This window comes from Rhinolophus sinicus, linkage group LG15 (assembly GCF_036562045.2).
Source record: "Rhinolophus sinicus isolate RSC01 linkage group LG15, ASM3656204v1, whole genome shotgun sequence".
Classification (NCBI taxonomy): domain Eukaryota; kingdom Metazoa; phylum Chordata; class Mammalia; order Chiroptera; family Rhinolophidae; genus Rhinolophus; species Rhinolophus sinicus.
The window spans coordinates 37167125-37274451 of NC_133764.1; the positions used below are offsets into that span (position 1 = coordinate 37167125).

At 47.0% G+C, this 107327-nt stretch overlaps 5 protein-coding genes across 22 annotated transcripts; 2 read left to right on the forward strand and 3 right to left on the reverse strand.

The window, feature by feature from the left end:
- Nucleotides 1-14192: 14192 nt before the first annotated feature.
- On the reverse strand, nt 14193-42471 carry MXRA7 (matrix remodeling associated 7). Its single transcript, XM_019745453.2, has 4 exons — nt 42111-42471; nt 26903-26966; nt 22679-22772; nt 14193-15083 (listed from the first exon to the last, which is right to left on the reverse strand). Exons 1-4 carry the CDS (start codon nt 42411-42413, stop codon nt 14969-14971), a joined length of 576 nt encoding a protein of 191 aa, XP_019601012.2. The 5' UTR covers nt 42414-42471; the 3' UTR covers nt 14193-14968.
- Nucleotides 34704-58323, forward strand: METTL23 (methyltransferase 23, arginine). Of its 4 annotated transcripts, XM_019745468.2 has the most exons (6): nt 34704-34922; nt 38332-38460; nt 56116-56220; nt 57392-57629; nt 57717-57801; nt 57947-58323. In XM_019745468.2, the coding sequence occupies exons 3-6, from the start codon at nt 56137-56139 to the stop codon at nt 58110-58112; spliced, it is 573 nt and encodes a 190-aa protein (XP_019601027.1). In that variant the 5' UTR covers nt 34704-34922; nt 38332-38460; nt 56116-56136; the 3' UTR covers nt 58113-58323. The 4 variants fall into 4 exon arrangements, with proteins under 4 accessions (XP_019601027.1, XP_074176552.1, XP_019601025.1 ...); XM_074320451.1 differs by lacking the exons at nt 34704-34922; nt 38332-38460 and adding an exon at nt 40273-41617; XM_019745466.2 differs by lacking the exons at nt 34704-34922; nt 38332-38460 and adding an exon at nt 53998-54417.
- Nucleotides 48141-53834, reverse strand: JMJD6 (jumonji domain containing 6, arginine demethylase and lysine hydroxylase). Of its 3 annotated transcripts, XR_012492306.1 has the most exons (7): nt 53526-53833; nt 52624-53012; nt 51883-52169; nt 50827-50962; nt 50266-50359; nt 49371-49509; nt 48141-48557 (listed from the first exon to the last, which is right to left on the reverse strand). XR_012492306.1 is itself a non-coding variant. In XM_019745460.2 (6 exons), exons 1-6 carry the CDS (start codon nt 53652-53654, stop codon nt 48426-48428), a joined length of 1212 nt encoding a protein of 403 aa, XP_019601019.1. In that variant the 5' UTR covers nt 53655-53822; the 3' UTR covers nt 48141-48425. The 3 variants fall into 3 exon arrangements, 2 of the variants coding, with proteins under 2 accessions (XP_019601019.1, XP_074176550.1); XM_019745460.2 differs by lacking the exon at nt 50266-50359 and having other exon boundaries at nt 53526-53822; XM_074320449.1 differs by lacking the exon at nt 48141-48557 and having other exon boundaries at nt 50266-50354; nt 53526-53834.
- On the reverse strand, nt 57920-61899 carry SRSF2 (serine and arginine rich splicing factor 2). 9 transcript variants are annotated; one of them, XR_012492309.1, is made up of 5 exons: nt 61258-61899; nt 60652-60962; nt 60258-60361; nt 59497-59594; nt 57920-58997 (listed from the first exon to the last, which is right to left on the reverse strand). XR_012492309.1 is itself a non-coding variant. In XM_019745473.2 (3 exons), exons 1-2 carry the CDS (start codon nt 61617-61619, stop codon nt 60659-60661), a joined length of 666 nt encoding a protein of 221 aa, XP_019601032.1. In that variant the 5' UTR covers nt 61620-61899; the 3' UTR covers nt 57920-59594; nt 60652-60658. The 9 variants fall into 9 exon arrangements, 3 of the variants coding, with proteins under 3 accessions (XP_019601032.1, XP_019601031.1, XP_074176551.1); XR_012492308.1 differs by lacking the exon at nt 60258-60361; XR_002138497.2 differs by having other exon boundaries at nt 57920-59594.
- On the forward strand, nt 61026-81967 carry MFSD11 (major facilitator superfamily domain containing 11). Of its 5 annotated transcripts, none has more exons than XM_019745458.2 (14): nt 61026-61226; nt 62777-62947; nt 63416-63471; nt 65048-65155; nt 65756-65835; nt 65958-66054; nt 67114-67172; nt 67695-67839; nt 69101-69141; nt 75027-75092; nt 77030-77155; nt 79836-80010; nt 80707-80842; nt 81347-81967. In XM_019745458.2, exons 2-14 carry the CDS (start codon nt 62852-62854, stop codon nt 81509-81511), a joined length of 1350 nt encoding a protein of 449 aa, XP_019601017.1. In that variant the 5' UTR covers nt 61026-61226; nt 62777-62851; the 3' UTR covers nt 81512-81967. The 5 variants fall into 5 exon arrangements, with proteins under 5 accessions (XP_019601017.1, XP_019601015.1, XP_074176539.1 ...); XM_019745456.2 differs by lacking the exon at nt 61026-61226 and adding an exon at nt 62140-62288; XM_074320438.1 differs by lacking the exon at nt 61026-61226 and adding an exon at nt 62317-62448.
- The last annotated feature ends 25360 nt before the right edge of the window (nt 81968-107327 follow it).

The following is a 107327-nucleotide window of genomic DNA, read 5'->3' on the forward strand; positions in this document are numbered from 1 at the left end:
AGATAATACATTATAGCAACCCTGCATACTGAATCCCCTCCTGCCCTGGACCTTGTTATTGTTGTTTGTTTGGGTATTTGTTTATTTGTGTCATTTTTACCTGATTCTGTGAAGTCTGGCCTGATTTGTGTGCACAGTGTGCAGCTTCTGATGTCTCTGCTCAGATTTTTTTCTCTTAATAATTGTTATCTTTTAACCTGACTTCCTACAGACCACCCCAGGTCAGCATAAGCCACTTATTGGTCAAAGGTTGTACTTATGCCCCCTTAGCCAGCTAGATTGTTCTTTCTTTCCTACTGGATGTGTGTGTGGCTTGGAGACTGCTTTCAGAGTTTAGAGTTTACAGTTTTGTCCCGTACTCACTAGTAGCTTAAAGACTCTCCCTTTTGAGGGCTTGCAGCCTTGGGCATTTGTAGTCTTCCAGGCCACCAAAGATGAATGTGATATTTTTAAGTCTGCCTTTCCTAGCAGTCACCCCTAGGTCAGTGTAGCTTCTTGTTCAGCCAGTGTTTAGTCAGAGTTTGGCTTTAGTCCCTTGAACCAGTAAGGGTCCTGCCCTTTGCTAATGGATCTGTGTGACCTGGGGAATGCTCCGAGGCTGCTTTTGTTCCCACATGGGTACAGCCTAGCACATGCACACGCCTTCTGGACCCCCAGGAGTGCGTGGGATCCCATGAGTACTCTTGGTTGTCTCTTTCCCTTGCCTCTTTGTTAAACATCTGGCTGGTCTGCTATTTTGCTTGTTTCTCCTAGTAGCTTGCCCAAAATGTGGGTGCCTTTAAAGAACCCACAAACCTTCACATCATCCAGACACTGTTGCTTTTGATTGTGAAAACATAGGGCAAAGGATGAAGAAGCCTTTCTCTGGGGCTTGAACAGTGTTATTCATAAAAGTGGATGTTGACAGTTATGGGTTGGACTATGCCTGCAATCATCACCCGGATCCAAGGGGCATAGGTGCACACTGATTTTCTATAAGTTCATGGGTGTGTGTTTGTGATATGGGGCCTTCTAAAGTCCAAGGTCCAAGGAAGGGGCTCTTCCTGGGTCAAAAAATGATGCTGTTTTATACTCCCCTTTGGCCAAACTTTTCTTTTGCCAGCTAGAATGTCCCTCATTCCTTAAGACACAGTATTTATCTTTGTAACAGGCTCAACTGGCATATCCATTTCTTAGAACTTTCTCACAGAAATAGAAAAGTAAAAATGATGCTGTTTGGTAAAAAAAACACAATGGAACTTTAATTCACATCTCTGTGTTGTTTAATGAGGGAGTCAATGATTGAGGGTGCCCGAGGCAAGGATTTAATATTAAAATGACTTCCCAGCCTTTCTATACAGAATGTTCTGTCTCCTGAATGGTCATGGTTAGCAGGTGTGCTTGTCTTGGAATACTGAACCTGGATCCCATGGCCTGAGAGCCCTCTGGGCTGCTGTGGACCTCTTTTTTGAGGCAGCTGGAAAGGCCAGGCAGAGCCTAACAGACTTATTTTATGTTACTTCAGCCTCTGCATACAAATACAGTATTTCTTATTCTCTGAAGACTCCATTATCAACAAAAAAAACCCCAGTTCGCTTTCTAAGATCATACCTACCCTTCCCCAGGACGTGGTCAGTCATCTAACCTCCCATGTCCTCTGTATTTGGAGGAATTAGTCTGATGGAAAGGAAGAGGGATACCACGGCCCAAGTGCTATCCCAAAGAGACATGACATCAAGTCCAAGTTTTGGCTGGTGAATTCATTTATTTTACATTTGTTGAGAAATTACTATATGCTGGACTCCTGGCGTAGGAACTGTAAACTGGTGTGTGACTGTGTGACAGAGACATCCGGCGCCGTGGAAACACATACAGGAGGGGGACCTAAGCAGAAAGGACCCTCACACCGTGTTCCCAACAGGGCCAGTGAGGCCCACAGGATCATGTAGGGACATGGACATGCAAGGGCAGCACGAGGAAGGCTGAAGAGGAGATTCAAGCAGGAAAACCCTACCGTGGCCATATCTAGCCCAAATTTCCACCAATGCCCAGAGAGGGAGGGCTGAGAAGTAATGGCCAAATTGCACTATAGTCTGCCTGCAATGTTGGTAATTGTTTTGGCGGAGGCACCTTTGTGGAGAGGTTTTCTGGGTCAAGAGGAGACTTATTTTTAATTATGTTCCCCCAACACCAGGCACTGTCGGTGCTGCAGACACAGTGATGAGCAACACAGAACAAGTCTTGACCTCATGGAGATTACCTGCTGGAGCAGAGACAGACAAGAGCCAATTAGACAGTGATTGGCGCTGTGAGGTAAATGAGAGGTGGGGTGAGCTATGGCCAGGACGGCTTCTCTGAGGAGTGACCAAGTCAAAGAAGGAAGCAAGCCACAGGAAATGTGTGGCTAAGCCAAAGGAACAAGAAATGCAAGAGCCTGACTCAGGAACACGCTTGGTGCTTTTTAAGATGAGTAGAAAGGCCAGTATGGCTGGCACTGAGCAAACAAAGGGAAGGAGGGTGGAGGAGCTAGTTTGGGGAAACAGAATTAAAAACAAAATCTTCTTTTGACCCGGAAAACTTCTCCACAAAGGTCGAAGAGAAAGAAAATTGTTGAATAAGCATTAAACCAGAATTAGACGTACATCATAGGCAATCCACTGAGAAATTGCGAAGGCAGAAAGAAATTTCTCCCTTTTGTACAGCCAACCGGCTACAGCTCATCACAACCAAGTTCACAAGCGAAACAACGAATAGCACCCAAGGGAGAGGCCGTGACAACGCCATCTGTCACACAGAATTCGTCCTAACTTCACGGGGTGGTTAGGGTGGCCATCTAGGTTAGCTAATTGGCCTTATCCAAAGGGAGATGGGGTGGGGGTGCTATCATCTTTGATTACATTTCAAAGGTCCACGAGAAAGATATCCCAGGGTGTGGTAAGATGATTCCTTAGCTTTAAAAAGATTTCCAGGGCCGGCCAGGTGGCTCAGGTGGTCGGTTCAGGAGGTTGGAGCCCGGGGGGGTGGGGTGGGGGTGGGAGGGGGGGTGGGGGGGTGCTCCTAACACCAAGGTCGCTGGTTCAATTCCCACATGGCCAGTGAGCTGCGCCCTCTACAGCTAAGATTATGAACAACGGCTCTCCCTGGAGCTGGGCTGCCGTGAGCAGCCGGAGGTTGGCGTGAGCTGCCGTGGGCTACCGTGTGCTGCCAGGAGTAGCCAGTGGCTAGTGGCCAGCAGCCAGCATGAGTGGCCGTGGCTACTATGTGCTGCCGCCGGCTACCATGTGTCACCATGACCGGCTGATCGGCAACCAACTGACACCTCAGCCTGGTGGGGGTGGGGAGGGGAAGATTTCCTTGCATGGTTTGTGCCAAATAGCCAGGCGGGTCTACTAAACACAGCACTTATGCTGATAAACATGTGTATTTCTTTTTGTTGTTTTGCTGAAGCCCCCAAATTGCTGTATGATTGTCATGTGGTCATCGCAGAGCACAGCCATCATTCTTCCACTTTTCTGGTCTTTTCTCTAGGACAACCTCTCTCAGACACTTCAAACTTCTCTGTGAAAGGTGGAAGTCAAATAGACCTTTGAAAATCAAATTCTGAGGAGCTATTGTTTTCAATGTCAAGAAACCTGATAAGGGCAAAGCAGGAAGAGTAAAGAAATGCTAATGGAGACAGTGACGTAGCAAAGTCATTTAGGGTAGACAGTAACGTGCACTGCCAGCAACTGTAGGGCAAGGCCTGGCATGTGCCCAGCTCCCTGACACAGCAGGCAAAGAGAGGGTACTACCCAAATCAGACCCCAAAAAGCTTTTCTTCAGGTTTGCCACCTGGGTCCTTTGTGCCACATCGTCCTTTGTATGCCAGTAGAATACTCCCTTTAAACCAACAGGTTTCTGAAAAGAAGCAAACTAATGACATACAGTTTATTTTATGCTCGTGGCATAGCATTAAATGCTGGCAGCACTCGGAAAACTTCCTGTCTGCCGTCCAGTCCAGGAGCTAATTCTTACCTGCGGAGATCAACCTACTCACCTGCATTCAAGCACCACTTGGGTTTGTCATTGCTGCTTTTGTTTGTTCGTTAGCCATTTTGTTTGTTTGTTCTAGAACACTGACCCTGTATCTGAGCGGCCTGCTGTTCAGCAACAAGGAGTTAATGGGATCTTTTCTCTACATCTTAAGGAAGATCTGTGTTTAAGTGTCAGCATGGCCTTGGCTCTCAGATGTGCACATTTAGCTGCACGTCGTGCATGGGCACTTTACAGTGAAGATGTTGTTCACGCAGTTATACAACTGCCACCAATAAAAGCAACTGTTTGCCAAACCATATAATAAGAAGGACCTTCAGGTGTGTTTGGAACAAAAGTCCTTTACTCCTTGGGCAGTCCTCTCCCTTCTCGGATTGGGAAAGCTGTGTTTCTGCAGCTCATGGCTCCATCTGGGCATCAGGGGGGTTCTACAGCAAGCAGACTTCTTCTGCCAGCAATGCAGAATACATCTCATCCGCCTCTCCGTCTCTGTCATTACACCCGGCCACCATTTAGCTGTAGAACCTTGAGCAAATCACTCAAATTAATGGTTATAATAATAGTTCACAAGGACACAGACTCTGTCCTAAGTACTTACATATGTATTTCTTTATTCCTGATAACAATCCAATGAAGTTGGTCATTTAAATCTTCGTTTTACAGGTACATATAGTGAGACACACGGTAACTTAACCAAGCTCACTCAGCTATGAAGTAACACAGCCAGGATTTGAACCCAGGGAGCCTGGGCACCTGCACCACTAAGCTATATGACCCAGGGCGAAGTTGAATCTTAGTGTCATCATCTGTAACATGAGCTGTTGACCAGATGCCCTTGAAGGTCCCAACTAGCCCTGCGAATATCTGTGGTGCTTGGCGGCTCACTATTTTTAAGAGTAGAAGAGTAATGTCCCATATCTGCTCTGTTCATCCCTTAGAATTTGTGCCAGCCTATAAGTTCTGAAATCACTAAAAGCAGGAGAAACCAGTGGGACTCATCTTCGTGGACAAGTCATTCATGGATCTCTACTGTGCCTGACAGTCAGCATCTTGCCCTGTATCATCATTTATATGCTAGACGAAGTTCTTGTATCAGATAGGGTCCCTGAAGCTTCTGGAATCAACTGGTTCTTGTGTCATTTAAGGAAACTAAAGTAAGTTAAACCTATTTACACCCCACTGAGAATTGACCTCTCTGTCCTTTGCACTAACATATACCTTACCTGGATTTGACCAATAATATTTATTACACGTCTTACTTGTTTCTCCCTCCACTGTCCAGTGAGTTCTTTGAGCCTAGGCCCCATAACTCATTTGTACAAACACCCCCAAGCACAATTGTTATTACATAGCAGGCGTTTAGTAAATGTGTGATAAATCATTTGAAATAAAAGAAAACAAAATAAATACATAGTAATATCAGATAATCGTTTTTTACCCCAGATGTCAAGATTAGGTGTGAGCAATAGTCTACTCCAGGAAAAGAGCTTGGGGAAAGAATGAACTAAATCTCTCTGGGGCTGATATTTATGTTAGACACCCAAAACTTCCTACAAGATGGAAATTCCACATTAGTTACCTACAGTAACGTGGCTATTCCATGCATCTGATATACCCTAGGAGTATATTCATGTCATACTAAACTAATATCTAGATTCTTAACAGGGACTGATGAGAAGATAAAGGGCAAGGTAGGGTCTTCTATCTGACATACTTGGACATCCGACAAGGCCTTTAAACTAGGAGGAGAAGGGACCTCTTCGTGCATCTCATTTGAGCCATGCCTGATAAGAAGAAAGTCTATTTCCCTAGACTCCTAAAATATCAGTATATTTTTGCTAATATTAGAATTTTCACTAACCTTCCTCCCAAGGTTCTATGTCAAAACTGAGATCCTCAAACAGACTTGTATCCTGCAAATGGGAAAACTGGACTTCCTTCACAGGGTCTAAGTAGGAGATACCTTGCTATCCAAACCAATGAGTAGTGGTGGTTGAAAGAATGAGAAAGGGCACTAGCTTCGTGGTGTGGTCAAAATCCAGCTTCTTTGCCACATATGCCAAGACATTGAGTGGGATTTGCCATGTTGCTCCAGAACTATGTCTAAGAATCAAAACTGAGAACAAGAGACGCCAAGTGGCTGTGGGGTGGGAGTGAGAATGCCAACAGGACTACCCATAACATGGGGAGCCTGGTGCCATGTGTTCACTGAGCTGCAGCATCTGAAAACTTAGAAGCCTAATGTGGGGGTTCCTTAGCACCACAAGGGAGGCACATCTCTTCTTGTCCTTTTATCTCAGACTTCCTGTTTCCCTGGGAGTTGTGGCCCCAGGAACAGTCAATGGCAGGAATCCAGGGCCCAGGATTGCATATCACTTAAGAGGTTTGTTCTTATAGAGAATTCACCAGAAAGAATAAGAGGGAGGATTGCTGCTAGAAAGAGTGGCCATTCCCCAGGAGTCAGGAACCCTTCTGAGCATAGCAGGAAGGATTCTGCCAAGAACGGTTGCCTCCAGAGATGGGAAGACGTGCTGAACAGCCTGGGATGAAGCAGGTCTTCTGTGGCACTCAGTATTTTTTGCTTGATTATAATCAGAGTTCAGTTCTGTCACTTATGTTTATACAGGTGTCCTGACACTTCCTTGAGCCTCCTCGTACCCCAGGTATGTGTCTGCATTTCCTGTGAACACAGTACACCAATAATGTGACATAAGAAAAAACAAAGAAACCTCCCAAGCCATAAAATAAAGTCTGTCCTTAAAAAAAAAAAATGAGTAGGAAAACAACCCAGGGATTATACCGGATGAACTATACTCAAAGCGACCCCAGTGGACAAGGACCACATGTCCCCCTGATTTTCATGGTGGGAAAAACTGGTCCAAAAAGACCAGCCTGAAACTGCTAGTCCCCAAGACAAGGGCATCACAGTCAGAGAAAGAGCCATGTTGGAGCCAGTTGTTGCACGCCCACCCACAATCCCCAGTCACATCTCATCCCCAATCAATAGCAGCAGCATCAGAATTCACTTCTTATCTCTACATGTCATTTCCCACTGAAAGAAACCAGGGTTTTTTGGAAAAACGGCTGGTTAAGACCGAGAACAGGAAATGTACACTAGTCACCCCCTTATCTGCGGTTTTGCTTTCTGCATTTTCAGTTCCCCACAGTCAACCATGGTCTAAAATTATGAAATGGAAAATTCCAGAAATAAACAACTTACACAGTTTAAATTGTGTGCCATTCTGAGTAGCATGATGAAATCTTGCACCATCCCACTCCAATCTGCCTGGGACGTGAAACACCCTTTTGTCCAGTGTCTCCACACTCTAGACATTCCCTGGCTGGTAGTCATTTAGTGGCCATCTTGGTTATCAGATCGACTGCTGCAGTGCTTGTCTTCAAGTAACCTTTATTTTATTTTATTGGGGAATATTGGGGAACAATGTGTTTCTCCAGTGCCCATCAGCTCCAAGTTGTTGTCCTTCAATCTAGTTGTGGAGGGCACAGCTCACTGGGCCATGTGGGAATCGAACCGGAAACCTGTTGTTCAGAGCTCGCACTTTAACCAACGGAGCCATCCGGCTGCCCTTTTTTTTGAGTTTAAAAAAAAGGATAGTTTATTGAAAGCAAAGGGTTAGAGCTCCTGAGGGGGTCCCGAATGGAGATGCCCCCAAGTAACTCTTATTTTATTTCATAATGGCTCCAAAATGCAAGAGTAGTTTTGCTAGCAATTCGGATACACCAAAGAGAAGCTGAAAGGGCTTCCTCTAAGTGAAAAGGTGAAAGTTCTTGACTTAAAGCATTTTGTCATCTCACATCATCACAACAAGAGTCAGTATAATACAGTAAGGTATTTTGAGAAAGGAAGACCACATTCATGTAACTTTTATTCCAGTATATTGTTATAATTATTCTATTTCATTTTTAGTTATTGTTGTTAATCTCTTACTGTGCCTAATTCCTAAAGTCAACAGTATCATAGGAATGTATGTCTAGGAAAAAGCATAGTATATACAGGGTTCAGTACTATCCACGGTTTCAAGCGTCCACTGGGGGTTTCAGTCTTGGAAGGTATCCCCCTACAGTATAGAGGAATTTGGGACATCTTGTTATGCCAAAAAGCAAGGACGTTATCAAAGATAATCACATTAGAAGATTACAGAATCTACTAAATAATTGGCCTGTACTCTTCCAAAATGTCAAGGTTATAAAAGACAAAGACTAAGGAGCCATTCCAGATTAAGGGAAACTAGAGACAAGAGACTGAATGCCGTGCTTAATCCGGGATTGGATCCTAGCATAGAATTTTTGTTTTTGTTTTTTTCAAATAAAAGACATTGTTGGGACAACTGGCAAAGTACGGGTAAGGTCATAGATTAAATAATAGATTTGTATCAATATTATTTTTCAGATATTGATCATTGTTCATGATTGTTTAAAGTGTCTTTGTTCTTAGGAAATATACGCTATAGTTTTTATGAGTAAAGGAGCATGTGTGCAATTCACTCAAATGGTTAAAAAGATATATATCAGAGAGAAAATAATTAAGCAAATGTGGTAAAATGCAAACAATTGGGGGGTCTGGATGAAGGGTCTTGGGTTTTCTTCAATATTTTTTGTGTCTTGTTTTCTTCTCCTGAAAAAGAATGTTACATCCTTCACTGAGTCGCTGTGAAGATTCACAAGGGGACACTGGCAAGACATACCATGCTCTACACGTAGCATGCGTTCTGAAAAGTTAGTGAACCTTCATCGCACTTTGCCTCAAAAGTAAAAGCCAAGTCGAATTCATTTTGCAGTATATTATCTAGCATAGTGCTTTGCGTGAAGACAGGCTTGATAAATGTCTGGAAAGTATAATGTGCCGATTCACACCTCTCAATATTCTAATTTGAATCCTATGTTCTTTGCCTGCTTGTTCCCGTTTCTTTCACTGAACCTTTTATGCCCAGAACAATTTTCTTAATTTTATTCCCCTTGCCAGCTGCCTCTTCTCCTGAAATTTAACTTGCAGAGTCAGTGAAGCTGATTGATTACGAGAACCAAAGACACCACCTAACAGTTCTGAGGTGAATATGATACACCTTTGAAGGAGCTAAATGACTGAGCCTGTCAAAATAACCTATCCCATTTTGGAGAGCTTAACAAAAAGTAATTCAAGTACTTAAAGGAGAAAAATTATTCCCCTCCCACCACCACCAAAAAACCCCTTGATTGCAGGTTGAGTTATTTCACATAGTTCAGTAACCCCGATGACCCAGCGTGATCTGAGGCGTGCCCCCCTTTTTCATTTGTAGACACCCAGGCCACTGCCAGGCCCAAAGATTGGAAGTTGGTGGTCCCCCACCTCCAGGGGTGTGGAGCCTCCCTTGGGCCGGATTTGGGCGGTGGAATGGAAACAACTAGAGCCTTCAGGCCAAGTGGTGACTCCAACTTCGTTTCAGACTTACTCAGTGGTGCTTTGGTAAACCCCAGCTTTAGTGAAAGAGCAGCCACAGGTGAGGGAAGGTGTGACTCGTTTGCTTCACACCTTCTTAAGTCCACTCAATTCCAGAGCCACCAAGGTGAGAAAATGGGTGCGTGCAGTTGCCCAATGAGAAGGACCTGCTGGATTTTGCCTTCGGCACGGGAATCACCGGAATGAGAAAAACAAGGGCAGGGGGAGTGTTGGATTCGGCTGCAGGACAGTGATCTGAGGCCACTCTCGCGAGCTCACTCTAGGACAGGCCTGGGGGTGGGGGGCTTGTTTTGGGGGAAGAAGGCACAGATGGTGGGATCCTGGGGTACAGGGACCGGCTTGAATTCATCTTCGTACTCCGGGGTCTAGCGCTGTGCTGCTCAGGGGCCGACAAGGCCTCGGTAGGGAACTAGGAGCCCGGTCTAGGCGGGACAGATCGCCAAGCCGCACCCCGACGCAGCAGCGGGGGGTCGGTATGGGCACGAATCTGTAGACTTGACACGAGGAAAGGCGACGGCCTGGCTGGACTGGCCTCGGGCTCCGAGGCCCTGTAGGCGATCAGCCGACCCACAGCACCAACACCCAGCAGCCTCTGCGGCCGAGGCGCGAGGCGGAGGGCTTCTCGTGGGCGGGATGGGCTTCTCGTGGGCGGGATGGGCCATCTCGCGCTCCTCATTGGACAAAAGCGTTTGTCAATCACTGAGGAAACGCATCTGTACGAGACCGGACATCCGGTACGTCCCATCTTGGAGCGCGGCGAGCTCCGCCGGGAGCGGGGAGGGCAACGATGGGAGGATGCGATACCCAATGGCAATCAAGAGCTTCGTCTTCGCAGAAGATTGGCAGCTGTTCGCACCACACGCACAGCGGAGGGATACCGGTCTCGGACAGTGATAGGTCCGACCTGCAGACCTGCGGTTTGTACCTGTGTGTGTTTCTTTTTCGTATGTAAAGTGAGCAGTTAATTGACGCGTAAATGAGATTGTACTGCGAGCGACGGTCTCTTTTTGCAGTTAGCGTTTTGGCTTTCGGCTAAGGCTCCTGAGTTTGGTAGGCTTTTCCTGGAATTACCTAGATTCTCTGGATTCCTCAGTGAGGCTCCCCGTTCCTTATGCGGGATCAGGGTTGCGCCGGAAATGGTCGCCAGAATAATCGCAATGTGCGCTATTAGGTGAGTTAAAGCTAAGATTGAATGGATGGTAGTCAACAGAAAACAGGATGAAACGGAAACGGACTGTTCATAGGGCAAAAATGTAAGGCGCCCTTCAACATTTGAATGGATGCCCAACCTTTTTCATAATAAGAAAAATGCAAATTGAAACTTCACTGAGCTAACATTTCTGACCTATCAGGTTGGTGAAAATACGGTTTGACAAGTTGCTCAGTTAAGGTCAGTGCAGAAACTGGCTCTCTCCTGTGTTGCTGGTGGACTGCAAATTGGTATCACCCGGGGTTGGGATGGGGCCATAATACCTGACAACATGTGAGTTTACCTTTGACCCAGCAATCCATTTCATCCAAATACACTTCCACAAGTAGGAAACGATAGGTGCACAAAGTTCTATTCAGAGTGGTAGTATTTGAATTGCCAAAGATTGGAAACAGCGCAGATGTCCATTAGTAGGAGAATGGCTGAATAAACTGCCGGACATCAGCGATATACGAGTATAGTATGTAGTGTTACACAGCAGACTTTGCAGCATTAAAAAGAATGAGGAAGCCAGCGGTATTTTCTTTCGAGTGATCTCTAGAGACGTTGTATATGGGCTGCTACCTTTAGCATAAAGAAATGCTAAAAGGCCAAAACCAAAACTGATGAAAATGATTTACCCATAAGGAGTGGAAGTGGTGGTGGTGGAGAACGTGGTAAAAATCTTAGAGGGGAAAATAGAATAAAAAATAAAGTGATAATAATAACAGTAAAAGAAAACAAAAGACTACAACACAAAGCAAAAATTTGTGACAATGGGTATTTGCCCAGCTTGGCTATTGTTCTCCAGGGACCCAGCACTAGACCCTTGGAAGCACAGGCTTGCTTGGCTGGGTGGGCCTCAAGTTATTTATAATGGAGCCATTATATGGTGTTGACTGGGCTAAGGATTTTTGGTACCCTGCCGCTCTCCAGGGTTCCTCGAGGAGGTGAGGGGAGAAAGTAAATGACTTTTACCTGCCTCAGGGTAATACATGATGAGTAGCGCCTGGTTCCTAGATAGGATGGTGGGGCCAAATGCGTGACTGGGTCTCTGCCATGCCAGGGAACCCTGCAGTGGTGGCTCAGAGGCTGTGCCTGTTCCACATGCATGACACTGGCCTTCAGAAGGCATGAGACCTGTAATGCCTGGACCTAGCCATGCTTACACTTGATGTCTTCCAGGCCCAGACAGCTGCCCAGAAAATAATCTTGGGCTTTGTCAAAACAGGAGGTCCTTTGGACAAGCGTATGTTCTTATAATCAAATTGGGAAGAACAAAACAACCTCAAAGCCATCTGTTCTTAGGAAAACTATTTACATGTGCAGGTTTTAAAAACAATTGAAAACAAGTGCAAATCATCCAACGAGTGGGGAATAAAGAGCTTGTGCAGAGTTTAGATTGCCCATCTTCATCATGGCCGCCGGGAAAGGCGACTGCTTTGACAAGAAGTGAGGAGATACCTCATTTTGTCCAGATGGTGGCAGTTACAACAGACACTGAGGGAAGGAGGCCCTGAAAAGCGTCTAACGAGTTTGGTGAACAGAAATGAACTGTCTGTGGACATGGTTTTTAACCTCCTGCAGGTGTGATGCGTGATGGGCCACTGCGATTTGCGTGAGCATCTCTGAAGCAGGGCTCCAGACAGGGTGGCATTTGGACTGCCCGGGGAGGGACTGAGACGCTCTGAGACTGGTTCTCGTTGCTGGGCAGAGACCGAGCCCCTGAAAGTCTCTGAACCCCCAGATCCGGAGAGTTCCATTCTGATTGGTTTCTGTTGGCCCGTCTGGGCCCTCTGTGGCAGTGACACACTGGTGATGGCCTGCCTTATGGAAATCTTTCAGGTTTGCTCTGTCTCCTGCCTGCTGTTTCTTTCTCCCCTACCTTCCACTGTTTGGTGGCCCTAATGGTATTGATTTTTCTTCCGACACTTGTGAACAAACAGGGTGTTTCTTCTTGGTTTGCAGGGTTGGATATTATCTTATGATTGTGTACTAGTTCTTGCCATTGACTCCAGGAAACTTCTAAGAACATGGACAGTTTTTTTAAGGCACTTGGATTTTCCTGACCTGTAGCAATGTTGATATCTGTGGGGCGATGTAGGGGTGGCAGTTTGAAATGAGTTTTCAGAGGATTCTTCTAGCCATAAAGGGACTCAAGGGTGACCCAGTGAGGCAGGTGATAGAAATGGTATAAACAGAAGCAGGTGCTTATTGAGAGATGGCATCAGAGCACGCAACAGTCGCAGGGAGTAAGCAGTGCTTCCTTAAGCCTCAGAGGCCCAGGAAGAGGAGTATGGAGTATGCTGGGCTTCCAAGTCCCTGCTGGGTGATAGAATGGTCCTGATGTCTACCCAATACTCTCCCCCCCCCCCCCGCACACACACAGAGCCCCAGCGGGGTCCACTTACCCCCTCTGATTGGCCATGTGTTCAGCTGACCTGGGCCCAGCCCCAGGTGTCTCAGCCAAACACAGTGGTCCCATCCCTTTGCTAGCGATGGGTTGAAGTGTGGACACATGACACATACTGGCCAACTGGGACCTGAAGGAAGGTGGAGAGGGGATCCGGGGCAGTTCCCTCATTCCCAGAGACGTGCTTCTGGACATGACACCTGAACTGCTGTCATCTTGCAACCAGGAAGAAAGCTAGTCTGCGACAAGGGCCTGCAAGGCGAGGAAGACTGAACTGAGAGAATTGCAGCCTGGGCTGGGAGGGTTCTGGCCTGCAGCCATTCTGCCTTGGACTCCTCACGTGACCGAGCTCTCCTCTAGTTTAAGACAGTTGAGTTGGAGTTTTCTGTTCTTTGCACTTGGAACATCTTAGCTGATCCGAAGATACAAAAATTTCTTCAGTTTACTTTTCCCATAGCCATGAGAACTTTGACTCAAGTACCATGAGTCATTTCTTTTTGGTGTAATCCAAGAAGAAGGATGGAGAAGCAGGAGAGGACAGGGAAATACAGTGACAATGGGGCAATGCCAGTTCCCAAGTGCATCCTGGGAGAGATGGCCCTGCCCGCTGACATACATTTGGGGGATGGGGAGATAAAACAATGTAAGGGGGTCCCTGTGACCCCAGAAAGGAAACAAACAATTCTCAAATCATAACATTTTTTAAAAGCCGTGACAAAAAAGATAAAAATAATTTTTTAAAAAAGGAAAAAGCACTGACATTTGGATATAAAAACAGACACAGAGAGCAGGCCCTCTAGCCACGCAGATGGACAGCAAAGAAGCGAAAGGAATTATAGCAACACCTGGGTGGAGGCTTGAGAAAAATCCTAACAAGCAGATGATGAAAGGAGGGTAACTGTCCTCCCCACCAGTACTAACCTGAGGTGAATCAAATGCCACTGCTTTGGTTTTGTGTTGATTTGGTTTTATTTTAGCAAATAAATATTTGTATGCACTTCCTAGGTTCTCTCTTTAGCATACCCTCCATAACTCAGTTGGCTGTGAATTTTTCTGCCAATGGGGTGATCAGAAACCAGGCCTGTGCAGCATGAAGGAACCACTGTTATTTCTGTCATATATTCACTGACTCACAAAAATTTATTGATCTCATAAATGTCCCAGACACTGTTGTGTGAGATCATTTTGGCATTTCATTGGATGCTGCCTGGTGAGGGTCTGTCTCCCTGCACACGTGCCTGTCTTCTCTAAAAGACTGTAACCTCCATGTCATATGTTATTTCTTCTATTTATAGCATCTAGCGTAGTTCCAGGTACATTATAAGCACTCAAATAAGTTTTACTTAATTATGTATGAAGTAACTCTCATGCTTAAATAAGAGGAACTCTTAGAGGGGCTTAACTTTGATACAGTTGTTTTGTTCCACGATGGAAGGTGAGATTGAATTAGACTTTTTGTTAAAAGAATGCTCCCCTACTGCTTGCTTCTATACAGTTACCGAAGCTTCCAGAAATTCTTGTAAGACAGAGCGAGAGTGTATTGTTGGTAGATGATGTACAGGCTGCAGGACTTGCCACACCACGTGCTGGGGGCTTGGCTGCTGCCTGCCCTGGGTCTGCGTAGATTTCATTTGGATCAGAAGACAGCTCGGAGGTTTACCCATGTAACCGCTGGAATCTCTGCGGCAGGCAGAAGCGAAAGGGGTCAGGGACTTTCTCCTCTGAAGGCCACAGTCCTGACTCTGGTTATGTGATACATAAATTGCAAGAACTGAGCAAATCTACGTCTGTGGATATAAGATCAAATGAAGCCTACAAAAGTCTGAAAGCAACGAGGGCTGGGCTCACAGGGCAGGGCCGAGTTGTGGACGTCCCGCTGGGTGGCGGAGGTAGCAGCCTACATGTCGTAGAGCCTGAGCTGCTCCTGCACGTCGCCATCGGACATCTCGCCAAACGTCTCCTTGTTGTCCTTCATGAGCTTGAAGATGGCCGCCAGCTGTTCTTTCTGAACTCTGTCAAGAAGAAAGGATACAGAGGAAAAAGATGCTCCTAACCCAAGGAAGAGAGGGAGCTGCTGTGAGCATCTCAGTGGAGTCAGGGCACCCCCCTCTCTCATGTATTACTGCGCTTGCTTTCCAGAATGAGAAGAAAACTAAACTCAAAACCCACTCAAAATGCAGGAGCTGGTTTGGTCTTAAAAACTCAACTTGAGGGTTCTAAACACTGGAGTTCCAAGTCTTGGGTTTACCCTGGAGATTTGGGGACTCCAACTTATCAGTTGGGTTCTCAGTGTTTCGGTTTCCCCTTGAACCTCCTTTTAATGTTGATTGCACATCTCACAGTGATGCAAAGCAGAAGATATGTTCCATGAAGTGGCTGGGGAATCCCATGAAGAAATTTATGGTAGGAACAGCCTTAGTTGAGAGAGATAAGCCCGAAGTGGAGGAATAAAAAACATGGGCTGGGAAACAGGGCAGCATACAGAGGTGTACACACAGGTGCTTGGCCAAGGGGCAAGAGGCGGTGTGACCTTTCCCTATGTACACAGACACCTTATGGCCAGTGGGGGGTCCTGCCCCTCTTGCCAGGGAACAGGCCTGGCTGGAGGTAGGCTTTGTTTACGACACGCAGGCTAGGAGGCTGGGAGCACTTTCTGTTATCTTTATGAGGCTCAGCCATGCCATCTCCCCAGCATAGGACACCTCCCACGAGTGCAAACATGAAAGGGTGGAGTGAAACTGCAGCAAAACCAGGGAACGGTCTGGTTCTTGTTTGTTCAGCTCGGGTGTGCTGTGCTGTGTGGCACTGGCTCACTATTCTGTTTTCTGGCTTCTGCAGTTCCCCCTCCACACACCATATGACACCACACCACACCACACCAGCGGCTTGGCACTGGCCGCCTTCAGAGGCCATCAGCCTGTGGGCAGGCTCAGACCTCTCAGCGCCTCCTGCAGCTGGATCTGTTATAATCTGCTGTGGAGTTTCCAGATGGGAATTCCCACCTGTTCTCAGGAATTTTTTTTGCTTTCCCTTTCCTGAATCCTGAGACATAAACTGTTTTCTGTTCTCCACGATGAATCGTTTTTGTAGAGTGACGGCCGATACTACCAACCACCTGGGTTCAAGGAGCCGATTTTCCCGATTTCCCAACCAACTTTTTTTGGGATTTGGGAACAGGAAAGCGAAATAAATTCCCACGAACGGGTGGGAATTCCAGCCTGGAAACCCTAATCTGCTGTAACCACTGCAGACCCAGCAGAGCAGAGCTTTGGCACAGCCTCTGGCCAGTGGCCTTGCAGGGCACAGCGCTGTCTAGGCAGGGGGACGTCCGATGTCTCGTCTTACATTTATCCTAACACTCCTTTTGCAAGAACCCTGTATCTCCCATCTAGCAGTTGGTCTTCTGACTCGAGTGGCATCTAGAATCTCTTCGTAGTGAAGTCCCAAATCCCGGCCTCTCTCCATCACCCTGGAAAGCTGTTCTGCAGTGGTTTCCGGTCTGGAGGAGAGGGAGCCTGTGACCAGTACTCTGTACCCTACTGTCCGAAGGGGCAGTACTGGGAATTGAAGGGTGTGTGACGAGCGCCTTGGATGGAATCAGCCCGGAGGTGTGTGTGGGCCCCACCAAGTGAACGCCAGCTCGCCCCTGTGTTGGGTGGCTGTGGCACTTGCATACCGTGTTTCCCGAAAATAAGACCTAGCTGGACCATCAGCTCTAATGCGTCTTTTGGAGCAAAAATTAATGTAAGACCTGGTCTTATTTTACTTACAATACAAGACCAGGTCTTTATAATATAATGTAATATAATTAATGTAATATAATATAAAAATACCCGGTCTTCTTTTACTATAATATAAGGCCAGGTCTTATATTAATTTTTGCTCCAAAAAATACATTAGAGCTGATGGTCCGGCTAGGACTTATTTTCGGGGGAAACAGGGTATTTTTAATAGGGTGGACATAGGACTTCGTACTGTGTCAAAATGAGAGAAAGCTCAAATTTTAATGGGTCCAAAGGAGCTTATTTTTTAAAAACAGCAAAACTGAAAAAACACACAGTAATCGAGACCATCTACTCAGAGTTTATTGGGCTGAACAAAGGCTGAAAACACATTCCCAAGCCATCAGGAATCCAAGAGGCTTGGCGCCCACATTCAGAAAGTTCCAGACAAATTGATATAACGGACCTGCTTATTGTGTCAGTAAGATCCCAGCCTGGACAAGGACATCACTATTGCTATGTGGAGACGTGTGTGCTCACAGGACAACATCTGTTCATCGCGTGGCTGTTGCTTTGTTGCCTGTTGTCCCCTAAGCCCCTGAACCTAAGGTATTAGGCCCAGAGGAGAAGGTCACTGGGAATGAGACATGCCCTGTGGTTGGCATTGGACATTTCCGGCCTTCCATTAAATGGAACAACATTTTCCAGAAACTTACTGCTTTTAAAAAAATGTTTGAACCAACATATCTAAAAACTGCAGATTAGTCTGGCAAAGTATAAATATTGTCAAATATAAAATTCTGAGAAACGAATCTGGGACTGATGTGGTTATCTAGGTTCTAACTTGTCTATGAAACGTCCTAGGAAAAGGCGTAGTCAAGAAATCTATTTGAAGCAAACACTGTTGTTATTGCTTCAGCCGGAGCAAAGGTGGAGCTTCGGCTGAGGTGGTAAAAACGTCAGTGAAAAGGCCTCTTAGCAACAAGAGGGCTGGATTCAAGCCTCCTCTAAAGGGAAAATAAGGGCTACAGGAAATCAATAGCTGGCCCTGGTTTTTTGCTGCCCCGTCATCAGCTGAGCCAGACAACAAAGGTGAAGTGGCCCCAACGCAGAGGAGGGCAGTCGGCGACCCCTGACTCAGCCAGTAAGCCCAGGCAGCTCGGCCCCATTCATCCGTCCCACCTCAAAGTCCTTCATGCTTTGGCGTCATGAAGGAAAAAGCAGCAGGACTGGAATAAAACTACACTGACTTTAAAATGATGGAGTAACTGACACAGTGGCTATCTCAGGGGTGCAGGGTGTGTGGAGAGCAGGGCTGAATGATAAGAAAAATTGAGGTCCAGGTAGTGAGAACAAACTCAAAACCCTTCAGCTTAACAAAGCAACCCACCCACACAGGGAGGAACACCCCTACCCCGGGAGAGCCCAAGGCATCCCCAGGGTCCTCCCAGCCACGGGACAAGTCCTGCCTCGGGATCCAGCAGATCTGTGTAGGCAAGATGCACCCGCCAGCCTGCAAGGCTGCTGTCTGGGGGTTTCATTTTATCTCTCAAGCTTTTAAGATGCCAAAAGGAAAAGCCTTTAGGAGGACGCTAAGGGTAACTTCATTATTCTTCGGTTCTGTAAAGAGAAATAGGGAGAAAAGATCATGGATTGTACTCATTCCGTCTTTCAAGTACCATGTAGAGGGGGTGGGATGAGGGAGGAGGATGTTTGGAATTGCAGATCTCCCACACGCTAGGGCCAGTTTGCTTCTTATCACCTGCAGCAAGATAGTCTGTCCCACAAAGCTGGTGGGACCCTGCATGGGACCCCAACAGCCCGCTGACCCTCATTCTGAGTCTGCGTGGCATTTGGGCAGTTAGGCAGGTCTGGTTCCGGGCACTTCCCATCGTTGGCCCCTGTGGCTGACTGGGACGGTCCTATCGCTCTATTCCCGCTGGCTTGGTTGTCCCCCTCTGGGGACAGCAGCAGCTTAGGACGTGTGCTCCCCCAGATGAGGCCAGTGGTGTGCCCCTTTTCTAAATGACACATAGAAGCACAAGGACACGCTGAGGAAACGCAGGGATCCGATTTTGGCGCCCTCTTCTGGAGGTCAGAGTCAGTGCGTGTTTCTAGAAATTCACAGCCCCTGCCTGTTCGTGGGCCTGTCAGGCAGCGGGAACTGAGACTGTCCCAGCCGGAGGTACTCTGCCTCCTCACACCCTTGCTGTTATGCCATACAGATCATGTATGTCCTTCCAGAAAGGTCAGGACAGTCCTGGGAACCTTCCGAATGGAGTGGGTGCTGAGTCCTCATCTGTCAAAGCCAGGCTGGCCTACACCCGGGGTTCCACCGTACCAGAGCTGGGAAGGGTGAATGGTGTACAAAGAGTGGATGGCGGTGCTTTGTCTTTTTCCTGCCAAACTAAGAGCTAGCCAAGCTCACCAGCTTCACCAGCTCTGGGGGTGAGGAGGACATCTTGCTGGGAGGACTGTCCAGCCACTCAGAGGCTGGATGTGTCACCTCCCAGAGAAGCTGCGGTAGGAACCCACGGACTCCCCCTAGCCAGGCAGAGGCAGTGCCAAGGATGCCTGTGAGCCCCAGGCCCCAGGGGAAAGCTCGGAGGAGGAGGAGGGCAGACAAAGCAGGTCTTGCTTAAGCAGCAGCCGCCTCTGGATTTACAAACTTCACCACTTTCTGCCCCTTGGGCAGAAGGAATTGGATCTGTGAGCAGTTCCAAGGATGGGGATGCCCAATTAAACGTGGGGGGATGAATTTGGGGGCTGTTGCTTTCAGTCCTGCTTCTTAGGGGCCATGCCCTGAAAACTTGTAAACCGAGGCTTCTGGGTAATGCTGGATCATGTGACCACTAAAGATTTAGGCTCTAGATACTGTGTGTTGGCTGAGTTTATAAATTAAAGTCAGGGACTTGCAGTATTTATTTGTTCACTGGCTTGCAACTTGACTGGGACCCTGAGTGCCAAGGAAGGAATTAGAAACAGGCAGAGTTTGGTTGAAAGAATTTGACAGGCAAAGAAGAGAGCACACTTTTCACTGGCTTGTGGTTTTAGTGGTTTGACAATCATATGCATGTTACTTTTCATACTGATGACTCCAGGGCAATTTTCTGGACTCAGCTGGCACCAGAACTGTCTTACACCCCTCAGTTCTCCGGTCCCCACCAGAATTATCATGCTGTAGATGAAAAGACAAAGCCAAACTTGCCAACCTCTGCAACCCCAAGCATCACCATGCGAGGAACAGAAGCAACCGCCAGAGGGGTGGGCATCAGGGGGCCCCACACAGGGGCACAGGGGCTGACCGCATGCAGGGGCGGGAGGGAGCAAGCAGACAGCATGCTGGGGAGGGGCAGTAATGAAAATGAGCATGGGGTGGCCGGATGGCTCGGTTAGTTAGAGCGCGAGCTCTGAACAACAGGGTTGCTGGTTAGATTCCCACATGGGCCAGTGAGCTGCGCCCTCCACAACTAGATTGAAGACAACGAGCTGCCGCTGAGCTTCCGAAGGGGCAACCGGATGGCTCAGTTGGTTAGAGCGCGAGCTCTCAACAGCAGGGATGCTGATTTACTTGTAGCTGAGCTGCACCCTCCACAACTAGATTGAAGGACAATGACTTGAAGCTATGGGCCCTGGAGAAACACACTGTTCCCCAATATTCCCCAATAAAAATTTAAAAAAAAAGAAAGTGAACATGAACTCCAGCCCCACCCTGGGAGGGGCTGTGTTCAAGGGCTGTGCTGTCATCAAGTCCCTCCTCAACTTGGGGTACACCAGTGATAACCACAGCCTGTGGATGAGGGGATGAAAACTTCACCCCAAGGGAAGTACTCGGGCACAGCCCTAACCCCACAGAACAGGAAAGTGTGAATCGGTGATTCAGAGAGCCCCAAGGTTCCAGTGAGGAAAACCCTCTTAGGCAACGCAGTCTGCTGTCTACACAGAACGGAGTAAGGACTCTCCATCCCCATTCCTGGGGCCTGGCGTTCAGTCCACTAATTGGTCTTTCCTATTCTAAGGTCCCTCACATCTATCTGCCCACACAGACTAAGGACGGGGTCTTGGCCATAGCTTCTGTCCACAGGGTCCTCGGAGAGACACAGGTGCGTCAGGCCCTCTCCATAATCCGGGGGCTGCAGCTTTTTCTGTAAGGAGCTCTTTTAGGCTTTGTGGGCTACGTGGTTTTTGCTGCAGCTACTCAACTGGGCCACCGCAGTGCTGGGAAAATGAGCACAGTGGTGTTCCACTCGCACTGGACTTAGTAGCACAGGGCGGTGGTCGGCTAGCGCTCACTGATCATAAAAGTTGGCCTGTTCCACAACTTGGGAACACAGGTTTCTGCTGCTCACTGGTCTCTCAGCTGCATCACCTTCTTAGGGTAAGACAAGCTGCAGGTGACACCATGTGCCTTCCCCGTCCCCGGGAAGACAGTTCTCCCCCAGCCTCACAAGAGGGCGCTAGCCCCCCACCAGCTGGCCCATTAGGCCCACCCGGGACTTGTGTCCAAGAACCTGGCGTTCCCTGAGAAAGGGGTGTGTTCACCCAGTGATCCCTGCGCCGGAGAAGAAGAGGCTCGGCGCACAGAAACGTGCTCATTAGTTATGAAGGCGGCAGAAGAGGAGAGGTTTAGACCGGTCAGTCGTGTTGGGGACACATTAACAGACAGAATGAGGGAAGCACCACTAGTCTAAGAAGTCAGGCTCCTTACCAAAAGGATTTGCAAGAATATTTGTGGCTCAGGACCTAAGGAACTTGCTACAGGGAAGTGAGGTCAGAGGTCAGCTCAATCCTGAAATATAAAGGCAGCACACCCAGTCACACCAGAGGCAGCATCGTCGCAGGGAGGATTGGGGGCTTCCCGGGCTGCCTTCCCCAGCAGGGCCTTCCTCTGCCGGGCTTACTGCCACCCCTCTGCCCCCAGGGGAAGAGCCTCCGAGCCAGGTATGGAAGAACTGGGGACAGCGCCAGAAAGGATTCTGGTGGGCTGGGTGTCTTCAGATTTTTGAAGGATGCTGGGTGGCTTGATGAGCGTAATGGAAGGGTTGGCTGGGCTCTGCATTCCGGAATCACAAGCCCTCTGTTCCTCTCTGGGTGCTGGGGAGTGGGGGTGGTCGCCCAAGCCCCTCTGGGTTGCTGGGCCCAGAAAAGGCACCGCGCCCATTTAGACTTCTGCTTGAACCCAGGGATTCCAGGCCGCAGGCCGCCGGCGCGCACGCGCGGGGCTCAGGGTCAGACCCGTTCTCTCCCTGGCCTTCCCTGGCTGGCCCAATGGCTGCTTCCCGAGCGCCTTAGGTACCCTGGCGGGATGGAGTGGAGAGGAATGCGGAGGGACGCGGCTGGGGTGGGGGCACAGCCCAGTTATAAAAATGAGCAGCTGTGCAGCTGCACTCGCCTCAGAGCTCCGCGGAGCAGAACAGATAAAAAATGACCGCAGGCGCCGGGCTGGGAGGGCGGCCGAGGAGGCTGCCAAACGGCTGAACATGAAGAATCGCGCTCTGCCGTGAAGTGATAGATTGGTTTTGTCATGAACGCTGCGTGTAAGTGAACAGCCGGATCCGCTCCAGGCTCTTCCCTGGCATCTTGTTTTTCCCTTTCCAGTGGGGGCTCAGTGGGGGGTGGGGTTGCAAGGAATGGGCTGGGCCCCCTCCCCCCACAAGGGACTGTCTCTGGGGAAATCAAGCCTGGCTGAATATTGCCAGGACGGGAAAGAAGCCCTAAAATGAAAATGGGGAATGGTCAGGGGGATGTAGCTTGCAGGAGGCAGGCCTCCTCTCCTGGCTCCTGAATGAAGGGCACAGTGAGACAGTGAGGGCTCCTCGGGGAGTCCAACAGAAAGCTGAGCAGTCACAGGCGGAAGTGAGGCGAGAGGAAGGGAGGCGGCCTACCTCTGTTCCTCCTCCAGTTCCTCTCGGGTCATCATCTTCTTGTACTGGTTTCCCCGCAGCTTCCCAGGGCTGTACTTGAAGGAGAAGGCCTCTCCTGCAGAGAGGGCACAGGGTAAGAGCCCGCAGAGGTTGGGGCCCTGGGCCCCTCCCACAAGTTCAGAGTCCCCTCTGCCTTTGTTAGTTTCAAAGAACCATCTCGGCCAGAGAGGGTGCCCCCCCCACACACACACCTACCTAGTGCCAGCTCAGGTGCTGCCCAGCCTCAGAAGGGACTGGACGCTCACATTTTCTCACCTTGCACCTGACAAGCCCTCCTCCCACACCCTTCCCATGAACTCCTACAGAAACGTAGGAACTCTTTTAGGAACTCCAAAAGTGGCTCCATAGACAAATATGAGATAGCCAGAGAGAAGCTGGCACCACCCCCTACAATACGGCTCCATCGACCAAACGGGACCCTTCCAGGACCAGGCTAAGCCACAGAGATAGCTGGCTGTCCCTCTCACCAAGCCACCGTCTGCAAGGCCATTATCCCCTCATCTGAAGCCCCCGCCTCCCATTGCTGCCGTGCTAATTATAGTCAGTTGGAGGGAGCTTCTCTCCGGAAAGCAGGCTGTGCCACGGTGCTGGCTTCCCTGCCCTCCTTGGGTCCCAGGTCTGGAGGGCAGCACGGGGACCCCTGACCGCCTGCCAAGGTCCTCCAGTCTCCTGGACTTGAGGCCCATATCCCACTCTCCAGGGGTGTCATGTCAGCCAGGCTCACTCTCTCCATGCCACAGCTGCCTCCCAACGAACAAAAGGCAGCTCTTGAGGCCTGAGGAGGGCACACCAGGGGGTTTGGACAGAAGAAAGCAGAGACGTGACATGGAGCGAAGGCAGGTGCTAGGCACACAGGCCAGAGGGAGGCAGCACACACGCAGGTGAGGGCTGCAAGGGGAGAAGAGAAGAGCGCCCGGGGGCATACCCTGGGCTGAGTATCCTGGTGGAGAGTGTCCCTTGGGCGACAGTGCCCTTAAGTGGTCCTTCAGCCCAGCAGGTATAGGGTACATGGCCTCTGGCCAACCTGGGGACAAAGGCTGAATGGCTTGTCTTATCTAATTTCCATTAACACATGAAGCATTAAGGGAAACGCAGAGACCAGCAAATTACCCTTCCACAGGGATATACTCTTTCTCAGTTCTGTTCTAGAAGGTTCACCTCTCTGTCACTCCAATGTCAGGAATCTCAAACACCTCCACATCCTGCCTGCCAGCCACCCTGACCTCCAGCTGGCAGCTGTCCCACATGATCAGATAGGCTGATGTGGGCTCCAGGGGAGGAAGAGGCCTCAGTCTCTCATATTCAGCTTCTCTCTTGGCCAAACAAAGATGGTTCTGGATGCAAATTCAGAACATGAACATTATGCCGTGGGGATTGTGTTGGCCTCTCACCAAACATGGCTTAGAAGGCCGGCTCTGGTGTGCATGTCTTCCCGCGGGTCCCTCACCCCGGCCGCCAAGTGCTCAGGGGCCGACACCTCTCCTTAGGGAGCAGTTACTGCATTTGTACAAGGATTAAGGTGCTGTGCATGCATTCAACAAACATCTAGTGAGCACTGTTTTAGGTACTGGGGATGTGGCAGTGAATAAAACACAGCCAGCAACGATAAGTAATTAAAATACAGAGTTTACTCTTGGCCATGAGAGCTCTGCAGAAAAGGATAGCAGCGGGGAGAGGGAGTCAGGAGGGGGCTGCTTGGAAGTTTAACTGTGGGGAGGGGGTCAGGAAGGGCTTTATAGATCCAGCAAAGCAAGGAGGCCAGTGAGACAGGGTGGCAGAGAGCAATCGGACAGGAGGATGTGGCCTGGGAGTGAGGGGCCAGGGGCTCCAGGTGACATGGGGCTCCGGGGAGAGGCAGGGTGAAACCCCCACTCTCATTAGCCTGGCTCTGCCCTCCTGGCCAAGCTCTGCAAAGGACTGGAAAGCACCATTCCTTTCTGGGCCCAAGGAGGCAGGAGCATGTAGCACAGGGTTTGGATGGCTCGCGTCTCGGGGGTCTGGGAACTCCGCTGAGTAACTCAGGGCCACGTTTGAGGGGCCTGGGTCTCTGGTTACCAGGAACGCCCTGAAAAGCCTGCCACAGGCGCTGGGTCACACGGAGCTGCACTCAGAGTGAGCTCGCAACCAATGCTTGCTTCTGGACCTCAACAAGGGGCAACAGAACACCAGTTAACCTCGACGTCAAGGCCCTCGCTGTGTCTTAGAAAAATAAAACATAAAAAAATGCTGCCAGCTGAGTGCTATTCAAGGTTTCAATTTATGGGGCAGCTCTAGTTTTATTAGGTTGGTGCAAAAGTAATTGCAGTTTTTGCAATTATTTTTAACCTGTTAAACCGCAATTACTTTTGCACCAACCTAATACGGTTTTTGAGCCAGAGAGACTTGAAAAGGCTTTCACGTAAACACAAGCATGTACCAAGTGATACAGGGCCGCTTCCAATTTTGCTAGACCAGGAAGGTTCGATGTGCCAGCCCCTGGGGAGGGGGCACTTCCTCCTGCAGTCTTATGTGAATCCACTGAGTCACTTAGGGAAGACATTTTAGGGACTCGAATCAGTTAGCCTGGGGCCGAGCTGCTCATGGCAGAGGGACTGGGAGTCCACTCCTGTTTTTTTCTGACAGCTGAGGCCATAAACCTATCCTCCCTGTCTTGTCAGGACTGGCAGGAGGTGGCTGGGGGTGGGGGGTGTCCAGGGGAGCAGTCAGATGAGGAGGGAGCGCCCACCCAGTGACGAGGCCCATGACTGGGTCTGGGGCTCAGAAGAATGGTCTGCTGAGCGTCCCAGGGACATTCGGCGGCCTCAGCTTTGGTCTTCTGTGTCCTCAAATCACTAACAGGACCTACTAATGTGGCAGGGACAGAATCCAGGGCCCCCGGTCCTTCAGGTAACCTGAGAGAACCAACAGCTCGGAGGGAGAGCCCCCAGTAAGAGGCCAGTGTCCACCCCACCCATTCCCCCTGCCTTCCCCCTTCCTCTGAGGCTGTATTGAGAGAGGCTCAGGGCCTCAGGGGGAAGCTTTGCCCCCCCCAGCCCACACCAGCCTCAGCCTCAGTTACTGCATTCCTGCAACCGTCTCTTTCCATTGCTCCTGCCAGCAGTCGACTTAAAGTCACAGCAACAGTCTTGCTTTTTAAAAAATATGAAATATTTCAAACATACACAAAAGTACAGCAGTAAGTCCTCCGTGTATTTGCCACATAGATTTCACAAATGTTGACAATTTGCTGTTTTTGCTTCAGTTTTTTTGTTGTTGTTTGTTTTTTTTGTTTTGTTTTGTTTTTTTAGAGAAATAAAAGATCCAGCAGCAGAAGCCCCGCTCCATGTTTGGTTCGGTCTGTTTGTCTGGGGCGCTGGACCCCATGGGTGTCTGGGGCAAACACACCACTTTCCACCTGGTCAAGTTCAAATTGGTCGGTTTCCTCAATGTTGCCGTCACTCTCTTCTCTTTTGGTAGCCTGGAATCCCATGGCCAGGGAGGTCTGGCTAGTTACTAAGAGCTGCTCAGAAATCAGGCGTTTTCTCCCCTGGGGCCTTTATTCTGCAGAAAGCACAGGCAGTAGCCTGTGAGTGGCTTTAGTTTCCATAAAGCAGGTCAGAGATACTTGGAGTGAAACGTGAAATGCATAAAGTGGTGAGATGACGGGAGGGGAATTACCGTGTTTACCCGAAAATAACCGGAAAATAAGCCCTAGCATGATTTTTCAGGATGACATCCCCTGAACATAAGCCCTAATGCATCTTTTGGAGCCAAAATTAATATAAGACCCGGTCTTATTTTCGGGAAAACACGGTAAGAGGCACTGCAGGAAACAGAAGGTCAGCGTGCTCAGTTTATTCACAAGGTGGACCACCTGTATTTCTCCAAATACAACTCACATTTTATAGATGGAGAAGTGGAGATGGAAGGAGCCAAGGAAGTGGACAGGGCGATGGGTGGAGGACGGCGGGGGATGGGAGGGAGCAGCCTCTGGCCTGGAGGGCCTCTGGGCCATGCAGGACTCCACTTCTTAGCCCCCGTCCCTTATTCCCTCACCCTCCATCCGCTCCCCTCCTCCTGCCCCTCAGATCCTCAGCTGGAGATCCCAAGGGCCCACAGCATAGTCCAGCCTCCACGGCCAGACACGCTAGAGCCGGCCTGAGTGGGGAGCAGAGATGTGTGGTCTGACGACCGGGTCCTACTCACCATCGTCTTCCTCAGGCCCTGCTGAGCGTGGGCCCTCCTCGCCATCCTGCTTCTGCTCCTCTTCCTACAAGGAGAGAGAGGGTCAGTGCCTGGGCACGACAGGGCGGTTTACTCAAGCACTGTCATTCGGGTGTCTGACCCTCAGTAAAAGGGGGCACACTGACCGCTGGGCACACTCACAGGAGAGATGTCCCACAGCAACGTGGGGGGCCCGAAGTGAGTGACTCCCTTGGTGAGGTGGGGCAGCGGTGGGCACAATGTGGGGGAGAGAGGAAGGGACTGCCAAGGGCCAGCCTGGCCACACACAACACCGGCGCCTGTCCTTTGCGCTTGTCCCAGAGGAATGTGTGGGGGCCACAGTCAACAGTGGGTGGAAACTATGACATCAGTACAAATGCCATTTGGCCAAGGTGATGGGAGGGGGCTCTGGGCCGACGAACTGTGGTTTTGACCTTGTACCTCAGTCCTTTCTCGAGGTGGGTGCTAGTCAAAGCATCTGGATGCTATTTTGATAAGTGACCTGGGGACTCCCACCCCTTCCCTATAGTGAGTGGAACAGAAGGCACAAGAGGAAAGCGGGTGGGTTATCTGGGGCCCAGGGCCGGGCTGGGCATCAGAGAAGCTGCATTCACAGTCTCAGGCTCCATCTGTGCTCCCTCCGACGTCGTTTCTATCCCTAAGCATTTCGGTGTCCATTTTCCCAAAATTGGAAGTCCACCTCCTTCAGCCTGGTTCTCTCCCACACACAGACACAATTAACAGATGGCCAGAAGGGACGTCCTGGGATGGCCTTGGTGGAAGAAAGCAGTGATTTCAACTTGCAGGAATGTTGGAGGATGAGAGACAGGCTCCAGCTCTGAGGGGTTGAAGGGTGTGGCGAGAGGACCTAAGGTCCAAGGAACTGTGACTTAGCAGTGCAGTGAGCAAATAGGGAAATACCTGCAGGTTTAAGAGGGGAGAGCAGGCATGAATGAGCTGCCCCACCGTGGAGAAGGCAGCACAGCGGACAAATCCAAACCCAGGCCTTTAGCACTCTGATTCTGGGGTCCAGCCAGTTTGCAGCTGGAGCGCTGAGCGTCAGGCAGACGCCAAACTAAACAGTGAGCTGAGCTGGGAGGCCAAGTTTGCACAAGCCCAACAGCCGAATCTCAAAGGGCTTTGAGTCTCTTGTGATTTTCTGTCTCCTGGGCCACACAAAATGCAGCCAGGAGCGGGGCGGGAGATAGGAGCTGGCCCTTCTCCACTTAGCCTCCCTCAGCGCCATCCAATGTGGGCAGTGCTGCCCAGAGTGCTGCTCAGTACCTGGGGTTTTGGTGTCCAGGCGCCTCCTGGATTTTGCACACAAAGCATCTTCGTGGCACCAAGGAGACACACCTTTGTCCCCACAAACCCACTTCTAGGGGTGCTCTGGGTTAGAAAAGCATCTACCGGCGTTTTTATATGATGATTCTGACTGTGTGCAGCAGAAAGCAAGACAAAACGGGAAACAAGTCCATGTTTATGCGTAGGGTTAAATATATTATAGCTAAGTATGTTTGGTTAATATGTTCACCAAAATATGAACAGGTTAAATATATTACATCGCAAGTATACCATCCAACACTGCATTCGAAAGGCGGCAACCAGACGTAGTGATGTGAAGATGCATTAAGATAAATTAGCAAGAGGAAAAAGCAAGCAGCAGCCCAGTGTGAGGAGTGCAGTCCTCGGTGCAAATGTTAAAACGGGAGCGCACATATGTGCTCATAAATGCAGAGAACAAGTTTTCTGCAAGGACACGAAAGACGCGGTTAACAGTGGCTACCTTTGGGGAGAGAAGCGGGGGCAGCTTTTCATCTTCCACATTTCAGTATAATTTGGATTTTCTAAATATACATGAATGACAGTTTTTTAAGATGCTGTACAGCAGTTTCTGAAAAGTAAGATTGGGCTATTGTGTATATTATGTAATAATAAACAGCCATTAACCTCTTCAGGGCTGGACCCCCAAAAATAGCTCAACACTGAGACTAGAGAGATGAATTCTATTATGTTTGAGACACAAAGATTAAAAAGAAAATAACAAGAAAAGCCAGCACAATCCCTTGTCCTTAAGTAATTCGCAGTCCAACAGGAAAGACACAAATAACTGCCACGCGGTGAGAAATTCAGGAGCCATGGCAGAGCCCGTCACCCCAAAGAGACATGGCTGTCAGTTGACCTGCCAACACCCTCCTGGGGAAAGGCTGGTCCACTTTTGGATTTTGCATTTGACTTTTAGTGTGTGGTGTTTTTTAAACTGGTTGTGACCATTTGGTGAGTCATGAAAGCAATTTAGTGGTTGCTACTAGTATAGTACCTCAGTTTTCGAACGTCTCCGTTGACGAACATTTCGGTTTACGAACGCTGTAAATTTTATGGATCTATGGTATCGTTAGATAGTAAAATTCATGCTAAATTTGCAGTTTTAGGGGTTGATTTTAAAGGTTTGGAACGGATTAAACCATTTTGCGTTACTTTCTATGGGGAAACCACACCTCGGTTTTCGAACGTTTCAGAACTCGGTCTTCCGGAACGGTTTACATTAGAAAACTGAGGTACCACTGTATTTTTAAAAATGTGCAGCCAGTCTTAGTGTGGTTTTAAGCCTTAGTAACTTCAGAAACACAAATGCTACAAACACCAAAAAAATGACATTTGAAAGGTTAGTCATTTACATTTTAAATATATTAATGTTTCTTATTCAGATTCATATAATATGACCACTTAGTGCTGCTGTACATGGCTCTAGTTGGTTTTCAGACTTTGAAAACATGGGCTGATGGTCAGTGACTAAAGGGACTGACCTTTGTGATTTCAGCCCTAAGAAGACTTGCTGCACACATGACAGTGTTTGGACATGCTGACCTCAAGGAAGGTCGACCAGATCTCCAAGGCGCCCATGGGAGAGGCCTCTCTTTGCCCATCTGGCCAGATTCTGGCACACACAAAGAATTAAAATGAAAACAACATTCAAATGTCAGGAAACTAAGTGTAAAAGACATTTAAGTAAGTAAATATTCAACTGATGTGCTTTGTAGGTTTGAGGCATTTACACTTCTTAAGTTATTAAAACTTAAAACTGTACTAAGACTTTGGAGGGCACGCCTGTATCCCAGAATTAAAGACAAATAGTGTGGTGTGTGTGGTAGAGGTAGGTAGCATCTTTCTAAAACCTCTGCTGTGGTTCTGTGCCTTCATCTATGGGGATGCAAATTAAAATCAATTTTTCATTGTGAGACTTAATGAAGTTTAGCAAACACTGTAAACTGGACACTACTTTTTGTTTGGCTAGAAACCCCCTTCTTTCAGAAGATGCCTCTTGAAGCCTGTGGTCCTGGTGGGAAATGTCAGGGCCGTCAGACGTCAGACCCCACCCCCTCCTCGCACCAGCATGTGGCTGCGACCCAGGGGCCCAACTTCTGCTTTGGGACAAAGGACCTCTGGTCTCAGAGCTGTGAGGCCAGGAGCTCAGGAGGAGAGGCCCCGGCTCTGTTTGCTCCAGAGGCCATTTTACCCCTGACTTTCCCTGCATGTGAGCCACTCAGCTCCCGGGTCTGTGCACGCGCACCTGACCTAGTTTCTGTCCCTAACAGCCAGAGAGCCCTGACCACTCTCACTGTCCCTCACACCCCACTTTGCAAGCCCAGAACATCTCAAGTTCTCCTGGGTGTGTGTGGGGGGAAGAGGGTGGGGGGGGGGGCGTTGCCTGCATTACATTCCAGATGCAAAGCAGTGGTGGTGGGAGGAGGGTAGCAATGAAGTAGTTTTCAAACTGTGCTCCAGGGAGGCACCCCAGGGCCTCACATTTATCTGGGCTATTAGTAGGCTTTTAGATAACGTCAAAATAGTGGAAAGGATTCCATTATTTTTTTTATTTTTTTAAAGAAAGAGGTTTTTGTTGTTGTTTGTTTTATTGGGTAATATTGGGGAACAGTGTGTTTCTCCAGGCCCCATCAGCCCCAAATCATTGTCCTTCAATCTAGTTGTGGAGGGTGCAGCTCAACCCTGAGTCCAGTCACTGTTTTCAGTCTTTAGTTGCAGGGGGCACAGCCCACCATCCCATGCGGGAATTGAACCGGCAACCTTGTTGTTGAGAGCTCATGCTCTAACCAACTGAGCTATCCCGCCGCCCCCCCCATTATTTTTTTAAAAAGGTAACACATCACTGTTTTTACATTTTGCCCTTATTTTATAAAAAGGATGGAAAGTGGAAGTGGTGGCCTTTAGCCTTAGACCAGTGCTCTTTGCTTCAAGGAGGTGGACTTGTGTGCAGTCGTGAAGGAAAGGAATAAAGGAAAGCATGTACAGCATGCTAGAACTGTGCTGTCGAAGCCTGTGTCTAGAAGAGCTGCTAATTAGGAATTTTACATTTGCAACACCTGATCACATGTTCCAGCTTTAGTTCTGCTTTGGCACAAGCAGTTCTGCATGTGTATTTTCAGGAACACTTTGTGCATTTAAGTAAGACGGGGTTGGCCTTAATGAAGGGGAGCTCAGCCGAGAAAGCCTCAAAGCTCAGCAGAGAAAGCCTCAAAGGGGACAAGAATTCTGAGCTGGGTGAGATGAGATTGCCAGGCGTGGAACAGCACAGCATTTCCAGTGACTCTTTGGAGTCTGGTGTGATTGCAGGGAGGGGAGTGGTCAGGGCCTGGACCATGGAGATTTCTATAGGACAAGGCATTGAGGAGCCCTGGAAGCTTTTAAATGGGGAGAAACAGGATGGGAGCTCCCTTTTGGAGTGGGATGTAGGAATGCATTGGCAAGGGGAAAGCTAGGACGAGGCAGGAGGGACTCTGAGAAGAAGGTTCAGAGCTTAGGTGAGAGCTATAAAGGCGTGAACTGAGAGGCTAACGGAATCTGGCCCTCAGCGCCACGTCTGTTGAATTAGGCAGCGAAGGACTGGCTGAAGGACGAGCCAAAAGCGATCCCTCGGGGTCTGGAGGTCTGAGTCCCACTCTTGGGACTGAGTCCCCTGGCTGGCGGGACAGCTGTGCCACACAGCCTGGCCAGGACCACATCTGGAAGCAGCACAAACATGGCGCTGCTCAGAGTGCTGGCCTCGAACCTCACAAAAGGCTGTCACTGCTGCTTTCTCGTCAATGCCCTTGGTCTCGAGTGTTGCATGGCATCAGGTGTATGGGCTGAATCACGTTCCTCCCCAGATTCATATGTTGAGGTCCTAACCCCCAGTCCCTCAGATTGTGGCTGTATTTGGAGACAGGGCCTTTAAAGAAGTGCTTCAGTTAAAAGGAGGTGGTCAGGGTGGGCCCTAATCCAATCTGACTGGTGCCCTTGTAAGAGGAAATTTGGACCCACAGAGAGACACCAGGGGTGCGCCTGCACAGAGGAGAGACCGTGAGAGGACACAGGGAGGAAGTGGCCATCTGTAAGCCAAGGAGAGAGGCCTCAGGAGAGACCAAATCTGCCAACACCTTGATCTCACAGTTCAGGAGAGAAGAAATTTCTGTTGTTTACGCTGCCCAGTCTGTGGTACTTGGTTATGGCAGCCCCAGCAGACTAATACACCCTGCTCTAATGAAAGTAAATCAATTTAATGAAAATTGTGAATTGCTGACACCCTCTGAGACAGAGAGCTGGCGTCATCCTGGCTGGTCCCCAAAGCAGGCCCAGGCTGAGACCCAACCACAGTCACTCCACTGTCGCAGCATTCTGTTACTGGGTGGAGTCTAGTCTGAACTTCATGTGTGCTGGGAAACTTTTCTAATTCAGCTTTTTCCTCCAACAGAGTGGGCAGGGTGGGGCAAAGCACAGGGGAAGTGCCTCCTGACACTTGTCAGGAGCCCAAGACCTGAGTCCCCCAGAGACCAAGAGGGGAGGGGTGGCAGATGGGACAGGCAGGTGTCTTAGGGTGCAGAGGGACTCAGGGGGAGGCTTCTAGGAGCCACTGAGAGCCGGATACACACCCTGCAGGAAGCCAATTATGGCTAATCCAGACTGATCACAGCACTAAACAGAGAGATGGAAGGACACGGGCAGAGAGATGGAGAGAGGAAGAGAGGGAGCAAGACGGAGAGCATCAGAAAGACACAGATATCTGTCTGTCTGTCTGTCTACCGAGGAGAAGGTTCTACCCTTGGGTCCTGCAAACAGGATCCGTTGGGACCTGAGCTACCTCCTGCTGTGACCGCACCAAGCCCCCGTATTAATCTGGAATGATTTTAGAGAACAGCCTCTCCACTAGGCAGGCAGAGAGGGAGGCCTAACTCCCGTGGGAATGACTGTCCTTCCATCCCGTTGCAGCGGGCAAGGACAGAGATAACAGGGGGCTCTCAAGGGGCCTGCACACACTGCCCTGCAGACCAGCTCAGGAGGGTCCCCACATGGGCACCAAGAACAGCAAGGGGCAGGGCCACCGCCCAGCTCCCACCGCAGGTGCAGCGGGTCCAACAGTGCTCCCTCCTTCCGGAAGGATTCCATTAGGCAATCAGGCTGCTCATCTTTGGCATTCACAGGGGTGAGCAGAGGGAGCAGAGCTGGCGCCAGCACGAATGCTGGGCAGGAGGGCAGGCCGGCGGAGGTCACAGCTAGTTCTCTACACAGGCACCATAAAATCAACTCAGCCACCGCAGGCCTCCAAATGACAGCTCCAGACTGAGGATGCTCAGGCCATCTCTCTAAATCCCTATTTGCAGCTGGGAAGGCATGTCCCTGGTGACAAGGAATTTATGTCTTCTTGTCCCAAACCGGCCTCCTCTCGGCTCATCAGTTTTTCTGTGGTCTCAGCAGCATCCTTGACGCTTCATCATGGCCCAGGGTCGTTGAATCCAGCCTGATGCTCCCATTCCGATGTCTCAGCCCTCCCCTGCCTTTGAAAGGTCTCTGGGACTCAGCCTCTCGTTCACGCTCTTGCCACAACCACTCTGCCTTCACACGGCACAGCATCTGTCACCCCACTCTCCGCCAGTTCATCTGCTCTAAGAACACAAAGCGCTGACCTCCTGATGCGTTTCCTGCTCAAAACCCCATAATATACAGCTGCCATGTTCAATGCAGATCATCCCAGCTTCCCAAGTTGTCCTTCCGGTCTCAGCGAGGCCAGTCTCTTAACGGCTTACTCGGAAATGCTCTCCTCTCCCACCCACTGGGTATGCCATGGGGGGGCAGGGCGAGCTGGAACTTCGGGTCCTCCTTGGGACCAAGGCCTCCCTTGGGGCAGCATGTGTCCTTCCCTGGTCACCTCTGGGCCCTCCAGCTGCCTCCATCTAGGCAGGGGACTTCTGAGGTCACAGGATCTGGCTTGGACCTTGGACCGTCCAGAGCTCAGTTTTTATCCTAACCTTGGCGGGGGGGCGAGGGGGCAGAGCCCTGGAGCTCTGTGGGGGTACTGCTGGGACTGCTACGAGGAAGAGGGGGAGGAATAGGGGCCATGACCCTCGCCAGGGCAGTCCTGCCTTTGCTTCACGCACTGGCCTCCATCTAAGATCGAAGAGGGAAAAAGGTATCGAGTACTTTAAAAAATGTTAGAAAACCATTGATCTCCTGCGGCATCAACCCAGTACAAAACTCTAGTTGATAAAACCTTGGACGAATTGCTGGTTATCCAGTCTCTGTTTGAACACTTCTAGCCTCGGGGAGCTCACTACCTTCCAGAGCGGTCTGCCTCTTTGGGCCATAATATATAGCTCTAGAGCAGCTGAGGCCTGGGACACAAAGAGAACTAAGGCTCCAGCCCGCTGCCCAGGGCAGCCCTACGAGGGGGCGGCACCTGCCTCTTGGCAGGAACCAACAGCATTTCCTTTCTTTTTTGTTCTCACTGCAGCTTATTCATTCAAGAAGTACTTCCTGGGTGCCACTGTGTGCTGGGTCTGCTGTGGGAGCTGGGGATGTGGCTGTGAATGTGGCCGGCAAGGACCCTGTTCTCAGGAACTGACATTTCACTGTGGCAGACAACGCACACTAAAATAAAGGTGACGTCACACCGTACAGAGTGCCAGCACTTTACGTCGCTGAGGTGGTCAGGGACACAGAGACCTGAAAGGTGAGGAGGAGCGAGCGTGGGAGGTTTAGGCTGGGAAGGGTCTGCCAGGCAGAGCAAACAGCACACGCCACGGTCGGACATGGCACGGGCCTGGCTGGCTCAGCTCTCGGAAGGCCTCTGTGGCTGCAGAGGACGCGGGGAGCAGCTGGGCAGGAGGCAGAGCCGCAGGGTCCGCCGGGCTTGTGGGCCGTGGTAAGACTTTGGAATGGATTCTGCCTGCGCTGGAAGCCACTGCAGGGCTGTGACAGGAGACGAGGAGGAGGTGTGATTTCTGTGTTATAAAGGTCACACTAGCTGCCAGGTGGAGTATGGGTGGGGGAGGGCTGCATGTAGGGACACCAGTTCAGAGGTTCTTGAACAGCCCAGATGAGCCATGGGACTGGAGCGGAGATTCTGGAGACAGTTACAGGCCATGCTGATAGTGACTGTGGTGGGAGAGAGGGAAAAGAAAAAAGAAGGGTGACGCTGGGCTCCGGGCCCGAGTAGCTGAGGAAGCAGTGGAAGAACTCTGAGTGCGATAAAGAACACAGGGAGGGAGGGGCGACAGAGGGCACGCCACGGGGCACACTCTCCTCAGACATGTTGGTCTGAGGCGCTTTTTCGGCCACTGAGGGAAAATGTCAAGTGGGCACCGGGCTGTCTGAGGTGGTGCTCAGGGAGAGGGCTGGATGGGCCAAACTGAGCATCATCAGCTGTGGGTCAGGAGGAGGATTGTGGCCATGGTGTTCTGGAAGGTGACAGTGGTGGCCCCAGTCCAGAAGGAGTCCTCACTTGATATTACGGGCATGAGCTTTTTTAGTGGGGACAAAAAGCAAAGGAAGAACACTGTGGGGATGGGAGAGAGAGAGACTGATGCTCTTGTCACAAGCTGTACAACACCCCAGGACAGTTGGACGGAGCTGGCCTGCAGGGCTGAGTGTTCAAGTCCTGACACCATCCTGGTGTTCGACCTCATATCCGCCTTCGGGCACAGTCACAAGCCCTCCACACTGTGTCGCTCAGATGACCAAGCATGCCAGACTCAGTCCTATCAGATTAGCAGTTTGGGACATCAGAAGCTTCATAAAAAACACCCTGGGGCAGCAGCAGTCCGCACTCTCCCTGACCCTCATCAGTGGGTTTTAAGTCAATTCTCGTCTCTGGATTTCGGGGTAAACAGAGAAGGTGGAGCACAGGGAAGAAACTAAGGGATTGACAAACTGCGAGGGGCGGAGGAAATGAAGTCACTGTGTTGGGGGCAATGAGGCTGAAGAATTTTGACCGTGACCGACTTTAAGGATAATAAGAAAAGACAGGTGGCCAGGGTTGAAAACTCTTGAGAGGCCCTGTGGGGACAGAGCCCCAGAAAGTAGTTTCCAGGCTCTCGGCCTCACGTGGAGGAGTGCTGGCTCGGGTAGTAGATGGCCGTCAGCTGTGGCTGATTGGCCGTCAGCTGTAGCCAGTTAGCCAATTAGCCGCCAATATAACTGCTGCGGCTACGGAGGAGAGTGGAGGAGAGAGAATGGGGCTAGCAAGAAGATGGTGGCTGGGCTGGCAAGCGTGGATGGCGGTTTGCGGACAGTGTGGATCCAGCCTCCAGTGAGAGTATAGAGCCGCCAGAGAGAATATAGTGGTATGACTCCCCTACCTATGGCTCCGTGGGTGTTCCTTTTTGGCCTCACCATATCCTGCGTTATGTGGGGAACGGGAGCAGAGACCCCGCCGGACGCCCTGCACGACAAACGGCGCAGCGAGCAGGGTCTCCCGCATGACAGGCCCCAACTGTAGGAAGAGCACCCGTTTTAGGCTTCCTGAAGAATAAAGACAAGAGTAGTTTGACCCTGGAGTAGGGTTCCCCTTCTCACAGGCTGCCACTGGGTTGGAGGTATTTTCCTGTCTTGAGATGGAGCTCAGACTCTGAGTCTTCAGCTGGGAGAAAAACTATCAACGCCATGGTCACAGAATTAGGCCCTTGCTGAGAATATGCCCAAAGCTGTCTCAGCCAGAGGGTTCGCCGTGTAATATTTACCTGAAAATATTAAGCACATACAAAGGTACCCACCCCTACGCACGCCATGAGAGGAGCTCATGACCGGAAAGGAGACAATCACGGATTGTTAGAGTCCTAAGAGACATCAGAGATCACTTTAGTTCTACCCTTTCGATTTGTAGGTGGGGAAACTGAGGCCCAAATGTTAAGTGACTTCCCCAAGTCCCGTGGTTCTTCAGAGGCAAAATATTAGACAAACAAGTTCCATGAATTCTCGCACTGGGTTTCCTTTGGACCATTTAATCTCATGAGCTGTTCCTCAGCCACAGGCCAGGAGAACGGAACCGATGAGTCGACCTGCCTGGCGTGAGGAAGGTGTCCTTTTCAGTCTCGAGCAGGCAGTGGTGCCAGCGTGTTAGTGCCCTTCTAACCCGGGAGGAGGTTTCTGACCCTGATCTGAATCCTGCTCCATCCCTCTGTCCTGAACGGAGGCAAACGGAGTGGTCAGACTGAGGTTCCAGAAATGGTTTGGCTGCGAGGCATCTGGCAAGTCTCAGGAAGGACGTCCACCCGTGGCCTCAGTGGGTCTCACCCCACCCACACTGCTTTGGGCTGACTCCCTGGCAGAGAGCAGGGCTCCATGAAAGAATCTGTCTACGAGAGTACACGCTCAACATTTTGTTTCTAACTCCCCAAAGCTAGGCAGCTTTTTTCTTAACGTGTTCTTTAAAAATGTATTACTTCTCACTGAGGAGAAAATTCCAACTGACAGCTAATTTTTCTGTGTGCAAATAAAACGCTTTAGCTCTGAAAGGAAGAACAAAGTTTAGCCATTAGGAGAGCCCCCAGACTTTTTCTCCTATGAAAACAAATTAAATTATGAACTTAAACAACTTTCTAAAACATACCCTATTGCATGACTGAACACTGAACTGTTTACAGCCCCGTTCTATTCAGTTAGTGCTCATTATCGTAATTACTGCGAAAACTATTACTGTTCCGTGTTCTGCTTTTTTCCCTTACTTATTTCTACCGATTTGCTAATTAATCCAATGTCCTAATTAATGGACATTTGGGTTATTTCCAGTTTTTCTCCCAGCAAATCACTAGACCTATTATAGACTGATTGTGTTCCCCAGAATTCGTATGTTGAACGCCAAACCTCAGCGTGATGGTTATCTGGAGGTGGGGCTCGGGGAGGTAATTAGGATTAGATGAGAGCATGAGGGTGGGGGCCCCCTGCTGGGATTAGGAAGGGACCAGAGCGCTCTCTCCACCATGTAAAGAGACAGCAAGACGGCAGGTGTCTGCAAGCCAGGAAGAGCGCTCCCACCAGGACCCACATCTGCAGGCGCCTTGATCTTAGACTTCCAGCCTCCAGAACTGTGAGAAATAAATGGCTATTGTTTCAGTAATCCGATCTGTGACATTTTGTTACAGCAGCCGAGCTGACTAAGACAAGATTCCAGAGTGATATGAACAACTGCCAAATATCTATTTGGCCCTCTGCTAGCTGGCTTCCGCTGTTGTGAAGAGGACAAAAAGTGGGACCACGCTGACATCACCAAGGTCAGAGGACTGATGGCAGGGGAGGGGATTCACCTGCTCCTCAAGCAGGCGAGGGGCTCTGTGCCTGAGTGGGGGACACACACTTGTGGTGACGAGGCTGGTGAGGGTGGGGACCCACGAGGGACCTGACAGTAGGATAACTTCAGAAAGGCGAGCCAGGGCCCAGCTGCTTGGTGAGGACAGACAGATGAGGCTTTGTGGCTGGAACAGGGCGACACCACCGAGGGTCTGAAACACCAAGCCCTTTCCTGGGACATTTCCCATTGGGTTCCTTTTTTCCAACAGTGTATTTGGAAAATTCCAAACCTACAGAAAAGTTGGAAGAATAATGTAATGGACACACATATACCCTTCACCTTAACATTTTGCCATCCTCGCATTCTTTGTACACACACACACACACACACACACACAGTGTGGCTTTGAATCACGACGTGTCATCCTTAAATGTTTCAGCATACATCTTCTTAAGAACAGGACATTTTTGTACATAACCACAATGCCAGCATCACACTCAAGAAATTGAGCATTAATACAATAAAATGATCTAAGAAACATTCAAAAGTGTCCCAATTATCTCCCCAATGTTCTTTATAGCTCCCCACCCCTACCCTGATCCAGAATCCAATCAAAGATCAGGCATTGCCTTTGTCTGTCACGTCTCTTTAGTGTCTCTTAACCTAGAAGTGTCTCCCTGCCTGTTTTGTGTTTGGTGACATCGGCCAGCTGCCTTTTAGGCCAGCAGTCTTTGAGTAGAGCTAGGACCAGAGGGTCAAGGTCTGAGTTCTGGCACAGACGCAGTGATTAAACTCTAGTACTACTTGAATGACTCTTGACCCTTCGCCTTTGACCATTGCTTGGGAATCCTAAGACATAGCCTTGCTGGAACCCACACGTCCATTAGGTAAGAAGCCAGGCAATCCTAAAACCCCAACCTACACATCAGCACCAGAAAGCACTGTTTCCTGGCACCAGCTCTAGCTCTGGACATTGTTTGCCATAATTCTTTTTGAGGGTGGGACACCCCTGTCCTGCTTGTCTGCTGCTCACCCCACACTAATTCCTAAGAAAGACTGAAAAGAAAGAGGTTCTCATACTACAGATCTGCCCGTGGCCGGCCTCCTAGCCCTGGCCTGGCTGCTCTACCCCATTTCCTTAGTCGCTGCTCAGTGTCAGCGTCCCAGCCCATCACAGGCCCTCAGGGAGGGTCAGCATCTCAGCAGACCTTTGCGGGGTTTCAGAGCCACAATCCAAGGCTGCCTCCCTGGGCTCCTGGATCCTTCTCAATAATCAGCTTTGTGAGTCGGAGGCAGCGGCTGCCCCTGGCCTCTGGGGCCTCCTGGCAGGGAGGATGCCCATTGGATTAGAAGAGATGCCGTTAATGGAAAATGAAGGGGGAGGGGAGAGGCGAGTTAAGTGCTGCTCTGCTGGAGCAGTGACTTCCCGCTCCCTCCCTCCTCTCCCCCTGCTGCCCTTCACTTAGTGAGATGAGAGGCAAGGAGGCTGGCTGAGGGCCTCACCTACTGCCTCCCCCAAAAGTGACCTGAGTTATTTTCCCCAGGGGTCTTTCCAGCCTGTTCTGCATGCTCTGGCCGAATGATAATGAGCAGACAGCACTGGGACCTGCTCTTGAAAATGCCCAAGTCCATTTCCAGACAGTTTCTTAGTAGCTTCTCCAGGGGGAACCCCACCACTGGAAGTTGGGGGACAGTGGATATCTGTGTCCCCTGCCCCCGGCACCTGACCCCAGGCCCTTATGCACAGCAATGACTTAATGCTTGCCGGTTAGAGTTGAGGGGGACTCACTAGTTCAGAAAGGGCAGGGGACCTGACCCCAAACGGGAAGGGCAAGATCTCCCTCCGAGAGGAAACTGACCTCAACTTGATTCTCGAGTTGGGTGGATTCTCAGGTCAAGGTGTGGTAGAGGGAGGACTGGCATAAGCCGTGGGCATCAGAGTCTGGTGGCCCATGAACCTCTGTAGGGTGCCTTGTCCTTCGAAACACCCACTCACCCTCACAGGACATGCTTTCTCCCAGACAAAGACCAACTGTGCCAGGGCTACTATTTAAACAACACTAAACCAATTACATTAGATATATTGCAGGGAGCCCAAAGGCCTCGGAAAGTTCTTTCAGAAGAGCTGTACCCCAGAGGCTGAAGGTAGCACTGAGTGCCACTAAAGGACATTTTCAACTTCAGTTACACACTACCGCTGGGTGGCTGAGGGCCACCGTGTCAACTAGGAGAAGGAAGGAAGGGCTGATTGACAGCAAACCTGAGAAGAGCGCACACATCTCTCCTGTTTCCAAGAGGACTGGGCGCAGGCAGGAACCCCAGATATGGGAGCAAACCTAACACAGGAGCACCCATCCAAACCCGACCTCATGGCCGTGGGTGAGGTTAGCTCGGAAGGCACGGCCTCGGTCCCCGCCGAGAGCGCTAGTTCCCATTAACCCCAGTTCCTGTCCACCCTGGGATGAACAGCACAGCTCTCCGCAGGCTGGTTAGATAGAGTCCACTGTAATGACACAATTAGTCACCCACTTGTCAAGCAAAGCGCTGCTCTGGTACCCTTACTCAGCAAACAGAAGGCCTCTGCCTGCCCTCCTCCCACCAAGGTTTTCTCTCCAGTGTAACCCATGGTGGCCAGCAAAATGCAGAGTGGGCCCTGCAGACATGCTGACAGTGCACCAAAGCCCCCTGCTCGGGCTTTCGACGGCCCTGGCCATTCTCCCTTCCAAGAACAGGAGCTCAGGAGTAAGGACAAGGCATTCAGATCAGACTCAGGACCCTTGGTGGTGGCCTGGAGAGGCCAAGGTGCTGAAATCCTGGGAAGCTGCCTGGGCTTCCGCCTGGCAAGTAGGCTTCCAATCTAAAGAGGGGCGTGTGCAGAAGTGTCTGGGGCTGGCGCGTGGGTGCAGGCGAGCTACCAGACACTTCTGGATATCCTGAAGCAAGACAGCGGCCAGGCCCCAGGGACAGCGTGGGAGTGAGCTGGGGGCAGAGCCGGAGTGTGGGTTTGGGGCGCTCAGCTGAGCTGCAGGAGGCTTTGTCTTGCTTCTTCACTCCACACTGGCCAGGCTTATCTGCTACCCCAGGGGAGATGCGCGAAGCACAGGAGCAGTTTGAAAAGGACAATGAGAATGACGGCGAAGGTCAGTGCCTTTCTCTCAGTGCCCACCCCCTCCCGCGCGCCTCACCGGCGGCATCACTGACTTGTTAAAAAAGTATTCTTATTTTTTTCACAAGCAAGGCAACTCTCATAGCTGGCCTTGAAGTAAGCCACATGCACGTGGATTTGGGAACCCGTGAGCGGGCGGGGTGGGGATGGGGGGTGTGCGCCCAGGGAGAGCCGCTGCGGCACAGCAGTGACTGTGCCGGGAAGGAGGGAGCGCAGGCTCCGGGCTGGGGAGGCCGGGAAGAGGAAAGCAAGCAAAACAACGAAACCAACTCGGACAGGCTCGGCCCTCGGCGTCACTTTGTGGGGGACGATGATGAGTTTGCGCGCCGGACCCTCCTTTCCTGCCGGCCGCGGGCTCTGTCCTCCCAGGGTACACCCGGCCCGAGGCTGGGAGCCCGGTTCCCGGCTCCGCGGGGGGCGGCAGGGGTCGACCCGACCGGGATGGGAAGGGGCTCCGGGGTCCGTACCTGCCTCGCCTCGGCGGCCTGTTCTTCCGCCTCCGCCGGCCCGGCGCGCTCCCCCGGCCCCGCGGATTCTCCCGGCCCCTCGGACTCTTCCGGCCCCTCGGGCGCAGCCACCGGCTCCGGGGCTCCGGGGCCGGAGGGCGCGGGGGTGCCGCTGGCCTCGCCCTGGGGCGCGGGCTCCGGGGGCGCGGGGGCGGGGTCTGAGCTCGCGGCCGGTCCGCGCCGCACCAGCAGCCAGGCGAGCAGCAGCGCCAGCGCGGTGACCAGCGCCGAGAGCGCGGCCAGCAGCTCGGCGGGCGCCTCCATCGTGCCGCTGCCGCCCGCCCGAGTGCCAGCCCGCTCGGACCCCGAGGGAGTCCGCTGCGCGCCCGCCCGCGCCCCGCCCTGGGGCGGAGCCCTCGCGGCGCCCCGCCCCAGACACGCTCGGTCCCTGGGGTGACGGACACTGGGGACCTGAGCCCGGACTCCTAGGGAAGCACGGCACCTGAGACCGAGGAGGGCCAGTCCTTCCCTGCTCCGGGCAGGCTTAGAGTTTAGGCTCCTGTTGTGCGGGGCGGCCTGCGGGGTCTCTGGTCCCGCTCCCCACATGGGAACGCAGGACATGGTGAGGCCGAAAAGGAACACCCACAGAGCCATAGGTAGGGGGTTCACACACTATATTCTCGCTGGCAGCTGGGTTGGAGACACAGGAAGCAGGAGCCACACTGTTCGCAACCCTCACTGCTCCGCTTGCAGGCTCAGCCACCATCTTCTTGCTAGCCCCCATTTGCTGCTAGCATAGCCACAGCAGTTATATTAGTGGCCAATGGCTCACTGGTTACAGCTGACGGCCAACTAGCCACAGCTTATGGCCATCCAATCACAGTTGATGGCCATTTACTACCTGAGCCGGTACCTTTCTATGTGAGGCCGAGAGCCTGGAAACTGCTCTTTGGGGCTCTGTCCCCACAGCTCCTTTTGAAAACCGGTTTGAAATACTCATTATTTAGATGCCCTTAGATTGTCATCTCTCGGCATCATTTTAGCCCTGTCGTTATCTTAGACCATTTTGGAAATATAAGTACTAGTTTGAGCCAAGTAAAGCCAGGAAGGCTCACGTAAACTGACACTGGGCTGCCTGTAGGACAGTGGAAACCCAACATCATCCCTTTTACTTTTAGCCAGTTCATAGACAGGGCCACAGCTGCTTTTATGCGTAGGTTGCCTTAATCCACGTTTGCAGAGGCCATTTCCAGTTCCTGGCCTGTGAATGCCCCTTCTGGGTCGGAACCCAGCAGCCTTCAACACTCGCCTCTGTAATGTGGCTGCCCAGCAGACAGGTTTCTGGAATTCAGCTGTAAGGGCCTTGGGTCTGCTGTTTCCCCTACTGACTTTTCTCTTTGCATAATTCTGGAAGGCGGGGAGGGTGGAATGAGGGAAAGGAACTCTACTGTTTTTGTTTCTTCAGATCCTCCCAGGGTCTGTTGCTGAACAGTGTATGTTTGAGATAAATATGTTATAACAAAAACCAATTTCTTATCACTCCCAATCCCCACTCTAGTTAAACAAACACGGGGCTGGCAAAGTTAGGTCCATGGTGAACATAAGGCCTAATGTTGAAAAAACAGGGTTCTGGTTTTTGCTGAGGATGCATTTAATATTGTTTTGGAAAACTGCAGTGCCTGAGCTGGTTTGTGATATAAGACAAGATGTTAGATGGATGCTTCCTTTTAAATGGAACATGCAAGTGCACTCGTAAGCTTCATGAGTTCCAGTTGTGACAAACAAGATTCTAGCAACAGTGAGCTCAGTCCTGCCGCATCACATAGTATTAAGGGGAACATGCAAAAAAAAGTTAGTGGTCGCTGATGAAACATGCCCCACAACTTAACATGGGGAATGGGGTTTATCTCTTGCCTACTGGCTTTTGACCACCCGGGGACTTGCAGCCAAAGAGGGCCTTATTTTTGTCCCCTCCCTATTGTTTTAAAATATGCAAGTATATATTTAAGAGGTTCTACAGTGGAGGTAACCTCAGTTGCTATGAAAGGAAACCAAGATAAAATGCAAAAAAAAAAAAAAATTCAATCAAGTTGCTTTATTTAAAGTGATGACAAGTTTCATCCAAGTGAAAGTTAAAAAGACCAATCGAATGACAGAGCCATGGGCATGCCGTGGACCCTTGCCGCAAGACAGAAGCAGACCAGGAAGCTGCTCAGTGTTGTTTGACAATGACAGTTGGCACGAGGTACTCAGCACAGTCCGGGTTCTTCTGTGGTGTCGTTACCTGCCAGACAGCAGGTGGGGGCCAGATGTTTCCAGTTTCTGGACTAACAATGAGACAAAGCTGAGAGCCACTGCCTGAGGGCACACAGTGCAAGTGGTTTTGCTGGACTCAATGTCACATCAATGTCACATCTTGACAGAAGCCAAGGAGGGGGCGTGTGAGCAGAAACCAGACTCCACATGGACCCTCAGCAGTGCTTGGAACACACGTGACAAACAGCTTACTTGTGGAAAGGCTACACGCACCAGGGCGCTAAGGTGTGCGCGTACACACCCATTTCCTGGACAGTACCTCCAACATTTACCCAGAACTCTTTTTTTTTTTTTTTTTAATTGGGGAAGGAGAACAGTACTTTATTGGGGAAGAGTGTGTACTTCCAGGACTTTTTTTTTTTTTCCAAGTCAAGTTGTTGTCCTTTCAGTCTTAGTTCAGTTTCAAGTTGTTGTCCTTTCCGTCTTAGTTGTGGAGGGCGCAGCTCAGCTCCAGGTCCAGTTGCTGTTGCTAGTTGCTAGTTGCAGAAGGCGGAGCTCACCATCCCTTGCGGGACTCGAGGAATTGAACTGGCAACCTTGTGGTTGAGAGCCCACTGGCCCATGTGGGAATTGAACCAGCAGCCTTCGGAGTTAGGTGCACAGAGCTCCAACCGCCTGAGCCACCGGGCCGGCCCAGCCCAGAAGTCTTCCATCACACACTCTGGTCTAGGGCCTCAATCCCATCAAGGCTGAGCCCCTAAGAACTGCGGGAAGCAAATGCACCACCAGCCTCCTGGCTGATCCTTAAATACCGGCAGCTAATTTACAGAGCAGCCACGTACTAAGTTAAGAATACAGCTATAATGATAGTCGTTTCTTTTATGAAGAGCTCATACACTTCCGTTTCGTAAGGCCTGAACTGGCTTTTCTGGTTGTGAAAATCCGTGCACAGCTCTACCTACCCCGACCAGCGTTCCTCGTGAACAGCACACTCACTTCAGGCCCCACCAGCTCAGGGCTTTCACTGCTCCATCTATCTCCAGCACCCAGAACAGTGCCTGGCACCCAACATTTGTAGAATGCTTGAATGATTAATAAAAGGGCATCTGCAGACATGAGCAAGATGTGAGGAATGTCCCGTCAAAGGCGTCACCTTACACATCCCAGTGTACCTGTATGCAGCACAGGACCCTTCGGGATGACAGTGAAACCCTGGTGCCTCCCTCACGCCCAAAGACTCAGAGCCCTCCTGATGGCCTGGCTGTCCTGGGTCCCCCACCCTGCTCCTCCCCATCAGTAGTTCCTAGTCCAAGATCCCTTCTACCAGGACCAGCTCGTTGGTAACATTAGCTGTCATCTCAGAGAATCATCCCTCAGAACAGTTTAACGTTGTACCCTTCACCTCACTTGTGTTCACCCCACTCAAAGGAGCAGCTCATGCCAAATGCGTAGAAGGGTTAACTGTGGGGCTGTGGATCCCTTGTTCCCACGCCCAACAGGATTCACCTTTGCCCCCTGGGGAAGGAAACTTGGGTGACTAATCTCTCACACTCAAATTGCCACTGGACCATCCCAGCCACTGCAGTGCGTCTCATCACGCCCCCTGGTGGCATACAGCCTTTTGGTTTTGGATTTTTTCTTTAAACCGAAGTTTAGAGAGAAGCAGTTGGTATGAATTTGAGAGGAAGGTGTGATAGCAGGTAGCAATACTGAGGAAAAGATAAAAGCCTTTAGAAAATGGCACAAAAAGTTTTTTCAGAAGAAGGAAGAGGAACGCCATTCAGATATTAATACAGAGATTATGCCTTTAGGGTTTGACCTCACTCACACCCAGGCACAGACCCGGCCCACCCTGCAACCAGCCGGGGTGCCTGGCGGGGTGGTTGGGGTGCTGGTGGGGAGGAGAGCAGCACTGCAGGCAGGTAGGGCAATGGGAGCCAATGCCAGGAAGGAAGCAGCTCTCCGTCCAACCCAGCAACATTTAGGCTGGCATTTTAGGAGGCAGAAAACGACTAAGAGAAAATAGGGAGCAGCCTCCTACAGAAAAGCCCCATGACAGCCAGTGTCAGGAAATGCTAACCAGTCTGTTACAAATGTAACATTAGACTTGGCCCTATTTATCATGTAAGCTCTATGAGAAGAACACATTGAACACCTTTCCCACTCTGTTCCTAAACAGAAACCCCGATGTGTCATCTCTCCCCAAAGTACAGCACACAAAAATATGCCTGGAATTTAACACCCTCTCTGACTGTGGAGAGAAGGGAACGAATCCCAGGATAGTACGAGGCAGTGGCGAGTGGTGCTGGACACGCTGGCTGGGTTACTGCTGCTGAACTGGGACGAATGGTGACATACAGGAAGGGGGCACACTCACACTGCACCTTACGTGTAACCGGTTCACACACAAAGCCAAGTCCACTCACCACTCTGCATGCTGCGGCCAGCTCTGTGGACAGCAGAAGTGCCTTACCAACATCAGAGAGGTGACAGATGCAACAACACACTCAAAGGACCACAACCCTCCAGCCTTGGCGTCGACCAGCTTGGTTTTAAAGGAGACTGCACAGAACCTTCTTACCCAACATGCATCACGTCAGCCTTCAGTGTTTCAGTGTTTCACTGAGCTTGCTGAGTTTTTAAACTTCTTCACAATCTATTCTTAATGAGCAGTAAAAACAGCGTTTGACTGAAGACAGAAGCTTGGATCAGAGAAGGAGGATCCAAATTCAAAGACAAAGAAGGGAGAAGATGTGGCCACCAACAGCTTACGTGGGAGCCACCTCAGGGAGCTGCTTTAGCTGCTCAGGGGTGAGCCGGCCTCCACACGTGTCCCTAATCCTGCCAAGGAAAGTACAACTGCCTGTAATCAGCACGTAGACAGCACAGCTGGTGCAAAGCCGGATGGAAATGTTAGAAGCAGAACCCCAAGGAACCCCATGTGGAAGTAACTTTCTACAAATTAGAAAGTCATACCTCAAGGGCAGACACAAGTTCGTAACAATAGACACAACTTAAAAAGGCAAAAAAAGAAATCTAAGTATGGCTGTGAAAAAGGACAACTTGGGTTGAGAAATGCACATTCTAAATCCACTTGAATAAAACACCTGAATTTCCCCATAGAATTCCAGCCAGAACATAGAGAAGGAGGAAGAGACGATAAAGGAATGTGGGTCCTAAACTTTCATGAACACATTGAAGAAAACACTCAGCTGCTCGGAGGTACAAAGAACCTAACAGGAACGTCACCTGTGAAGCAGCTGAGACCTTCACACTTAGAATCCTACAAACGACAGTATTGTACCATCTTCCTGGAACCTCGCGCCTTCATGCTACTGACACACACACTACAACTAGCACACGGACACAGGGCTCTGGAATGTAAAGGCCCGGGACGCTGGCAGGGCCACGAGACTTCACCGTGAGCCTGTTAGTGCCCAGCACTGGGGCAGGTGCGTGCAAAGACTACCTTACTGATTTTTACTTTAAGTTTCAGCTTATTTAAATCCAACCTTGTTTTTTAAAAAATGGAGACATGACTAAGACTTTATTAAAACATCTGAGTTCTCTGCTGCTGTCCGGCTTGGCGCAACCCTCAAAGCAGCAGGAGGCCAACCTCAGGCTCTTTACAAGATGCCAGGGAACTGCTTGAGTATTTTCCCCCTTCGCTGCTGTTATGACCCCCCAGTGAGGGGACACACCAATGGAGTCATGACTTTCCCCCAAGACTACGATAAGAAGAGAGCGACATGGGAAGGTTCTGGTCTTCTCAAAGGAAAAAATAATTCAAAGATATAAAAGTCGTTTAATTTTTATTAAATAATGTAAAGGGTTTCTTGGCACCATCCAGACAGATTCGCCTTTATGCATAAAACAAGCCACGTTAACTTGCATTGGAAGCAGAGAGAAAAGCTACTGCAGCAAATGCTAAGTGAATGGACTCGTACCCCAGGAGCGTCCTCACTCTCTGGCTTTCTTTCGCTGGCCATCCCTGTGTCTGCAGGATCCGACAGGCTGCCGTCCCTGGGCCCTGCCCCTCGCTGCGGCATGTCCGCCTACGCAGACAACGGCTGTGCTTGGTCACCTGGAGGAGCTGCGCTCTTTGCTCACACAGTCGTCCTGGGAGGTGGTGTCCCCATTTCCCATCATGCTGCACGTCCTCCTCTTCTTCCTGCGGTGCATCGTCCCGTCACCTTCAGACCCTGACTCACACTGGACACGAGAGGAGAAAAAAACAGGAATTCAACCTGGACCCATGTCTTCAGTAGGCAAACCTCCGACCTCAGGAGACAGCACAAACATTGTCCACTTCCCCCAGAAGCAAAGCAGCCGTGTGTGACCGCTTCATAATGTAGTCTGAACCTCCATCTCCTCAGACATTTCTGGCTCCCAAAGAATTACAATCTTCCCTCAGGTGGCAAGTGTCCCCACAGTGTTCTCTAATAGAAGGATTATTTGTTTGAAATCAGGACACCCACTCTAAGAACATGTACGGCCAGCATTCTGAGGTTGCGTTATGGAATTTCACTCGACCACACAGAGCCTGATGCGACATTCACAATACACACCACTTCCTGCCATGAGGAAGGATGAAATCAGTCCATGATGCAGTTACGGGACAAATCTCATCTGCTAAGGGCACAGGCCCCTCTTACCCAACATCATCTGAGCTGTTAGCAAGTCACTGACTTGGCTGGGTTTCTAGGCTCACAATTTACCACCCACAGGGAAAATTCTTAACCTGGCCGTTGAGGTCAGAATGCTCGGAGTATGAATCCTGACACCGCTGTTTGCCAGCTGTGTGTCAGGGCATTTATTTAGTGGAATTTCAACCTCTTGAGGTTGTGACGATTCACATACACGTATAAAGCTATAAAATGGGCAAAAGTCATCACACAGCCTGAATGATGGCAGTTGTAGTTCTGGGAAGGAAAGTGGAAACCATTCACATCTTTCTCCCTCCTGGATGGCAGGAGGGAGTGTCACCTCTGGTTTTCCCGGGGTGACCTGCCCTGGAGGCCTCACCTCTGAGTCTGAGTCGGACGAGCTAGAACTAGACGAGCTGGAGGAGTCACTCGAGCTGTCGGAGGCGATCCCTGTCGATTCTTGCAGGTCAACGGAGTCAGCCAGGACCGCCAGCTCGGGGTGCTCTTGCTTCAAGATCCTGAGAGACAAGGCACGTTCTCAGTGCTGGGGGACATGCAGCGACACCCACACAAGTAACCGAGATTCAAAGCTGAGACCTGCCTCTTAGAAGCACCTAGGAACGCCAGGTGCCTCTGTCGGAATGAGTGATGCCGAGTGGTGAGGACACGAGTCCGCAGGCTGGGAACGAAAGCCCCAACATGCTGCTCAGGCTTTTCCGAAAGGAAAACTAGCTCAATGTACTACCGGTACCAGCGGCGCCAGTGAGCCAGACGTGCTGCCAACTCGCGAGGCAACGTTTCCTTGAGTTACTCTTAGTTTTATCCCCTTGGGAGAAAGTCTCTCTTGCATTTGTTTTCCCTGAACTTTTCCTAGCTGATTTTTTCTGCACCTTTCCTTTCCACAGCACACAGCACTTAATGATTGGCGTTGGGCTTGGTTAAATTCTATTTGTAAGAATAGAAACCACTTGGTTTGTAAGAAATAACAAGTATTAAGTAACAGAGAGGGTCCCCCTCACTTGAAGGTAAAACTGAACTGGACTTTCAGAGGCAGCAGCCCTCCCGTAGGAACCTAACCTGGGACCGTAACCAGGAACAAAAGACCTGGCATAAGGTAAGGTCTTTCGAATGACCAAAATGCAGCAGCAGCCTACGGGAGGGAGGGAGGAAGTGGGCCTCAGATGCCCAAGAGTTGGGGAGAACAAAGCCACCACCCTTGCTGGCCCTCTCAGCAGGGGGGCTGAGCACTGAACAAGCCAGAATCCCTCTCTTACCCCGAGAGCTGGTCCCTCCAGGTCAGGGTTGGGACACAGTGGCACGGGGTGGCTGGGGGTGGCTTGCACTGCCGCTGCCCGTGCTGTATCTGTTCTGTGGATAAACAGAGGAGCTAAGTCTCCAGGGCGGTCACCTCACTCACAAGAACTGAAGGTAATAAGTTCAAATGGGAATAATGTTTCTGAGTAAGAAAAAGAAACAACCAAAATAAACCCAAATAAAATGGCTTCCTTTGCTAGTGCTAGCTTTGGGGAAAAAACCAAAACCAAACAAACAAACAAAAAAACAGAAAACGAGAAACAATCCCAACTGTGACCATGTTTTGACTGACTGGCTTCCATCAAACATGCAGTCTTACGCTGTCACCTCAAGGCTGGCAAGCACCCTGAGAACTAGCCCTGACCTGGGACCCGCTCGCTCTCCTCTACCCACGAGCTCTTGCAGTCCCAGCTTTTTCCAGGCCTCTCTAAAATCCGCACATTATTGCAGCAGTGGACTCTTTCCATTTTATCTCTGGGTTAGAAACTGGAACAAAGCAAAAGAAAGGAGAAGTCTCTCACCTGTACCATTTCCTCGATAACTTTGGTCTCCCTCTTACCGTCTTGTGCCATACAACAGGGAAGTTGGTGCTGCTGGCAAAATTCTGGGTGACGGCAATGGTGGTATCAAGATTGAGGACAACGTGCCACCAGCCTCCTGCAATCCAACAGGCGAGCAGTTAAATCGGGTTTGGGTCTGCGCACCACCACTCCCAAACAGAAAGCGCACATACAGCACTTCAGAAGCAGGGATTCCTAGCCACAGGGGAGCGCCTCAGAGTGGTAAATGCTCCTCCTGACCCAGGAATCACAAGCGACCTGTCTGTGTCAAGTCTTATCGGAGTACGGCTGTGCCTGTTTGTTTACGGGTTGTCTATGGCTGCTGTCTTGCTACACGGGCAGACTTCAGCAATTGCGACAGAGACCGTCTGGCTGCAGTGCCTAAAATATTTATTCTCTGGCCCTTTATAGGAAAAGTGTGCCCACCCATTAATCCAAAGCTGTGACCCAAACTGTAAAGGCAGCAAGTTCTTCAGCTTCTAGGACGCTTGTCTTAAATGCTCTCACTTCCAGCACTTAACCTATCCAAAGGACCTGGACAGGCATCAGGGGTGGGATTTCCTGCCTCTTGCTGTACGTCACTATTTCCTAACTCAATCCACCCAGTGCATCAAAACCCCAAGCTGCAGAAATATGCACAAATCAGAACATACACAACACACTAAGGATAAAAATGAGCAGGATCGTTACATAAAGTTTATCAGCTGAATAACTATGGTGTATATCTGAAACTAATATAATATTTTACGTTAGCCATATTTTGAAAAAAATTTTAAAAAAAAATAAAAACAGAAAAAAGGCATTTATCCATAGTCATCATACGTTTGTTATAAGAAACGTGGACAGCAGCCCCTAAGCATTTGACGACACAGTGACATTTCGCTGTCTGGGGAGGGCGCCAGTCAGGTTCATTTAGTCAGCATGCAGAGGGATTTCTTTGACTCACTCTGTATGTAGTTCTCCAAATCGACAAATTACTAAATTCAAAGAAAGTACTTTCTTTCAGTTCATTTATACCTGGTACAAAGACAGTCTCTCCTGGTTTTTGTAAGATTTCCAAGGGTTTGAATTCGGGTGGCCAGGTTGGAAGCTGTGTCCGGGGATAAATGATATTAAACCAGGTAATAGCTTCATCTTGCTGGTTCCCTCCTTCTTCGCGGGTCACCTTGATGAGTTCCCTGGGCGTGCTGGTAGGGAACAGGCACCAGCGCTTGTGGCCCTGAACTAAGGCATTCCAGGCACTGGTGCCCAGGGGGTCGATGTGAATTCCGGTTCCCGAGCGTGGTGGCCCCATTACAAACCACCTAAAGGATGAAAACATTCAAGACGTGAAGAGTAATTTAGCGACACACACACCCGCCCACTCCACACAATGATAAGGTCGCAGTTGTATACAACATGTTACCTTTATTTCAAAGACTACACAAATTCTGGGACATGCAAATGCTGAGTGACTTGTGCACGGAATAACAGAAAAGAAAAATCACTGACGTGGCTTACTGCTGGACTTTTTAACTATTAAGACTCCCCTTAGAGATCAGTGGTTCAACTTGGGGTGCACGTTTGAATCACCTGGGGAGCTTTCTGAAATCCTGATGCCCAGGCAGCACCCCAGACCAATTAAACTAGAGTCGGTAGGGCTCTGGTAGGACCGGGCGGGCATCAGCAGCCCCCTAATTAAGTCCCACTGACTGTTTTGGAAAAAGGTGAGCTGGCTGACACATGCTGTTGCAGAGAAGGCAGTAACGGATACTTTACCTGTAAGGGGGCCTGCGCTTCTCCCCTGCATACTGGAAAAGGTCATCAGTGAAAAACTTGGGCACCTTGTAGTCTTCCAACAGTTTTCTTCTTTTGGGATGTTCGCCGTAGCTGCTGTCAAAGATGTAAAGGGGACTGTCATCTCGAGTGCTCTCCATATACTCGATGTAGTATTTCATCTTCATCTTCACAGAGTAGCCGTCATTATCCTCACCACACTTGAACTTCTGGTTCCGGTACTTCCTCTTCAGGCGCTCCAGAGTCCATTTCTCCTGCGCAGACCAGCCCTCCTGGGCATTCAGCAGAACCACGGGCTTGTAAGGTCTTTCATATCGCTCCACAAATTCTCCCACCGATAGCTGTAACGCGTCTGCCCTTTCCACGTTATCCTGGGGAAATCAGAAAAGACCTATCCAGTTAAAACAAACAAAAACGGGCGGTAAATAAGGATGTCCCCAGCGCCAATTAGCAACGACATATCTAAGAAGCCAGATTTTTTTTTTTCTGGCTTCTCTTTTTTGGGAAAGGACCCGCGTGGGTTCGGGCACGTCGCACCCAGCGCCACCCAACCAGAAGAGGAGGACTTCGCATCTCACACTCGTGGCCTTTGACAGCTAGGTCCCCGGGGACCCCGCCATCCAAAGGGAGCAAGGGGCGAAAGGCCTCCCCTTCGAGGGTGCCAAAGGCGTGCGAATCCCGTTGCCCGGCAGGCGCGGTCGCCGCACCGGAGGAAGGAGGCCCGCCCCGGAATGCGGGCCCCGACGACCCCGACCTCCGCGGGGTGGGGTGAGCGCATCGGCACTCGCGGGTGCCACGCTCGGCGTGGGCGGGGCGGGCTGATCCTGCCCCGCGAGAGGTGCGCGGCCGCCCGGAGACGCCGTGCCCGTGCCCGGCCCGCTCACCGCCACAGCCGCCGGGTTCAGAGAGAAGCTCTCGTAGTAGTTGTGCCGGGTCCAGTCCAGCGAGTCCTTCAGCTCCGGCCGCGCACTCCGCTTGGCCTCGCGGATCCGCTTCTTGCTCTTGTGGTTCATCCTGCGAGGTCACCAGCTGGTTCCGCGACGACCTCGGCGAAGCTCGCTTCCTGCCACCAACGCCCCCCCTTCCCGGCGCAGCGGCGGCGGCACTGAAACGCCCTTCGCTCTGGCCCGGCGCCTTTAAAATCGCCTTCCAGAAAATTCACTCCCCAACCACCTCCCGGGCCTCGGATTGGGCGTGCGGCTGTGCTCTTCCCCGCCCCCCAGCCTCTCACGGGCAGCCATTGGCCTCGGCGCCTCAGGGTCCGCCTTCACACGCGTCGCGTTCCCGCCATGTTGGGAAGGTCAGGGCTGCCAAATAGCCGCCTCACTGCGGGGTCCCTCCAACGCCCTCTTCCGGTCGCATCACTTCCGACAGCGCGCCGCCTTTCCGCAGCCGGCTTCCGCCTGGCGCGTGGCGGGTTCACCTGTTCTCTGTCTGATTTGTTTGGCTTTGGGGTTGTTTTTCTCGCCGTGCGGTCGCTTCGTCGCCCGAAGGGTGCTTTTCCCTTTCTTGCCATCGGGGTTTAGCGACCCGACGGGGCCTGCGGAGGACCACGTGACATCGGGGAAGCGGCCCCAGCCGGCCCAAGGCCCCGCGGGCGCGCGCAACCTGGCAGCCCGGCTCCCTCTGTTGTTGCGGGCCCTCCAGGGGGCCACCGAGTCCCCTCTGAGCGAGCGTGAACTCCGAGGGCATGTGGTCCGGACCCAGCGCTTTCGGTTCTCGGAGGAGCCGGGCCTGGGAGCGGACGGGGCCGTGCTGGAGGTTTGCGTCCCGCAGGTGCGTGCAGCTGCACCCGCCGGGAAGTGTCTCCGGTCCTTTGCGGTGGCGCTCTAGGACAGGAGCGGTGCTCAGCAGACCTGTGGAGGAGGGTGGGGTGTCCGCGGTTTCCTGCCTTAGGTTGGACAGCAGAGCCAAAGGTTTGGAATGAAGCCTTTTAGCGTATTACATGTCTTTCAATAAGGAATTTGGGGACCCTGCCAGGAAGGGGCCTGTCCACTCCCGAGTATTTCCTGCCAGAAAAGTGGTTTTTCTCGACACCTGTTTTCTTTGATTTTGTTGAAGGGATTTTTAATTCAGCTTTATCTGGGATCAAGGGTTCCAACCCTCACTGCCTAAATAAAGTTTCTTGGATTGGCACTTTTCAGCTCACGGCTGTACCAAAACTGAATAGTTGTACCTTATATGCGTACGGTTTTTCAAAGCACTTTCACGTTGCAGTGTTTCGTTTGGTTTTAACAGCAGCCTGTGACTTAGCTATTAGTAATAGTTTAAAGATGTAAGACTAAGAGGAATTAAAGGCTCAAGTGGAACCCATTTCTGGTAGTTTCTAAACGCCTTCACGTTGAAATACCCATCTGGATTTCCTCCCAAATTTAGGGAGTGAGATACTCCTTATAACGGAGGTCTCTTTACATCTAAATCTGCACCTCATTCTGGTCAGAAATCCTTCATTGTACTCCTGGGTAAAATCTACCAGGGCAGGCTTTCTTGCCTTTTATTCACGCTGCACCCCCCTAGAGTTAGAACAGTGCCTAGCATATTTTAGGCACTAATATTTTTGTTGAGTGGATTAAATGATTAAGTTCAGACCTTGGTTCCATCACCTTTGATACTTTTACCACTTCAACCTCCTTTTCTACCACCCCACTAGGGGTACACTTTGCTCTAGAAAACAAAGACGTCGTTTTGCAGTTTAATTGCTAACTTTGTATGTTTATTTTGTACCTGGCACTGTACTAAGTAGTTTGCATTGAATAGTCCTAATCACCCTATGAGATAGTATCTTGCAGTTGAGAAAACTGAAGCACAGACAGGTTAAATGACTTGAGTGAGGTCACACAGCTAGTAAATTACAGATCTGGAGTTCCAACCCAGGCAGGCTCATTCCAGAGTTGTGAGCTGTTATCTTGCCTCCCTAAATACCAGGCTCTCACAATTCTCTGCCTTTTCAAAGGCTTTGTAAGCTGCCTGCCTTCCTAAGGCAAGGATTCAGCTCCAGTCAAACCTCTTTGGGGATGTCTTCCTAGGACCATATTGTTTCCCATTAGCATACCAAGTTATGCCTATGCTTAAAACCCTCCAATGTTTTCTTGCACTTCAAAGCTAAACTCCCTGTGGCCTACAAGACCGCACAGGTCAGCCCTTGCCTTCCCTGGGACCTCTGCTTGAACTACACAGTGCTGCCTCCAACCCCAATCCCTGTGCTCTGCCAGAGGCTTTAGTTCCTGCTTCTGGGCCTTTGCCTGAATTATCCTCTCCCCATCTAGGGTAGCCACCTTGTGGTCATTGCTCTCTCTCCCTGTTACTCTTGCATCACCGTGTTTGTAGCATTATCACCAACCAAAAAATATATTTGTTGCCTGTCTCTCCCCAGTAACTATATATATAGTGGATGCCAGTGCCAGACACTTGGTAATTTCTGTAGAAATATTCTTCCAGCAGATGAGTTATGACATACAAAAAAATTCTTCACAGGTCCTGCATCTACAGTACGGAATGTATGTTTGGCCCTGTGCTGTGGTCCTGGCCCAGTACCTATGGTTTCACAGAAGATGTCTGCCAGGCAAGGCCGTCTTAGAGGTACAAGTGCCCTTGAAGTTTCAAAAAACCCGTGTTCAGATTTAAGTCTACATGCTTGCTATGGGTTTTAAGTATTTTTAAATTGGGGGTGGGGTGATTTGGCCAGCTTGTAACGCGTGAGTTGAGAATGCTTTTTACCTTTGGAAAGTGTTGTCAAAGAAAAAAAGAATGTGGCCCACCAAAACTGAAATATTTAGCTCTTCAGTTTTCTGATCCGTTATTCTAAGTGAAGCCAATTGACTAATTTTAGTTATGGGTTCTTGGCATGGAAGCATCGTCAAGGCCATCTTTCTAGGGTGTCTCAACTGGGTCATTTGGGCTCTAACACTTGTAGTCTTTCTCACAAAACAACCCTTTCCATTTTCAGAAATCTTGAGATTAGTTTTAAAATGTATCCCAGGCTATCTCATCACTCCACCTGACCTGCTTAAATCTTGAAGAAACTCGTCAAATTTGCAGAAGCTTAAGAACATCTAACTTTTGCTAAAGCTATAAATGAAGGGAAGGCATTTCACATACTTCTGGCCTCCAAATAGTGGTGATAGGCATTCAGAAAAGATCAAGAATCTCAAACTGGATGCCCATCCTCAAACTGGAAAATGAGATTGTTTCAACCAGCACATTAATAAAGGCATTCCCTGGTACTATTCCTTAGTGTAAGTGCCTTGTCACTTTCAAGGCTCAACTGGGAAGTCCCCTTCGGTAGAAAGACATGTTGTAGACCTCACTATTCACCTAAAAGCAATTAAAATTGGTAGTTAACTGGCTATGCATGCACATCACCCATTAAACTTCTAGGGACCTAGTGTCCTGTAATTATGAGCTTTTACAGATCACAAGAGAACTTAAAATGAAACTACTTTCCTGGGCATATTAAGCAATGAAAATTGCCTGATACACATTCTTTGGAAACAGTCAGTTGCAGAATAGAACTGTGAGATTTTGTAACTGCCCTTTGGCCCAATTAAATGGAATCACAAGGAACTCGGAACAAATTCAAAGCCTAAGCTTCATATACTAAGGCAGTCTTAGTTATGTGCTATAGACTAACTCAAAAACATACTGAAACCTTGAGCCTGAAAGTTAATGAAATGGGAAACTATTAGCTAAGACCCCAAATTCTTCGTAATTCCGAGCAAAACTTTGAAATGTCATCATTTTAACTTATTAGATTGGAGCTGGAGTGAGCCTTCCAGGAATTATAGCTGCAAAATGTGGTGCTGAAGTAACACTGTCAGACAGTTCAGAATTGCCTCACTGTCTAGAAATCTGTCAGAAAAGCTGCCAGATGAATGACCTGCCACAGGTACATGTTGTAGGACTCACATGGGGTCACGTATCTCAGGATCTTCTGGCTCTACCATCACAAGATATTATCCTTGCATCTGATGTGTTCTTTGAACCAGAAGGTAAACTTTTGCTTTTCATTTTTCAGTAAATTTGGTCATAGATGCAATGTTAAGTAGAAATCTCTCAATAAAGTCCTTTCTTCCCAGATTTTGAAGATATTTTAACTACAGTATATTTTTTGATGCAGAAGAACCCCAAGGCCCAATTGTGGTCTACTTACCAGGTAAGAAGGTAAGCCTACCTAAATCTTGGTTTACTCTCAATTTTATTAACTTAAAGCCTTATTATTCATGCAAAACCTAGTGTAAGGACAAAATGAAAATGTATCTGAAGCAAAACAGGAAAAGCATGATTTTTACAAACAATTTATTTTCAGTGCTGACTGGTCACTTGAAGCTTTGCTCTACAAGTGGGATATGAAATGTATCCACATTCCTCTGGAGTCTTTTGATGCAGACAAAGAAGATATAGCAGAATCTGCCCTTCCAGGAAGACATACTGTTGAAATGCTGGTCATCTCCTTTGCAAAGGACAGTCTCTGAATTACACCTACAAGCTGTTTTGGGACAATGTCAATACTGATTAGCAACCTGGCACGCCAACTAGGACTCAGACCACTTCAGCTTCTTGAGTACAAGCAGTGGATCTGAAGATGGTCAAATGTTGGCCTGATTGTGATGGGCCACCTAAACAACACTCAATGGGTTATATAATCATGAAAACAAAAATTAAAACACCTATTAAGAAAAAGGACTCAAAGATTGTTCCTAAGTTGTTAAAATAGAGCATAAATTAGGTTATGAGAAGGCGTTACCCACAACCTCAAGAAAGTGCTACCTTAGAGCATTGACTTTAGGGTAGTGGCTGGTGAACTGGCATTTCCAATTTAAAAGTCAGCTAAACATTTCACTTTCATACTATACAGTCAGTAACATTCACAAGAAAATTGCACAGGTCTTTCAAATCAACAAAAAAAGACCAAGACATATTCTGAGAAAAGCTAACACCAAGAAAACGTTTTAATTAAACTATAGAAACAATGGTTATAGTACAGAATATGAGCAAAAAGATACACCATGTTATAAGTACTTACAAAGTTACAAACCATTTGCTTCCTTAAACATTTTTCGTATTTTAAGTTCGTACATGATGATCATTTTTACCATTGGGGGGTAGGAAAAAAAAAGGTGTATTTATCATCAGCTAGATGTGCTCACTGTATGCTCCGTTATTTATATGCAAGGCCCGGGTGACTGGAAGTGCAGTTGTCAGGCATTTTAATAAACTGGACAGCCATTTGTTTCTGCACGACAAGGCATCTTTACACAGGAGCAACCAGGAGAAAACAGGAAACAGCCAAGCACTCTGCACTGCAACACGCCACCTTAACAGCTAACCAGCATTACTCAACTGCTACACAACTGCGCCTAGTGCACAAAAATACATAAGAGAAGAGATTAGAATTGTGTTTGGTAAACAAGCCTTTCAAAAAATCAAGTCTTTTCACCTGAAAAGTCTTTATACAAATTTGGGTTCAGATTACCATTTAGACCTGAAGGCAAATAACATACAAACAAATTTACACCAACTTTTGTAGGTTTTTAATTTTAAGGAATGAAGGCAATGCTGAGTCAATCTCTTGACAGCTTTAGGCTGTGTAATGGCTGCACATGTTTCCTTAAAAGTCAGGAGGCCACAAATTAGGTTACCAATCTGTTTAATTTCAAACAAAAAAAGTCAGCACTATATAAACAAAAAGGAAATTTTACCTCAAACATCCAAGCCAATAATGAAATCTGAAGTCGTTCACCTCACTAAATTACAAGAAATTTGAATAACAGCAACAAAATGGCACATAAAATGAAGTTTGCCACCTGAGGCAAAGCTTAAAACAATAAAAAGTTAGACAAAATGTTACAAAATAACCTTTTCAACAGCCAGTTGCTTGTTCCAAGGACTCTTTGATGAACTGAGTATGTGGTCCTTTTCCCCCAAGTTTTCCGTTACGTTGCTTGTCGACACATCTAGGTTTGAAAAGAAAGAAGTTCAGTTTACCTTCCATTACTATGAAGTCACCCAAAGTGCACATGGTTTCAATTTCAGGCATGTACTTACTAAGGCTCTGGTGAAACAAGTAGGTTACAAAAAGGTTCCACCCAGCCATTCTTAGTTTTTTAAAGGCCCAATTAGGAAAATTTCAAAGGCTACCATCAGCACTTACAAATCTGTTTATGTGTTCTTGGCCAAATAACCAAGGTGAAAAATGGTAAAGGGGGGAGGGAAAAAGGGGGGGAAAAAAAAAGACAAAAAAAAAAAGAGAAAAAAAAAAAAGGGCTGTATCCAAACAAAAACAACTTGAAATCAGAAAATTAGTCTACATTTCAAGATAAATTTTAAGTTTTCAAATGAAAACATTTGGCAATTGAGAATGCTTTAATATCTGAGCGACTTAGGGCCCTTTCCTTTTAAAAAATAGGACCAAACAATTTGAGAGTTAAAGACACACTATCCTTTCCCCACCCAGTGCAATACCTGTAAACTTTTTTGGGGTTCCAAAAGTTCATTGCTTCTTTTTGCAATTCGTTTGCCACATCCATTAGAATAATGAAGTCCCAGTCAGTACAACAATAGTTGAACTGATCGTTTTCTCTAAGAGGATAGTGCATCTTTAACATTTAAAGACAAACCTGCTCCAATACACGCCCACAGAAACTGGTCCCTGGAGGATCAGCCAAATCAGTTAAAATCTGCAATACTGGCCAATATTCTTTTATCAAACAGGAGACCGCAGCTTTAAAGGGGAAAATGCAGACGTTGGATAAAAACAGCAAGAAATAGTCATTTTCATTAATAGGTCTCAAACAGTTTACGAAACAGCCATTATTATCTAAGCTTTATACACATCCTTTCTGCAGACCCCTCTTCAGTATTACTCCCAAAGCTGAGTTAGCTCAGAGCAGCAGCACTCCTAACGTTAGGAGTCACTTTTCTATTAATACGGATCAAAAAAATCTACTCCAAACCCCATTTCTGAATTCGGGTCACGTGTACTTAAGTACTTCGGATCCCCATGGACATTACCGTTTGCTTAAGAGGACACTGCTCCTTCCTCTTCAGGAGACTTGGGGGGACTCTTGGATCGCGACCTGGACTTGGATTCCCTCTTGGACACGGGCGGAGGACTCCTGGACCTTGACCTGGACCTGGACCGCGAGCGAGATCTGGAAACCGAGGACGACTTGGACTTGGATCTTCGCGCCGATCTGGATTTTGAGGTTGACCGCGATCTTGAGCGAGTGCGAGACCGAGACTTGGAGCGGCTGTAGCGAGATCGACTCCGGGACCTGGAGCGGCTCCGACTTCGCGATCGGCTGCGGCGACGCCGCCTAGGGCTGCGGGCGGGGACGAGCAGAGCGTCAGGGTTCCGCGATCCGGCCGCGCCCCGCCCGCCCGCCCGCCATTATCTCGCCACCAGCCTCCGAGACGCCATTTCCCTGGTCGCGAGCCGGGGTCCTCCGCCCTCCCGCCGAGGCCCGGAGCGGCCCGCGCCCCACCAGCCGCCATAGCGGGGGTTGCGCGGGGATGGTCCGGAGGGACGCGGCCCGCGGCGAGAGCCCCCCGACCCGGCCCGCCGCCACGTGTCTCCGCGGACCTTTGTGAGTCAGCCTGGGGCCCCTCCCCGTTTACCTGCGGCTCCGGCGTCCGTAGCCGCCACCCCCGTACCGGCGGGGGGGCGGTCCCCGGCGGCTGTGGTGCGAGTCCGGCGGGCGGCCGTAGCGCGCCATCTGCACCCGCAGCTCGCGGCCATCCAGCACGGCGCCGTCCATGGCGTCCATGGCGTCCTCGGCGTCGCGCTTGTCGTGGAAGCGGACGAAGGCGAAGCCGCGGGACTCCTTGGTGTAGCGGTCTCGCGGGATGTACACGTCGCCGACGCGCCCATACTTCTCGAAAACGCGCCTCAGAGTGTCGGGTGAGGTGCGGTAGGTCAGGTTGTCCACCTTCAGGGAGGTCATACCCTCCACATCGGGAGGCGGGCGACCGTAACTCATGGCTCTGGAGAGTCGGCCGGGCCTCGCAACTGCGCGCGGAAAAACTAACGCCCTGGGCGGGCCCGCGCACTCAGCTGAGGCGGCGGCGGCAGCGGTTTCCTCACACTAGCTCGGCTCGACGCCGCGCCTCAATTCTGGCAGTTGGCTTCCGCGTGGAAACGTTTCTGAAAGGCCTCACCAGACGACGCGAGCGGACGACACCAGCTGCCGTCTGCAGCACAGAAGCAACCGGGCGAGTGGCTTCCTCGCCGCCCGTTTATATCCCTCCCCACAAAATGGCGCCCACGCCACCCGGAAATAAATCCTCTGATTGGCTCGCCCCGCCCCGCCCCGCAACGTTCCTGCCGCGCGTCCCGCCCCTACCCAGCGCACCTGCGCAGAACCCGGCGGGCGGGCCGAAAAGCGCGGAGTCACCGCTGCTGGAAGGGGGGAGCGGAATTGCGGGCAGTTAGAAAGCCCGCGAAACGATCCTTCCGGCTGGGTCCTCTGGTGCCGGAGGAAGAGGAGGTGCTCCCCTCTGGGCCCCGCCTCCTTTTCCGTGCCAGTATCCGAGTTCCACGCGGCTTTTCAGCTCGGACCTCAGCTCCGCCTCTGTCAGAGGGGGTATTCCTTTCCCCGTTTGGCTCTCTGTGTCCCCAGCTGCCTCAGACCCAGCTATGTCACTTTCAGGTCGCCTCCCGCAATTCCCCACTTTTTCGTTCGGTTCCGCTTTCAGTCCCCCCTTCGTCACTCCCCGCGGGCTCGCACCCTGTCACCTCGAGGGGGCGAGAGAGCTCTTGTAACAACGCCTGCGCGTCGTGGGCCTCCCGGGACTACACGTCCCAGCGGGGTGAGCGGCTGGCGCCACGGCTGTAGTCAGGTGACCAGGTCGCCTGACCTGCATTGAGTCAGGGCCCGGCGGGCGGGGCCGCGCCGGCCTCTGCAGCTCGCCCTTGGCCCCTAATCCCCTCGCGGGCCCCTCAACGTGGGGCAACATCGTTCTTGGCGCGTCTCCGGGCTCTTCCCTACTCGGATTCTGTCCTAGGAAATGTCCTAACTGTGCCCGTGGGGAGAACTTCGACCTAAACCCGGGATTCTGATCCAAGAACTGGAAGCTGACAGCTTGGCTACCTTGCTCCTGGATCTGCTACCCCTCACCATCTCATTTCTTTCCCCAGGATTGTCAGCGGGTTCGCCCCGAGGAGAGCTGACTGCCCTGGGCTGCTGCTGATCTCCCGCAGAGTTGAGCCAAAATGTCCCCGGAATCTAAAAAGCTTTTCAACATCATTATTTTAGGAATTGCCTTTATGTTTATGTTCACCGCCTTCCAAACTTGTGGAAATGTGGCGGTGAGTTGGGATCTGTTGGCCCTTCTTTGAAGTGCCTATCATACATAGTGCATTCCAAAAATGATAATAAACGTTAATTGCGCGCTTAAATTGCGCCTTTTATTTTGTCACCCTTACTCGTTTTTTATGATTAGGTTTGATTTCATGTATCAGGTAGTTCTTAGTATGTGGAATGTGATACTGCTGTTTATGTCTCTGATTTGATTTGGGGGTTGTATGTCGACCTATTTATTTTATTTCTTGTTTGTATTAAGGTCTACATTATAGTTGGAGTGTTAAGGCATAGTTTTAGTAGATACTCCCTACCCCCGTCATTGGTTTGTCGTCCTTTTTCTTCTCTCATAGTCCGCTTTCGATATTAAGTATTTGAGCATCTTGAATTTTTACTTTAAGAACTTGGAGATTTTCCAGGGGGGAGGGATGTTGCAAAAACTTTTGGTTTGTTGATTAGTTTTATCTTCCACACAGCAAACTGTCATCAGGAGCTTAAATAACACAGATTTTCACGGCAGTGGATATACCAGGTATTGTACTATATGTTTGGTCTCATTTTGTATATTATAATGGTTGCTTAAATCCCATCAAAATCACTGGCCATAAAATACTGCGACTGAATTAGTAGTGATTGCTCGTTTTCTTCTCTGTATCTAGACTATTTGGGAGAACATAACAGAATAAAGGTGATGAGTTTAGGTTTCATGTAGAATTAGATACTGGGTTTGAAATCCTGGCTTCACAACTTAATTGCTGCATTATCTTAGGCCAGTTGCTTCCATGAGCCTGGTTTCCTTGCTCAGACAAGGCACGTAAAGTGCTTGGCACATTACCTGGGATTTAAAAAGCACTCAAGTATTATCACATTACATCTTTCCAATCTTAAACAGAAGATGTTTTATATGATTCTTGAAACATTTGGTCTCCCTGTTTTTGTAATTTCATAATGATTAATATACTGTCATCAGGAGTTTTTAGATTTTTATTAAGGTGGTTAGTCCCAATTTTGCAAATGGAGAAAATGAAGTGAAAAGAGCTTCGTTAGTCACTAGTGCACTGTGACTGGAGCTGGGAATGTAATATGTACAAGTATCTAAGCACCAATAGTTTCTTATTTCTCTATAGTTAGGTGTTAGATTGTGACCAACACCCATACTGAGTGTCATTCCCCCGCCCTACCAAAGTCTTACTTGGTTCTTTATTACCTGTCCTAAGCCTGACCTTGTAAAGAGATGTTAATGCCCATTTTTCTAAATGATTAATAATAATACCATAACTTTTTGTAATACTTAACTTCATGTGTATTCTAAAGAACAAATGAGAGAACATTTGATATTTGAGAGATTCATAACATCCAAAGAATAATTTACTAGTAGTAAATGAATTCAGGACCTTCAAAATGATTTCAGTCACACTTTGTCACAAGACATAATATACTAGGTAGGGCTGGCTCTTCTGTAGCTGAATAATGTTCAGTGAGACCACTAGGTTGGGTTAAATAAATTCTGGCTTAAGCAAGTTTTAACTCTATGCTTGTTATTTATAGCAGTGAAATTACATGCAGTTGCCAGGAGTTGTAGACTAAGCTTGTAGAGCAGACTGGTTGACTCGGGCCCCTGGAGTCAGATTACCAGGTATGGGACCCTGGCTCCACCATTCACAAACTAGCCCACTGATTTTTGGCAGGTTAGGTAGTCCCTCTGTGTTTCAGTTCTCTTTTCTGTAAAATGAGGGTAATAACAATGCTTTCTTCACAGAACTATTAGGATTAAAAGAGGAATTATGTATAAAGTTCTTGGCATAGTCCTGTTACACTCATGTTATACATTAGCTGTTATTACAATTTACCACTACCTGAAAATCCATATTGTCCAACGCAGACTGATTCAGAGAAACATTTGATGAGAAACTTCAATATTTTGTACAAGTGAAAACTTTCAATTTTTATGTCATTCAGTTTAAGGATATAATTATAAATTCTGACTAAAGAATATGAATGCTTATTGCGAAAAAAATCTGTAGACAAAGTAGATTTGAAGAAATGAACTTTGAGACAGTGCTTAAAGAGTTTTGTTTCGTTTGTTTTTGTGTGTGTTATGTGTACAGCATGGCAATTATTTACGGAGTGTTCTCTGCTTCCAATTTGATCACGCCATCCGTGGTTGCCATTGTAGGACCTCAACTCTCTATGTTTGGTAGTGGTTTATTTTACAGGTGAGTAGTGTAATTTTTTCACTCATTTATTTAGAACACCTTCAGCATTTTTCAAGCACATAGTAAATAACGGGCTTGCTGACTTGGACGGAACAGAATATAGGTGATATTTTAGGGATTTGGCTCTCTGCTTGATGCTCAAGGATACCATACTGTTTTAATGTGATGGGATGTGTGTATATTTGCTTTTGTTTTACTATTACTAAAAATAGTATCCAAAAATCTCGTTCCATGAGAGCTGCAAAGAATTCCTGTGAAACAATCTTATTTTATATCAAGTTGACTAGCAGGAACATTCACATGAAATAACTGAACTTTCCTTCTGTGCCATAGAACTACAATCCCATCATATGCTGAGCAATTGGCAAAGCCCAATGGCCAACCTTCACTCAGTGTCTGATTTTACAAATTTAAAATAATAATTTAAGAAATGAGTAGTAGGTCCCATTTGTCCCTTTTGTTTGTTTTCAACACTGGAGACGTCCTTTACAGGCTGAATTTTAAAAGAGGAGAACGCTCAGAATTGATTCCTAGAAGGCATAATTGGCATTCTATTTCAGGTATTGTTTGACTGTAATGCATTGACCTGTTATATTTTAGCATGTACATTGCCGTTTTTATCCAGCCTTTCCCATGGTCCTTCTACACAGCCTCTGTTTTCATTGGAATTGCAGCTGCTGGTGAGCATTTTGGAGTTTATTATCTCTGTTTTCTGGGGCTTATCTAAGAGTATCATTTATGTGTTTGGTATGTAAAACTAAGTGATTTCATTCCCTTGATAACCTTTTGGTTTGAATTTTAGTACTTTGGACAGCACAAGGAAACTGCCTGACAATAAATTCAGATGAGCACACTATTGGGAGAAACAGTGGAATTTTCTGGGCACTTTTACAATCTAGGTAATAATCCTTTTAGAGCTCAATCTTTCCTTTAATTTTTTTGTCACACCAGTTTTTTAGATCTTTGTTGTATTGAAAACTCACATGTTCTATGACTTTAGCTCTTAGCTGCATATAATACAGATTTAAAATTTTATAGAATTATAATGCATGGATCTACTTCAAATGCATTGAAATTTATGATTAGTAAACAGAAAATAATGTTAACCATAATATATTTAGCATTGGATATACTTCAGGGACTGTTGGGTTCATTACTTAATTTCAATAATTTTCACAACCTCATGAGAGGAAGAAATAGGCCTAAAAGTTAAGAAAGTGATCCGATTTAAACCATCATTATCTGGATTGCAAAGGCCACATCCTTCTCACCTAACTACACTATCTGATAGCAATTTATGTATGTATATATTTAAATTCAAAAGTAAAACTATATCAACACTGAAAGATACAGCATGTTATATATTTCCTAAGTAAAAAGCAACAAGAGTCATTCTGTCATGGAATGTGTCCTGAGGATTTACCCTCAGGATCTTGCCTAACACAACATGCTGGCATTGACACGGCTTAACAAATGAGAGTGTTTAATTTTAAGGGGTTGCGTGTTAAGAAACTGGAGTATAAGTGAATGATTCCTTTAGGAAGGTGTACAAAATAAAGGATCTGATTAGATACAGCTAACAAAATTATGGATTTTTTCCCATAGATTCTTTAAAATATAGGATTTTTGAATTAGCATAAGCTTGTTTCCAGAGAGTCATTTCCAGAGTTCTAATAATAAATCACATGTTTCAAAGTGAGTCAAGACTTCTTTGAAGGGTGGTTCTGAATCAGGTTACTGTCACGTGGAGGGAGCCTGAACTCCATCTGGGTCAGTTACGTTTTTCAGAAAGGGTCAGGGTGGAGTTGATACTTTTAAATGATCTAGGGCAGGTAAATACTTCTTAAATTATATATGCCTCCATCTTTCTTTTTTTAACAAGTAATGGAAAAATTGTTTAAAAACTATAAATATGAAAATAATTTCCCAACATTCTCTTTTCCATTTTTTTCCACAAGCTTGTTCTTTGGAAATCTCTACATATATTTTGCTTGGCAAGGGAAAACTCAAATATCAGGTTTGTTTTATTCATTTCACTTTATTCGAATACGTGCAAAGCACAATAGCAGTTTCACAAAAATAGTCATTATTGCTTTGTTCAAATTGTTCTGATGAACCTTGGTACCTTAAGTTCTCTTAGATCTTAGCTTTTAGTAACTTTTTTCCTTGGATTATATTATTAAGCTAGGATTATAGATAATGACTATGCTTCAAGTGACATCCCAAGGTATGGGAGAAGGTTATGTTATGAATGCATCTATGACTCAGTAGTCAGACTTTTGAACTCTTAATTGTTTTGTTTTTATGCTTCTTTGATTAAAAGAGTAAGATTATGTTCTTGTGCTGTTTTTTCTCTTGGCTTATTGGTATTTCTCTAACTGAAAGACAAAGGTGGAGATATCAAATTTATCTCTTTGTCCTAGGTTTTTACTGATGCAATAAGTAAAAACTTAATGAGGAAGTGTTTTGACAGTCATAAACAAACTCTGCAATTGTTTGTATGGTCAGTGCAATTTACTTTCTTCTTTTTTCTTCCCAGAGAGTGACCGAAGAACAGTGTTTATTGCCCTGACAGTGATTAGCCTTATAGGGACAGTTCTTTTCTTTCTCATTCGGAAACCAGATTCTGCAAACGTCCTAGGAGAAGATGAATCTTCTGATGACCAGGACATGGACGTCAACGAGTAAGAAGTTGGAAACGTTCCTTTTTATTTGAAAATGTATTTTGAGTAGATCTAGTCTAGAGATTACCAACCTTTTTGTAGTCCTAACTGATACCAGCTCTTGGGCAGATATGAGGGAAAAGCTTTAAAGTAAGCGAGGGGAAGAAGATAAAGAAAATCTTTCGGGGGAGGAAGAAGGAAAAGGAAGGTAGACAGAGACCAGGGAGGTAGCTTTGCCCCACCCCATGCCTACAGGATCTGAGGGGCTTATTGTAGAATAAGTACGTGTCTTATACTAGAAATGGCTTTCTTTGATATCTCACTGAACTGAATTGGGAGTATGTGCAGCTGAGTGCTAGCTGAATAGATTGTATTTTAATAGTCTGTAGAGTATAAATCAATTCCTCTTTATTTGGGGCCTGAAGGGTGAAAAATTAGAATCCTACATCCCATCCTATCCAAGTACAAGATGAGGGTACTAGCAATTAAATAGGGTCTAAATAGTATTTGCTTCCAGACAGAGCATGAGTTTTTACGGTGAGGAGAAAAGTTTTCCTGTTGGTTAGAACATCCTATCCTTTTTGTGTCAGTAATTTATTTATTTAACTAGATCTTCGTTAGGTCTCTCTCTCTCTGAACAGTATCACTTAAAGATATAGGAGAAGTAGGTATGGCTGGTAGGTTAATTGTAATAAACAACTACATTTATATTACATTATCTCTCTTAATTCTCACAACTAAGTGGTAGTGTCCTTATAAACGAGGAAATGAAACTTAAAGAAATGAAGTAATTTGTCTAAAACCCTGCAACTTATAAATGGCAAAGCAGGACTCAGGCTCCAAAGCCCACATTTTTCATCAATACATTATGCTGCACCCAACCTTGAACCACAGGGGTGGTATTGCTTTGGAAGAGTACTTCTGCTAAGGACTTACTTTTTACACAGTAGGAGTAGTGGAAAATTGAGCTACTACAAATTGTTTTTACAGGGTGAAAATTGCAGGCTAGAGATTTCTGCCTGACCTATCATATCTGAAAAAAACACGCATGAATATGTGCAATCAACTTTGTAAGAAAGAACGGTGTTCCATTGTTAATAAAGAGCCAGCCTTTAATCACATTCTGATTAAATGGATGGGGCTCCATGGAGCCAGGAGCACTGACAGGCCCTGGGGATATTTGCCAGACCATGTAGGGGACAGAAGCTTTTCTTGTTGAAAACATGATAGTTTTTTTGTTCTCCAATTTTCAGGGGGAAAAACTTTTTCTTTATTTTCTCAGGTCTGCCCAGAACAATATGACAAAGGCAGTAGATGCATTTAGTAAGTATTTTCTGTATCTGAAATGTGGGAACTTCCGGAAGAACTTCAACCCTTGCCTTTCTCCTTCCCCCTGGTAACTGGATTGACGATACCCCAGTATTTTCATTTTTCTAGGTATGCTGCTCAAAAATACATGAGTCCTCTCAGTAAATACCTCTGTAACACGGGGGTGTGAGGGATGGGTGCTATCCAACAACACGACTCCAGTGGTGGGTGTGTGAGGGAGGTTTGAGAAGGCTGCAGAGAACTCAGGAGTGGGGAATTTAAATGAGAAAGTGAAGACACGCAGGCCGTCTCTTCAAGTGTTGTTCATAGCTCTTCAGAACAGATCGGGAGCTCTGGTGACCGCGGAATTTGTAAGAACAATCATGCTCATCTGTTGAGGGTTCTTCCTGGCTAAACCTCTTTACCTCTTTGTTTTATTTTATTCTCACAACAATTCTATGAGTATCATATGACCTGTAGATATAACCTATCATTATCTCCATTTCATGGAAGAGAAAACTGAGGTGTAGAGAAATTATTTACCCAGGGTCAAACAACTAGCACATGATTGAGCTGGGATTCTAGCCCAAACTGTCTGACAGGCAGAGCCAGCATTTCCCATAATGGATGTCTTGTGGTTCTTTCAGAAATAGGCAACCATGGCTTCCATTTCCAAGGAGGCCTGATATGGGTCAATTCTTTGTTTCTGCCTGCCGCTCTCAGCTTCTTTGTCTTCCCAGGAGAATGAATCTGACTGAGGTAGTTACTATCTAGCATGGAGCAGTCTTCTGGGGCCACATTCTCTCAGTAAACCCCCCCATAGGCCAATGGGCCGAATACATATATAGCTAGTCTATAGGCTGCCTTGAACTGGGTGCAAATTCTTGATCTCATCAGCTGTTGTCTAGGTCAGATGACACAAAGCACGCCAACTTTTAGCCAGGAATTTCTGTAGCCTCTTTTTTTAGAAAGGGCCTGTGTGTGTGGTAATCTGAGCCTCGAATACATAGTATATCACTGTTAAGGCTGTTCGATCGGGCTTTTATTGTATGCATTTCTTATATTTCTGGCATACATTCATAATTATAAATTGGGCTACACATTATAATTAAAAAGAGAAATAGCCTGACTTTCCCCTAGCAAGATGGAAGGAAGGTCACCACAGGCAAAGGTCTGGCTCTCAGCTGTGCACGTCTACAGGCTTGTTTGTCAGAAGTCCTATTATTGATCAGAGGGGCCAGAGGGGGAAGGACTCATGCTAAACAAACTCACAGAAATCACAGTGTAACCATTTATGATGGCGTTTAACATTTTTCGGTGAGCCCTTTCATGGATATTTCCTTCTTGTTAGTGGGGCCTAGAAAGCCACATTGGGTTATTTGGCAAGTGTGGAGTCAGGAAAAGGATCTTTAGGCTATGGGATGGTTCGTTCAGCTCTGGGGAGGCTTGACGCAGCTTCCCTGCTCTGTTACTGAACCCCGCTTTCATCTGTCTATTGATATTAACCAGATTCAGGATGCCCTTCCTAGATAGTTGTACGAACTTTGCCTTAACTTCTCCATCTGTGGAATGAGGCACTAATATAATTCGAGCTGCATGCTTTTCATCATGGACCTAGTTGTTTCCTTGGTGGGGTTCAGGAGTAATAGGATATTGGATTGTCAGGTTTGAATGGGGAGAAAGAAGGCAGCAGCCAAAAACGGTAAGGCATATAAGGTGCTATAGGACAAGCAGATTTAGGAGGTGGTCCCTGAGCATTTGGGGAGTGACATGCGGTTTTGTGGTGGCAGGAAGCCATAGGCAAAGAGGAAAAGGAAGAATGTCGACTTCGAGTAATTTGTCTGTGGGCCAGAGTTTCATTTATTATTTAATCATGCATTTCTTCAGTTTATGCTATGATGGATGTTGTACAGAAAAGGTTCCTACTTATCTGAAAAAGCTCTTATTGGTAATTCTTCCAGAATATATATGTTTAATGCAATTCTAGAAAACTTTAGTGAAATTTTAAATAATTTATTTTTTGGTATTGATGAAATGACCTAAAATTCATCTGGAATAATAAATATCTGAGAATAGCCAAGAGAATTTTTAAAAAGGAGAAGAAAGATTTTCCCTAACTAATATTAAAACCTATTATGAGTTTAATTGAAAACATTGGAATAGAAAGGGCAAGAGGACTAGAGTCTAAATCAAGTCCATGTCCATATGGGAATATAGAATACAATAAAAGAGACTCTTAAATAAGCGAGGTTAGGTAGCTGATTGCATGGAAAAATACATAGATTCCTATTTTATATACTTCCTATCTTGTACTAAAGTCCCAGGTAGATTAAATGTAAAAATGAAACCATAAAAGCAATCAAAGAAGTTAATTGGGTAGAGAAAAGCCTTTCAAGCAGGTTTGTCAAACAATGAGGGAAAAGAACACTCTGGTTACCTAAAATATAAAATTTCAATCTCCCAAAACGACCTAATGACGTTAAAATGGCTGGGAAAATATTTGCAATATGTTATAAAGAGCTGTTACAAACCAATAAGAAAAGCATAAAAAGTTCTGCAGAAAAATAGATATTTTATAAACAAAGGAAAATTGTTATAGTTCTAAGCATAAGAAATGCAAAATAGAAAGTTTTCTATCAAATTTCAAAAGATAAAAATCATTCTCAATATTATGGGGGGGGGGGGTAGGTATTTACGTGCATAAGACCACACTGCTGATAAGAATATGCACTTGTATTACTTTCTGAAGAGCAGTTTATCAGTATCAAAAGCCGTAAAATATTTGTGCTTTTACCCCAGCAGTTCCACTAATAGGATTATCCTCAGGATATAATTAAGAATTTTTTTCAAGATTTAACTACCAAGATGTCTATATTAGTGAGAAACTGGAAATAATGTAAATATTGAACTACAAGGTGTTAGCATATCTGTATAATAGATTACCCTAGCTATTAAAATGATCACTACAAATTTTAGAAAATATTTGCTCTATTATGTGAAAACAAATTATAAAATAGTATATATCTAGTGGTCTGTTTTTATTTTTTAAAAAAAGGAAAAGTCTGGAAGGGGACCCATTAAGGTATTAGATTATGGGTTTTTTTTTCCTTAATAGCTTTTCAAGATATAATTCATATAGTATGCAATTCACCCATTTAAAGTATGCAATTCACTCGTTTTTAGTAGATTCACAGAGTTGTGCAGTTGTCTCCACAATCAATTTTAGAACCTATTTATCACCCCTTCTCTCCCAAAGAACCCCTGTACCGATTAGCAGTCACTTCCCATTCTCTCCCCTCAACCTCCATCCCTTAATCTACTTTCTGTCTCTATGGATCTGCCTGTCCTGGACATTTCATAAAAATGGAATCATACAACATGTGATCTTTTATCTAGCATAATGGTTTCAACGTTCATGTTATAGCATGTTATAAAGTTTGGGTGGTTTTTAGGTTTTGGGTATCATGAGTAATGCTGCTATGAATATTCGTGTACAAGTTTTTACATGGTCATATGTTTTCAGATCTCTTGGATTATATACCTAGGAGTGGTGGGAAAGCTAGGTCATGTGGTATCTCTATGTTTAACTTTTTGAGGAACTACCAGATTGTTTTCCAAAGTGGCTGTAGCATATTTACATTCCCACCAACAGTGTATGAGGGTTCCAGTTTCTTCACATCCTTGAGTTATCTGCCTTTTTGATTATAACCATTCTAATGGCTGTAAAGTGGTATCTTGTGGTTTTGATTTGCATTTCCCTAATGGCTAATGATGTTGAGCTTATAGGCCATTTGCATATCTTTGGGGAAATGTCTGCTCAGATTCTTTGCTCATTTTTTATTTGGGTTATTTGTCTTTTTATTATTAAATTGTAAGTGTTCTTCATATATTCTAGATAAAAGTCCCATATATATGATTTGCAAATATTTTCTCCCATTCTTTGGATTGACTTTTCATTTTCTTGATGGGAACTTTTGAAGTACAAAAATTTTTAATTTTTTTTTTTTTAATTAAATTTATTGGGGTGACAATTGTTAGTAAAATTACATAGATTTCAGGTGTACAATTCTGTATTACATCATCTATAAATCCCATTGTGTGTTCATCACCCAGAGTCAGTTCTCCTTCCATCACCAAAATTTTTAATTTTTGATGAAATCTAATTTATTTATTTTTTTCTTTTGATGTCCTAAGAAGGCTTTGCTCAAGTCACACAGATTTACTTCTACGTTTTCTTCTAGGAGTTTTATAGTTTTAGCTCTTACATTTGGGTCTGTAATTCATTTTGAGTTATTTTTGTGTGTGTTGTGAGGTAGGTGGGGGTCCAACTTCATTCTTTTACATGTGGATATCCAGTTGTCCCAGCACCATTTGTTGAAAAGACTATTTTCACCCCCCTTGAATTGTGTTGGCACCCTTGTTGAAAACCAATTGACTGTAAAAGTAGGAGTTTATTTCTAGATATATGTCTGTCCTTAATGCCAATAGGTGCTGTGTTGATTATTGTTTAAGTTTTGAAATTGGAAAGTGTGAGTCCTCTAACTTTGTCCTTTTTCAAAATTGTTTTGGCTATTGTGGGTCCCTTGAATTTCCATATGAATTTTAGGATCAGTTTATCGATTTCGGCTACTAGATTATGTTGTTGTGTGTGTGTTTCAAATAGACTTTATTTTTTTAGAGCAATTTTAGGTTCACAGCAAAATTGAAAGGAAGGTACAGAGATTTCCCATCTACTCCCTGTCCACACTTGCACAGCCTCCCCCGTTATCAACAGCTCCCACCAGAGTGGGACATTTGTTACAACTGATGAAACTGCGTGGACACATTATCACCAGGCATCCACAATTTACATGAGGGTTCACCTTGATGAACATTTTATGGTTTTGGACATGTATAATGACATGTATCTACCATTTATAGTATCATACTAGATTCTGTTTTAAAATTTTTGTTAGCTAAATCTAATTATTCCAAACCAAACAAGCTTTGCCAATGTAATTTTTTAATTAATTAAAAATATTGTTTTAAACTTTGTATTGATCATGGATTTTTTTCCCCCCCGGAAATAGGTAAAAATGATCGGTGGAAATATCTTACTGCATTTAGTCTGACTACTACATTTCATTGAAAATAGAGAAAAAAGTATCCCCTTTTGCACACGGAGAAATTCAGGACAGAGTGTTTGTGACTTATTTCAGTTTCACAGCCAGCAGTTGAATAAGAACTAAACTGTGGATCCACTCACTATCAGTTTAGGATACTGAGTAATGACCTTAAATTATGAAATATAAGCAGATTCAGAAAGGTAGTTAAAACATGCAGTTTTTAGAAACGCATTTTTCCATATCAGATTTCAACCAAATCGAGCAGTGTAAAAGGGAACATTACAGTGATCACAACAAGTGTACAGAACCGAAGTCTCAATTCTCAGATCCCGAGTGACCATCTCAGGAAGTGCTACCCCCGCTGTTGTGGTCAAAAAGCTCCCGGTGATTCCGATCTCCAGTCCAGAATAATTCCTGAGGGAAGCCAGCACTTTCCCCACGGTTGGCTCCCTTAGTAGTCTGACCTTTAATCAAGTTTGCTGGAATATTGTGTGTTTGATTCTATGCTTTTTCTCCATTTCATGGTTTTTGTTTTTTTGTTTTGTAATTAGAGCTGGAGAATGTGTTTGAGAAAACATGACTCTAGACTATATAAGCAGTTGAAATAAACATTTTATTTATAGAGCAGCTTGAGTTCATACCTTAAGCATTTCAATCGGAATCATTAACCTCTGTCCCAGTGTATTTGTTTACTGGCAATATTGACAAAGGGCTGTTTCAGTTGAATAAATGTTTTAGAATTTCTGTTTAATTAAAATCTAGTTAAGTACTCCTAAATTGTTTTCTTTTTTACAGAAAAGTCTCTTAAATTATGTGTCACCAAGGAGATGCTCCTTCTCAGTATTACAACTGCTTATACAGGTAATGGGATTAAGTTTGTTTTTCTGTTGCTGCATAATGACAATGAAGACCAAACACCATTCTTTATTATTCTTTCTCATAGTGCTGTGCATTCACTGGGCTCGGCGGAAGGGTGCTTCTGATGGTTTCAGTGGGGGTCTCTTCTGGGTGCTGTTAGAGGGGCGGCAGGGGCTGGAAATTCTAAAAGTTCATTTGTCTGAAGGGGTCAGATGACAGGCTGGGTCTCTATCTCTCCAGGTCATCTCGGCCAGCTGCATGACCCCCTCCCTCGTGATTCCTCCTCCGGACCCAGCAGGATAGCCAGACTTCTTAGTGGCTATGGGCCCCAAAGAGGGCCAAAAGAGACATGATCAGCCCAAGTTCAGTGCGGGAGGATTCTACACAGGGGCCTGTGACCTTAGAGCAAAATGGAGCACTGTAGAAAATAACCATGAGTAAATCTTTGTACTTGTGTATGGATTAAGATAATTTCTAATGACAAGGAATGAGCTCGGTGGCTTCCACTGATCACGTGACTGATGTGATAATGGGTGGAGCACTCTTAGGTCTTCAGAATGATGAGGAAATCGATTTCCTTTTAAACAGTGCTGGAACGTGCCAGTTACTACTATTGCTTTTATATGCCTCAGAGGCACAGACACCTTTTTTAGAAGAATAGAATAAATATTAAACGTCTTTAAAATTCAGTTAAGGTTTATAGCATTAAGGAATCAGGTCTTATACCGATCTGCCCTAATTTTTACCCTAATTTTTTGAATTTCTTTTCCTGGGAAAAGGGGTTTAATTAAAACATTATTGTGCCTTTAAGGAAAAGTGGATAGTACCGTGTTTCCCTGAAAATAAGACCTAGCCGGACCATCAGCTCTAATGCATCTTTTGGAGCAAAAATTAATATAAGACCCGGTATAATATTATTTTATATAATAATGTAATTATATTATATTACATGTATCATATTATATTATACTGGGTCTTATATTAAAACAAGACTGGGTCTTATATTAATTTTTGCTCCAAAGATGCATTAAAACTGATGATCTGGCTAGGTCTTATTGGTTTTCCACACATGCATTCCTATTCCCTTGGAAAGCTCTTGATAACGATAGTGAGCACTTTAGTATTCAGTGTTACAGATTTATGTTAATTATATCCTCTGCCCATCCCGTCTACACAGAGTGACCGGTTATTTTTTCTTTTATTTTTATTTATTTATTTATTTATTTTTAAGATTTTATTGGGGAAGGGGAACAGGACTTTATTGGGGAACAGTGTGTACTCCCAGGACTTTTTTCAAGTCAAGTTGTTGTCCTTTCAATCTTAGTTATGGAGGGCGCAGCTCAGTTCCAGGTCCAGTTGCTGTTGCTAGTTGCAGGGGGCGCAGCCCACCATCCTTTGGTGGGGACTTGAGGAATTGAACTGGCAACCTTGTGGTTGAGAGCCTACGCTCCAACCAACTGGGCCATCCGGGTGGCAGCTCAGCTCAAGATGCCGTGTTCAATCTTAGTTGCAGGGGGCGGAGCCCACCATCCCTTGCGGGACTCGAATTGAACTGGCAACCTTGTGGTTGAGAGCCCACTGGCCCATGTGGGAATCGAACCGGCAGCCTTCGGAGTTAGGAGCATGGAGCTCCAACCGCCTGAGCCATCGGGCCGGCCCTCTTTTATTTTTCTTAGAGTGACGTTTTTAACTTAGGGGTGGCTTTGGTTATTTGAGTTGTATATTTTTATCTGAAATATGTAACAATAACCATCTCGTGGCTAATTCCATTTCATTAGTTATATAGCATAAACATACTCTGTTTGGGAGTAACGTTGCAGCCCTAGTGAATTTTTGTTTTATATGTATAAAGCTCAAATCCTATTAAATACAAAGAAAAACTAGGAAAGGGAGAACGTAAATGTGCTGTGCATTTAAATCGCATTTTTCCCCCCCGAAAGGTCTGGAATTGACTTTCTTTTCTGGTGTATATGGAACCTGTATTGGCGCTGTAAATAAATTTGGAACAGAAGAGAAGAGCCTCATTGGACTTTCTGGCATTTTTATCGGCATTGGAGAAATTTTAGGTTGGTTTGAAAAAGTTTTTACATGAAATCAGTTTGTTATAGTTATAATAGAAATTTTAGTTGTGCTTCAGCTCTCTGTTCTTGAATTTCTTTTTTCATGCTTGTTTTTACCTAAATGGTTATGTCTGTGTTTTGTTTTGTTTTTTAATCACTGTTCTAACATAACAAATTTATAAAACATTAGCCAAATAACTCATAGACAAAACCATGACTAGGAAAACACGTGGTCTCTCCCAGCGTTTTCTCTAAAATACTCAGGAAAGTGTCTTGGAATCCCCGACTTTCTTGTTTTCTGAATCTCTGACATCAGCTGGGTGTTCAGGAATCCAGTCCAATTTTGACACTACCTACCAGAGTTAGCATCCGACGCCACAGGTTCAAGGGTTCAGTCCCATGAGACTGTTCTCACTTCAGATGCCAGTAGTGAGTGCCAGGGGTCCCCAGGCTAGCCACACTTCTGTCTGACTTGACTATGAATTTGGGGTTTCCCACAAGCCCCCCCAGAAAAATGCTATACTTACTATTAAAGTTTGTTACAAAGGATACAAATGAACAACCAGGTGAAGAGGTATGGAGGGCAAAGTCTGGAAGGGTTCTGAGCTCAGGACCTCTGTCCCTGTGGAGTCCACGTGTGGCACCATCCCAAACCTGTCGTTTAAGGGTTTTTATGGAAGTTTCATCATGTAGGCACAGTTGATTAAATCGCTGGTCTTGACGACTGAACTCAATCTCCAGCCCTTCTCCACTCCCCGAGATTGTGGGGCTGAAAGTTCCAACCATCTAATCAAGGCTTAGTCCTTTTGGCGACCAGCCCCCATCCTGAAGCTTTCTAGGGTCACCCTCAGCCCCCCTCCAGAATCGCCTTATTAGCATAAACTCTGGTATGGTTGACAGGGACACCTAATTCAAAAAAGATTTATTCGGCACTTGCAGTATATTTGATACTGTGTCGCACGTGAGGGGCTTACCAATTCAACAGGTATTTATTGTATGCCCATTGTGTGAACAAAACAGACCCTCTGCCCACATGGAACTTACGCTCTTGGGGAAGAACACAGATGATAAAAAGCGTAGGCACTTGAGAGTGTCAGACGGCGGTAAGCCCTGTGGAGGAGGCCGCCTGTGGTGCTGTTTCCTGCTTTCTTGGCAACACCAGGAACAGTACAAGGGTATAAATGTTTGAACCTGTGGGATACAGTCGTAGTAATTATTTTAATGTCTTTGCTCGTTCTAATGTCTGTGACAGTCTGATGCAGTTTGTTTACAACTTTATTGAGATAGAATTCCCATGACGTTTTAGTCATCCATTTAAAGTGTACAGGTCAGTGTTTTTTAGTATATGCACAGGGTTGTACAACTATCACCACAATCTAATTTTAGAACATTTTATTACCCTTCCCCAGGCAACTACTAGTGTACTTTCTTTCTCTATGTCTTAGCTTATTCTGGACATTTCATGTAAATGGAATAATACAGTATGTGGTCTCTTGTGTCTGGCTTCTTAGTGTAATGTCTTCAAGGTTATAGCAGTTTTCATTTCTTTTTATTACCAAATATTATTTAATTGCATGGATATACCACATTTTATTCATTCGTCATTTGATGGACATTTGGGTTTTGGGCCATTATGACTAATGCCGCTGTGAACATCTGTGTACAGTTTTTATGTGAACAGGTGTTTTCTGTTGGGGAGCTACACACCAAAGACTCGAATTGCTGGGTCCTGTGATAACTGCGTTTGAGTCATTTTTCTCCTCATGATAGGTCCTATTTTCCTGCTTCTTTGCCGATACCAGACATTGTGATCTCTATCTTGTTGGTGCCGATGTCTTTGTTTCCTATAAATATCCTGGAGCTTTGTTCTTGAATGCAGTTCATTTACTTGGAAACAGTATGATTCTTTCGGGTTCTGCTTTTACAACTTATTGGACGGGACCGGAGCAATGCTGACCAGGGCGAAAATTCCTCCCTGCTGAGGGGAGACCTTGCTGTGTACACCCAGTGCTGTGAACCACAAGGTTTCCAGTCTGGCTAGTGGGACCAGGAGGCACTGTTCCCAGCCCAGGGCAGGGCTCTAACGCCTCTAACCCTCTCGGACAGCTCTTGCCCAGGTCTCCGCTGATTTACTCATGTTACGTGCTGGTCAGCACTCAGTGAAGATTTTGGGGGACCCTCTGCAGATCTCCGCAATTGTCCTTCTGTGCAGCTGTCCTTTCGTCCTGGGAACTCTCGTCACCTTGTATCCCCAGACTCCCAGCTCTGTCTCCCTAGCTCCACCTGCCTTCCCTGTCTGTAGCTGCAGCCCGTAGCCTCTCTCCTTAGTTGTGGGGGTGGGGGGAGCGAGGGGAGGTGCTTGTAGGGCTCACCTCACTTGTTTCCTGTCTCTCAGGGATCACTGCCCTTTGTTGCCGGATAGCCTGTGTCTTTAAAACCATTGCTTCATTTTTTTTTTTTTTTTTTAGGGCAGGGGTAAATCCAGTCCCGGTTATTCCAGCTTACCTAGAAGTCTATTCTGATTTTTAAAATTTCTTCTGTTTCAATAGTTATTTTGTATATTTGTCCTTTCTTGATTAAATTAGCTATTGGTTTGTCCATTGTATTTATTTTTTCAAAGAACCACGATTTTGATTTACTAACTTGATCTTGGGTTTTTCTATTCTCTACTTCATTGATTTTATAGGTGGAAGCCTCTTTGGCCTGCTGAGCAAGAATAATCGTTTTGGTAGAAATCCAGTGGTGCTGTTAGGCATCCTGGTGCATTTTATAGCTTTTTATCTGATATTCCTCAACATGCCTGGGGACGCCCCTATTGCTCCCATTGAGGGAACTGATAGCAGTGCTTACATCCAATCCAGGTATAGTGACCGTCATTTTTCTAGTAATTTAAGGAAGGGTGGAAGATAGGATGGCTGGACATTTAAAATGGAGCAGTTAATCCTTTTCTGAAAGTCTGTTATCTTTATAAGGTCATCTGTCAAGTGTGAATGGAGCCAGAATGAGTTTAAAGAGGAATCCATGGAGAATCCCGTTATTTTTGTAATTGTTCGTTTTAACCTTTCTCCCCACTAAATCTTTTCCTTGCTCTAGGAAGGAGCACATAAGTATCTGATTTGCATTTTATAGCTCTGCTGTTTTGAGCAGTGAAATCTCTAGAAGACAGGGCCTGGAGGAGCAACAGTGAGGAACAAGGGGTGATTTGCCAGCTGAGCAGGCCAGCCATCCTTTCACAGCTGATGCTAGAAGTTTGGAGGATATTGTTTTATTGTACTCACATTCATTGTAGCTGCAGACATTTATGTCTAGATCCACATGCTAAGGGCAGCCCTGCCCAAAACACAGTGTCCGCTTCCCAAATAGTTAATAGCCCAGAGTTTGCTAGACTATGATGGTTGAGCATAAATTCTTCCTTTGTAATTCCAGTATTTATTCTTGTTTCAAAGTGTTTAAAACTTGAAAGTAAAATGCTTTTGTGGGTGAGTTGCTTTTACATTTTAAATGGCTCTAGCAAATATTGTTAATACTCATCCTAAATTAATTTTTACTTTATTCAGCAAAGAAGTTGCCATCTTCTGCAGTTTCTTGTTGGGTCTTGGAGACAGCTGCTTCAATACCCAGCTGCTCAGTATTTTAGGGTTTCTCTATTCTGAAGACAGTGCACCAGCTTTTGCAGTCTTTAAGTTTGTTCAGGTAACCTCCTCTTCAGATTGTGGATCCCTTTTTAGTGCTTTCACTTTATTTTCTTAATATTCCTTCAATGAAAGTCAGGGACAGCCTTTAAAAGAATTTGTGATTTGAATTAGGAAGCAATGGGTAATGTGATCCTCGCCACACTCTTTTCACGTTTTACATTTAATCCGAGTCTCTACGGCTTAGATTAGAGCTTTCTTTCCTTAGATACCGGAATGCGTTCATAGTATAGACAGTTCTCACTGTGTATGCACATTATTTTAGTATTTTTCACAAAATACTATTTTAAATAACAGAGGTTGTAGCTTACTTGACTGTTACCAGCTCTCAACAGGAGTTTACAGGGCATGTTTGTGAGCTAGTGATACATGAACTCCCATCTGGATGCACAAAGAGCAGAGAGCACTGCCAGCCACAGAAAGCCACAGGTCCAAGAGTGGTGGGGCTACGGGTGGGGCCTGGGTCACGTGTGTGCATTTTGTGATTTGTTTTCTTTATTCTTAGTCCATTTGTGCAGCCGTGGCATTTTTCTACAGTAACTACCTTCTCCTCCATTGGCAACTCCTGGTCATGGTGATATTTGGGTTTTTCGGAACGGTTTCATTCTTCGCTGTGGAGTGGGAAGCTGCTGCCATTGTAGCCCGGGGCTCTGACTACCGCAGTATCTGAGGGAGAGGAGGCATGCCTTTTCCGACAACACAATGAATGACAGTCTGGTTGAAGAAGCCTCCTTTCGTTTTCACAACCCATTGGATGATGGTTAGTAGGGGAAGATCAAGGACCTGAGACTGCTGCCTCTGCCAGAGTTGGTAGTCAGGTTTACAGATATTAGCTGTTGAAGCAAGTGGAATAAGGGAAACTTGTTCTGTCAGTTATAATTGTTCAAAGATGTCTTTCAATTCGTCTATCTCAAGTTCCTTATAATCATGTTATAGAATGTAAATGTTTTCCTCTCTCTCCTGTTTCTTTGATGTTCTTGCCTCGATTCAAAATCCTAGGCCATCTGTCATAGGGATTCTTGCTGGATATCGAGTATGTGTTACTATGTAATAATAGGGAGCATATGGCACTCCACATATGTGTCTGGTAATGACATTTCAATAAATCATGAGCTGCTGAAATGGAGTCCTATCTTTGAAAAGGTCTGCACTTTATTCCTCTTTAAATGTTGTGTTGGATAAGTTTTTATACGTTGTAGTTAGTTCGTAGCAAGGACTGGCTAGTTAAGTATTGTAAACTGAGGTAAAAATTGTCTTAAGTCTTAAAAACAGCAATCTGACATTTGTAAATGAACAAAAATACATTAAAAAAACCAAACACATTTACTGGAGGAGGATTTTTGCTAGTAAGTCTCCGAGAAGATGCAATGCTAAAAAAAAAAAAAAAAAAAAATGAGATCTGAGATTAGGTGGCAGGCTGTCATCATGTAGCAGATGCCATTCATTCCACAGACAAGTTGGAATGCCCTGTAACTATTTGGGGACATGTTTACTTGGAAATGTTAACTTTCCTGCATAAGAAGTTGCTTAATTTTTTTATTTTTAAATTGACATATAATTTAGAAAGCATAAAAGTCACCATTTTAAAGTGTACAATTTAAAAGTTTTGTTGTTGTTGTTGTTTTTAGTATGTTCCCAAGGTTGTAAAGCTTTCACCACGATCTAATTCCAGAACATTTTCATCACTCCAAAGAGAACAAAAGAATTCCCATGCCTGTTAGCAGTCACTCCCCATTCTCTGGACCTGGCACCAGCAACCACGCATCTACTTCTGTCCCTATGGGTTTGCCTGTGCTGGATATTTCATATCAGTGGGCTCACTTTCATTTCATATCAGAGCTCATTTTCAAATGTGCTTTTTAACTGTACAAAGGAAGAAATTTGTGTCAAGGTAAATTTAGCCAAGAGGACAAACAATACCTTGTTTTCCACTGTTTTTTAAAAATCTGCTAGAAATTTAGAAATTTTATAGTTGGCTTACAGATCTGAGGAAATACAATAGAGCATGGTTTTCAGACCTGGTGGCAAGGGCAGGGAGTCAGGAAACCCTGGAGTTAGCTAGAATCTTAAAGGAGTTTCATTTGTGGAGCACTAAACGCCTTGGTTCCACGCAGTAAAGTTTTGGTTTTCTTTCCTGAAGCTAAGATAAACTCAGTTGGCTTAGCTGATCCTATATAAATAATTTGTGAGTGCTCTTTCAGAAATAATACAGATGATTTTATCTCTAAGCACATTATGGTTTACCCAGGCGTATAACTTTTCTACCACGGTATAACAAAGTGGCCCAAAACTTAGCTGCTTGAGACAACAGTACGTTTACCATCTCACACTTTCTGTGGGTCAGGAATCTGGGCATGGTTGAGCACGGTCTCCAGCTCAGGGTCCATCACAAGCCTGTGGTCCGGTGTCGGCTGGACTCACTGTGGGGTGGACCCACCTCTTGACTCACTCATGCAGTGGTTGGCAGGAGCCTGTTCCTCACAGGCTGTTGGACTAAGGGTCTTAGTGGCTCATAGCTGTCCGCTGAAGGCCACGCTCTGGTCCTTGTTCCATAGAGCTGTCTTCAGGACAGCTCACAACGTGGCATCTGTCTTCATCAAAGAAAGATGCAAAAAAAGCCAAAGAGAGTGCTAGCAAGACAGAAGTCAGTCTTATAACTTAGTCTCGAAAGTGAGATGCCATCATTTTTGCTGTATTATCTTTGTTGGATGTGAGTCACTAGTTCCTGCCCACATTCGTGGGAGGGGATCACACAGGTGAGAACCAGGAGTCATGGATTCTTGGGACCATCTTACAAGGCTGCTTAACACAGCAGGCTTCCGCTGCTTCATATTGAAGTTGAGAACTGGGTCCTCCACTCCCGCGTCCCGCGTCCTCCCAGGGTCTTGCTCCGTTTGCTCATGATGGATCTGCAAAGCTAGGCGCAGAAAGAGGCGAGTAGACTCTTAATGACACTTGAGTACTTCAGTCCAAGGAAGACATTGCCTCTTAGCACCACATGTAGGATTCCTGGTAACTTGTCAATAGGGAAAGAAATGGAGGGAGGTGACTTCCGGGCTGCCTCGCACTGCTATGTGTGATATTATTCTAAGTTCTGGACTAACATTTTTTTGTTTTGGGGGGATTTTGTTTTTACTCAGTTTTTATGTTTATAAATAGTGTTAATCTTGGTATACCCTTTAGATGACTGGTAACATTAAGCTCATCTTTTACATTTTTATTATTTGCATGACGTGAAATGTGACAATGAAATAAAGAGTTTAATTTTTATGCTCGTCTTACTGTCAAATAATTTTACCTTTATATTTCTAGTTAAGTAAAAGTCTTAACTTGGTCTTGTGTGTGTATAAGTGTGTAATTACTATATGCTGCTCTTTTACTGAAAAATTCATATGGTATATATTGAGATTTGGCTTAGACCTTGAGCAACCTTTATTGAATCACAGATGTTTTCTCTGTGAGTGTGAAGAGCCCCCTAACTGTTCTAGAAAGGAACTTCCAGGAGGCTTTCTATGGTTCAGGGTTCGCTGACTTTGGCAGGGCTTTACTTCCCTGGTTAGGAATAAATTTGGCAATAACCTTTCCTTAACTCTTGGAGACATTGAATAGCCCTTCGTTATCTTTCAGCGGAGCAAGGAGGTGTCTAGTAATGGCTAACACTTATCTGCTATGCCTGGATTAACACTTCCGGGGCAGATGAAGCTCAGTTCCATGAAAGATCACCGAGGAAGCCATTTGGCTTAAAGGGTGACTGTCTCAATAGGGTCTGTCTTTGATTGGTTTTGGTCTTGGGGACTGTGGCTCTAAAGTACACCCTAAACATTGGGAATTATCCTGCTTACAGTGATTGTCTCTCTGGTGTAGTATTCTCTCAAAAGCTTTACATTTATGTTTGCAGCCACTAACTGCCAGGCAAATGATCTTCCTAAGACTGGAAAGTCAAAAAGGGAACAAGGAAAGTGACTGACTTAAGGATTATGAACCTGGAACTGTGACCCGTGAAGGTCACAGAGGTTAAGCAAAACGAAGGATCAGCAGAGCTGCAGAGGGTCGCTGAGAGTAACACTAGTGCCTTCACATCTGACCACATTTCTCAGTTAAGCTGAGACTATGAACAAAAGGGGGGAATTGTTAAAGAACCACAGACCCAAAATGGTGTCACTCATGCTAAAAGCCCATGATCCCAAACTGAGATTTCATACTTGATCTAATTGCAGTTTCAACCTTTCCCAGAAACATAATCTTAATCAACCAGTCAGGAATTTTCTGGTCAGCACCAATGAGGTAATCTGTCATGAACCCTCTCCATCACCATCCCCATCTGCAAGAGGCAATCTCTGTGATAAAAACCCTCGTCATTCCCTTTCCCCCACCAAAAAAAAAGATGTCCTGGTCTAAAAAATTATCCTGTCTTTTGTCAATAGCTCCCTTGCCCCACCCTTCTTCCTATAAAAACCTTCCATTTTTGTACAGCCCTTCAGAGCTCCTTTTCTAGGTGCTAGATGGGTTGCTCCCCGATTCATGAATTGCTTAAGCCAATTAGATCTCCAAATTTACTCCGTTGAATTTTTTTTACCAGTCCCAGTTCTGTGAACTGAGAAAGATAATTTAAAGAAAAAACTGAGTGCAGTTTTAGAGACGTCAAATCCAAAAAGGCTCATTTGAGTGTTTCTTTTTGGCTTCATTTCAATTCATAGGTCCTCTTTTTTTTTTTCTTCTTTTCTTTCTTAAAATGTTGTCAGATAGTCCTGATTCTTCCATCTTCTTTGTTTATATTCTAAGCCTGTTTGACTTTTTTTTTAATTGGTTTAGTTCTGTCCATTTTACATTTATAAAGGGATCTTTTGGGATAATTGTTACATGAACTGAAAGCAGTTTGATGACTCATCCTGTAGACACTGAGGGAACAGACTGAGGAAAAAGCAGATGGCATTTTCTCTACTTCTTTTGTGTGGTTATAACCATTGAAACAAAGGAGCAAATGTTTTCAGGTGGCATGTTGGGTAAGTCTGCTATCGAGTGGATGATGTCGTCAGAGGGAGCCAGGCAGGGCGGTCGGGCTGGCTCCCGTCCTGCAGGTAGCTGGACCCATAGCTGCACCTGTGGGCTCCGTCCTGAGGGAAATGATTTGTTTGGCGTCCAGCCCTTGCTTGAGACTGAAGGTCGTGGAGTTGGCAGCAGCAGCCCCTTTGACTGAGGAACCGTTTTGGCCTATCACATTATTCTGCAGAATAAAGTGCATTGTGTTTGTAATAGTCCATTGTCTCCCCTGAGAGATCACTACCTTTGTATTCCTTTCTGGATCCGTGTAGTCATTGAAACTAGTGTGGATGATAAATCGGCCCTATAGTAAATCTGCCAAGTCCAGTGACCGAAAGTAACCTTTTGGATCACTGCAGGGTGATCCCATGTAAATTCCTAACGGGGCAGATCATGGTGGGGAGTCACTTCCAGGCGTATAACTTTAGTAAAAGGCTTATCTTTGCCTTAAGCAAACCCTGTTCACTGTTTCTGGTTAACGCACCTTTGAAATGCCTCTTTTTCAGACCCCTTGAAAGCTTAACCACCCTCAAGGGAGCATATAATCTTGTGAACTACCCTGTAGTCCGATCTCCACCTTGCTTTCTCCCACCTCCATGTAACCTTCCTCATGTTCCCTCCTTAATTCCAAATGTATAGAAGAAACTGCAAAACTATCATTTTCGGAAGCATTTTTCTCAGTGTGTTGAGATCTTCCAGGTATGTCATTCTCTTCGGCTCTAATAAACTCGGATGAAAATTGTCTACAGGCTTGGATGTTCTGACGTCGACACTAGTGAAAGGTGAATAGCCCAATGCAGGACACGATTGTGTGTGTCTCTTCATGTCAAATACTTACCGTGCTTCATGGGCCCCAGCACATTCACAGTGTCGTGCCCCCAAGGCCCAACTTTCCAAGGCTAAGTTTCTTTGTTTACAGAGTTCACTGATATATGCTGAGTGCTTAACTACATCAGGCACTGTCCTAAGCACTTTACAAGTATTAGAATCCAGGCACCATTATCGTACCCATTGTATACATGCAAAAAGCAAGTAGAAATGGCGATGGGAAAAGGGACGGAGAGGGCCAGTTAAAGACCATGATGGCAGAGCTAGTAAGTGATGGAGCTGAAGTAAAGTCTAGACATTTGCTTCAGAACCTAGACAATTAACAGCTGTGCTCCAGCTGTGTTACCAGTGTCTGGGACAGCAGGATGCCAGGATTGCCAGAGGCAAGATGATATGGAACCAACTTGTTTTCCAATTTCTAGGGGGAGTGTGATGGGCAGAATAAAGACCCCACCCCCTATATGTCCATGTCCTAACCAGGGGAACCCTGGAATATATTACATGGTAAAGGGGAATTAAGGTTGCAGATGGAATTAAGGTTGCTAGTCAGCTGACCTTGAGATGGGGAGAGTATCCTGGATTATTTTGGTGGGCCCAGTGTAATCACAGGGTCCTTATAAGTGACAGAAAGAGTCGGCTTCAGGGTCAGGGTCAGAGGGATGCAATGGGACATTCAACCTGCTGTAGCTGGCTGTGAAGATAGAGGAAGGGGCCATGAGACAGGGAATGTTGGAACCTCTAGAAGTTGGAAAAGGAAAGGCAAGGAAACAAATTGTCTCCTAGAGCCCCCAGGAGGAACAGAGCCCTGCCGACATCTTGACTTTAACCTAGTGAGATCCATGTTGGACTTCTAACCTCGAGAACAGTAAGATAATAGATTTGTGTTGTTTTAAGCCACCAAGTTTGTGGTGATTTGCTACAGAAGCCCTAGAAAACAAATACAGGGAGAGATACATTTTGTAAAATCCTGCTTCTTTCATGACGCCTGACAACCAATAGAAGATAAGGGATGTTGAACTTGTAATGAAATGTCAGTTCACAAAATGGTGGTGGATCTTAATTTCCTACCATGTGAAGCCCAAACTTTTTAGCCTGGCGTCCAGCCACTTTGAAACCTGGTCCCACCTTGCTCCACTCTGCAAAAACCACCTCTGCTCCACTAAACATAACCCTTTCTTTCTCTAGTGAAGCTTATTTTGTTTCTGCCTCATGAATACCTTGTACCTCCTCCAGCGTCTTTGTCCATAGTGATTTCTTTTTGGAATGACGTGTCTTTCCCCTTCCTTCCATCCAAGTCCCATTCATCTTTCAGGGCCTGGCTCAAGTGCCACCTCCTTGTGAAAACCCCTGATGTCCCTGACCACAAAAGGTCTTTGCTTTAATGAAGCTCCTGGGTGGTATCAAGTCATGTTGTGTAGTGTCCTCTTTCCAGGTGCATTTCTCTTGTTCTCACAACTAGATTAACTCCTAGGGGGAAAGACCATAGTTTCATACACCTCTGTGTTGACCAGTGTGAGGCTCATTTTACCCTCAACACTTCCACACTAAATGTGTGGACTTTTCCCCACACCAGCCAATTCTCTGACACCCGCTGGGTGCCCAACCGTTCCATTCAATCCTGACACTAACCCCCAGAGTTAGATTCCACAGGTCTCAGGACTCGGTCCCACATGCCCACACTCACTTCAGATGCCTGTGACAAAGCTGAGCCACCCATACTTCTGACCGACCTAGCTCTAAAGTTGGGGATAAGGGTGGTTTCCACACCCGCCTCCTCAGGCTCAGTAATTTGCTGGAATAACTCACAGAGCTGAGAAAAACAGTTTATTTACTGTTACTGGTTTATTACGAAGGCTACAACTCAGGAACAGCCAAATGGCAGAGATGCCTGGGGCAAAGTATGGGATGGGTGGTGCTTGGCATTCCCATGCCCTCTCCTGGCACACCACCCTCTTAGCACCCCTCTGTGTGCACCAGCCCAGAAGCTCTCCAAATCTCAATGTTCAAGGGTTTTTGTAGAACTCTGTCTCCAGCTCCCCCGCTTCCAGGAGTCCAGGGGATGTGGCTGAAAGTCCCAGCCCTCTAATCTCTTGGTCTTTCTGCCGATCAGCCCCATTCTGAGGCCATCTAGGGCCCCATCCTAATTATCTTCATTAGCATAAACTTGGGTGTACTCAAAGGGGCTCATGTGAATAACAAATGACACTCCTATTACTCAGAAAATTCCAGGAGTTTTAGAAGCTCTGTGCTTGGAACCAGAGACAAAGACCAAATATTATTATATTACAACTAGTATAGATCTGAGCTTCAAGATATGTAGTTAGCGACTGATTAGCTAGTGCTGTATTATGATTTTGAAAATATGGAAACATAATAGGTTCAGACTGGCAGCTCTGAAATCATAAGGTGTAGACATGGAAGAAACCTCAGAGAACATTTAAAACTTAGGATGCAGTTATGAACACACAGGTGTTTATAGTTCTGAATGAGAGCACAGAACCACACTTGTGTCCTAACCCTCAGTGCAGCCTTATTTCCACCCCAACCTTGCCCAAAGCTTCCGTTGGGGAGCAAAACCCCAGTTTGTTTTCTGATCTGGTCAGATACATCATGATTTCTCGTTTGCCTTCTTGCTGTTCCAGCCACTCTGGTAGCGTTAAGTTTTGTTGTTTGCTCTTTTACCAAATAATCTGGAAAAGGGTTTTCTCGGAGTCAGAGAACTGAAGAGGTGACTTGAAAGGAGATAAAAAGTCCAAAAGCTGGCGTAAGTGTCCAGTGAGACATCACTTACCTTGGCACAGGGAAGGAAGAATTGCCTTGAATTGTCACTTACGAAGTTCTCACCAATGAAACTGCCTTCTCCTTTGTGCTGTGGCCTCTGAATTGGCTGGGCCATTCGTCGGTGGGTAATAACCGACTCTCAACGGATTGTTGCTGCTATTGGTCTTTTTTTTTTTTTTAAAGGAAGAAAATCACACACATAATAACCTGTTTGAAAAAGCCCCTTGGTGGTACATAATTCTTTGTTTTCAGGCTGCAGAACCGTGTATGCAGGCGGTAGCCGTCTACGCATTTTTCTTAGTGCTACAGAACTGATCGGGAGCAGTGAAATAACCTGAGATGTGTTTCTGTGTTTCGGTGCAGGTCTACAGGCTTAGAATTTCCTGTATTTGTACCTCTATAAACACCATACCCACTGCAAATGTACGAAGGAGTGTTGAATGTGGTCACACTGCATTGACAGTGAGACTTACAGGTTTGAATTTAGAGGTAAGAACAAATAACGCAACTTTCAATGTGAAATACATTCCATATGAATGAAATTTGATCTCAAAAGGAGAAGGAGAATTAAATCACTCAAGTGAAATGAACCAATTCCTAGAAAGACGCTGAAACTCACTCAGGAAGAAATAGGAAATCTGAAAAGCCCTATCCCAAATAAATTAAATTAGTAATTTAAAATCTTTCCACAAAGAAGATTCCAGTCCCACGTGGCTTCACTCGTGAAGTTTATCAAATATTTAAAGAATAATCGTTATCCTTCACAATTTCTTTCAGAAAATCACGGAGGAGGCAAACGCTTTCCAACTCATCCCACAAGGCCAGTATGATCCTGATACAAAGCCAATGATGTGATAGAAAAGAAACTATAGCCAAATATCCCTCATGAACATAGAGGCCAAAACGTTAGGAAACTTAAGCCAGATAAGACAAACATTTACAAAGGGACGGTTCACCATGACCCAGTGGGGTTTATCCCAGGAGAGCAAGATTAGTTTAACATCCAAATATCCATTAATAAATGACGTCATTTTCCTGTGCCAGTAATCCTCCAACACCAACTGGGTGTCCTCAAGTCAATTCAATTCCAACTCTTAATTACCCAGAGTTAGCACAGACCGCATAAGTTGAAGCTCAGTGCCGCAAGACAGCCCCCACTTCAGAGTCCACCCGCAAGTCTTGGCTGTCCCCAAGACTCCCACACTTCTGCCAGGCTGACCACAAATTCAGGGGTTCCCACAACTCAGGTTTGATAATTCTCTAGAACAACTCACAGAATTAGAAAAATGCCCTTGCAGTTTTATTATAAAGGAACAACTCAGAAACAGCTAGATGGAAGAGCTGCATAGGGCAAGGTGAGGTAGGGGGCACAGAGCGTCCCTGCCCCCTCTGGGAATGCTCCCCTCCCTGCACAGCAATGTGGTCACCAACCAGAAAGCTCCCTGAACCCTGTTTAAGAGTTTTTATCACGATTTTGTTACTGAGACACGATTGATTAAATCATTGACATTGATGATTAGCTCAATTTCCAGCTCCTCTCCTCCTGGAGGTGGGGGACGTGAGGCTGAAGTTTCAGTTGTCTCATCACGTGGTTGGTTCCCTTGGCAACAAGCCCCCATCTTGAAGCTATCTAAGGGCCCACCAGGAGTCACCTCATCAGCATAAATTCAGGTATGGTCCAAAGGGGCTTGTTATGAATGATGAACGACACTCCTAGTACTCAGGAAATTCCAAGGGTTTTAAGAGTTCTGTGCCAGGAACTGGGGACAAAGACCAACTATATATTTCTTATTATACCACAGTGATACACCATCTTAATAGAATAAAGTACAAAAACTACATGATCACTCAACATTGTAGAAAATTTTTGTCAAAATCCAACACCATTCATGATTAAAATCAAACAAAAGATAAATACCGCTCATTAAAGTAGAAATAGAGAACTTCTACAGCCTAATAGTGCATCTATGGAAAAACCCACAGCTACCATCATGCTTAATGGTGGAAGACTGAATGCTTTTTCCCTAAGATCAGAAACAAGGCCAGATGTACGCTTTTGGCTCTTCTGCAATCAAACAAACAAAAGCATACGGATTGTCAAAGAAATAAAACTGTCAATTGCCGATGACAATTTTGTGTGTGAATAATCCCAAGAAAACACACACACACACATGCACGTAAACCTACTAGAACTAATGAGTTTAGTAAGGTTGCAGGATACGTGATCAACATACATAAACCAATTTTTTTATTTACTACTACTGAGCAATCTGAAAATGAAATCAATACAATTCTGTTCACAATAGCATCAAAAAGTATACAATTAGTAATAAATTTTACCAAAAAAGCAATTTTTGTATGCTGTAAACTGCCAAGCATTGCTGAGAGAAATGAAAGACCTAAGTAAACAGAATTTCCATGTCCATGAAAGGGAGGACTCAGATTGTCAAGATGGCAATTCTACCACATTGACCTATAAAATCAGTGCAATCCCTATCAAAACTGCAGCTGGATATTTTTTGTAGAAATCAACAAGATGACTTGAAAATTTATAGGCCAATACAAAGGACCTAGAATTGGCAAAATAATTTTGAAGAGAACATGTTTGGAGGGACTTTCATTTTCTAATTTCAAACTTACTATGAAGAAACGGTCATCAAGACAGCATAGTGTTGACATAAAGATAGATCAATGGAAAACATTTGAGAGTCCAGAAATTCTTATCTTTAATGGCCAATTGATTTTCGACAGAGGTACCAAGACAATTCAATGGGGAAAGAACAGTCTTTTCAAGAAATGTTGCTGGGACAATTAGATACCCACATGCAAAAGAAATAGACTCTTCACATCACACATAAAAAGTAATGCAAAATGGATCATAGACCTAAAGGTAAGAGTTAAAACCATAAACTTCTAGGTGAAAACATTGGAAAAAATTGTCATGACCTCAGTTGGGTAGATTCTGAGATATGACACCAAAAGCACGATCCAACAAATTGATAAATTGGACTTCATCAAAATTTAAAACTTGTGCTTTAAGGGAGAACATTCAGAAAAATGGAAAGACAAGCCACAAACTGGGAGAAAATATACACAAATTACATATCTGATAAAAAACAACCAACTTCCATCCAGAACATATAGAGAACTCTTACAATTCATTAGCAACAATAAAATCCAATTTTAAAATAGGCAAAAGAATTGATTTCACCAAAGAAAGTAACATGAATGGCTAAGAAGCACATGAAAAATGCTGAATATCATTAGTCACTAGGTAAATGTAAGTTAAAACCACAATGAGACACCACAACACACCTACTAGAATAGAATTACTACAATGACAAGTGTTGGTGAAGAGTTGGAAAAACTAGAACCTTCATACATCACTGGTGGGACTATAAAATGGTGCATCCACTCTGGAAAACAGTCTGGGAGTGTCTCAAACTGTTCAACATGAACTTACCCCACTACCCAGAAATTCTCCTAGGAATTTACCCACACAAAGATATGTACTCCAGTAGAATTATTTATAGTAGCCAAAAGCTGGAAACTGACGTCATCAGCAGGGTTGTGGATAAACAAAACTGGTGTGTCCGTATGATGGGTTACTACTCAGCAATCAAAAGGAGTACTTGCTACAGCATGGATAAACCTCAAAATGTACAGGAAACCCAACACAAAAACACTACATATTGTATGATCCCATTTATATGAAATGTCCAGAAAAGGCAAATTTATAGAGACACAAAGCAGAGTAGAGATTGCCTGGGGGTGAGACCAGGGATTAACTCAAAAGAGTTCAAGGGAACTTTTGGGGGGTGATAAAAATGTTCTAAAAATGGATTGCGGTGACGGGTAACAGCTCTGTAAGTTTGCTAAGAAGTCTCTGAATCGCACAGTTGCAGCAAGTGAATGGAATATCAACTTCTTAAAAAGGAGGCGCTGTTAGAAACGTGAGATGCTTTCACGACTGCCTCTGATGGATTGTTCCACACTAGTACTTTTCTGTCCTTTTTGTTAGAATATTTACAGAAATGGAATTCAGGGCGCCAAGAGAAGATCTATTCCGCACAGTGGGGAGTAAACAAACACTGTATCTATTGATGGAATTCACGCTGGGCCATTAAGTATTTGTCTATGAATGCAGACGTGACTTGTTTTCAGTACCTCAGGCCTCTCCAGCCTCTGTGTATAGCTCAGATTTGGTTTCCTTTCTTGAGTGGGTTTGAAAAACCCAGGCCGGTTCTGACTCGTTCTGTCCATATTAGTAATGAGGGAGAGTGAGGCTTTCGTTCACAGGATGTCGGATAAGAGGAGGTGGGTTCTGACGGGATAAGATGGCAGGGACCTACCTACTCACACTGGCTAAACACATCCGCCTTAGCCCCACTGCAAGGAGCACATCTTACTCCTGTTAACACACGAAGACACAAATACTCATCCAAGTTAAGAGCAAGTGGGCAAAATTGCAGTGAGGACTCAGGCCTGCTCCGGCAAGTTCAAATTTGGGCGGCATCCTTTCGCTGGAATTCCGTGTGGGTCAGGCCCTGAGGCTCGTTCCGTGACCTGGGCTTCTGAGAGGAAACCCTTCTCCTGCCGCTTACCTGCAGCATAAGAGTTCCCAATTATAGAACCTGACTTTGCAGGGCCCTGTCAAGTACAGCTTGACTGGCTGCCTCTGCACAGAGCCCTTGCCTAGGTGCTCACTAAACTGTTGGGTTAACTAGAGTTTTCGAAGTTGAATTCAGAGCATGCGGCGTCTGTTTTCTTTGATCTAGTCGGAGAGAATTTAGTTCCTGAGCTCATCCGAGAAGCCTGTGGAAGCATTGCTGTGTCAGGACGTGGTGAATATATCCCCATGGTGAGGTTTTATTGAAGGTCCAGTAGAGTGTGGGATTCATGTTAATTACCAAATGAGAGGAGTGGGTTAGGAAGATTCCGGAAGCATTTGGGAAGGAGTCGGTGGTTTCAGTTTCCCCAGTGCTTCTGAGACTGAAGCACAGGGCTGAGGGGCTGCGCGTCCAGGCATTTGCAGACTCGGTCTTGTTTGTCTCCAAAATCGTGCTCTTCTGTGCAGATGTTTTACCACTTGTCTCTCTGTGTTACTGGAAACTGCAAGGTGTCCACAGTAAAGACAGTTGAAACCCAGTCGAGCCTGCGAGTATTATCACTTATGCTTGAAACCGGGAAAAATGACAGAGCCTACCGAAGAAAGGTCTCAGTGCGTTTCACCAGTGTCGCCCGAAGTGAGGAGGTGACAAATGACCTCGGGGGGCTGCAGAGTGAATTTCATTTCATGCAAAGAAAAAAGAGATTAAACATATTTCAAGGCAATAAAGTAGCTTCGAGTGCCTGCATGGGGCCAATAAACCAGCAGTCCCAGGTGTTGGAGGGTCAGCAGTTACAGGTGTTGGGGCGTCAGCAGTCACAGGTGTTGGGAGCAAATGATAGGATGGAGTAGGGACTATGCAACATGGGGGACTTAAATGCCAGGGTCACTTGTGAAATGGGAGTCACAGAGAGAGTCAGTGTTTTCTAGGTAAGGGAGTGAGTGCCTCCTGGAGTTGCTGGCAGCCGTGGGGCTGTGCTGTCTGGGTGGCTACTGTTCTCTTCTGCTGAGTGACCTGAAGGCACACCTCTTCCATTCTGCCGAGAGCAGCGTGACTACCACTTTCCCTCTTTTGTGGCCCAGAGTCTTGCACTCGAACGTGTTTCTTCCTAGAGTTCTGGAGCAGGTTTCTCCGTCCCTGGCCCTCTGACATCTGTGTCGTGGGGGACTGTCCTCTTCATGCAGGATGTTTAGCAGCTTCCCTGTTCTGTATCCCCGAGATGCCAGAGCACCCCCTCCTCCAGGTGTGACAACCAAAAAATATCTCCAGATATTGCTAAATGTCCCCTAAGGGGAAAATTGTGTCACACACACACACACACACAGGGAGCCACTGTTCTAGGAGGTGGCAAGAGTGAGCTGAGTCTGGTGACGTCCGAGGCATTTTGGCATGAAAGGGGCTGATGTATTCAGAATGGGTCAAATTGATCTATTTTTGAGTAAAATCATCTCTATATAATTTAGCATTTAACAGTTTGGTGGGCGTGGTAGACAGAATAATGGCCACCCAAAGATGTCTTCGTCCTAATCCCCAGAACCTGTGACTACGTCACCTCACACAACAAAAGGGATTCTGCAGCTGTGCTGAAGTTAAGGATCTTCAGATGCGGAGATGAACCTGGTTGATCTGCGTGGGCCCAGGGCAATCACAGCGTCCTTATAAGAGGGAGGAGATTCGGAGACAGGAAGAAGATGTGATGTGAGAAGCAGAGGTGAAGCGGGGAGAGAGACAGAGACAGAGAGAGACAGAAACAGAGAGAGACAGAGAGACAGAGAGAGGTGTTGAAAACGCTGTGCTGCCGGCCTTGAAGGGGCAGGAAGGGACCACGAGCCAAGAAATGCCTCTAGAAGATAGTAAAGGCAAGAAATGGACTCTGTCCTCAGAGCTTCCAGAAGGAGCGCAGCCCAGATGACACCTGGATTTGAACCCAGTGAGACCCATTTCACACGTGCGACCTCCAGAGCTGTAAGATCATAGATTTATGTTGTTTGAAGCCACTAAGTTTGTGGAAACTTGTTACCGCAGCCGTAGAAACGAACACAGTGGGTAGTCGTTTCTCCTCAGCTAGGCTGAGGCCCCTGAGCGTGGGGAGCAGCGTCCTGGCTTTCTGCACCCCGACTGCACAGAGCTGTTTGTTGGTGAGGGTCGTTATGTCCTGCCAGGCGGGGTTTTTCATAACCTCCAAGATGAGGGTAAGCCCTCTTCTTTCCCGGAGGGGCCCGCCTAAAGCTGAGGGCCCGGATTCTGAGGTAACCTCTAACCCATCAGTTGACATGACCAGGAGTCGAGCTGCAAAGTGATGCCAGCCTTGCCTGGGCCCTGCAGGTCCGTCTTGAATCCTCATTTGCTTCCTGGGGCCGCCGTCATGCGTACCCACCAGCCAGTGTCTCCCTTGGAGCCGCTGGGAATTTTCTTCTTGAGAGTTGGCTGGGGGAGGGGGTGGGGGTGGTCTGTCAAATGCAACTCGGGTGGTGTAAATTTGCGGGTCATTTTCCCATTTACCATGGCACTCGGGTTGTGCAAAAACTTAGTGATTTCATGAATTCATAGAGTTTCACTTTAAAAATTTTTAAAAAGAGTTTTAATAGACTGAACTTGTTAGAGCAGTTTGAGGTTCGTAGCAAACTTGAATGGGAAGTACAGAGATTTCCCACATACCCCCTGCCCCCACCTACACACTGCCTCCCCCATTATCCTCATCCTACACCAGATGGGACACTTGTCACAGTCGATGAACTTGTATCAACACATCCTATCACATCATCTGAGGCCATAGTTTACCTGGGGGTTCCCTCTTGGTGTTGTGCATATGGGTTTGGACAAACACATAGTAATGTGTATTCACCACTATAGTTTCATACGGAGTAGTTTCACTGACTTTTCACTTGTAACGCAGACGGCAGACTGTGGGAAATACTTTGCGTGTCAGGATAGGCTCACTCGGAGATAATTCAGTATAAGTCCCACGTAGTTTGACCTGGCGCCTATTAACTTTGGCCAGTTCCCTATTAAATGGACACTTTTGATACCAGGAGGAACAGGAGAGCAAGTGCAACCAGGTCAGTGTAAAATCATCCCAACTGTCTGAAAAATGTGTTCAAGTCATGCTCACGTATTGGGGTAAATCCAGCAAATACTAAGCACCTACTGTACAATCGGGAACGAAAGCCACGGAGCCCTGCCCTCCCTCCCGGAACCTCCAACCTAGCTAGCACAGCGTCATTTGGGGAGCTTGGCAAACGTTGGATGCAGACACGCTCTGCTCACCTAGAACGAGCCAGGATTTGGCCAGATAATACAACGGAACTTCCCCCGAGAGGACAGAGTTGGCTTCCACGTCTCAGCAGGTTCCACTGATGGCAGGACGCCAGACCACCAGGGAGGTGTTCTCCCCCGAAGTTCCTTCTCTCCTCCTGGGATTGTTGCTGCTTTTATGGGCGGATGAGGGAGAATGACAAAGACAAACCCGGTTCTGGTCCCTGCTGGGGGTCTTTCAGCTGGGTCACAGGCTTTCCTGACCTGATCTCCCCATCTGAAAATGAGGGTTTGGATACGATGGCTTCTAGGATTTCTGTTAGCAAGGAAAGACTCTGCTGGACCAGGCCCACCATTGTTTGCTTCCACGTCCCTGCTCAACCAAATACCCTCACCCTTAGCTGGTAGCTTCAGATGAGTTCCAAATGCGTGGGCAAAAGTTCCATCCACGTCTCTCTTGTCATCTAATCCTGCACAACTTGCAAGAGTAACAAGTTCCGGGTGGAACGGATCTCTTTCCAGCCAGGGGTGTGTGTGGGAATTACTGTGCTGGTTTTGGAGTCTTGCAGGAAAGAAGCCTCAGAATGCAGAAATCGGGCTCCAGGCCCGGCACCCCGGCCCCCACCACCCGTGGCCCCCGGCCCTGCAGAGGGTGTCCCGCTCTTGCAGTTGGTTTGTGTGCATCTGGAGGTGGTTGACTCCTTTTTGTGTGGGAGGCCCAGCCAGGATGGAAGAGGAATAGACCTGGCTTAGTAAATTCAAATGCAGTTTATCCAAGACAAGAAAAAGCTAAAGGAGTTCATTGCCACCAAACCAGTATTACAAGGAATGTTAGAGGGACTTCTTTAAGGAGAAGAAGCAGGGGTGAGGTGGGGAGAACAACAAAAATGCAATTTAAACTTCAACTGAGCCCCTCCACTGAAGCTTCTGACGGCCCATTTGTGCACTTCTCCTCTGGGTTGGCGTGAGGCATCCGTCACTGGCCTGTGTCCTGTGGCCTAAATTCTGATGTTCCTTTAAATCCCCAAGTTCATAGATTGTCCTTTATCCTTCTTGAAAGGCACTGAGAGCTCAATTTGTGGAAAATTGAAAATCTTTCCAGGTATCAGTCTTTTGAAAGTGGCTTTGCCTAAAAACATAACAACGTACAAGCCCCCGTAGGCATGATTTGTTTAGCTTTTATTGCCCTTGACCTAAGAAGAAAACACAAATAGGAAGGCTGGGAAGTAACCATTGAAACCACTATTTATTTTTAACCAAGGGTCTATTTCCCCCCAGCACTAGGGTTGCTAGAAAGTACGGTAGACTAGGAATATATGTATTTGCCTCAGAACCATTTAATACTAGTACAGTTTGCCAAGAAGAGACTAAATAGTTAAACATTGGGACCAAAGGAGGGGACTGAATCCATTGTCACTGGACCATCTTTACTGCTGAGCAGTTACAGCTCTAGGAGGAATTCAGTGAGGGTTTCCTGAGCCCTCTGCCCACTCTGTGACCGCCGGTGCTTTTCTACATGAACACAGTGGGGGAGCCCTTAGGCTGGCTCACGGGGTCATTTGTCCCTCTCTGCCCTGGACACCTGTTGCAGCATCCCTGAGTACTGCCCATCAGAAAGATGCATTATTTTTGAATAATCTGCCATTCAACTCGAGCTGTCCTTACTGGGACTTAGATGAATGTCCCTGTTCTTTTTTTCAGGACGAGCCAGTTCCCCCTTCTGCAGTGGGTTGAACAGCGTCCCCACAAAGATCTATCCACGTCCCAATCCCTGATACCTGTGAAGGCGACCTTAGTTGGAAATAGGGTCTTTGTAGATGTGATTAAGGGTGAGGATGTCAAGATGAGATCATCCCGGATTTAGAGTGGGCCCCGCATCTGATGGCTGGTGGCCTTATAAGAGAAAGAAGTGGGAGATTGGAGACACAGAGACTCACAGGGGGAAAAGGAATGTGAAGACAGAAGCAGAGGTTGGAGGGACGCAGCTACAAGCCAAGGAACACCAAGGATTGCCCGTGACTCCCAGAAACTAGGAGAGAGAAACTAGATGTGGTACATGGGACAGATTCTCCCTCAGAGGCTCCAAAGGAAACAACACTGCCAACACCTTGAGTTCAGATTCCTGGGCTCCTGAACTGTGGCAGGTACATTTCTGTTGTTCGAAGTCACAGTTTGTGGTCGTTTGTTGTGGTGGCCCTAGGAAATTAAATCACCTTTCCCCCAAGTCCTTAAACTTTTCACAAGGGTGTGAGATGGCTGTCTCTTGTTTTTGACTCTCAGTTCAACAGTTCCATATTTTTGAATAATTTACGTTCCAGGACTTCCGTTCTGAGTGAATTTTCTGGGCACCTTTGCCCAGGGCCATGAGAGACTTCAATTCTCCTCCCAGACTTCACTTCTCCCCACTGGCGTTGCTCCGGTGACCACCATGGGGCCAAGTGGGTGCTATTCCCTCCTTGTCCTGTCTTCTGTCGTCTTCGCTGGGCTGGGCTGAGGCCCCGAGACGTAGGTCAGAAGCTGAGAAGAGTCCCAGAGGGCTCGTGTTTTCTCCTACCTTGTCCTCAGTTCTCTGTTGATTTCCTGAGAAGCGGCTTTCCCTTTTACTAACTTTTCAGCTTGTCATAAGTACGCGGCCCCATCTTGTGACCAAGGCTGGGGGCTCACCTGCTGTTGCTAATTCCTCCCATGGGAGAGGGAGACAGTGCACATTGCCCTGGAGGGCGGGCGCTGGGTCCTGGCTAAGACCACTGAGTCCGAACCATGACATTCATCCCCCTTTCCCAAGACGGAGCCTGTTGACAATGCACACCAAGGTTGAAATGCTGTCCATCTTTTCCTGATAGAGGGTTTTGTCACTGGATCCCGAGGTGGTTCGGGAAGGGCTGGGGTCAAGATGAGAAAGGTGGTGGGGTCACCCCTGGCTGTGACCCCACAGCTCAGGATTCAGCAGGTGAACCGTAGGAGGCTCTGTTCCTATTCTGGTGCTGGGGACAGCTGACCTCCCACTCAGCATCTCTTTACGGTGACATTCAACACTGCCCTCCCCCACCCCTGTGATCTTCGGCATGTCACAGTCTATGAGCAAACAACGTTACGTCTGAGCTGCGCAGCTCCTTTGAAATTGTCTAGTGCCAACTCTCCTTTTCTGCGGCTGAAAACACCGTGCCCGCAGCTCAGTCACCTGCAAGGGCCACCCACTGGGTCCTGAAGGAGGCAAGCACAGAGGAGGAGAGTGGGGGCCACAGGCTGCACCCCACTTTGGGTTGGAGCCTGGATATTAGGAAGAGGTGAAAGACAGAGGAGGTGATGTTGGGAACTGGCCAGAAGGCTCAGGAAACATGGAATTCCCACCTCCATGTCTTAAGGGCTTCCAAGGACATTTTTATTTTAAATGAGTTGGTTTGACAACTCTTCCACCACCACTTTTACCCGGTAGTGTTCAGGGAATGCGACAGGAGAAGTGAGTTTTCCTGGGAGAAGACGTGGGAAGGATCTGGGGCATGGTGCTGCCCAGACTCCAGGGGCCTGTGGGGTGATGGGGGGCAGGGGCTCCAGGGGCTTCTGGTCTGAGTCAATTTCAGGGTCAAGTACTATGCCCTTGGTACTCCTTGAATATATTGTATTTTTATCGTGAGCATGTAGTATTTTTACACTAAATAAGCCTCAATGAAAAAATTTTTTTTAAATAAATCAAATTACTGCACAATATTGTGAAGGTACTAAATGCCACTGACTGGTACCCTTCAAAACTATTAATGCTACGTGAGTTTTATCTCAGCCAAAAACATTTTTTTTAAACATGGGGGAATATTATTATAGACAAAAGAAGATTAAAGAGTAATCAAGTGAAATTCATAAACCTAAAATAGACACCAGTTTGAAAATAAGTGGTTATGAAAGACATTCTTGGGAAAATTAAAATGTTTGGCTCTGGACTAGGGATTAGATTATTAGATAGATCATTAGATGATATTATGGAATTATTGTTAATTTTCCATAATTAATTATGGAATGTATGATGGATATGGAATGTATGATGTATAATTATGGAATGTTAGTTTTATAATGTATGATTATGGTTTTTTGACGATGTACAAAAGTTTCCTCGTATTTTCAAGATTTATGCTGATCTATTTAGGGGTGAACTGTCATGAAGTTTACAATAGACTACAAAGTTGTACAGGGAAAATATATGAGAAAAATTAGTATACCCCCAAAATAACCTTAAAAAGGTCTTGGTGCTGTCTCGGTGCAATTTGATCCTAAGACCCTTGCTATTTTGTGCTCTCCCTCCCCTGCGCGCGCGCGCACACACACACACACACACACACACACACACACACACACACGCCGGTTCCCACTGGCTCCTTAGTTGGCCAGCATCGCTGTGGCCTGTCCTAAACCTGAGCCCATTTGCTCAGATTCCATTTTGTTTTTCCCCGCCCTCTGCTGGCTGTCACTACTTGTGTCTTCACCTGATTTCCCGTCCCGTTTCCCTCAGCATCACCTCTACACTCCTTGCACCCACCTCAGTTGGTCTGTGGACGCCTGCCCCTGCTCAGGGTGGATCTCAGCTCTCATCTTGTTTCTGAGCTTGACCCTGTCCTGCATTTCCTTTGTCAGCTCCTCTCTCTCCATTGCTGGCTAGGCCTAGGAGGGTCCCTTCTTCCTCTTTACCTGATGGTCCATCAGTTCACCGATTCTTGGCTCTCACAGGGCTGAGCGTAGGAGGTGCATTGCTTTCCTAGGGCTACAAGAACAAGGTACCACAAACTGCGTGGCCTAAAACAACACAAGCTTATTCTCTCACGATTCTGGAAGGCAGACATCCAAAATCAAGGTGCTAGCAGAGCCACACTCCCTCTGAAGACTTTAGGGAAGAAACTTTTCTTGTCCCTTCCAGCTTCTGGTGGCCCCTAGGCGTTCCTTGGCTTGTGGCAGCGTCACGCTAACTCTGCCTCCATCTTCACGTGGCTGCCTTCTCCTCTCTCCCAAATCTCCCTCTGTCTTCCTCTTATAAGGACAATTGTCATTGGATTTAAGCCCAGCTGAATAATCCAGGATGAGCTTATCTTGAGACCCTTAATGACAATTGCAAAGGATCTTTCTCCAAATCTTTATTTGGACTGTACGTTGGGTGCAGTCACAGCTATTTCTGAGCTGTCTTTCCATCTCAGAGACTTACTAAAAGGCAGCCTGTCCTGTGCCTAAGACTCTCTCTCTCCCCCCCCACAGGCTCCCCACCAGCACCCCTGGGATCTTTTGCTTACCCAAGTTCACTACTCCTTGAGCTCCATTCACCCCATTTTCCTTAGCTCCCTGGAAGCCCAGAAAAGCAGCCCACGTTCCCGGGCTCATCCTCCGGGCTTCCCGCTGGATCCTGTGCCATCTGAGACTGAGCCAGCCTCCGGAGGGGCTCCCAGAAGCATGGCTGCTGGACCATGCTTTCTGGGTTGGGGCCTTCACCCCTTCTGCCTTGTAATAGCTCCCCACTGGGAGTACGTGTACCTGGGTGAACAGACCTGGTGGGTATCAGCGGCCCCTCACTAGCGTCTTACAACGTTGAGCAAGGTGTCCTCTCTGGGCCTTGGTGGCTTCGCTGCACTGTGATCAGAGACTGGGGTGCTGATCGGGATGGAGTATCCACGGGTACGTGTGACGCTTCCGTGGGCGGTGTGTCCTCCCGGTGAGGTGACCAGGACTTTCCTTCTCTCTCCGCTGTGCTTTGAGGGTGAGACGATGGGCCCGGCCCCAGCACCCCTTGCTCAGTGCAGCGTCATCCTTTCAGTGTGGTTGAGGGTTTCTTCCTGTGAAGTCTCAGCGCTGGGTACCATGCTCTGACCACACCCACTGTTGTTTCCTGGCAGGGGTGAGCGCGCATGTCTGCCAGTGATGAAATTCCACGTGGGTTAATTAAAATGGGGAGAAGTATTAGTTAATACTGAATTATTTACCAGCTTTCAGGAGAGCAAACAATCATTTCGGCATCTTGTTATGAATGTGCCAGAACCTCTTTTTTTTTTGGGGGGGGCCTGCTCCAAACCTGGGCGTTTGGGGTGGCTTCCTTGGGTACTCACCTGTGTCACCATAGGTGTGGAGTTAATGCTTAAAGCCAGAAGAGAAATGCCATTGGGGGGCACAGTGGGGGGCTGTCAGCAGGGTACTCTTTAGCAAGTCCCTCCCACGGAGAATGGAGCATGGGAGCCTCATGTTTCCTTCTTTTTCCCAAAGAGGAGGCCCCACCTTCTCCAGGGCAGCTTCCCTCAGAGACAGCCAGAAAGGAGCCAGCAAGACAGAGGCCACAGATATCCTATCACCTCATCTTGGCAGTGACATCCCATCACTTCTGTGCTTTCTATTTGCTAGAAGCAGGTCCCTAGGTCCAGCCCTCAGTCCAGTGAAGGAGACCCCACAAGGACACGAGGTGAGGTGAGGACCCTGGGGGCGTCTTGGATGGGATGTCCACGGGAATGTTTATGTGTTGGGGATGTGATATGGGTCTTGCAGGAGCTATTAACACCTCAGATGTAGAGCCTCCTCCTTCTAGAAAATTCTCCTGGCTGTCTGGGAGGGAGAGCCCCGCTCAGCGGTCCTTCAACTCACTTGACTTGATCAAATCGTGCACTTTGCAAACAACTTGCTTCTGCCTATGCGAGCCCGCCCAGCTGAAACCCATAAATTACAGATGTGTGTAACAGCTGGTGGCAGCATAACTATGAAAATGCCAGCTATAGAATGGCAGCATGGAAAGGTGTTTTGCCAACAGTTATAGTTTGCAGATGGGCTGTGCCTGAAAGGTGGGCAGGGCGCAATGTCATCTTCCAGGGCCCCTGGGCCAGACTGTGTCAGTGAATCCACACGCTCGAGCCTTACCCTGGAGAGATCAAGGTCCTTAGAGAGTTCTCTCTGTTTCCAAGGCTGGTGAAAATGACTTGGCGAGCCTCAGCTCTGGCTAGAGGGGGCAACCCCACGGAGCAGGCCAGGCCAGTTCCTTAGCCACTGGGCAGAGCACTGAGGGAGGGTGAGCAGGAATCAGTCCACTCTCTTCCCTTTCCTGAACTGGTACATATTTTAAAGCAACCTAGAATCCCAGGAATTTATAGGGGGCATGTGGGCATGTTGACACATTCCACTTAATTCAAGAATGACCACTTTTGGTCAGAACCATCGACTAGGCACTACTTCTGCTTCTTAATCCCTTCCTACCCCCATAATCTATTGCCCTTTGGGGGACCCCCCTCAAACTGGGGTAAGTCTCTGATTCTTCTGGAAGTGTGATGTGGTAGAAAGTCCATGGCTTTGGAACAGGACAGACCCTTTAGTAGCCTGGTCTCATGACTTCCCACCTGTGAAACCTCAGTTTGCCTATCTGTGAAATGGGGATGATAACACAGCCAAACAGAGACTTTCCAAGCTTCCCCTTTGGAAGCTTCTGCCTTGCCCAGTGGTGGCTGCCGTCCAGTGTAGTTACAGGATGTAACTCCAATTCTGTTGGAGGCTGGGACTCAGAGCCCTTGGATGAGGAGAAGCACCCTTTTTAGGAGGAGGTACTTGTTGTTCAGCAGGGGTCAGAGGTGGTGGACAGATGGTAACTGATGGGGTGATAGCCCCTGACATTTGGTGGCTTCTCATGATTGAGAGAAAGGAACAGGGTTGATTCTGAGCCAGGGCAAGGCTAAGTGTCTCTGGGCCGTGATTGGATTACGTTCTTCTGATGGCCAACTGCAGGTTCTGTTCTTGCAGAGACCATGAGGGCCTCTTGGAGGCTTAGTCAGGAAGGCCAGACAACCATCCCTGACGAAAGATGGGGCCCCCTCAGTCTGGGGGGGTGGCCCTCATCACTGATCCCTGTGGCTCTGGCAAGTACTCCCAGAGAATGGTCTCTCTGTCCAGTTGGTTGCTTAGCCACCCCCACCCCCGCCCAGCACCCCAGGGCCTCCATGGACTCAGGGGCCCAGCTGCCCCCACCCCCACAGCCGCATCAGCTCTGCACCTCCCTAAAAGATGTACCCTTAGTTGCTAAACTGATGTTTGTCTTGTCTGCCCTGAATTATGCCTATTTTCCTCCATCGCTAGCCCCTGAGCCAGGGCAGAGAAGGGGAACAGAAAACGGAAAACGATTTGCTCTCATTGTGTCTACAGAGCGCACATTTTTCTTTGTGTGATTGCAACGTCTGGGAGCCGAGCTTTGAAAGCTTGTCTTAGATGGTCTAATTGCCCGATGTCAATCCTGGCTTGGCGTCTTGCGTTTGGCTTTTCATGGATTTCAGTTGGGAGGGGCACTGAGGGAGCACTTGCCTAATTGATGGATATTTTTAGCAGACCAAAGTTTGCTGTTCTGGGACGATTCTATCTTCTCTCATCACTACCTCCCAGCCTGTTGCCTCCAATCTCGTCGCTTCCCAGTGTTCCTGGGGTCTGGTATGAGGCCACCCCTGTGCTGCCAAATCAGCAACCGGCCAGCACCCTCTTGACCGTGTCTTTGGGGGACCCAAATCAGGGGCACCACCCAGCCCTGTACACAGGGAAGCAATGTCCATTTAGCGATATCCTATTTGTGCCAGAGACAGGGTGCCAGGGGCTGCACATAAGGCAGCAGTTCTCAAAGTAAGGTCCCATGAGGATCCATGAGTCTTTCTTTATACATTTCAATCAACACTGATCAAATGCAGAAACCGACACAGAAACGAGCTGGCTTCAGCCGGATATTAAAGAGATGAACACAAATGTAAAACCATGCTTTCCTTCTCACTAAAACTGTCTCGTTTCGGAAACTAGAGTTTTCTTTTTCATTAAAAAATGTTGCTTATGTGGACATGTAACGGTTGATTATTACTACATTTAAAGTGAGTTAATAAGTAAAATTTCAAATTTCTCGGTTTGGATTTCTAACATGGCAAATAGGGATCAATACCACGCATGTAAACAAAGCTCTTTGGGACCATCAGTAATTTTTAAGAAGGTAAAGGAATTCTGGGACAACAGTTTGAGAGCCGCTGATGTAAGTAGCACCCTTTAATTGTCCAGCCACCTTTGTGTTATCCCCATTTCACCGATGAAGTGCCCCTGACAAGTTATTTGCTCATGGTTTCATAGTAAGTGGCTGAACTGGGATTTGAAAAACAAACAAACTTCATTAAAAACAATCGTGAATACATATTAACTGTGAAAAAAAACGGAAAATGAAAAAAATTCAACTCACCCATACGTCTGTCATTTAATATTTTGGAATGTTTCCTTTGTCATCATCCTTAATTTACACCATTTGTATCATTATTGCCTGTGCAGTTTTATTTTCCGGAGCAGGATTTGAACCCAGAGCTGGGTCAGCAACAGGCTGCTAGCTCCTGGGGGCTGTGGGGCAGCTCCCTGTGGGAAAGGGGCTTCTGCACTTGTCTCCTCCTGTTTGGAGAGTGTGTTACACGCTGAATTGTGTCCCCCCAGTTCATACGGGTGAAGAAGCTCTAACGCCCAGGGCCTCAGAACGTGACTGTATTTGGAGACAGAGCCTTTAGAGCGGTGGTTAAGTTAAAACAAGGCCGCTGGGGTGGGTGGGCCCTAATCCATCCCTACCAGAAGATGGGTTCAACTCCCTCCCCGTACTGACCCCTAACCTGGGCTTTGCCCTCTGGGCCCCACCTCTTAAGGACATTGGGAACAGGTATAGCCAGGCAGCTCCAGCTAGTGACTGGTGTGCGTTGTCAGCAGTGCTGTGGCCTGAAGGCCCCGTTCCTTCCTCCTTAATGATGATGGTGCCTTCTGGTCAGCACCCTTGAGCCAATGCCTGCTTCTTCCCTCACCTGGTCTACGCTTCCCTTGCCTCCCGTTCTCCTCGTTGTTCGCGACCCACTCCAATCAACTTCAGTCTTCACGGAACGCCCCGGACAAGAGTTTCCTGGGTGGCCTCACTTCTCACACTGTGGGCACCTTCTGCTGCTTTACGCCACATTTTCCAGGTCCCCCTGACTGACC

Coding starts and splice junctions, on each gene's coding strand:
- METTL23 (XM_074320451.1), top strand. Junction 57,630..57,716: donor TGTGTTCTTTGAACCAGAAG/GTAAACTTTTGC, acceptor CTTTCTTCCCAG/ATTTTGAAGATATTTTAACT. Junction 57,802..57,946: donor TCTACTTACCAGGTAAGAAG/GTAAGCCTACCT, acceptor ATTTATTTTCAG/TGCTGACTGGTCACTTGAAG.
- MXRA7 (XM_019745453.2), bottom strand. CDS start 42,413: ATGGAGGCGCCCGCCGAGCTGCTGGCCGCGCTCTCGGCGCTGGTCACC. Junction 26,967..42,110: donor AGGCCGCCGAGGCGAGGCAG/GTACGGACCCCG, acceptor CTCTCCTTGTAG/GAAGAGGAGCAGAAGCAGGA. Junction 15,084..22,678: donor GAACTGGAGGAGGAACAGAG/GTAGGCCGCCTC, acceptor TCTTCTTGACAG/AGTTCAGAAAGAACAGCTGG.
- JMJD6 (XM_019745460.2), bottom strand. CDS start 53,654: ATGAACCACAAGAGCAAGAAGCGGATCCGCGAGGCCAAGCGGAGTGCG. Junction 53,013..53,525: donor TGAACCCGGCGGCTGTGGCG/GTGAGCGGGCCG, acceptor TGATTTCCCCAG/GATAACGTGGAAAGGGCAGA. Junction 52,170..52,623: donor AAGCGCAGGCCCCCTTACAG/GTAAAGTATCCG, acceptor TTCATCCTTTAG/GTGGTTTGTAATGGGGCCAC.
- SRSF2 (XM_019745473.2), bottom strand. CDS start 61,619: ATGAGTTACGGTCGCCCGCCTCCCGATGTGGAGGGTATGACCTCCCTG. Junction 60,963..61,257: donor TACGGACGCCGGAGCCGCAG/GTAAACGGGGAG, acceptor CCCCGCCCGCAG/CCCTAGGCGGCGTCGCCGCA.
- MFSD11 (XM_019745458.2), top strand. CDS start 62,852: ATGTCCCCGGAATCTAAAAAGCTTTTCAACATCATTATTTTAGGAATT. Junction 62,948..63,415: donor AAACTTGTGGAAATGTGGCG/GTGAGTTGGGAT, acceptor TCTTCCACACAG/CAAACTGTCATCAGGAGCTT. Junction 80,011..80,706: donor AGTGCTTACATCCAATCCAG/GTATAGTGACCG, acceptor TACTTTATTCAG/CAAAGAAGTTGCCATCTTCT.